Genomic DNA, 126,033 nt, shown 5'->3' on the forward strand with positions numbered 1-126,033 from the left:
AAACAGTGCTCTCGCTCTCTCTCTTTCTCCCTCTCCCTCCTTTCTCCCTTCTCCATTTCCTTGTCCTTCTTTCCCCTCCGTCCCCTCCCCACTCTTTCCCTTTCTTCCCTTCCCCTCCCCCCTCCTCCTTCACCATTGCGTCTAGGGCTCCTTCCATCCACTGCATGGATGTTACCGATGTATTCGCCCTTGCTGAGGGGCTTTCTATTTTATAAGCCAGGACCCATCGGCAGCACACCCCAGCACCCCTACCCTCCAAGACCGCAGGGGTGGGGGGTCTAAGGCAAGGTCCGAGAGGCTCTTCCTGGGGCCTCCCGCTGAGCCAGACCGGAGCCACCCTCGCCGGGTGCTGGGCAGCCGGGGAGACGCGAGGTTCTAGGAACCCCGAGAGGCGGGCAAGGGTGGGATCCCCCGCCGAGCCTAAATCCCGCCCACGGAGACGAAGCCGAATTGTGAGTGGATCGGCTCGTGCATCCTGCCACCCCGAGACTCCCAACACCGACAGGAAGGTGGAAAGAGTTAGGGCTCCCTGGGAGGAGCCCGGGGCGAGGCCCAGGGGAGAAGGAAGAGCCGGGAAGGAAAGGAGGCGTAGACAGACATTCCTCCCTGCGTGTCGTGTCTGGCCGTGAGATCGCGCCCTCGTCCCCGGCCCGCCGCGGGTGCGGGTGTCAAGGTGATCGATTCCGGGAACCCTTGGAGCCGGCCAGGTGCAAGGTTCGTTCACCTGGGCAGGTGGGCGCCAGACCCGGGCGCGCGCGCGCGCGCGCGCGTGTGTGTGTGTGTGTGTGTGTGTGTGTGTGTTCAGCAGACTCTTTCTGCCCAGTTTGGGTGGGGAGGGCTGATCACCTGCTTTTATTTTATTTTATTTTATTTCATTTATTTTGTTGTTTTGAGGTAGGGTCTCACTCTAGCCCAGGCTGCTCCAGGACTCACTCTGTAGCCCCAGGCTGGCCTCGAACTCACGGCGGCACACGCGGGGAAACAGGTTCAGGGCATTAAGGGAGGATGCCGGCGTGGCCACCACGGCTTAATTCTCAGTGGCCTTTTTCCACACCTCTACCTCCGGCCTGCGAGAGCATCCAACCACAAGCCCTACACCGACATCGATTGCTTTTTGTTGTCGCTGTTTATTTATTTATCTATTTATGTTTGCAATCTGCTCTATCCCCACCCCGCCAACTCCGCGGCTCCGGGAGGATGCGGAGCTGGGTGGGAAACCGGCCCGGACCGGGAGAGGCTATTTTGGGTGTGGGAACGCGGGGAGGGAGGGGTGGAGGGAGGGAGGGAGGGAGGGAGGGAGGGAGGGAGGGAGGGAGGGAGGACGCCGGGAGGAGGGGCGGCGCCGCCAGGCTGGGCGCGGGGAAAGCCTCCCGCCCGGGCTGCCACGGCAACGGCGTCCAGGCAACGCGCCCGGAAGCGGCTCGGGGCGGCGCGCGGCGGCTCGCGCTCCCCTGGGTACCGCGGCCCGGGCCCCGGCGGGCGGCGCGCGCTGATTGGACGGCGCCTCCCCGCGGCGCGGGCCCGCAGCCCGGCGCCCCGCTCAGCCCCGCGCCCGCGGCCGCCGCACCCAGCCCGCGCCGGCGAGGACATGGGCGGCCACGGCGTGACCGATCCCCGCGCGGGTGAGTGCCGCGTCCTGGTCCTGCCGGGGACCGAGGGAGGCAGGGCGCGAGGGATGCGCGTCGGGAGTGACCCCCCCGCCCCCCGCCAGCATCCTTTCTAGATCTGGGCATCCAGGCGCTTGTGGAGGTGGGATGAGGAGGGGAGGGGTCCGTCGGTGACCTTGGGGTACAGGGCTCAGGAGATTAGCCTGGGGTCCCCCCCACCGCTGCATACACACACACACACACACACACACACACACACACACACACGGAGATGCGCGTGGCCTGGGTGACATGCTGGGGGCGAGAGGGTTAGGTGCTGAAGTTGGGCACCGAGCGCAGCTTGCATTAGATCTTCACCGGGGGCCGCGTGTTAGCAAACCAACAGAGAAACCCCCTCCCCACCCCACCAGGAGACACTGGTGGTGGGGGACTGAGTTGTGTAGAGTTGGCCGGGGACGAGAGAGAGAGAGAGAGAGAGAGAGAGAGAGAGAGAGAGAGAGAGAGAGAGAGAGAGAGAGAGAGAGGGAGGGAGGGAGGGAGGGAGGGGGAGAGGGAGGAGAGGGGCAGCTGTCCCACTCCTCGGAGCTCAGTGACCTTGGGCAGGTTAATCATTCTGCTGCCCCCTCCGCTGCCGGGTGCCCCTTTGGCTTTGAAAGGAGGGGCTCGGGTTCTTTGCAGTTGCAGTGAGTGTTGACGCCCCAAATTGCCCACGTTTGCGGGGCCTGGATACGCATGGCTTATTATTACTATGTCAAGCTTTTCCCGTGAGGGGTTTCCATTAACTGACTCCCAAAGTGTCAAGCAATTGGCACTGTTTTGTGGAAGATTAGAGAGAGAGAGAGAGAGAGAGAGAGAGCAGTCGGAGGTCCAGAGTGGCATCTTTTAAGTTGCACAGGTGCCCAAATCGTGGACAAAATTTAGGTCTAATTCTCTTGAGGACTTCTTCCCTGTAGTTGATCTAATAGGAAACTTTATGTTTGAACAGGTAAAATCAAGATCCAATAGTGGCAGGCAGCCGCAAATTAAGTGAGTCATTTCTTCAATGTGCATGAGCTCTGTGTGTGTGTGTGTGTGTGTGTGTGTGTGTGTGTGTGTGGTGCGCATGCGTGCACTCAGTACAAAGTCTGTGTATGCCAGCGTTGGAAATTATTTCAGGAGTAACCAGAGATAAGATACCCTGACTTTCGTTGGCAGAAGGGCTGCTTTCTTAGAAGCAAGGGCACACATTTTTTTGCTCTTTAAAGCTTGGTTTTTTGATTTTTACTTATTTATTTGAGAGAAAGAAAGAAGGAGAGAGAGAGAAAGAATGGGCATGCTAGGGAGGGCTCACAGCCGATGCAAACGAACTCCAGACACTTGTGCCCACCTTGTGCATGTGGCTTATGTGGGTCCTGGGGAATCGAACCTGAGTCCTTTGTGTTGCAGGCAAGTGCTTTCACCACTATGCCATCCCTCCAGTCCAAAGCTTGCTTTTTAAATAAGAGTTAGGACTCTGAGAGTCAGTATGTTATTGACTCCCATGATTGGCACATTTTACCTGCCTTCAGGGCCGTGTGTGTGTGTGTGTGTGTGTGTGTGTGTGTGTGTGTGTGTTGGGGCACCTTTTAGGTTGCAGTACCTCTACTTTTAGCATTGACTGATACTAAAAAATTCGGAGGCCCCTTTCCATGGTTTCTATCCATAAACTACCTCCGGTGGGGGGGGGGTGCTTGGTATTGCTGTCACAGGCCCCTTGGGATGCTGCATCCGACTTTCTGCTTCAAGGAGACTCTTGAGGGTCACTCAAATCTGCTGCCTGTCTGTAGGGTGGAAAAAGTTTTCAGTGTTAATGAATAACCTTCCACAAGCTTGTTTACCTGAAGGCTTAGTCATCTTTAATGGTTAACATGTCACAAAACAGATTCGCATGCACACAGAAAAATCCTTACGGCCAGGACTTCAACCACTAAGCCCTGCAATGAGCCCTTTGCCATTGGGATTCAGAACTGCATGAGCTGGCGAGTCGTCCCCTGCTGGCCACTGCGCCAGGTGGCTTCATCTGGCCTTTCCCTGCCCCTTCCCTTCATCCTGCAGCTAGACCCCTGAATCTCCTGTGTTCTGTTTCTGTGCCCGTCTCCTCTTCCTCTTCTCACGCTAGACCCTGAGCCTACAGCTTCCCTCAGAACATCCTGAGCTCTCTCCCCTTGCTCCTTGGTACCACTTCCATGCCATCGTTCCCCTCACCAGCCAAGTCTTCTCTTAGAACGTGGTGCCATGTGCTCTCCCCAGTGTGCTCCTTGCGTTTCCGGCTCGGTACCTCCCAAATCCAGTGAGTGATTCCTCTGATACACCTGGAACATTTGAAGAACGTGGCTCATGAGACTCTTTCAAGTATGTCAAATTGGAATCATCAGGGTGTGATGAGACTCCAAAAAGCAAACTTATGTATGGGGCTGAGGAGATGGCTCAGGGGCTAAAGTGCTTGCTGAACAAGCCTGGTGATGGGAGTTCACATCCCCAGAACCCACATGAAGCTGATGCAGGGCTGGGGAGGTGGCTTAGCAGTTAAGCGTTTGCCTATGAAGCCCAAGGACTCCAGTTCGAGGCTCGATTCCCCAGGACCCAGGTTAGCTAGATGCACAAAGTGGCACATGCATCTGGAGTTCCTTTGCAGTGGCTGGAGGCCCTGGCATGCCCATTCTCTCTTTCTCTCTCTATCTCTCTCTCCCTCTCTGCCTGTTGCTCTCAAGTTAAAAAAAAAAAGCCCCTGTAATCCCAGGGAGCGGATGCTGAGATGGGCGGTGGAGACAGGCAATCCCTGGAAACTCATGGGCCAGTGTATGCAGTGGTGAGCAATGAGACATGCTTACTCACACATCACACACACACACAAATGTGTTTTTAAAAATTCCTTATTTTAAAACAAGCCTAAAAGAGAAGGAAAGGCAGGGAAGGAGAAAACAGCTGATCAAGCTTTCAGGGTGCTCTGATGTTCTCATAGGCTTTGCTGGAGGCTGCAAAAAAGTAACACCCACACCCCACAAAACCAAACACAGAACCATGAGCAACTCACTTCATTTGCCGCTGTTTCGCTCTTACCATGACTTTGGGGCTCACGCTATGGTTCTCTTATTCACTGACCTTGAGGTTCCTCAGCATTGATTCCTGGGGCTCAGATGTCTCTCCACATTGACTAACTACCAACATCTTGGCTGTGTTCAATCTTGGGAGAAATTTTCCGCTGTTGAGACCTGGAATTTGGATTTCTGCCCTCCTTGTGGATTCTTTCCACCTACGGTGTCTGGTTTGAGGCATCACTGAGGATGCTGGTCTTTCGTCACTCGCTGCCACGATCTTTCTTCAGCCCATCCTCACCATTCTTGGAACATCTGGGCTCCGGAACCTGCAGCCCTCGTTCTTCGTGTGCCTGGCTCCTCATGTTCCAGTCCTCAGTCCAAAATCACCCTCATTATCTGCCTTTTCTTCTCTCAGCCTGCCAATTTATCCAGGAAAAAAAAGTCAGAAAGACCTTCCTTCAGACAGATTCCTGTGCAAGTGGATGCTGGCTGTAATGTCATGGAGGCGTGGCTTTTCCAGGAAACAACAACAACAGCAAAAAATTCCATCTTTCATTAACTCTGCCCGCGCCCACTTAGTGGCGGTGGCACATCTTTCCATGACTTAAATCCCAGTTACTGTCCTTTCATTGACAAGATAAAGGACGCCCACATTGTCCTTGTCTGCCTCCTACTGCAATCTAAATCTCTGCTGTGTCCCCCTCACTACTCCAAGTCTCCCTCTCTGCCTTTCCTCGTTCCTTTTCCTTCTGAAAGGGAGAAAATGCCTGTATATCCCTGTCCTATGTTCAGCCCACATACGTCCCACACTCTGTTTTCTGGACTCCATTCCTTCCTGCTTGCCACTTGGATGTGTTATTCCCTTTCTGCATTTCTTGGCTGTCTCCTTTCTATGCCCTAACCCTTAATCCGCCACGTATTCAGGTCATCCTTCTTATAAGAAATCGTGCTAACTACATAGTGAATTCGAGGTCAGCCTGAGCCAGAGTGAGACCCTAGCTCAAAAAGCCAAAAAAGGAAGAAAGAAAGAAAGAAAGAAAGAAAGAAAGAAAGAAAGAAAGAAAGAAAGAAAGAGCTAGATGGGCTGGAGAGATGGCTTAGTGGTTAAGGCATTTGCCTGCAAAGCCAAAGGACCCAGGTTCGACTCCCCAGACTCCCCCATGTAAGCCAGATGCACAAGGGGGCACATGCATCTGGAGTTCATTTGCAGTGGCTGGGGGCCCTGGCGTGCCCACTCTCTCCCTCTCTCTCTACCTTCCTATTTCTTTCTCTCTCTCTCAAATAAATAATAAAAATAAAATAAAATAACCTTCTGTAGGAAGGGAAGCAGTGGTGGTCACTGGTCACATGTGGCTAGTGTGATTGAGAACCTGAATTAGTTAATTGATTAATTGATTATACACAGGGTCTTGCTGTGTAGCCTGGGCTAGCTGTGAGCTTGCAATATTTCTTGCTTCAGCCTCCTGAGTTGCTGGTGTTACAGGCATTACTCCACGCCTGGCTTGGAACTGAATTCTTTTAAAAATATTTTTATTTATTTATTTGCAAGCAGAGAGAGAGAGAGAGAAGAGGGACAGAAACAGAGAGAGTAAAAGAGAGAGCAAGAGAGAGAGAGAGAGAGAGAGAGAGAGAGAGAGAGAGGGAGAATGGGCATGCCAGGGCCTCTAGCTGCTACAAATAAGCCCCAGATGCACATGCCATGTGCCTTACGTGAGTACTGGGGAATTGAACCCAGGCCATAAGGCTTTGCAGGCAAGTGCCTTAACTGCTGACTTATCTCTCCAGCCCAGAACTGAATTCTTTTTTTAAAAAAAATTTTTATTGACAACTTTCTTAATTATAGATATGATAATTCCCTTCCTTCCCCCACTTTTCTGTTCACAAATCCACTCTCCATCATATTCCTCCCCCTCTCAATTAATCTCTTTTATTTTGATGTCATCATCTTTTGTTTCTATTACGAGGGTCTTGTGTAAGCAGTACCAGGCACTGCAAGGTCGTGGATATCCAGGCTATTTTGTGTCTGGAAGAGTGCATTGTAAGCAGTCCTACCCTTCCTCTGGCTCCCACTTCTTTTGCAACAGACCCTGAGCCTTGGAAGGTGTGATAGAGATATTTCAGTGCTGAGCACTCCTCTGTCACTTCTTCTCAGCACCGTGGTGCAGAACTAAATTCCTGCCCCCGCCCCCCGAGGTAGGGTAGGGTCTCATTCTAGCCCAGGCTGACCTGGAATCCACTCTGCATTCTCAGGATGACCTTGAACTCACGGCGATCCTCCTACCTCTGCCTCCCGAGTGCTGGGATTAAAGGTGTGTGCCACCACGCTGGCTCTGAATTCTCAATTTAGGTTGATTTGAAGTGAATTTAAATGTGACTGACATGGCCACATGGAGCTCCCGGCCGTTGTGGAGGGTGGTGCTTGCAAGTAGCAGGTCCTGCCCCGCGGCCATGTGGAAACCCGTGAATGCCTCTCCTTTGAGCTCCAACTTCTCGTGGTTCCCCAAGTCTTTCTGTGGAATCGGCCCCCTCCTGGGGCTCGGGCGGAGGTGTGCTGCCTTGACCTGTCCTGTGGCTCCTTGATGTGCACCTCACAGTCCTGCGGCTGCCGCCAGCAGGCTCTTGTTCCGGCTCCAGGGCCCTGGCTCCTTCCCCATTTGTCGCCTTTCTTCCGTGGTCAGTCCTGATTTCTGTCCTGGCCTTCTCCCTTCTCTCCCTCAGGCTCAGCTGCACCTCACCTTTCCCAGCAGCACCAGAGCGGAGCGTGGGTCACGCCATCCCTGTGCGTTAGAGGAACATTGGAATCACTCAACGGGGCTCTGCTGCTTAGGGCAGAGGTGAGGAAGGAGCTGCGGACATCAGACCTGAGGCCCTGCTTCCAACCCTGTTCTGCTCAGGCCCTCTGACCTCCCGCTTCCCAGGTCCATTCAGAATTTGACTCTGGGAAACCTGACTTTTTTTATTTTTATTTTTTTTTTTTTGTCTTCTTGTCTTCCTTAACCATTTTCTCTGCCCATTTAAACTTTCAATCGCCTAGCTTTACAGAAAAGTTTCATGAATAATTTGAATAATCCTTACGGCCCTCCGACCACACTAGTTACCACCCTTTCTTTACCTTTATCTTCTGTCACATTCTCTCGCCTTTTCTCACACATAGGAGTGCATGTACACACAGGGTTGTAATTTTTCTTCAGTCATTTCAGAGTAATGTTGATTTTTCTTAACCTTCTCAATTTTCTTTTTCCAAGGTAGGGTCTCACTCTAGCCCAGGCTGACCTGGAATTCACCATGTAGTCTCAGGGTGGCCTTGAACTCACAGGGTTCCTCCTACCTCTGCCTCCCAAGTGCTGGGATTGAAGGCATGCACCACCATGTCTGGCTTACCTTCTCAAATTCTTAAGTATAGGGGCTGGAGAGATGGCTTAGTGGTTACGGCACTTGCCTGTGAAGCCTAAGGACCAAAGCTTGATTTCCCAGTACCCACGTAAGCCAGATGCACAATGTGGTGCACGCATCTGGAGTTTGACTGCAGCAGCTGGAGACCCTGGCGTGTCCATTCTCTCTCTCTGCCTCTTTCTCTCTCAGATATATTTTACATATATATATCCTGAATCTTAAGTGTACATTTACTTCTTTAAAAGGACGTTTTATACAATAATGATTAATATCAGGAAATGAACATTGAATCAATGCTATTATCTAATCTACAGATGTTATTCAGGTATCATCAACTTGTCCTAATAATGCCCTTTATATGGAAAGAAGGGTAGAAGATCTTGAAAAAAATATATTGTTTATTAAAGTTTTGTTTTTAGGTGAGGTCTCACTCCCAGGCTAGTCTCAAACTCATGGAGCCCAGGTTCACACTACAGCCGTTCTCCTGCCTGGCCTCCCTGGTGCTGGGATCGCAGCAATAAGTCACCACCCTCGACCCAGGCGCTTTGCAGCTTGAGCCTTCCTTCCTCCCTCCTCCCTCCCTTCTTCCTTCTCTCCCTTCCTCCTGCTCTTCTCCTGTTGTCCTTATCCTTCTCTTCTAGTCCCTTCTCTCTCCCCTTTTCTCCATCTCTTCTCCCTTCTCCCTCCTTCCCTCCCTCCCTCCCTTTCTTCCTTCTTTCTGACAGGAGCTCACTACATAGCCCATGCTGACCGAGAACTTTTGATCTTCCTGCCTCAGCCTGCCATGGTATGACTCTTGATTTCCTATTTAATTTAATTATTAGGGATAGAAAAGATAAAGAGAGAGAAATAAAGAGGGAGAGAGGGAGAGACAAGGGGTGTGCCAGGGTCTCTAGCCAGTGCAAATGAATTCCAGACACATGTGCCACCTTGTGCATCTGGTTTATGTGGGTACTGAGGAATCGAACCTGGGTTCTTAGGCTACACAGGCAAGTGCTTAACCGCTAAGCCATCTCTCCAGCCCTCTTTTGATTTCTTTGATCTTTGTAGTTCCCCAGCTGTTCTGTCTTTCATGACCTAGACAATTCTGGAGGGTCCAGACTGGCTATATCGGAGGCTGCCCTTTGGGCTTCCTGCTGTGTTGAGTGGGAATACTGAGTCCCTCCTAGGCTCCCCCCTCATAGCTGCCACCCGCCCTGTGATTCCCTGACATTGTCCCTTCCTGTCCCCACTGTCTCCTGTTTGGGGCGAAGGACTTTGCACACTGGCCGTGAGGAGGGTTCCAACAGGACCCCGTGTGCTTGCTCGTTGATCCTAGCGACTCCACTCTGTCCTCTCCCCATCTTTCCTCTCGCTGCCCAGCTTCGCTTAGTCTGGGAATATCCAGCTCCCATGGCCCTCAAATGCTTTGTGGGATGGCCCAGTTCACACCGACCCACCTTCTGCCTGGCGGCCTTGCCTGGTTCCTGCCACCTCGCGGCCTCTCCCCTCTTGCCTGATGGCTCGATGGAGCTCTTTTCCTTCTGAACTGGAGAGGTTCCTGGAGCACCCGGGCTGGACCATGTTCGGTATGCGGAAGCTTGCTGATATTTGAGGCCCAAGTGCTTGGTTCGGTGGTTACAAGTCCTCAGAATGGCTTGTGGAGCTGGCTGCTATCATGTGGTGTGACTGGTGGCTGTGAGACCCAGACCTTCTCCCAAGAGTGGGGTGGGGGGTGTAGGCTTGAAATAGGATCTTTCAGTCAATTGCTAGGTTGCTTGAGAGAGAGAGTTCCTAGTTGTTAAAAAAAAAAAAAAAAATTGACGATTTTACCTGGTGACCTCTTGATTAGGGGTATCTGTTAAGACAAAGAGCATATGTGATTGAAAAAAAAATGGGCAGAGAAATCTAGCATAGCAAATTGAAAATGGCCCTTGTCGTTCTTCACACCCCAAATGAGCAGCTGAATGTGAGAGAAGTACTTTCTCTCTCTTCCTCCCGGGAGCCTGACCACCTGCTTCATTCATTGTCATGTCTGCCCTCTCTCTCTCTCCAGCACTGCCTCTGCTCCTCCACCCTCCCTTCAGCCACTCCCTTCTTCCTCACCTCATTCTGCCTGCCAGCTCTTTCATGACACTGACCCGCACCGCCCACTGCTCTGAGAGGTGACAGTCCCTCTTAATAACTTCTGCGTCCTCTGCGTCCTATGTGTGGTTTTGTTTTTATGGTTATTTTTTGGAAAGTTGGCTAAGTTTTTTTTTTTTAAAGATATTTATTTAGTTAGTTGCAAGCAGAAAGAGAGAAAGAAAGACAGGGAGGGAGGGAGGGAGGGAGGGAGGGAGGGAGGGAGAGAGAGAGAGAGAGAGAGAGAGAGAGAGAGAGAGAGAGAGAGAGAGGGAGAGGGAGAGGGAGAGAGGGAGGATGGGCACACTAGGGCCTTGAGCCACTGCAAACTCCAGACCCATGTACCACTCTGTGCATCTTGCTTTACTTTATTATTATTTATTTATTTATTTTTTTGGTTTTTCAAGGTAGGGTCTCCCACTAGCCCAGGCTGGCCTGGGATTCACTATGGAGTCTCAGGGTGGCCTTGAACTCACGGTGATCCTCCTACCTCTGCCTCCTGAGTGCTGGGATTAGAGGTGTGCACCATCACGCCTGGCTCTGCATCTTGCTTTATGTGGGCACTGGGCAATCAAACCTGGATCATTAAGTTTTGAAGGCATAGCACCTTAACTGCTGAGCCATCTCTCCAGCCTAAAAGTTGGCTCAGCTTAATGGAATATTCATGTCTGGTATAGATAACAGAGCGAGGCTGTGTTTAGATAATACTGGAGATGAGAGACAGTTGTTGAGGTGACTGTACTGGGGGGTGGGGGATGTCGCTTCATAGCAATCAGTTGTTCTGAATCATCGTGTCCCTCCCACACTAAGGAGGATACTGAAGCCCAGGGACTTTCTGCATTCATGATGTCTCTGCCTCACCACAGGGGCACAGGCTGGGGACAGTCTGCCTCCGCGGGGCTTTCCAAGGCTCAAGAGACACCTGGAGGTTTCAGCCCATCAGGGTGGGGAGGATGTGGCAGAGCGGTTCACATCATGGTGGGCAGGAAGCAGTGGGGTCCTTTCTCATACTTCTTAATATAAAACTGGATCGATTTTGAAAAAGGAAACACAATTGCTTTTGTAACCTTTGGCGTGTGTGTTTCTGATTTTTTTCCTTGGCTTAATAGTTATTGATAGTTTTATTTCATCTTATCTTTATTTTGTGGTGAACCCAACGCTTCAAGTGTGCTAGACAAGGACTCTACTACTGAGCTGTTTCCCCTCCCCAGTGATAATAAAACAATCGTTGGATTACGATCACCTCTTTCTGCTATACCAGGAGATTGGCTGAGAGTGTATTTCCCGACAAAGACCCAAAAGCCAGGATTTTTTCAGTCTCTGCTGAAGCAAAACAGGTTCTTGCAGTCGACATCGGCTCGAAGGGCGGTGAGCAGTGAAGGTGATGAGGGCCTGCAGGGTCCTCCTTCCCGATGCTTCTGCCCGGCGATGGTGGCCAGCTCCAGCCCTCGGCTCCGTGCAGATGCCACCCTTGCTGTGCGAAACCACTGCTCCCGGCGGCTTAAATTAAGAACGTGTTGGTGCGGGAGGGAAAGTGTGGGGGCTGCTTTTTTTGCATGATGCAATTCTTAAAAGTGTTTAGCCGGGACGACGTTATCCAAAACCCTCTGGTGCCTTCGGCTGGCTTGTTTTGTTTGTTTCACGTTTTCCCCCTGTGCCCCATTTAAAGTCATCTGTATCAAAACTCAAGTCCTCCCCTACGCTTTCTAAATAGTTCTAGCGTTGATGTGCTGAGCTATGGTCATAACTGCGAATGAAAGCATCTTTTTTATGCACCTGCGTGTGTTCACATGTGTACATGTATGTGCAAGGGGCAGTGAACAACCTTCACTGTTATCTTTAGGAACCCCACCAACCTCTTTTTTTTTTTTTTCAAGGTAGGGTCTCGCTCTAGCCCAGGCTGATCTAGAATTCACTATGTAGTCTCAGGGTGGTCTCGAACTCATGGTGATCCTCCTACCTCTGCCTCCGAGTGCTGGGATTAAAGGCGTGTGCCACCACGCCTGACTCCAACCTCTTTTTAAGACAGGGTCTTTCATTGGTCTGGAGCTCACCAATTAAGTGAGGCTAGGTGGCCACTGAGTCTTAGGGATCTCAAGCTCCCCAAGGCTAGGATTGCAGGTGAGCCCTGCCTCACCTGGTGTGTTTACGTGGGTTCTGGGGATCAAACTCAGGTCCTCCTGCTTGTGAAGCAAATGCTTTAGTGAATGACCTGTCTCCCAGGGCTGTGCATGTAATAAAAAAACACAATGCACATGTATATACATGCACATATGTAAGAAATCGTCAAAGAACAATGGTTTTATAAATGAATCTTTTGCAGGAAATCTATTGTTAGGCAGGGAAGGGCAGCTGGTAGCCCCTGAATGCCAGGAAAAGGACACAGGCTGGGGGCTGGGGACTTTCTTCAGAGCCCACATCCTGAGCTTTTCAGATTAGAGATCCATGCAGGAGAGAAGCCCAAAACCGCAGCCAGCGTTCTGCCTGCGTGACGACGTGAAGCCAGGCCTTCCCCTGCTCGGGGCGAACCCTGGCGCACCTGGGGGTGTAGGGAGAGAGTTCACACCCGCTTTTAATAATATTGTTTTTCTGTTCTTGCTGTTGCATTTGGCAGATTCCCTTTTTAACATTTGGTAATGTGTCTTCTCTCTAATGCTAGAAAGAAAAAGTTGCCAAATATAGCTGTTGATAAAAGTAATATTAAGACACTTCTCTGTCGGTGTGGGTGCGTGCCTGCAAGAGTGCATGGGCCCTCTCCAGTGTGACCTGGAGCTGTCTGCCAAGCTCACAGTTGGAGGGGCATCTTGAGGCAGCCACTGATGTGTCATTTGGGCAGAGCAACTCAGTAATTAAAACGATGGGCCTTTCCCAATTAGGGAAACAAAAAGGCAAATGAACCCATATTCATGAGCATCTGTGAAGAGCTCCGTGGGGCCATAGAGGATAGAGATTCATATAGAATGTGGCCCCTGCTGGCCCAGAGCAGCTCGACTGGGAAGACATCATCCATGAAAAGCTCAAATAACAATAGGAGATTTAAATAGCATTTCAAAATAGCTGTTATTAATAGATAAGAACAAAAACCAATCTGTTTTCATAGGGGTTCTCCTAAAACACACACACACACACATCACCATCACTCCAAGCTGTGGAGGCAACATCCTTGACTATTCCAGGGTCTTTGGAGGTTTGTTTGTGAATCCATTCTGACCCTACAGAGGATATCAAGCTGGCTGGAAGACCTCTGGAAATGTTTCAAGCATGCTGAAACTTTTTATTTATTTTTGGAGACAGGGACTTATGTATCCCAGGCTGGCCTGGAATTCACTATATCTAAGGATGACCTTGAACTTCTGATCCTCCTGCTCCTGCCTTGCATGTGTTGGCGTTACAGGTGTGTGCCACCCCACCAGAGGGGAGGGAGTGCTGGGGATTGAACATAAGGCTTTGCGCATGCTAGGCAAGCGCTCTATCAGCTGAGCTACATCCCCAGCCCCCCGCAAAGCTCACTTTTACGAATAAACAGTCACCCCTCACCTGTCTGGCCCAGCATAGTGCCTTTGTGAATGTACTAACGTGGAGGGAAATAAGGCCAACATTGCAAAGCAGAATCCAGGCCATGTTGACAAACCACATGGGAAATAGCTGCCTGCAACCCTGTAAAATGATCACTTGGTCCCTGGAATAGAGGCCTTTGGGATACTGTGTGTTGGCATCCTAGAGCCACGTGCCTGGTCTCTGTGGACAGGCAATCCAGGCCGCCACATCTGAGCTTTGATGAGGGCCCAGGCTCAAGCCTCATTATGTGCCCACAAGGGAATGAGGGCGAGGCAAAAACTTACAGCACGTTTATTTTAATAGAGTCACATAACCTTTAAGACACAGAATGAGGCTTCTTTTCCTGATTTTGTTTGGTTATGAGAGAGAGAGAGAGAGAGAGCGGTGGGGGGGGGGGGAGAGATATTAGGTGTGTGTGCATATACACCTGATGTTTTCTGGTTGTGTGTGTGAGAGATGTGTGTGCATGTACGTGCACATGCGTGTATGCATATTTATAAAAATAGGCACACGTGTGCATGTGCACGCAGGTGTGCATGAAAGTCAGAGCATTAGGTGTCTTCCTTGGTCACTCTCCACCTTGTTCTTTTTTAAAATTTTTAATATTTTTATTTTAGAGAGAGTGAGAGAGAGAGAGAAAGAAAGAGAGAATTGGTGCGCCGAGGCCTCAGCTACTGCAGTCGAACTCAAGGTGATTGTGCTACCTGGTGGGCATGTGCGACCTTGCGCTTTCCTCACCTTTGTGCATCTGACTTACGTGGGATCTGGAGAGTCGAACATGGGTCCTTAGGCTTTGCAGGCAAGTGCCTTAGCCACTAAGCCATCTCTCCAGCCCCCCACCTTATTCTTTGAGAACAGGCTCTCTTATTGACATTACAGCTCAGTGATTCAACCAGGCTAGCCCTAGTGGGTCTCAGGGATGGCGTCTCTGCCTCCTTGGCATTAAGATTACAGGCAGGCACTGCCTTGTACATGGATTCTGCTCATCTGGACTCAGGTCCTCCTGTTTGTGTGGCCAGCACTTTACTTACAACGGAGCCGTCTTCCCAGCCTCCTCTGGACTTTAATAATAGACTTCAAGTGAGCAATTTCTACATTTATTATTCATTGGTTCCTTGTTTTATGTAAGAAGTTTCTAGCCAAATTTTTGTAATTGTTTTGAAAACAGCACTGTTATTAAGACCTTTAGGGGCTTGAGCTCCTGAACCCTAAGATGGTGGAGTGATTTCTGGGTTGCTGGAGTTGATGTAGGGTTGAAACAATGTCAAGGTCTTACAGGTGAGTATAATTTTTATCTGCCCATTGGATAGATGTGTCCAGTGGTGGACATTTTGGTGTGAGGACGTATAGCGCCTTATAGACCACATAAGGTTTTGGCAACTTCTGAGTTTCTCCAGTTCACACCCATAATATCATAACCCAAATTCTCCAGCAGAGGTTCTCCAGTTCCAATTCACACCCATAAAACCATAACCCACATTCTCCAGTCATAGTAGCCCAGGATATTTCTTTCGGGGACAACTTGCCGGTTCTCCAAACTTTGGGTCCTGGAAGGGTGAGCCCAGTGAGACGTCCACTGAGAAGGGGGCAGCGTGGGACTCCTTGTGCTGTGTGGGGGTCTGCTGCGCACCAGTGGAGCTGCTGCTCTCTGAGCTCTGCAGTCGGTGGTGGCCCGTCCCCTGACCCGCTCAGATGGGTATGTTGGATTTGAAAGTGAGGCATGTTGACCTCAGTTACACAGCCTTCCTCCTCCTCCTTTTTTTTTTTTCTCTCACCAAAAGAAAAGATATCCAGACAGTGTCTGTAACACAGAGGCAATTCCAGTGATGCTGGAGCGGGGCGTGTGAGGCGAGGGACCCGGCGTTAAGAGTAACCTCATGTTCACCAAAGTGCCCTTGGGCACAGAAAGGGTGGTCAGGTGGGAGAGGGCAGGAAGGTGGCCTGTGCTCTCAGTGGAACATTGATTGACTTGCTCTTGGGTCTCCTGCTCCAGGCATCTTTGCTGGGCCACGATCAGGCCAGCTTCTCCCTGTGGGGAGGAGAAGGAAGAATGGAGCGTGAGAAGGAAGAATAGAGCGTGGGGTGAGGGAGGCGGAGGTGGGGGAATAGAGAATTTTCAGGATCTTTAAAAGTCCCAAGTTAAAATATCTACCTTTGTTCATTTGTTTGGTTGAAGACAAACATGTTGCCCAGGCTGCCCTCAAACTTGCTATGTAGTTGAAGATGACCTTGAACTTCTGATCTTCCTGTCTCCAACCTCCCTAGTGCTGGGATTTTTGGTACGTGCCTTCCACTTAGTTTATGCAATGCTGGGAATGGAATCCAGGATTTCAGAAATGCTAAGCAAGCACTCTACAAAGTGAGCTATGCCCTCAGGCACCGATGAACTAAATTTTGATGTCATGGTGCTAAACTCTGGTTTTCAGACTCCAGTTATGGTTTATATAATACAACGATTCAAGTTTTAAAAATTTATTTATTTATAAAAGAGGGAGCATGAGAGTACGCCAGGGCTTCTTGCCACTGCAAAATGAACTCCAGATGCATGCACCACTTTGTGCATCTGGCTTTACATTGGTACTAGGAAACTGAACCCGGCTTGACAGGCTTTTCAAGCAATGCCTTCAACTGCTGAGGCATCTCTCCAGCCCAACTTTACAAACACTTATTTATTTATTTGCAAGAAATGAGAGGAGAGAGAGAATGGGCATGCCAGGGCCTCCAGCCACTGCAAACGACCTCCAGGTGCATGTGCCACTTTGTACATCTGGCTTTATTTGGGACTTGGGGAATTGAACCTGGATCCTTAGGCTTTGCAGGCAAGCACCTTAACTGCCAAGCCATCTCTCCAGCCTACTTTTTTTTTTTTTTTCGAAGTAGGTTCTCACTTTAGCTCAGTCTGACCTGGAATTTACTACGTAGTCTCAGGGTGGCCTTGAACTCATGGTGGTCCTCCTATTTCTGCTCTTGAGTGCTGGGACTAAAGACGTGCGCCACCACGCCTGGCCTCAGCTTCCACTGTACTTGGATGACAGGCAAGTGCTACCATGCTTGGCTGCTTTTGGTATTGTTTGGGGGTTTGTTGAGACAGGGTTTCATGTAGACCAGGCTGACCTCAAAGTCTGGGTAGTCAAGGCTGGCCTTGCATTCCTTACCCTCCTGCCTTTACTTCCCAATGTTGAAATGTCAGGTGCACCATCACCCCTGGCCTGCTTGTTTTTTTCTTAAACCTTAATATCCGTGTTAGCCTACAGATATTTCCTATCACTTCATTATTTTAAATAACTATTGTTATTCTTTTGATTAATTGCTATGGTTAGCTTTCTCTTCCATCTTTTCTTTATTTATTTAAGAGAGAAAGAGATGATGGACACACTAGGGCCTGCAGCCACTGCCAACAAATTCAAGATGCTTGCCCCACCTTGTGCGTCTGACTTTAAGTGGGTACTGGGGAATCGAATCTGGGTCCTTAGGCTTCTCAGCCACCGCCTTAGCCACTAAGCCATCTGTTCAGCCCCTGGATAGCTTTGATGAATAGCTGTTGATATTCTGATCAACTCCTCTTCTGTTACTGGACACTTTTACAGAAGTCTTGTGAAGCATCTTGTTACGGTCACATATTAAGTATGGAGAAGATGTTTTAAGGGTAACGATTTGATGGAGGCTAGTTACTGTTGCCAAGGGATTCCGATTTTGTGTAGAATGTGTAGGGCCAGAGTGACTTCTGTGCATGCTCTGGAATGACTGACAGTTTGGCTTGCCTTTGAACTCTGGGTCTTTACATGGTTGGTCTTTTATATTTTTTATTTCTTAAGTAGGATCAGGGCTGGGGAGGTAGCTTAGTAAGAAGAGTGCTTATCTGGCATTCACAAAGTCCTCAGCACCAAATAAGCCTGGTGAGGTGGTACATGCCTGTAATCTTAGCACTGGGGAGGTGGAGACAGGAGGATCGGAAATTCAAGGGTGGGCTGGAGAGATGGTGTCATGGTTAAGGCGCTTGCCTGAAAAGCCAAAGGACCCAGGTTCAATTCCCCAGGACCCATGTAAGTCAGATGCAGAAGGTGGCGCAGGTGTCTGGCGTTTGTTCGCAGTGGCTGGAGGCCTTCTTCACTGCTGTGTTTGCTGGGCTCGCTGCCTGTGAGCTTCTGAGGGTTCTCCTGTGTCCTCCTTCTACTTAACGCTGAGAGTCTGGGATTCAAAATGCTCACGCCACCTCTGACTCTCCACAGGCGGCGGGGTCTGCACGTGGAGCCTCACGCGTACACTGCAAGGGCTTTTCCCACTGAGCATCTCCCCAGCCCTCACCTTATTACGCATTATTTCTGCCAGTCTGAGGAGATGAACTGGGATCCACTGTGATGTTTCTCTTGTGGCAAATTAGACATTTTATAATTTGCTTTCGTTTCTAGAACAGCTGATGGTATGCAAAAAAAAAAGCTTGTTAAAGTTCTATTCTCTCTTCAATATTCTATTGAGATGTGTTGCTCAAGAAAAACATTTGGAAGTCTATGAAATGACTTCACAGTTAGATTATAAAACAGCCACTATGCTCCTTGTAAACAGAACTACATTCTAAGTGATCTGGTGACTGAATTTCAGCTGACCACAGCTTTTCCCTGAGTACAGGTGACTGTCAGTTAATTGGTCTCTAGGCACATGCTCTGTCACCAGTGCACCCGCAGTGGACAGGATCCCACAGAGGGTGGACACTGTGAGGCGGGGATCATGGGTGACCTAACGTGTCTGCCCATCTCAGCAGGCACCATGTTCGGATCACTGTGTTCACATCCTGGCTCTAGATGCTGGCGGGTAGTGCAGTCAGAAAACACTCAGGCCTCACGGGCCCAGTTCCCACCAGAGGTGACATTCCAGTGCATAGTCACACCAGGACAGTTAGCCACAGATAGACTGCCTTTCATGTGGTCACTTCCTGTTCACTCTCCTTGAAGGAGCTTTCATGCCAGATGCTCAGAGATGTGCCCGGCGGGTACAGAGCAGGGCAAGAGGAGTGAGCAGGTTATGTGGAGCGCAGCTGTCCTGGCATCTTGGGAGTGGCAGCCCTTTCCCTCACGCCGGGTGCTTTCTCTGCCTTCGATGCGGCCTGGCTTGTGTGCGTCTTCAGATTGTGGAGAGGGATGATGGCGTGTGTCTAATGTCCCAGCTACTGAGGAGGCTGAGGCAGGAGGATCACCTAAGTCTAGGAGGAGCTCCTGAACAGTGCGGGCAATATGGTGAGAAGAAAGAAAAAAGAAAGGAAGGGAGTGAGAGAGAAAAGAAGGAATGAACGAACAAAGGGGGAGGAAGGAAGAAAGAGAAGAGGGAAGGAAGGAAATAAGGGAGAAGGAAAGAAGAAAGGAGGGAAGAAAGAAAGGAGGAAGGAAGGAAAGGGAGGGGAAAGAAGGAAGGAGGAGAGGAAAGAAGATGGAAGGAAAAATGAAACGAGGGAAGGGAGGAAGGAAGGGAGAGGAAGAAGGAAGGAAAAAAGAAAGAAAGAAAGGAAAGGAAGGAAAGAATGAAAGGAGGGAAGGGAGGAAGGAATGGAGAGGAAGAAGGAAGGAAGGAAGGAAGGAAGGAAGGAAGGAAGGAAGGAAGAAAGGAAGGAAGGAAAAGAAAGAAAGGAAGGAAAGGGAAAGGAGGCAGGAAGGCAGACACTAAGGCCCCAGGCTTGGTCTCTGCCCTGCTCCTCCCTGGTCTCGACACTGGGTCAGGTGCTGCATATTTCTCGGTCTCAAGCCTCCCGTTAACTGGAGAGACTACGAGAGCTCCTTCGCAAGGGCGCGTGAGGCGGCGTCTGTCTGATGCCCACCGGGGGCCTTCTCAGCCCGGGAGCAGTTAGTGCGTCCAGGGTCCCCCAGCACAGCCAGAGCAGGCCAACCTGCCAGAAGCAGTGGGGAAGGCAGGATTCAAACCGGGGCCATGGTGAGCGCCCGGCTTATCCCTTCCTCTAGAGAAAGATTGTGTGGGCTGAAGTTGTGAAAAGCAAGAGGGAGGGAAATGAGACGGAGCACAAGGGAGACAGATAGACAGCGGAAAGAGGAGTTAAGAGAAAGGAGAGGGGGCCAGGGGGATGGCGCAGTCGGTAAAGCGCTTGCTGAGCAAGCGTGAGGGCCTGGGGTGATCACCTTTCCAGTGATCCCAGCCCTGGGGCAGTGGAGACAGGACGATCCCTAGGACAGCTGGCTAGGTGGTCTAACCTAATCAGCAAGCTCTAGGTGCAGTGCAAAACCTTATCTCAAAAAAAAAAGGAGAAGGGGTGGCTGGAGAGATTGCTTAGTGGTTGAGGCATTTGCCTGAAAAGCCTAACGACCCAGGTTCGATTCCCCGGTACCTACATAAACCAGATGCACAAAGTGGATCATATAGCTGGAGTTTGTTTACAGTGGTTAGAGGCCCTGGTGCACCCATTCTCTCTCTCTCTCTCTCTCAAATAAATAAATGAATAAAATACTAATAAAAAATGGGGATGAACTAAGGAAGGTACCCACCATCTGTCTGTGGTCTCCACATGCATGCACACACACATTCGCAAGCACAACACTCACATATGCATGTAGAGGAAAGAAAGAGAGGATGGACATGCATGGAGTGTAGTCAGAGAAAAAGAAAGGAATTGAGAGGCAGGGAACAAGAAGGAAAGGGAGGATAGCTGGGAGAAAGGGATGCAGGAGGAGAGGGATGAGGGAGCCTCTCACTGGCTCCCATCCCCCATCCCTGGTCCCTGCGTCTCTGGCTGTGGCGGCTCAGACACTTCTGTTCAGTGGGGTTCTGCCCTCCTGGCTGTTCTCTGACCTTGTCTTCCGTTACCTTTGACCTGCCAGCTTCCTGATCGCCCCTCATCGCCCCAGGAGAGCTCAAGGCCAGAGAGTGTCCATGTGAAGACAGAGAAAAACAGCCCCCTTGTCTTTCCCACACCTTCCACTGCTCTCTTCACTCTGCCCTATTTTTTAAAAATATATTTTATTTATTTGTTTGAGAGAGAGAAAGAGGCAGAAGGAGGGAGTGAGGGAGGAAGAGAGAGAGAGAGAGAGAATGGGCGCACCAGGGCCTCCAGCCACTGCAAATGAACTCCAGACGCGTGCGCCCCCTCGTGCATCTGGCTAACGTGGGTCCTGGAGAGTTAAACTGGGATCCTTTGGCTTCTCAGGCAATTGCCTTAACCACTAAGTCATCTCTCTAGCCCACCCTGTCCTATTTTTAGCTAGAGGAAATAGATTCTTTTAAACCTATCACTTTATTCATAAATGATTTGCCTAGTTTTAAAAACGCTACACTGAGCGTATCATATCAGCACTATGGTTTAATAGTAAAGAGCTGAGCTCATTTTCACATGATTGTTGTCCAAGTTTTGGGTAACAACTGTCATTTTAATGGGTTAAATGGATGTATCATTTTATGCTGAAATGATATTATAGCACTACAGCTTTTATCTGGTGTCACATTATTCATTAAAATATAGTTGGGGGCTGGACAAATGGCTTAGCAGTTAAGGTACTTGCCTGCAAAGTCTGAGGGCCCAGGTTTGACTCCCCAGGACCCACGTAAGCCAGATGCACAAGGCGGCACATGCATCTGGAGTTTGTTTGTAGTGGCTGGAAGCCCTGGCATGCCCATTCTCTCTCTCTCTCTCTCTCTCTCTCTCTCTCTGCCTCTTTCTCTCCCTCAAATAAATAAATAAATAAATAATATTTAAAAAATAAAATATAGTAGTTGGGGGCTGGAGAGATGGCTTAGCGATTAAGGCACTTGCCTGTAAAACCTAAGGACCTAGGTTCGATTCCCCAGTGCCCATGTAAAGCCCGAAGCACAAAGTGGTGCGCTCATCTGGAGCTCATTTACAACCACTGGAGGCCCTGGTGCTCCTTTTATCTCTCTGTCTTTCTCTCTCTACTTGCAAGTAAATAAATAAAATATTAGAGAGGAAAAAATGTAGTAACTTGTACTGTCTCCTTTTTGTCACTAGAATATTATTCATCTATGTGAATATGCGTCACTTTCTTTTTTTCTTTTTTACTTCACAGAATCCTCATAATTACAAATAGTTATTCTGACTTAAGTAGCAGTATTTTCCTTTTACTCCTGTAGAAGCCCACAAGTTCTGCTGATGAATTCCGTATTTGGGGTGTTATTAGTTTGCTGTTTCTTGTGTCTTTCAGTTCTCCTTGTTGCCTCTCATCCCCTCTTCACCTCAATTTTTAAGCTCATAAAGTGGAGATTTCTTATTATAACAGTGAATCATAGCCAGGCATAGTGTTGCACGCCTATAATCTTGGCTCTCTGGAAGTGAAAGGAGGAGGACGGGAAGGTCATGTTCAAGGTCATTGTTGGCTACAGAGTGAGTTTGAAGCTAGCCTGCACTATGTGAAACACAATCTCAAAAAAAAGGGGGGTGGACAGAGACAACCCCAATGACTCCAGCATACGCAGTCAGCACACGCATGACTCAGGCCTGCCTGATAATGCTATAGACTGGCTGTGCCAGAGATCAGATTTATACATGTGTTAGATATGAGCAATAGTACGCAGCAGCATCATGGCCTCACCGTGCCTGACACTCCCTACACAAGAGCATCATGACAGGAGGAGACGATCCTGACATCAAAATAAGAGAGACTGATGGAGAGGGGGGGGGATAGGATGGAGAGCGGAGTTTCAAAGGGGCAAGTTGTGGGGGGTGGGCAGAGGGGAATTACCATGGGTTATTGTCTACCATTATGGCAATTGTCAATAAAAAAAAAAATAGACAGTAGAGAGGGCGAGCTGGCTGGTAGACAGGGTGCTGAGGCAAATTGCCCTTTGAAAATTGGAGCTGCGTCAGGAGAATTGTCAGAATAAAGCCACAGGCAGCTTGACGGGGTCCTGAAGCCAGAGAGAGGCGTCGGTTTTCCACAGGAAAAAAAAAAGGGATTTCATGACTTTTCTAGATTTTTTCAGAGGATTTCCACGTTTCTTCGCCCAGCCTCTGTGCTAGGAGCCGTGGAGGCAGAAGGAGGCGGGAAGGCAGTAGAGCCAACGCCTGGCTCTGGTGGGAGGGGTCCTTGGCACCAAAGGGGCTCGTCTTGCTTTCCTGACCGGCCCTGGGCCCCGGCAGCAAGGCCTCTTACAGTGACTGCATCTGTGTTCCACCAATAACGCCAGGCAGATGCATCAGGATTGACATGGGAAAGTCTAGAAAGGACCTTGAGAAAGATTTCACCCACCTAGTGATGTATTATTAACCTCTATTCATCTGCGGTGGAGATCCCCCAAGGCTAAGCAACTGAATTCCCCATTCATGGGAGGGTTGCAGTGCTGGGTTTTCACATGCTGTGTGCTGAGCTCCTGCCGGGAGATTCCTGTTGGGAGAAGGTGCCAGGAAGCCAGAGGGTGGTGGGAAGCTAGAGAACCGGGTCTAGCAGTTAGAGGTGTGGACCCTCCTTTATTCTAGAAAGTTGGTCTGGTTGGACTTCTGTAGGTTTATATTGAATGTCTACTGTGGGGATTTAGTCTCAGTAGATAAAATTGTTTGTACTTACTTGATTTTTTGTTTGTTTGTTTGGTAGGTTTGGTTTTTCCAGGTAGGGTTTCACTCTACCTCAGGCTGACCTGGAATTCACTACGTAATCTCGGGGTGGCCTCGAACTCAAGGCGATCCTCCCACTTCTGCCTCCCAAATCCTGGGATTAAAGGCATGCCACTCCCCCCCCCATTTGATATTTTTTAAAATTTCTTCCCCCCCCCCACGTAGGGTCTCACTCTGGCCCAGGCTGACCTGGAACTTACTATGTAGTTTCAGCATGGCCTCGAACTCACAGCAGTCTTCCTACCTCTGCCTCCTTAGTGTTGGGATGAAATGTATGTGCCACCACGCTCAGTCCCTGCCCCCTGCTTTTTTTAGTTTTCGGGGTAAAGTCCCACTCTAACCCAGGCTGACCTAGAACTCACTCTGTAGCCCAGGTTATTCTTGAACCATGGAGATCATCCTACCTCAGCCCCGACTTTATTCTTGACGTGTGTGTGGTCTATGCGCATGCCTGTTTATATGCGTTGTGGATGCACACGTGTGCATGAGTCTCCATGTATGTGCACGTGTGTGTGTGTGTGTGTGTGTGTGTGTGTGTGTGTGTAAGCTAGAAGAAAAGGATGGTGGCATTCCTCATGCCCCATCCACCTCCCAACACAGAGCTCACTGCTGAGTCTAGACTAGCTGACCAGCAAGCTCCAGGGCTCCTCCTATCTTTGCCTTCCCGTCACTGGAATGATAGGGGTTCACCACCACACCTGGCGTTGACATGTTACTGAGGCTTGAACTTGGGTCCTCATGTATGTGAGGTAAGCACTTTACTAAGTTACCTCCCTAGTCGCTAGCTGCCCTTCTGCTAGTGGGAGTTTTTCCTTCACTCGTGGACATAGCTTGGTTACCTAACAGGTGCCAAATAAGTGTGTCTTAAACTGAATGATCCTGTGGACAGGTGTCTCAACACAGGTGTCCCACAACCTAGAAGGTAAATATTCTGTGGTTCTAAATAATACCACATTGGCTTAATTTGATGATGTCTAAATGGTGGAAGTTACCTTTGACACTGAGAACTAATGCAACACATAGCTTGTTTGACCCGAGTTACTTTTTTTTTTTTTTCTTAAATGCAATTGTTTAAATTCTGAAGTCCTTTGTATAGGAAAGTGAAATGTTCACATTTTGAACATCTAAAAATAAAACAATGGTGTTGCTCAGAAATGTTTTCTGATTCGAGAGTCAAAATGAGGAGTAATTACAGAGTCAGACCACGGTGATCAGGCATTCATTGTTTTAGGCCAATTAACAGCAGTATTGAGAAACCAAATTACTGAAACCTTTGAAAATCTTTTCCTGTTTTCTAATGAGTTGTGATGGTCAAATGCGCGGCCTATGTAAGGTGCGATGTGAATTATTAAGTTTTAATCAAGAGTATCACTGTCGGGGCTGGAGAGATGGCTTAGCAGTTAAGGCACTTGCCTGCGAAGCCAAAGGACCCAGGTTCGATTCCCCAGGACCCACGTAAGCCAGATGCACAAGGGGGTGCATGTGTCTGGAGTTCATTTGCAGTGGCTAGAGGCTCTGGAACACCCATTCTCTCTCTGTCTGTCTCCTCTCTCTCTTTCTCTCTCTCAAATAAGTAAATAATAAATTATATGTTTTTAAAAGTATCATTGTCATTCTCTTAATGGATGGATAATTTCCTCCAAATCAATTCACATAAATCATATGTTGTTTCATTTTAGATTAACTTAGAACAAGCATTCTTAATTGCTTACTAACATCAAATTTAGGAAGGTGGTTTATTGAAAAATTTTACAGAGAAGTACAAGATCGAATAAATCCACTGGGGGCTGGGGATTTAGCTCAATGGTAGAGTGCTTGCCTCCTCACCTGGGCAAGATCTTGGGTTCCATTGAGAGAGAAAGGGGGAAGAGAGAGAAACAAGAAAGGGTCTTGCTTTGGGAAAAGTAGATTTTCAAGCCTGAGATGTGGATATAGAGTGAAGAGACTTCTGGAAACTTCATTTGACAGTCCTTGTTGATCTGTCTAGCAAGGATCATCAGTATCAAGTCCACAAGCATTTTCGTTTGGCCAGCTTCATTTCCCCTTACTTGGAAACATTTGCTGTTCACACATGAGGTACAAAGGATTTAATAATAAAGAACTGTTTAGTAGCTTAATGATCAGCTTTTGGTCATTTAAGTTCTAGATATAACTGCTACATGATTTATTTGTCCAACAGATGTGAATTATTAAAAAGAAAATGGCCCAACGGAGCCCTGCATTTTCTTCTCTTGTCACCGAGGAAAGGCATAATATCTGGACAACATGCACCTAAGGTAATACTCTCCCTTCCCACCAATCCCTTGAGGGCTGCTGCCGGGGGTGAGGGTTACTATACATGAACCTTTGCAGCTGTCGCCTTATGAAAGAATAGTGTTGTTCAAGGGCAAGAGAAGTGTGTCATTGTGTCCCCTGTGCTGGCTGCCAATTTGTAGGTTACTGTGGACCTAAGAAGCAGAGATTTCACAGTGACCCTGTAGAAGGGTTGAATTTTCTGTGACAGCAAAATACCTCTGTGGAAGCTTAAGGCACATGTCCTTGTTAATCCTTTAAAGAATTTTTTTTTTAAATTTTTATTTATTTATTTATTTGAGAGCGACAGACACAGAGAGAAAGACAGATAGAGGGAGAGAGAGAGAATGGGCGCGCTAGGGCTTCCAGCCTCTGCAAACGAACTCCAGACGCGTGCGCCCCCTTGTGCATCTGGCTAACATGGGACCTGGGGAACCGAGCCTCGAACTGGGGTCCTTAGGCTTCACAGGCAAGCGCTTAACCGCTAAGCCATCTCTCCAGCCCTTGTTAATCCTTTAAAATCAGAAGTTGCATATTAAATGCCCACAGGACACATTGGTTTACAATGCATAGCCTGAATGATCATACTTTTGGGGGGGACCGAGGGGGGTATGGCACACCACGGCTTAGCCACTGCGGTCTAATGCCAGATGCTTGGGCCACCTAGTGGGCATGTGTGACCTTGCGCTTGCCTCACCTTTGTGCATCTGGCTTACTTGGGATTTGGAGAATCGAACATGGGTCCTTAGGCTTCCCAGGCAAATGCCTTCACTACTAAGCCAAATCTCTCCAGTCCCATGATTTGAATTTTTTTTTTTTTTTTTGAGGTAGGGTCTTGCTGTAGCTCAGGCTGACCTGCAATTCACTATGTAGTCTCAGGGTGGCCTTGAGCTCACAGCAATCTTCTTACCTCTCTGTTCCTTTTGAGTACTGGGATTAAAAGTGTGTGCCACCACACCTGACTTAAATACATTTTTTATGAGAGAGAGAGAGAGAGAGAATTAATGTGCCAGGGCCTCTAACCACTGCAATCAAACTCCAGATGCGTGCGTCACCTTGTGCGTGTGTGACATCTCGTGCGCACATCACCTCGTGCATGCGTGTCACCTCATGTGTGTGTCACCTCGTGTGCATGTGCCACCTCGTGCACCTGGCTTACTTGGGTTCTGGTGAGTTGAACCTGGGTCCTTAGTCTTTGCAGGCAGGTGCATTACTCGCTAAGCCGTCTCTCCAGCCCCTTAACTGCTTTTTAAATGAGTTGTCAACTTAAACCAATTAGGTGATGGGGCTGGGGAGATGGCTCCATGGGGGAAGCACTTGCCAGGCAAGCGTGAGGGTCTGAGTTCGGATCCCTAGCACCCCCGCAAAATATGTGCGCACCCATAATCCCAGAATGGGGGGGTGGAGACAGGAGGGTCCTTAAGGAGTGCAGACTGATTGGCTTAGCTGAATTGGTGGGCTTTAGGTTCAGTGAGAGACCTTGTCTCAAAGAATAAGGTGGAGGAGCTGGGAAGATGCCTCAATGGTTAAAGGAGGTTGCCTATAAAACCTGCTGGCTCAGGTTCAATTCTCAAGCCACCCACTTAAAGCCAGATATTTAAAAAAAAAGGGGGGTGGTGGAAGTTTCTTGCATTTGTTTGTAGTGACAATAGCCCTGGTGTGCCCATTTGTGCATCTGCACACACACACACACACACACACACACACACACAAACAGGAAAATGAATGTTAAAAAAATAAGGTGAGGGCTGGAGAAATGGCTTAGCAGTTAAGGCACTTGCCTGCAAAGCCAAAGGACCTTGGTTCGATTCCCCAGAACCCACGTCAGCCAGATGCACAAGGGGCACATGCATCTGAAGTTTGTTTGCAGGGCTGGAGGCCCTGGTGCGCCCATTCTCTCTCTCTACCTGCTTATTTCTGTATCTCTTTCTCTCTCTCTCTCTCAAATAAATAAATAAAAATAAAAATATTTTAAAAAATAAGGGGGACTACAAGGCTCAGGGTCCACTGCGGAAGAGGTGGCAGAAAGAATGAAAGAGCCAAATGAAGTATTGTCTACAATGCACTCTTCAACACACGAAATGGCCTGAATATCCATGACCTCACAGTGCCTGACTTTACCTACACAAGACCTGCATAATGGAGGGGGAAAATGATGACGTTACAGTAGAAGAGCAGCTCAGTGGAAAGAAGGGATTCAGTGCAGGTGGATTTGGAAGGGATCAGTGGGGTGGTGGGAGGGAATTATCATGGTTTATCAACTACACTCACGGAAGTTGTCAACAAAAAGCTTAAATTTAAAGGAGATCCCCCTCCAAAATAAGATGAAGAGCAATTGAGAAAGACACTTGATGTTGATCTCTGGCCTCCAGCACATGTCCATATAAATGAACATGCAGCTGTACACACGTGTGCCGCACATGCAGACACACACAACTGCACATGCATGCATGCACGCATACACATCATACCCGTGCAAAGAAATGAAATCATAAAAATAAAAGTCAGGGGCTGGAGAGATGGCTTAGTGGCTAAGCGCTTGCCTGTGAAGCCTAAGGACCCCAGTTCGAGGCTCGGTTCCCCAGGTCCCACGTTAGCCAGATGCACAAGGGGGCGCACGCATCTGGAGTTCGTTTGCAGAGGCTGGAAGCCCTGGCCCGCGCATTCTCTCTCTCTCCCTCTGTCTGTCTTTCTCTCTGTGTCTGTCTCTCTCAAATAAATAAAATTAAAAAAAAAAAGTCAGGTGTGGTTGTGCATGCCTTTAATCCCAGCACTCGGGAGGCAAAGGTAGGAGGATCGCTATGAGTTCAAGGCCACCCTGAGACTCCGTAGTGAATTCCAGGTCAGCCTGAGCCAGAGTGAGACCCTACCTCAAAATACCAAATTAATTAATTAAAGTAAATCAAAATAAAACAAGGAAATTTTGCATATAAATCTGAATTCCTTGGCTCATTTTGAAATATCGGGTTGTCTAGAAAAATGCCAGATGTGGTGGCGCACGCCTTTCATCCCAACACTTGGGAGGCAGAGGTAGGAGGATCTCCGTGAGTTGGAGGCCACTCTGAGACTACATAATGAATTTCAGGTCAGCCTGGGCTAGAGCAGATCCTACTTTGCAAAAAAGAAAAAGTGACCTGAATTCCCAAATGACTTTTTCAGGGGCGGAGCAGAGCCATGGCTTCCTGGGGCCATTCCGTTCCCAGCATCTGGGGTGTGTTCGACTCTTCTGGGACCCTATGACCCTGGCATTTGTAAACACTGCTTGAGGGGAGGGAGGGGGAGCTAGCAGGTCAAAAGACCCGAGTCAGTTTCCTGTGTCTGTCACCAGCCTCTTACTCTTGGAGGCTGTGGAATATGCTAGAAGCCATTAAAGTCTATGGGCACAGTCACCAAAAGGGATAGACAATTTGTATTTCCTTCTCTGGTAAGTCTGACTTTGAAAAAAAAAAGGGGGATTTCTTTCCTCCTCCGATGAACCCCCTCTTGGTGCGGGTCCCCTCCGCAGGCGGGTGAGGACCATGCCGCGACACAGCCAGTCCCTGACCATGGCGCCGTACTCCTCGGTGAGCCTCGTGGAGCAGCTGGAAGACCGGATCCTCTGCCACGAGAAGACCACGGCCGCCCTGGTGGAGCACGCCTTCCGGATTAAGGACGACATCGTCAGCAGCCTGCAGAAGATGCAGAGCAAGGGCGGAGGCGACCGCTTGGCCAGGCTCTTCCTGGAGGAGCACATCCGGAACATCACGGCCATCGTCAAGCAGCTGAATCGCGACATCGAGGTAAGGTGTGCAGCTGGCCTTGAACACGCAGCAGTTCTCCTGCCTCAGCCTCCCCAGTGCTGAATTAGCAGGCGTACAGCACGGCACCGGTGTCCGCAGTGCGGATAGACCCTAAGCTATATGAGTGTGTGTGTGTGTGTGTGTGTGTGTGTGTGTGTGTGTAAAAGTGTAGGGATGCAGTTCTCAGGTCACGGCAGTCCTTCCCGTCCACCTCATTTGAAGCAGGTTTTCTCGCTCTGCATTCTCGTTCTGCTCTTCCAGGGAATTTCTCCGGTCTCCACAGAAGCTCCCCAACACCTTCCATGGCTTCTGGATTTCTTTCTTTTTTTTTTTTTTTTTTTTTTTTTTTTTTTGGTTTTTTTGAGGTAGGGTCTCACTCTAGCCCAGACTGACCAGGAATTCACTATGTAGTCTCAGGATGGCCTCGAACTCATGGCGATCCTCCTACCTCTGACTCCCGAGTGCTGGGATTAAAGGTGTGTGCCACCACACCCAGATGGCTTCTGGATTTTTATGTGGAGTCACGGGATCAAACTCAGACGCTCCAGCTTAAACAAACAGTGAGAACTCTATCCGCTGAATCATACCCCAGCCTCCTTTTTTTTAGAGACAGGGTCTCCAGTTTGCCCAGGAAGGACTCCAGCTTGCTTTGTAGCTGGGGATGACCTTGAACTTCTGATCCTCCTGCCTCCACCTTCCAAGTGCTGGCATTGCAAGTGTATCATCGCACCACACCCAGTTTATGAAGTGCTGGAGATTGAGCCCCAGATTTTATGTGGTAAAGAAGCGCTCTGCCAGCTGAGCCACCCCACCAGCATATAAGGTATATGTGGTGTGGTGTGTGTGTGTCTGTATGTCTGTCTGAAGCAGGATTTCACTCTAGCCCTGGAACTCACTCTGTAACCCAGGCTGGCCTCAAACTTGAGGTGATCCTCCTACCTCAGCTTCTCAAGTGTTGAGACTAAATTCACTGCCCTCAAACGTATATATTCTTATGTAGCTCAGGCTAGCCTGGAATTCCTGATCCTCCAGTGTCCACCTCCTGAGTGTTTGGATTAAAGTCACTGTACCCAGGCTGGAGAGATGCCTTAGCGGTTAAGGTGCTTGCTGTGAAGACTTAAGGACCCAGGTTCGACTCCTCAGAACGCACCTAAGCCAGATGCACATGGTGATGGACGCTTCTGGAGCTCGTTTGCAGTGGCTGAAGCCTTAGTGTGCCCATTTTCTCTCTCATAAACAAATAAATAAAAATAAAATATTTTTTAAAAGAGAAAGAAAAATTAAAGCCACTGTACCCAACTATATATATGTATGTATGTGTGTGTATATATATATATATATATATATATTTTTTTTTTTTTTTTAAGACAGTCTTATGTAGCTCAGTTGGCCTCTAACTCACTATGTAGGGAGGCCAGCCTTGACTTCCTGACCTCCAGCATCCACCTCCCGAGTGCTGGGATAACAGGCGTGTGCCACCACCACCTGGCTCTGCCTTGTCTTTTCTTAATGATCACCACGGAAACGGCTTACACAAATATCCTAGTTAAATTTATTCCAGTATTTGATAGCAATTACTGTCAGTGTTATTTGTGCTTATTCTAAATTTACCTTGCTGATTATTAAATCATTTTGTTTTGTTTGGCTCTCAGTGGAGACGGAGCGCTACACACAAAAAAAGGTTCCCTTACAAGACTCTTCACGCTCCAGAGACAGCCATTACTCCAATTACTGGGTCAGCCTTTGCGCTCCCCATGAAATGTTTCTAGGCCTTAATGATTGCATATGATAAAGTCTGTTTTCTAAACAGCTCAGGCATTTGAATTGCTCTTTGAGAATCTTCCTTATTGTTGTATTTTACTTTGAAATGGGCCTAATAAGGGGCCAATGTCATCTATTTTTAGAATTTGTAGTAAGCTTACTGCTGCATTTTTAAGAATATTTTTAAATTATTTATTTATTTGCAAGCAGACAGAGATAGAGAGACAAAGAGAATAGGCGCACCAGGGCTTCCAGCTGCCTCAAACAAAATCCAGATGCATGTGCCACCCTGTGTATCTGGCTTTATGTGGGCACTGTGAAATCAAACTCAAGTCATTAGGCTTTGCAAGCAAGCACCTTAACTGCTAAGCTATGTATTCAGCCCCTGGTACTAGCTTTTAAAAATATTTTATTTATTTATTTATTAGAGAGAGAGAAAGAAAAAAGGGGGAAGGGCAGTCAGACAGAGTGAGTGTAGGCATGTAAGGGACTCCTGCCACTGCAGACCAACTCCCGATCCATGGGCCAGTTAGCGCATCTGACTTTATGTGGGTATTGGGGAATCTAATCCAGGCCATCAGGCTTTGCAAGTAAGTGTTTTTAACCGCTGAGCCATCTCTCCAGCCCTGTTGCTAGTCTTTGAGTAACTGTGGGGACCATGCAATTGAATTCAGAAATCTTCAGGTGAAGTAGAGCTGGGGTCTCCATCATGGCATGATGTCAGTCTTTCGTGCATATTAAGAACTGTTTGTTTATTAACCCAAGGCCCGCAAAGACTTTCTCCAGTGTTTTCTGAAAAAAAAATTTAGTGTTTTATATTTAAACTTGTAATCCGTTTTGAGTTGATGTTCGTGAAGGATGTGAGGTAAGGAGGCTCTGCCTTCCTTTTGTGCTGCCGTACTGAACCAAACAGACACTGGTACTTTACAAGCCTGTTTCACCTGACAGACCGTGAGCTGCTAAAAATGAGCAGACCCTGCCTTGGCCTCTCTGTAGTGCCCAAGCCCAGTGTTGGGAGCCAAATGTGGCAGCTGCTATCCTCACCCACTGGTGCTGTTATCTTAAAATGCCCAAGAGTGAATGATTCATAAAGAACAGACATTTAGTCCTCACGGTTCTGAGGGCAGGGCGCGTAAGACCACGGCCTAGGCGTTTAATATTCGGCGCAGAACTCGCTGTGTGGTCACGTGACCATAGAAGAAGGGCCAAAAGGGACAAGTGCCGTGTCCTTTCTTGGGAGGACAGCGGCCTACTCCATAAGGCCTTTGCATAATGGCCGAGATCCCGTCATGAGAGTGCTGCCTTGACGACGCGATGGCCTCCCCAGAGTGCACACTGCCTAATATCATCACAGTGGGGATGGAGTTTCTACAGGGTTTTGGAGGAACTCCGTCAGTCAACCCATAGAAAATGCCAGTTGTGAATAAAGGCCCAGTGTAGATGAAGCCAGCGCCCATCTGCTAGAGACGTGAAGAGTGGGTCTTTTCAGGGAGGACCGGCGGAGCAACGTCAGCTCCCGGACCTGCGGCGGCAGTGCTGGGGCTCACCTCCCCAACACGCTCCTTTCTCTTCTCTTTTTAAATTTTATTTATTTATTTGAGAGAGACTGAGAGAGGGAGAGAGAGAGAATGAGTGTGCCAAAGCCTCCAACCACTGCAATTGAACTCCATACACATATGCCACCTTGTGCATCTGTCCTGGGGAATCGAATGTGGGTCCTTTGGCTTTGCAGACAAGTGCCTTAACTGCTAAGCCATCTCTCTCCAGCTCTCTTTTTCATTTTCTTTTTTTAAAACTTTTGTTTATTTGAGAGAGAGAAGGAGAGGGAGAGAGAGAGAGAGTGAGAAAAAGGAAAATAGAGAGAGTGGGCATGCCAGGGCCTCTAGCCACTACACACGAACTCCAGACACATGTGCCACATTATACATCTGGTTTAAGTGGGTACTGAGGAATTGAATCTGGGTCCTTATGCTTCGCAGTCAAATGCCTTAACCACTAAGCCATTTCTCCAGCACCTCCTGTGTGTGTTTTTTTAATGTCTTTATTGGGGTGGGCATGGTGGTGCACGCCTTTAATCCCAGCACTCAGGAGGCAGAGGCAGGAGGATTGCTGTGAGTTCAAGGACACCTTGAAACTACATAGTGAATTACAGGTCAGCCTTGGCTAGAGGGAGAGCCTACCTCGAAAAACAAACAAAAAATGTTTTTATTGGGCTGGAGAGATGGCTCAGTGAGTTAAGGTGCTTGCCTGCAAAGCCTAACAAACCGAGTTGAAGTCCCCAGTACCACATAAAGCCAGATGAACAAAGTGGATCTGGAGTCCGTCTGTAGGGGGTAGGAGCCATGGCGTACCCATTCTCTCTTTCTCTCTTCTTGCAAATAAAAGACATTTTTAAAAATTAAAAAACTTAAAGATTTATTTATTTATTTATTTGAGAGAGAGAGAGAGAGAATGGGTGCACCAAGGCTTCCTGTCACTGCAAACAAACTTCAGACACATGTACCATGTCATGCATCTGGCTATACATGGGCACTGGGGAACTGAACCTGGGCTGACAGGTTTTGCAGGCAAGTGCCTCTGACCACTGACCAATCTCCCCAGCCCGCCTTTCTCTCTTTTTTTTTTTTAAATTTTTGTTTATTTATTTGATAGTGACAGACACAGAGAGAGAAAGGCAGATGTATATAGAGAGAATGGGCGCGTCAGGGCCTCCAGCCACTGCAAATGAATTCCAGATGCGTGCACCCCCTTTTGCATCTGGCTAATGTGGGTCCTGGGGAATCAAGCCTCGAACCAGGGTCCTTCGGCTTCACAGGCAAGCACTTAATAGCGAAGCCATCTCTCCAGCCCGCCTTTCTCTTTTCTATTTTGCTCCTTGGAAGCTCTGATGAAACTCTGAGGGTAATAAATCAACTCTCCCAGGTCCTGGCCTTGGCAGCCATCCTCTGCTTTCTGCCCCTGTAGGCCCATCTGGGGGAAGCTTGTCTGTTCTGTGTCCAGGCTCCCTCTGAGTGCCTCCCCGTGCCGGGGTTGCTCTGAGGAGGCTCCACAGAGCCGCTTTGCTAACTAGGGGATCTGCAGACTTACCTGAGAACCCAGAGTCGGTCCTCACTTCGAGCTTTTGCAGGTTGTTTCCCCAAGCACATTTCTCTCAGTTTGTGAACAATTCCCAATGCCGTGAGTTTTAAATCGCAATTCTGTGTTTTTCCAACATCTGAAGCACATTTTATGCAGTGATTATTCTTGCCTTACCCAGACAGCACCCTTTTCCCACTTACTTACATGTATCTTTAGAGTATGCAAATCGTGCAAATGAGAGGATCATTTCCGTTGTAGAGAAGGAAAACTGAATAAAATCTAATCTTGGCAGAAAATTTACCTTGGGTATTTGAATGCTTACTGTTTTATAACTGGTAATAACTATCTATCATGTTTAACAGCAAGGACACTTAGAAATTTAAGATTCCACTATGAAACGTTAATTGCATGGGTTTGTATATATTACACACTTCAGCCTGTCAGCCCAAACGTGACAAAGACTGAGAGAGACTAGAGTCTCAGCTGCAGCTATAGGACTTCACCTGAATGCAATCAGGTTGTGTCATTAGTCGGTTTGCATGACTGTGACAAATTTCCACAGACTGTACACCAGAAACTCATATCTTACAGTAACAGAGAGTAGGAAGTTCAAGGTCCAAGGCCCCCCTTCCTGGTTTGTACGTTTGAACGGCTGTGCCACGCTAAATGCTGTCTTCTTGTGGCCTTTCGTGGCAGAAACCAGAAGCAGGCTCGCTTATTTTTTTTTAATTTATTTATTTTGTAGGTGGTCTCACGGCTGCTTTCAGACTTGAGCTTCTGATCTCCCTGCCTCTACCCCTCAAAGGCTTAGATTACAGGCCTGCCTCACCATGCCGGGGTTTCTGCCGTGCTGCGGATGAAGCCTGGGGCTGCTGCAGGTCTGGTCACACCCGGGGTGTGACCTGCGTCTGTGGGACATCGGCAGGGCCCTGGGTTAAAGCAAACGTAAGCTGTCTGACAGGCTTCCTGTTGCTAGGCAAGCACTCCCAAGTGAGCCACGTCCTCAGCCCAGAAGCAAGCTCTTGATATTCTCTTGATTCTCTATCTATCTATCTATCTATCTATCTATCTATCTATCTATATGATATGATATATCTATATGATATGATATGATATGATATGATATGATATGATATCATATCATATCATATCATATCATATTTGTGCTGTGCTAGGGATGAAACCCAGGTGCCCTTGTTAGGAATCCCACTCATGAGGTCTCTATCTTTACAACCTAAATACATCCCAAAGCCTCTCCCTCCTAACACTGGAGGTTAGGATTCGAACCTCCTTTTGTCCTTAGAAGTACCAAGACAATGCAATGATGTAGAGTAGAAACTTAAAAGTGAAAAGCTCACAGTCTTCCTTCCTCAGCCTCTGAGTTGCTGAGGTAACAGGCGGGAACCTCTGGGCCCAGCTTCATGACTTGCTCTGAAGTCAAAGAATGGAAGCAATCCATTCACATTCAAACAATCCATCTTGCCCTGAGGGAGCTTATGCACTGACTCCCGTTCCAGAAGGGATCGCTTTGGCTACTGTGTTGGGGAGCAAGGGTGGAAGCGAGGGTGCCAGGGGTGCAGCTCAGAGCAGACCCCTAGTGCTGCGTGCGCGGGGCCCCAATTTCGCTTCTTCTTGAGCGACGCAAAAAACAAAACACAAGAAAGCAGCAGGGAGCTACCGCAGCGATGCGGAGTGGAAGTGACAGCCGCTGCCGACTTGGGGACAAGTGGGCGGATGCTGGATTTATTTTGGAGGCAGAGATGACAGGACTTTGTGCGTGTTGGAGGTGAGGGACTTCTGTTCAGGACGTGGCAGGTTTTAGAAGCTCATTGAAAATCCAGATGGAAGTTTCAGGAAGTCAGCTCTATACATGAGACTGGAAACGGAGACTTTAAAAATCTATTTATTTTTATTTGTGCGTGTGTGCACGGATGCTCGTGCTGTGGTGTGTACGCCATGTGGAGGTCAGAGGACAACCCTGAGGTGCCTGTGTGCCAACTTTTCCGAGACAGAATCTCTTGCTGCTGCGAATGGACAATGAGACTGGCTGGGCCCGTGAACTTGGGCTCTCCTGGCTCTGCATAAGTGCACCAGGATCACAGATGCATGCGCCGCTTTGCATTTGCACGGGTGCTGGGGAATTGAACTCCAGGCCGGCAGGCTTTGCAAGCAAGGGCTTTCAGCCGCTGGGCCGTCTTCCCAGGGACTGGGGCGTTCTAAGCCTCGGCATAGTAATAGTGTCAGGCGGGGAGGTCTGCAGCGGGCACGTGGACTTGTCTGTAGTCGCAAGGTCATTGCCAAACCAACCTAGGTAGAGTCAGAGAAGGAGAATCGTGGGGAGCTCCTTCTTTCCTGGCGGATCCTAGGCAGCTCAGGGCCTGGCTGGCCAGGCATAGCTTTCCACCACTTCTGCATATCCACCATTACAGAGCCCATGGGGGCTGACTTGGAGTCCTTGTTCCATGCTGGCTTTGGGAAAGGGGTGGAGAGTTCTTGAAAGATAGGCACTGTCTTAGAAGAAAAAAAATAGAAGGAGACAGATGTCCCCTCTTTGGGAATAGCTGGCCTCTCTTCTCTGTGGACATGAAGCATGTTTCTTGTTGGCTCCTGGGCTGCACTGAGTTGCTCTGCAGTCTTTCCTGATGCTAGGGAGCCCTCGAAAGCCATGCCTGGTGTTCCTGCCCGTAACAGAACAAAAAACCATTTCGTGACTTGACAATAAGGGACAATGGGTGATTGACTTAAGGATGTGTGACTTTTCCAAAGAAAACGTGTCGTGATGCTATATTGTTCCAAAATGGCAAGCTAGAGCACATTCCTAACTTTACTGGTTTTCTAAGGCTTAATTCTAGAATTACTTGAAACAATAAGCTTGGTAATGCCTTCTGTTTTTTCATAACATTTTAGTAATGTGAATACTGTGCTAAGCTCAGATTTTTTTTTTTTTCTGTATTCTTCAAGGCTCTTCTAACACAATACCTTATTCATCTGCATAAGAGTTCTGAGAGGAAAATGGGCTTTTCTAAGAATTAAAACAAAAAAAAAACCCAACATATTTTATTCTGGTTACAAAAGGGATGCATGGCCAGGTGTGGTGGCACATGCTTTTAATCCCAGCACTTGGGAGACAGAGGCAGCAGGATCGCCATGAGTTTGAGGCCACCCTGAGACTACAGAGTGAATTCCAGGTCAGCCTGGGCTAGAGAGAGAGAGACCCTGCCTTGAAAAAAAAAGAAAAAGTGATGGATGTCCATTGTGGGGGAAAAAAGGTATCAACTATCATTGCAAATGTTAATAGTATAAGGTTCTTAATACACAGCTGGAACTGGGCTATGCATTCATTTATACTCTTTCTTGTTGCTTAATATGAAATGTTATACATTTTCCCTTGTTTTAAAGAGCTCTGCTGGGTGCACCTCCACGTGTTTGTATAATGCAGCTTGTAAAGTAGTCTGTGTGGGTATCACACTGTGAAGACATCTTGGCACATGCATTTTTGTCATTTTTCTTGTCCCCTCCCCCAAGTTAAATTCTAAGAATTAGAGTCACTGGGTCAAAACTCATGAGCATTGTGAATACGTTCTACCACATCACTCCAAAACAGTTGCTTCAGGAAGTGCTGACTGTACACTTTGGATTTTTGATGACATTTTAGTTTTATATTTTTTAAAAAATATTTTTTTATTTATTTGCAAGCAGAGAGTGACAGACAGAGAGAGCGAGAGTACCAGGGCCCCTAGCCACTGCAAATGAACTCTAGACACAAGTACCACTTTGTGCATCTGGCTTTTTATGGGTACTGGGGAATAGAACCTGGGTCGTTAGGCTTTGCAGGCAAGCATCCTAACTGCTGAGCCATCTCTCCAGCCCAGATTTATAAATTTTAAATTTTATTTTTAATAAAATGATATGAATTTTTTTAGAAAAATAGATTTTGAGCTGGACATATATCTATAGAGGATATGACAAATATGCGTAGGTTCAATCCCCGGTTTAGCAAAATAAAAAATAGTATCTTTTAGAGTTTTGAGCTCACAGAAAAACAGAGCAGAAAGTACAGAATGCTCCCTTCCAGTCCCTGCCCAATGGCATGAGCAGCCACCCCCATGGGCAGCATTCTGTATCACAGGGGTATATGATCATGGGGCCATTTGTTTTTTGAGGCAAGCCCAACAGGTCTTCTTTTCCATATGTGTGTTTGTATATGAGAGATGCAGAGAGACAGACAGAGAGAGACAGTTGGCACGCCAGGGCCTCCAGCCACTGCAGTCAAACTCCAGACGTGTGTGCGACCTTGTACACATGTGCAGTGTTGCACTTTTGTATCACCTTGTGTGTTTGGTTTACATGGGACCTAGAGAGTCAAACATGAATCCTTAGGCTTCGCAGGCAAGCGCCTTAACTGCTGAGCCATGTCTCCAGCCCCATGGGGTGATTTTTTTTACTTCCTGTCTTCTTGGTTTAGGAGGGAGATTGAACCTTTAAAAATAATATGCTGTTGGACTGGGAGATGGCTCAGCAGTTAAGGCACTTGCCTGCAAAGCCTAATGACCCCGGTTCTATTTCCCAGTATGCATGTAAAGCTAGATGCACAAAGTGGCAAATGAATCTGGAGTTTATTTGCAGAGGCTAGAGGCCCCGGCAAGCCCATTCTCTCTCTCTCTCTGTCTCTGCTTGTAAATAAATAAAAGTTTTTAAAAAACGTGCTGATTAAGGTTGCGGAGATGGCTCAATTATTAAAGTGCTTGCCTCACAAGCACGAGGCCCAGGTTGCACCCATAGCATCCATGTGAAACATGCCAGGTGTGGTGGCTTACATTCGCACCTGGGGAGGCAGAGGGGACCCCCGGGGCTCATTGACCAGCCCATCCAGCCTAACTGGTGAGCTCCAAGCTAATGAGAGACTTTGACTACAAAATAAATAAATAAATAAATAAATAAACAAACAAAAAGGCAAACAGCATTCCTAAGGAATGACATCTGAGGTTATTCTCTGGTTCCTACTTGCACCTCTGCTTATAAACACGCACACATGAAATTTAAAAATGTTCTGCGGGCCTGGGAGATGGCTCAGCGGTTAAAGAGTATTTTCTGTGCAAACATGAAAGCCTGAGAGGGCCCGAGACTCTCTGACTCTGTTTCCCCAGCACAGATGTAATTACAGCTTGTAACTCAAGTCCAGGGCGTGCGGAGGCAAAGGCTGGAGAATCAGTGGGGCTGTCTGGTCAGCGAGCCTCACTGAAAACAGCTCTGGGCTAAATGAGAGACTTTGTCTCAAAGAAATAAAATGGTAGAACAACAGGGAAGGAAACCCAGTGTTCTCCTCTGACCTCTGCATGTATGAAAGTGTGATGGTGATGCCCTTACACACCCACACATACATGTGCCTGCACAACACACTCACCCCATACACACACACACACACACACACACACACACACAAACATTGGTTGTTTGTTTTTAGCCCTTCTTCTAGGAATTGCTCTTCATTTTTCTCTGCTTAGGAATGGAGAAGCAAGACTGGTCACGACCTTTGGTTGTGTTCTGGTTCCTGGACGACATTACTCTAAAAGCGAGTTCTGTGCACCTTCAATGCCCACATTCACGCCCACTGCCTAGCTTTGGTTTTCTGGAGCTGTGGCATGGAGCTCTGTGTGTGTCAGAACTTCCTTGGCAATGCCTGTGTACCACGAAGGTATTTGAGGACCATCGTCTTGGGACTTATCATAAACCAAGGGTTGAGGAATTCCACGCAGAAAGCTAACTGCTTCTATTCACTGTATCTAACAGGTGTGGCTTCCTATTGGAGAGAGAGAGAGAGAGAGAGAGACAGAGAGAGAGAGAGCTCGCCGGCATCTCTTTATCAGTGGGAGAGTGCTAGAACTGGATTAGTCAGATCCGAAGTCTTCTTGCAGGGATGTATTCCGATGACTAAGGTTTTGTCATTCATAGGTAATAGAGAAAGTTCATTCAGAAAAAGCTGGAAGTTACTGGAAATAATGGGTCTGGTGTTCCAGATACCGTTTTCAGTGATAATTCCATTGTCAGTGAGCTATATGTATATCAAATATTGCATACATACTATATATCACATATATTATATGTAATGTATGACATATATTACTATATCATTGTCATTTCATCCAATTTTGCAGTAAGGAAAACACACTACATAAATTTTTGATTTTTATTTGTATTGATAATCCTTAAAAATGTAGGGGCAGTACTGTTCTATATGTTATGCCTCAAAAAATAGTTGAGAAAAGGAGTTCAAAATCATTAGGCTGGGCATGTGGTACATGCCTTTAATCCCAGAACCTGGGAGGCTGGAGGTAGGAGGCTAAGGCAGGAGGATCACCATGTGTTCAAGGCCAACCTGAAACTACATAGCAAATTCCAGCTTAGCCTGGGCTAGAGTGAGACCCTACCTCAAAACCAAAAAAAAAAAAAAAAAAAAAAAAATGGCTGGAGAGATGGCTTAGCGGCTAAGGAGTTTGCCTCTGAAGCTTAAGGACCCAGGTTCCATTCCCTAGTACCCACATAATCTAGATGCACAAGGTGGCACATGCATCTGGAGTTCCTTTGCAGTGGCTAGAGGCCCTGGTGCACCTATTCTCTTTCTCTCTCTCTCTCTCTTTCTCTCTTTCTCTGTCTCTCTGCCTTTGTGTGTGTGGGTGTCTCTCTATCTGCCTCTTTCTTTCTTAAATAAATAAATAAGACAAAAAACACTTTATATGAACACAATTACATGTCTTAAAGTTGGTTTTCTAGTTCATTTACGAATGGGACTGCAAGTTGACAATATTACAGAATCCATCAGATTTTTAGAATGTAAAGTAGCAAGTAGACACTCGGGGAAAAATCCTAGAGTGGCTGGATTTGTGGTTTAGTGACGCAGCCCTTGCCCAGCCCACGCAAAGCTCTGGGTTTGATCCCCAGTGAGGCGCACGCATACACACACACGCACACACACACACGCACGCTCGCACGCACGCACGCACGCACGCACACTCTGTTGTGTTTCTTCACCTTCACAGATAAGAATTAAAGTGAAGTGACAGTTGAAGGTGAGTGAGACCGTAGAAATGAACTTTCCAGGGCTGGGGATGTAACTCAACTGGTAGAGTGCCCAGCTAGCATGAGTTAAGGCCTGGGTCCGACCCTCAGCACTGCGTAAGCTGGGTGAGGTGACATTTGCCTGCCGTCCCTGCCCTTGGGAGGTGAAGACAGAGGATCAGAAAGTTTTGATCAGCCTGGAGAGATGGCTGTGGCAAAGGTGCTTGCTTGCAAAGCCTAATAACCAGAAAAAAAAATGTATGTATATATATATATATATATATATATATATATATATATATTCTTTTTTTTAACTGACAACTTCTATACTTACAACAAACCATGGTATTTCCCTCCCCTCCCCTCCCCCACTTCCCCTTCATAACTCTGCTGTCTGTAATGACCAGAATTTGATTCCCCAGTATCCATGTAAAGCCAGATGCATGTGGGGTCCATGTGCAGCAGCTGGAGGCCCTGGGGCACCCATTCTCTCTCTCTCTCTCCCTCAGATTAAAAATAAATAAAAATTAAAAATTGAAGTTTAAGGTCACCTTTAGCTATTAGCCACATAGCTGAACTCAAGGCCCTCCTGGGCTAGAGACCCTGTCTCAAAAAAAAAAGAAAACAAAAGCTGGGCATGGTGGCACACGCCTTTAATCCCAGAACTCAGGAGGCAGAGGTAGGAAGACTGCTTGGAGTTCAAGGCTACTCTGAGACTACATAGTGAATTCCAGGTCAGCCTAGGCTAGAGCGAGGCCCTACCTTGTAAAAAAGAAAAGAAAACAGGGGCTGGAGAGGTGGCTCAGCAGTTAAGGCACTTGCCTGCAGAGCCTGGTGATCTGAGTTTGATTCCCCAGTGCCCACATAAAGCACACAAACTAGCCACGCATCTGGAATTCATTTGCAGTGGCTGGAGGCCCTGTGTGCCCATGCACTCTGTCTATCTCTCTTCTATCTCTCTCTGCTTTCAAATAAATAAAAATCTTAATTTAAAAAAGAAAACAGGGCTGAAGGCACAGTGGTTAAGGCGGTTGCCTGCAAAGCCAAAAGATCCCGGTTCGATTCTCCAGGACCCATGTAAGCCAGATGCACAAAGTGGCTCATGCTTCTGGAGTTCGTTTTCTCTCTCTCTCTTTCTCTGCCTCTTTCTCTCTCTTAAATAAATAAATAATATTTAAAAAATTAAAACAAAACAAAAACTCTGGACTTCCCTACCACACCAAAAAAAGGAATAAAAAAAACCCAAAATTCCCTCTGCATTTAACATATGGGCATAATAGGTAATCGTATTTCAAATTCCTTCAGTACTAAGGGAGAAAAACACTCGGGTTTTACTGGTAAATTCAGGGACTTCATTGGGAATGCTATCTCTCAGCCTCCTTGTTCTCCATATGTGGGTTTCTCGGGTGACCGTTAAAAAGAAGATTCTGCAGTGTTCCCTGGGCCTTGGAGGGCATATTATAAATCCCCTTTAGTGTTGAGCATTCACGACCCCACAGGGATTACAACTAACCCCACTGAGGATGGCCCTCAGTGGAATGGGGACAGAGGAGAGGGGATATGACCAATTTGCACTTATTTCATATATTAAAATTCTCAATAAATGGGCTGGAGAGATGGCTTGGCTGTTAAGGCATTTGCTTGCAAAGCCAAAGGACCTAGGTTCGATTCCCCAGGACCCACGTAAGCCAGATCCACCAAGGGGCGCATGCGTCTGGAGTTTGTTTGCAGTGGCTGGAGACCCTGGCACACCCATGTTTTTCTCTCTCTCTATCGGTCTCTTTCTCTTTCCCTCTCAAATAAATAAATAAATAAAATTTCTCAAAAAACAATAATAAAAGGAACTTATGAAAAAGCGAGTTAGACATTTGTATTCCTTCCCAAAGTCTGGCAGGCTTCTGCGGCCACCGTGGACGTGCCAGTGACCCAGTGTGGTCTTTGTGTTGCTCAGGTGCTCCAGGAGCAGATCCGTGCCAGGGACAACATCAGCTACGGAACTAATTCTGCCTTAAAGACGCTGGAGATGCGCCAGCTCTCTGGTCTAGGAGATCTCCGAGGAAGAGTGGCGAGGTAAGCGTGCTGGTTACTTGTCTCATGACTGTGACAAAACATCTGACCAAGTCAATTTAACATCCCAAGTGTCACTGTGTCATGGTCTGTGGTAGGAGGAATGCTGTGAGTTTTAGGCCAGCCTGGGCTACAGTAAGACCCTGTTTCAAAACACCACAAAATTTTTGCAGCAAATAATAATAATGACAGGATGGAGAGATGTTTTAGCAGTTAAGCTGCTTTTCTGCAAAGGCTAAGGACCCAGGTTCGATTTCCTTGTACCCATGTAAAGTCAGATGCACAAGGTGGTGCATACACATGGAGTTTGTTTGCAGTAGCTGGAGGCCCTGGCATGACCATTCTCTCTCTCTCTCTCTCTCTCCCTCTTTATCTCTCAAATAAATAAATAACATATTAATAAACAGCAAATAAAATTTTATTAAAAAGGAACTTACGGGCTGGAGAGATGGCTCAGCGGTTAAGGTGCTTGCCTGAAAAGCCTAAGGACCCAAGTTTGATTCCTCCATCCCCAGGTAAAGCCAGATTCACAGGTGGTACATGCATCTGGAGTTCATTTGTGGTGGCTAGAGGCTCTGATGCACCCATCCTCCTCCTCCTCTCTCTCTCTTTCTCAAATAAATAAATGAATAAAATATATTTATTTTAAAAAGCAAATGAACTCCAGATGCATGCGCCATTTCGTACATCTGTCTTTACATGAGTACTGGAGAATCGAACCTGGGTCTTTAAGCTTCACAGGCAAGCGCCTTAACTGCTCAGCCATCTCTCCAGCCCTCCACCTTGTTTTTTGAGATGGAGTCTCTCACTGAACCGAGAGCTCACAGATTCAGTTAGATTAGCTTGCTAGTAAAGTCTGGGGTTCCCTTGCCATCGCCTCTCCAGCACCAGGATTACAGATGCGCCACCATGACTGGCATTTTCCTGAGTGCTGGGAAATTCAAGCTCCGGTCCTCTTGTTTCTGCATTGACCACTTTACCCACAGCACCATCTGCTAGTTCCGTCTTTCTCTTTTGTATGCAGTCCAGGAGGACGATGCCGCCCACCTTCAGAGTGGGTCTTCCCACCTCAGTTAAGCCTCTCTGGAAACCCCTTCATAGGCCTGCGCAGAGGGGCGTCTCTTCCATGATTCTTTTTTTAAAAATTTAAAAAATACTTCATCTATGAGAGACAGAGACAGAGGCAGATATATATATATAGAGAGAGAATGAGCATGCCAGGGCCTCCAGCCACTGCAAACGAACTCCAGACACATGCGGCATCTTGTGCATCTGGCTGTCATGGGTTCCAAGGAATCAGACTTGGGTCCTTAGGCTTCGCAGGCAAGCGCCTTAACTACTAAGCCATCTTTCTAGCCCATAATTTCCTAGGTTCCTAAAATTGGCATCATCTACATGGGAGGACACGATCAGACAGCTTCCTCCACTGACCTGTGTCTTTTCTTTTTCCCCCCTGAGAGAGAAGAAGTAGAGTGAGAGAGACAGAGAGAAAGAGTGGACGTGCTAGAGCCTCCTGCCGCTACAAACGAACTCCTGATGTATACTCCACTTAGTGCATCTGGCTTTATGTAGGTACTGGGGCATTGAACCCAGGCTGTCAGGCTTTGCAAACAAGCCACTTTAATCACTGAGCAATCTCCCCAGCCCAGTTTTTGAGTTATTTTTAATTGACAACATTGCTACATGAACATACTGTAATTTGATCACGTTTCTGTCCCACTATCTTCTTTTGCCGCTCTCTACCCCACTACCATGCCACTGAGGACCCTTATCTCTCTAAGTAGCCCTTTCTCTGTTGTGTTGTCTCATTCCTTCTGTCCTCCTCCATCCTCCACGTCAAAATGTTGATGGGCTTAGAACAGTGCAGCGACCTGTGTCATCTGATAATATGCTCATTGAATCAAATAATACAAGTTAGGAATTACACTTTGCATGCCTTTTAAAATATTCATCTTTCTGAATTAAAAACTTGTGTGTGAGACTGGAGGGATGGCTTAGACATTCAGGTGTTTGCCTGCAAAGCCAAAGGACCCAGGTTTGATTCCCCAGGTCCCACGTTAGCCAGATGCACAAGGTGGCGCACGCGTCTGGAGTTGGTTTGCAGTGGCTGGAGGCCCTGGTGTGCCCATTCTCTCTCTCCCTCTTTCTGTCAAATAAATAAATAAAATAAAAAATATTTTTAAAAATATTGTGTGTGTGTGTGTGTGTGTGTGTGTGTGTGTGTGTGTGTGCACACGTATACCAGGGCCTCTTGCCACTGCAAATGAAATACAAGATGCTTACATGACTTCTTGGGTCTGGACTCTGTGGATGTCCAGAGAATTGAACATGGGCCGGCAGGCTTTGCAAACAAGCCCCGTTAAGTGCCGAGCCATCTCCCCTGCCCTGGGTTTCTGCGGTTGTAATGAGATGCCTGGGTCTGTGTGTGTTGCTGGAGCGGCGCGCGGACTGCATCCTGGCTCGTCGTTATTCGGCTAGCGTGACGCGGCGCGGATGGCACGTGGGCCTCTTCTGCCCCTGCTGCTGCTCTCAAGGGCCACGCACACTGATGTGAGGCAACAGCGGTGCTGTGAAGGGGCGCTTTGAGGTGGGGGCAGTGAGGGGTCTGCATAGAGGGGGCTGGTGTGGAAGAAAGACCAGGGGCCTCCCTCCACTCTGGGGGTACAGGGGTACATGGCCATGCCTAGCTTTTTATTTGAGTGCTGGGGTTTGAACTCAGGGCCTCATGCTTGTGCAGCAAGCCCTCTTTCTTTTCTCATTGACATTGTACATGATAGACTTTGATCATAAACCCCTTTTTTTTTACTTTCTTTCACCCCTCTGTCCATCTCCTTCCACTGAACCCCTTCTTTTCCACTCAGCTCTCTCCTATTGTGATGCCTTTTGTTTTTGCTTTTTATTTTGTGTCCTTCTCCATCCTCCATGACCACATGTTGATAAGCCCAGTATTATGCAGGTGATAGCCACTGTGAGGTCAAGAATGCAGTGGCCACGTCCCCTTCTGCGGAGCCCCTGCGCCTTGAAGGGCACGACAGAGATGTCTCGTTTCGTTCTGAGCGCGCTGTGTCACACTTTGGCAAGGCTTGAGTCTCCCCACTAATCACTGCCGTCTGTGAAAAGAAGCTTTTCTGATCACAGGCAGGAGCGGCCCTACTATGTGAGCAGACACAGCAGTGTTTCGAGGGCAGTTTGATGGGCAAAATGGATCCAGTTAGCCCAGCAACAGCAGCAGCTTCCCGCCTAGCACCCATGACCTTCCCAGCCACAGGCTTTTCAGTAGGTTTTCAGTACCATGGAGTTCCTCCCATGGAGTGGGCCTCAAATCCAACCACAGAGCAGTTGGTTACCCACATAATAGTCATGCCACTACTGTGCCAGTGGGCACACCTCAGCAAGTGTTCTTAACCACTCGGCCATCTCCCCAGCCCCTCTTCTTTGGTTTCTTACGATTTTTTTCTACCCAATTGTTTCTTTCCAATAAAAAATACTTTTAGTATCTAAAGCATTTGTTGGGAGTACCAGATATTTTTGGTTTGTTTTGTGGCTATATCTTTGTCTTTCTCTCAGAACACTAATGAGACTTTGTTAAAATGAATTCATGTGCTATGAAAAAAAAAAAAAAAAAAAAACCTTTAGGGCTGGAGGGATGGCTTAGCAGTTACGGTGGTTGCCTGCAAAGCCAAAGGACCCAGGTTCAATTCCCCAGGACCCTCATTAGCCAGATGCACAAGGGGGCGCACACAGCTGGAGTTTGTTTGCAGTGGCTGGAGGCCCTGGCACACCCATTTCTCTCTCTCTCTCTCCCTCTTTCTCTGTCAAATAAATAAATAAATAAAAATAAAATATATTTTTTAAAAACCCTGGCAAAGTTTTGACTATCTTGAATGGATTATATAGTTATAGTGAAGAAGTGTAAACTTTTAACTGATATTATTAAATTGCCAGGCTGCTAAGGATATGGTCAGTAGCAAACGGGGCCTGTTTTTTCCTCTGGTGCTCAGAGGGGGACATGCATGTTCACCTCAGCAGAGAGGCACATTTTTTTCCATTCTGCACCCTAAAGAGGACTTGGTCAAAGATGTCCCCACTTCCAAAAGCCAAGGCTCATGGCATTTGACTTTCCCATTCCTACTGCAGTGGTTCCTGTCGCTTGGATGTTTTCTTCGTGTTTCCAGTCAAGGACTTGCAGTTCTGACCCGTTATGCCCAGAGTACACTGTCTTGATAATTCCACTTGGGGATGGGTTTGAAAATGCAGAGGTGCGAATCCTCCAGCTTTGTTCTTCAAGATTGTTTTGGCTATTCTGAGTCCCTTATTTGTCTATATGAAATTTAATATCAGCTTGTCAATTTCTACCAAAAAAAAAAAAGTCAACTAGATGTTGCTAGGGACTGTACTGTTCTGTAGATCGACATGGGAAATGTTGCTATTCTAAAAATACTGTCTTTTGAGCTGTGAATGTGGGTGTAGTTCCACTCATTTAGGTCACCTTCAATATTCCTTAATATTTCAGACTTTTCAGAGTAATTTAAACATATTCCTCTGTATCTTTTTTTCTCATCTTAGTCTCATTTTTTGTTTTTTTCCTTATTGCCAATATATAGAGGTATCATTGATTTTTATAATTTAGGGTTTTTCTTATCCTGCAACCTTGATGAGCTCATTCATTATTTCTGTTAATATTTACTTAGTTATTTGAGAGACAGACAGACAGACAGACACAAACACAGAGACAGAGAGTATGGGCACACCATGACCTCCTGCCACTGTGAACAAACTCCAAACGCATGAACCCCTTTGGGCATCTGTCTTTACATGAGTACTGGGGAATTGAACCCTGACCTTTAGGCTTTGCAAGCAAGTGCCCTTAACTGCTGAACCATCTCTCTAGCCCCGCTTCTATTAATTTTTAGTGGATCTGTTAGGATTTTCTACATACAAAGTGATAGTAAGGGTTCATGCAAGTGGTTTTACTCTTACTTTCTAATCTGGATGAACTTTTACTTCATTTTCTTGCCTGACTGTCTGGCTGGAATCACCTGCAGGAGACTGAATAGAAGCGGTAAGAGGAGGCGTGTTGGTCTTGGTCTTGTTCTTAGGAGAAAGCCACTAGTCTCGTCTTCTTAAGTACGTTTGTTGTGATTTTTAAGATATACACTTGACCAGATCAAGGAAGTTCCTTCTATGTCTAGAACAGAATTTTTGTTTATTTTATCCAAAGCAGGGTTTCACTCTAGTCCCAGCTGACCTGGAACTCACTCAGTAGCTCCAGGCTGGCCTTGAACTCATGGCAGTCCTACCTGTTGTTTCCTGAGTGCTGGGACTAAAGGCATGTGCCAACATGCCCAGCTCCTTTTATTTCTAGTTTGTTGTGTTTTTATCATGAAGAAAATGTAATTTTCTCTTCCCATCTACTGATATGATCATGTGTGTTTGTCATTTTTTTTTAAATACTGTATTAAATGAATTGCTTTTCTGGTATTAAACTAAACTTGCATTCTTGGAAGAGTTCTTACTTGGTCATGATATCTAATCATGGTCAGTCTCCTGAGTCCACTCAAGCCTCTGCTCAAAAGCGTGACTGGGGGAGGTGAGATGGCTCAGCAGTTAAGGCGCTTGACTGCAAAGCCTAACGACCCAGGTTCACTTCCTCAGTACCCACATAAAGCCAGATGCACAAGGTGGAGCATGTGTCTGGAGTTTATTTTCAGTGAGTGTGGAGAGGTCCTGATGTGCCTCATTTTCCCTCTCTCAATCTCTCTCTCATTCATAAATAAAATATTTTTTAAAAAGATGATTGGGAAAAAACAAAAAAGAGTTTGGAAAGATGGCTCCATCAATAAAGTGCTTATCTCACAAGTACGAAGACCTGAGTGTAAGCCCCGGAACCCATGTAGCATGGCAAGCATGGTGGCATGCCCCTGTGAGCCCAGCACTGGAAGTCAGAGGCAGGCGGATCCCTGGGGCTTGTTGACTCACTAGTCTTGTCTAACTCCCAGCTCCAGTCCAAAAGAGTTGGGTGGCCGGGCGTGGTGGCGCACGCCTTTAATCCCAGCACTCGGGAGGCAGAGGTAGGAGGATCACAGTGAGTTCAAGGCCAGCCTGAGACCACATAGTGAATTCCAGATCAGGTCAGCCTATGCTAGAGCAAAACCCTACCTCAAAAAAAAAAAAAAAAAAGTGGATGGCGTGTCTGAGGAATGACATGTGAGGTGTCTTGTCACCTCCACGTGCCACATGGGGGGGAACCTGTACCTGCACCTGCGCACACATGCCCCCCCTCTCCTCCCCCACACGGAATAAACACCAGAAAAAAGCACGCTGGCTGGTGATGCAGCTTCTGAGCGAGGTCTTGATAGCGTGTAAGGAAGCTGTCGCCCGTGTCTCAGGCTGTGGTAAGAGGCGGTATTGTGGTCTGCCTTGACAGGTGTGATGCCAGCATAGCCCGGCTCTCTGCTGAGCACAAGACCACCTATGAGGGGCTGCAGCACCTGAACAAAGAACAGCAGGCTGCCAAGATGATCCTGGAAACGAAAATCAAGGACGCGGAGGGACAGGTATGCCCTGCCTCAGGGACCTTTGCAAACTGGGGAAATTGCTCTCAGTGAAGGAAAGCCAGCTGGGGCCCCCAACATGGGTTTATACAAATTATAAACATCTCTTTTCTTCTCCTTTTTCACTGGAGTGGGTCCCTCATGGGCCTAGCAACCAAATCAGCAAGATCTTTTGGTGCAGAGAACATTGTATATTTTCTTGCCCCTTATTCATCCAATATCTGAGAAATTCTAAATTGTGTCTCCAAAATGCCCTCTAGCACAGATAAGTAATCTGGCATTTTCACACCAGCCACTTGTCCCGGTCCCGCGTTTGGGAAGTCATTACCACGTGAATGGGGACCCATCGTGAGTGTCCTCATTACTTGGTCTGGATGTAGGACAAAGTCAGGCTCAAATTAGAGGGTGAAAGCTTAGGGTATAGGGTACCTTGAAATTCACGGATTAACTTCACAAAGCAAAACTCAGCATTTCACAGCTTACTTGCAAACTTTTCTTCTTCACAACAGGGTTTATCCTTAGGATTTTTCCCAAAATATCTGCCTTGTTTACAGTTGTTCACTTAACAAGAGATGATTTTAGAAAAAATAGGAGCATCTGGGTAGCTTACAAAAGTACTTATCGCTTAACTCCCTCCAGCAAGGAACTAAAGCTACTTATGTGAACGACACAGTCACTCTATAATGATAGGACATATATCAAAATGGGGGGGGGGAAAGAATTGAAAGACAAGCCTTGAAGCCTACCGCGAGGTAAAAAGGAAGAGAGAACTGGGATGTAGTGCCGTGGTAGAGCGCTTGCCCAGCATGCACAAGACCCGAGCTTCTGTCCCTAATACGGGGGTCGGGGGGAATATTAAAAAATAAAAAAGAGGGCTGGAGAGATGACTTAGCAGTTAAGCGCTTGTCTGTGAAGCCTAAGGACCCCGGTTCGAGGCTCGGTTCCCCAGGTCCCACGTTAGCCAGATGCACAAGGGGGCGCACGCGTCTGGAGTTCGTTTGCAGAGGCTGGAAGCCCTGGCACGCCCATTCTCTCTCTCTCCCTCTATCTGTCTTTCTCTCTGTGTCTGTCGCTCTCAAATAAATAAATAAATAATTTAAAAAAAAAAAAAGACTCGAGCATGGTGGCGCATGCCTTTAATCTCAGCACTTGGGAAGCAAAGGTAGGAGGATTGCCGTGAGTTCAAGGCCAGCCTGAGACACCATAGTGAATTCCAGGTCAGCCTGGGCTAGAGTGAGACCTTGCCTCAAAAAAAAGGGGGGGGGGCTGGAGAGATGGCTTAGCAGTTAAGGCGCTTGTCTACAAAGCCAAAAGACCCAGGTTCGATTCCTTAGTACCCATATAAACCAGATGCACAAGGGGGTGAATGCATCTGCAGTTCACTTGCAGCGCCTGAAGCCTCTGGCACACCCATTCTCTCTACCTGCCTCTCTCTTTCTGTCTCAATAACTAAATAAAATAAAAATAAACACTTAAAAAAAAAAGAAGAAGAGCTGAAGAGATGACACAGTGGATAATGAATTTGTCTGTAAAGCCCAGCAACAAGGTTCAGTTCCCCAGTACCCATGTAAAGCCAGATGCACAAAGTGGCACATGTGTCTGGAGTTCATTTGCTCTCTCACTCTCACTATCTCTAAAACAATAAAAAATAAATAAATAAATTCCATTCACGGGCTGGGGAGACGGCTTAGCTGTTAAGGTGCTTGCCTGTAAAGCCAAAGGACATAGGTTCGATTTCCCAGGGCCCATGTAAGCCAGATGCACAAGGGGGCACATGCATCTGGAGTTCATTTGCAGTAGCTGGAGGCCCTAGAGGAGGGCCCTCTTCTCTCTCTGTCTCTCTCTTGCTCTCTGCTTCTCTCTCTCTCTCAAATAAATAAATAAAAAATAAAAACAGAGAGCTGAGCTGGGCATGGTGGCACATGCCTTTTATCCCAGCACTCAGTAGAGGTAGGAGGATTGCCATGAGTTCAAGGCTACCCTAAAACTACAGAGTGAATTCCAGGTCAGCCTGCGCTAGAGTGAGACCCTACCTTGAAAACAAACAAACAAACAAAAAACAAATAAACAAATAAACCAAAAGACTGGAGAGATGGCTTAGTGGTTAAGGCACTTGCCCACAAAGCCAAAGGACCCACGTTCAATTCTCCAGGACCCACATAAACCAGATGCACAAGGGGGCGCACGCGTCTGGAGTTCATTTGCAGCGGCTGGAGGCCCTGGCGCGCCCATTCTGTCTCTATCTGCCTTTCTTTCTTTCACTCAAATGAATTTAATTTTTTTTTAAATTATAAAAAGAAAAAGAAATTCCATTCTCTGTGACTAGCAGCCTGGCGGCAGTGTGGGTCCCGAGGGGAGCTGCACTGGCTCCCTAGAGAACCGCAAAGTTTAGCCTGAGGAGTGGCAGGGTTCCTTGTCTTGATTTTTAAAATTTATTTATTTATTTATTTGAGAGCGACAGACACAGAGAGAAAGACACATAGAGGGAGAGAGAGAATGGGCTCCAGACGCGTGCGCCCCCTTGTGCATCTGGCTAACGTGGACTTGGGGAACCAAGCCTTGAACCGGGGTCCTTAGGCTTCACAGGCAAGCACTTAACCGCTAAGCCATCTCTCCAGCCCTCCTCGTCTTGATTTTTAATGCTTGTGTAAGAAAGAAAACGGAGGTGGGGAGGTGAGGCGAACTCCTAAATGAATTAAGTGGATTGAATCCCAAGGCCTCTGACTGGTCCAGAGTTTGAGCCATGTTTGAACTGTCACCTGGGGAAGAGAGATGTGGCCTTTATATCTCGCTTTCTTTTGCAGATTTCTCAGCTTTTGAGCAGAGTCGACCTGTCAATATCAGAGCAGAGTACCAAACTGAAGATGTCCCATCGAGACAGCAACCACCAGCTTCAGCTACTGGACACTAAGTGAGTCATCAATTAAGAGTTTGGGTCGAAGCTAGGCGTGATGGTGCACGCCTTCAATCCCAGTACCCAGGAGACCAAGGCAGGGGCATCACCGTGAGTCCTGAGACCACAGAGAGAATGCCAAGTCAGCCTGGGCTGTAGCGAGACCCTACCTCGAAAAACCAAAAAGAGTTTTGGGTTGAAGTTTTTTCTGAGTTTATGAAATTCACGTCTTTTCACTCTTATTGGGTTTTTTGTTTTGTTTTGTTTTAAGTCATACAGAATAGAAGTTAAAAAGAAAAAGGTTCCATGTAGCATCCTGTTGTTTTTCCTTCATAATTACTGCTTTCAGTGGTTGGGTGAGAGCCCATCGCATCATTCAGTGTGTACTTGCTGAGTAGAGGGTCTTGTTCTGCATTTCAGAGAGCCGATGGCCGACATCAAATGAGAACCTAAATTGGCATGTGCTATGTTATCATTAGTGATAAATAAATGGTTAATGGAAAGTCATAGGCTGGGTTGGGTAATGGTCATGGTTCTCCCAAATGTCACTGTGTGTGTGTGTTATACAGCTTTCCTTCCTGGAATCTCCAACATCTCCTTGTCTCCATGGCAACTTAGGTTTCGCCTTCCCTGAATCACACTGTGACCGCTCGGGACCTCCCTGTACTCATTCCACCCCTGCCGCACATTGTCTGGTTCAAGGATCTTTCTAGAACCTTGGCGAACATCTCTGTGATCCTGAAACTGTTGCTCTTTGCATGCCTGCAAGACCAGGGCCACATAGATGATGCTGCCACATTCTGCTGCCAGCTCAAGACGTCATCTGGCTCCTCCTGGCACCGCCGTGGTGGCTGCTGTGCACCTTGGTGGCTGAACCTAAGAGGGAGCCTCTTCCGCAGCAGCCTAAGCCTGGGACATCCCCTTGCACTGTCCTAAGCTGGAATCTTCTTCGGTTGATAGGGTCTTCCTCAAGGCCTCTTTCTTGTTGGCCCACTGAAAAAAGAGAATTTCTTTCTCATGTTTGTGGCACTAATCTCTAGAGCAATTACAGCCATGTTCTCAACCTGTTCTGAACTTTAACTGGATGCAAGCTCCTTTCCTTTCTTTTCCTCTTCTCTTTCCTTTAATTCACTCTTCCCTTTCTTCCCCTCCTCTCCTCTCCTCTCTCCTCTCCCTTTCCTTCTTTCCTCCCACCCCTCCTCTCTCTTCTCCTTTTTTCCTTTATTCTTCCATTCCCTCCCTTCTATTCTCCTCTCCTCTCCTCTTCTCTTCCCTTCTCTCCTCTCTTCCCTCCTCTTTCTTTTCTCTTCCTCTCCTCTTTTCTTTCCTTATCTGTGGTAGTTTGAGTATGATCGGGTAAGTGCATGGCTCCATAGTCTCAGAGGTGTTTTATGAAAGTTGAGTTTGCAACTTCAGATCCTAGCAAGCAGCTTTCTGCTAAGAGGACTGAGTCTGTGGGGATGGATCTGATTCCAGCCCAGAGGTGAGGCTGGAGAGCGCTCTTTGAGTCTGGTGGCTTGTGCTTGTTGCCATTGTTTCTCTCTGCTGGGACGTGTGGAAGTAAGGGGCGTCTTCCTCCACTGAGGGACGCCCCTGGATCCGTTAGCTGAAGTGAAGCCCTTCCTCCCGCACTCTGCTCTGCTCGGGTGTTTGTCTCAGCCGCATCCAGCTGGCCGCACTCTCCTTTCCCTTCGCTTCCACGGTACTTCCTCTCTCCCTGCGCGTCTCTGCGTCTCTGTAACCTGAGCAGCAGTAACCACGGCACAGCCTGGCTGTTAGGCTGGTTTGAGTTTTCTTCCACCAAACAACTTGCTCCATTATTTTTGAATTAAGTCTTACTTTAAAATTTCAGGCTGGACATGGTGGCGCACGCCTTTAAACCCAGCACTCGGGAGACAGAGGTAGGAAGATCAGCATGAGTTCGAGGCCACCCTGAGGCTACATAGTAAATTCCAGGTCAGCCTGGGCTAAAGTGAGACCCTATCTTGGAACAGCCCCCTCTCCCCAAAAATAAAAAAATAGAATAAATTTCAGATCATGAACAGCAAGCAGCCGGATTATTTGGTAGATTCTATCACATCCCCAGTGGAGTCTGTGTTTCTCCCAGAGCCAGGCCTGGTAGTGCATGTTTCTCCTGGCATGCTGTTTTCCACACTCCTTGCTTTATTTTCAAGCATCCTTGGGCTTCTTAAGCACGAAGCTCCACATCTTCTGCATTCTTTCCTCAAGCTAGTTCCAAAGACCTACGAACCCCACAGGCAGGCTTACCAAAGCGAAGCCCACTCCTCAGGACCCACTTTCTGATGTTGTTATTTTGTTGTTTGGTTGTTTGGGTTGTTTTTTTATTTGTTTGTTTGCTTCTTTGTTTTTAAATTAGAGTCTCACTCTAGCCCAGGCTGACCTGGAACTCACTCTGTAGTTCCAGGCTGGCCTTGAACTCATGGCAGTCCTCCTACCTCTGCCTCCCAATTGTTGCAACGAGAGGCGTGCATGCCTACTCCTAGCTTCCACTTCTGTGTCAGCTCTCTTTCCCAGTGCTTCAGTCACGTGTCTGACAGAAGCAACTTAAGGAAATATAGAGTTTACATATATGTGTATATGTGTGTGTGTGTATGTATATACATATATATATATATTTTAAATTTAAGGTAGGATCTTGCTATAGCCCAGGCTGACCTAGAGTCCACTATGTAGTCTCAGGCAGGGAAAGAGAGAGGAAGAGAGAATGGGTACACCAGGGCCTCTAGTCACTGCAAACAAACTCCAGATGCACGTGCCACTTTGTGCAACTGGCTTTTCACATGGATGACTGGGGAATTGAACTCAGGTGGTTGGGCTTTATGGGCAAGTGCCTTAACAGCTGAGCTGTCTCTCCAGCCCCTGGAGCTTATTTTGGAGGGAAGGGCATGGGAGCTAGCTGGTCACAGTGCATCCCCAGTTAGGGAGTGGAGGGGAGATGGACGCTGGTTGGCAGTCTGGCTTCTCCCTTTCCTCTTTTGATTCAGTCTGAGATTGGCCCCGCGGATGGTGCTTGTCCCATTGAGAAGGGGTCTCCCTCCTCAGCGACACCTCTCTGGAAACACCCTCACACACACCTCCAGAGGTGTGCACCCTGGGCGATTCCACATCCAGTCAAGCTGACAACAGAAATTAACCCTGTCATACTCCCAGCTGCACAGGAGGCTGCCAGATGGTCTTGGCCATGTACCCCGCTGACACGCGAGCCCTTACATCAGGAAATAAGAAAGAGATGTTGCAGGACAAGTAGTGATTGCCACCATGTACCTTCATGTCCTTATTGCTTCAATCATGTTCATATTCATATTCCTTCCTTATGCCGTATTTTTATTGTGTGTCATAAGAAAAGTAAAAAAACTATGATTAAAGCAAAGTAGCATGTGTGGATTTTTTTTTTTTTTTCTTTGCTGTTGTTGCTTTTTCAAGGTAGGGTCTTGCTCTAGCCCAGGCTGACCTGAAACTCACTATGTAGTCTCTGCCTTCCAAGTGCTGGGATAAAAAGCATGTGCCCACACCCGGCTGGCTGGTTATTTTAAGGAATTTGGGAAGGGAGGGGATTAGGGGAATGGAAAGCTAAAGGAATCCTTTCCATTTTATATTACTATTATTATTTTATTTTAAATTTATTTTGAGGGAGAATAAGTGAAAGGGGCAGATAGTGAGAGAGAATGGGTGTGCCAGGGCCTCCAGCTGCTGCAAATGAACTCCAGACACATGTACACTTTGTGCATCTGGCTTTATGTGGGTAACTGGGGAATCAAACTCAGGTCCTTTAGCTTTGCAGGCAGGCGCCTTCACCGCTAAGCCAGCTCTCCATCCCTTCTTTCCATGTTCCTTCTGAGTTGCCATTTTGAGATAAGCTCTCATGTAGCCCAGGCTGACCTCTAATTCACTATGTAGACGAGGCTGGCCTTGAACTCCTGATCTTCCTACCTCTACTTGCCAAGTGCCACGATACCTGGCTTATTTACTTCTAACTTAAATTAGGATATACCCATATGGGGCAAGAGTGATTTTCAAGAGAGGTAAGATGAGCTAACCTCTGGTCCTAAGAGAGACTGAGAGCGCAGTGGAAAAGCCCAGGGAAGGAAGGGATTGTGGGAAAGGAGGTGAGGAATGCAGCCCGAGCACTGCAGAGTCACCACCTGGCACGGCTCTGTCACTGTGTCACCTTGCTGCCGAGGGGTGCTGAGGACTGCTCATGGGTTGGAGCATCCTCCCTGGGGGCTTTTCTGCTGCGTGCTTCTGCCCCAACTTAGTGCTGTGTGCGGCCCTAAGCACGGGTAGGCCTGCACTCCTGACTGAGCTGAGCTCACTGCTGTTCAATACCACCTCAACGTTCTGTCATATCCAGGGCTGGAGAGACGGTTTAGTGGTTAAGGCATTTGCCTGTGAAGCCTAAGGGCCCAGGTTTGATTACCCAGGACCCATGTAAAGCCAGATGCACAAGGTGGTACATGTGTCTGAGTTCGTTTGCAGTGGCTGGAGGCCCTGGCACATCCATTCTCTCTCTCTCTCTTTCTCTCTTGCAAATAAACAAATAAAATATTTTTTAAGAATTAAAAAAATTGTGTTATATTCAGTATGCTTACATATCCTTCTTTCCTTTATTTTTTGTTTGTTTGTTTTTGTTTTTTCCTTTTTAGATTTAAAGGTACTGTTGAGGAGCTCAGTAACCAGATTTTATCTGCACGGAGTTGGCTGCAACAGGAACAAGAACGGATAGAAAAGGAGCTTTTACAGAAAATTGATCAGCTTTCCTTGGTCGTTAAGGAAAACAGTGTAGGTATTGGTCTTTGCCAATACTTTAGTAGTTATTCAGTGGGTGTATTTAGCTGTTGAGTTGTTTCTTGCCTGTGAATCCAGTTCCCAGATTTCTATTCTTCCCTTCCTGCCCCTCCCCTCTCCCTCAGTCCCTTCCTCCCTCCCTCCCTCCCTTCCTTCCTGGACTCGAACCCAGGGCCTCATGTACTCAATGCATGCTAAGCTTGGACCATACCACAGGCAATGTCCACCGTTTCTTTATAAAGATATAGACCGCTCACACTTGTTTTGATTAACAAAGGCCAAACTGAAATTTCTAGAAGTGAAAGGCTGGCACCTGACACAGCTCTGTCACTGTGTCACCCCAGTCCCTATCCTGGCAGCTTCCCATGGGTTGGAAGAAAGAAAAAACTGAATTCTAGAAACAGAAGGGAGGGGAGACCGGGGGCACATAGACACTGTTACATACACTCATTCCTACACGTCAGTAGCTGGAAATTAATCACAAACATAGAGATGGAGGAGAACGTAGATTTTATTTGGATAATCTTGTACTGAACTAAAAAATTATTAGAGGAGGAATAATTGAGCAGTCCGAGGTGCTCAGTGAGTCAAGTGCTTTTCCTTGTGGGCACGAGGGTTGAGTTCGGTTAAGATACATTTAAGTCAGGGCCATACTGATCCACATTGCCCTCTGCATGTCTCAGCAGACCAGGCAGCTGCCCGCCTGATGCCGGCGTGTCTTAATCTCACGGCCCGTCTTTGCGCTCTCCAGGGCTGGGTAGCTCTTCCCCCAGCCCACGCCCTCCAGGACTCTGTCTCTGCATTCACTGTTTTCTCTTCCATCTACTTCTGCCTTCACCGCCCCCACATCTCTCTCACAGACACGAGATTTGCAGAACTGCAAAAAAAATCTATCAAGCGAGCCTTGTATTTATCATATTCAAAATCAGTAGACTCTGAAACCAGTTCCAGCAAGCAAATTTTTTTATTTTTATTTTTTGGTTACTAGGAGTGGTATTTCCCTATTTCTCCTTTTTTTTCTTGCACTTTCCTCCCATGGGGCTTTGACAGTCTGGGTAGAAATGAGCGTGGCCTGCATGTCTGGCTGCTCTCTGAAATGCAGGGCTGCTGAGCGCCGTGCAGGGTTGCAGCCACTGATGCTTGGCGCTTGGGGTTCTGACCACTGAAGCCTGTCTGAAGGGCAGATTCTTATAAAAACAGACAGAGAGGAAAAGGGAGGGCATAAGAAGGGAGGGAAGAAGAGGAATGGAAACAGGGAAAGAAAATAAAAGAAGGGCTGGAGAGATGGCTTAGCTGCTAAAGTGTTTGCCTGCAAAGCCTAAGGACCCCAGTTCGATCCCCCAGGACCCATGTTAGCCAGATGCACAAGGGGGCACACACATCTGGAGTTCGTTTGCAGTGGCTGGAGGCCCTGATGTCCCCATTCTTTTTCTCTCTGCCTCTTCCTCTGTCTTTCTCTCTCAAATAAATAAATATTTTTTTCAAAAAAGGAAAGAAGGGAAGGAAAGGAGAGGAGAGAAGAGGGGAGGGAAGAGAAGAGATGGAAAAGAAAAGAAAAGAAAGGAGAAGAGAGGGGAAAGGAAGATTTTAGTATTTCAAATATTTCTTAGTATTCCCTCATATTTTCCTACAATCTATTAATTGTCATACTTTGGTTCAGATTAATATATTTGTAGACTTCTGAGTCTTTAATTACTATTTATGTTGTATATAAGGACTGGCTTAATAATTAGCAGCAAATCTAGGATGATGGTGGCTTTAATAAGATGGAAGACTAATTCTCTTTCATGTAAATGAAGCCTGGGTGTGGGCTCTTTGGGATTGATGTGATAACTTGCCAATCCTTACTGATGTCCAATCATTTTAATTTTCTGGCATCCCCAGAATGTACCCTTGCCCTCACAAGTCAGGGTGGCTGCTAGAGCTTGAACCCTTGTCTGAATACAGGAAACAAAGGAAATGGGAAGAAGTAAGCACAACTGCACCCTAGTTAAACTGTTTGTAGAAACTCTTGCAAACACTTATTCTTACATGTCATCAGCTAGAAATCAGTCACATGGGGGCTGGAGTGATGGCTCATTAGTTAAGGTGCTTGCTTGCAGAGCCGAATAGCCTAGGTTTGATTCTCTAGTACCCACAGCAAGCCAGACACACAGAGTGGCACAGACATCTGAGTTTGTTTGCAGTAGCAAAAGGCCCCGTGTGCCCATTCTCTCTCTCTCTCCCTCTTTCATCTCTCCTTGCAGATAAATAAATAAAAATATAAAAAAGAAATTAAACCTGTCATGGTGGTCCATGCCTTTAATTCTAGCACTCGTGGGGCAGAGGTAGGAGGATTGCCCTGAGTTTGAGGCTACCCTGAGACTACATAGTTACATGGTGAATCCCAGGTCAACCTGGGCTAAAGAAAGACCCCACCTTGAAAAGAAAAAAAAAAAAAAAAGCATGGCCACAGCAAAGTCAGGAGACAGAGGAAAATGTAGATTTGATTTAGATAGCCTTGAACTGAGCTAAAAATCAATTTAATGCTTGGCTTGCAGACACAAGGACTTGAGTTGGCTCTCTAGAACCTATGTTAACAATCATGATAATAACAAAAATCCAAGGGTTGCCTGGCGTGGTGGCGCATGCCTTTAATCCCAGCACTCAGGAGGCTGAGATAGGAGGATTGCTGTGAGTTCAAGGCCACCCTGAGACTACAGAGTGAATTCCAGGTCAGCATGGGCTGGAGTGAGACCCTACCTTGAAAGAAAAAAAAAAAAAAAAGCCAAGGGTCATGGTGCATGTTTCTAATCCAGGTACTGCGGAGGTGGGGACAGGCAGAGCCCTGGGGCTTGCTGGCCAGCAAGTCTGGCCTGCTTGGTGATTTCCAGGCCAGTGAGAGGCCCTGTCTCAAATAAAAAGAGGTAATGGTGCCTGAAGAAAGCCTCTGGCCTCCACATGCATGTACACACACACAAAGTGGGGGTACCGAGTGGACAGCAACCAGTCACGGAGGTTCTGTCCCTGCAGATTGTCAGGTATCGTGACCGGTTTGCTGTGTCACCGAGGTTCCGTCCCCGCGGATTGTCAGGTATCGTGACCGGTGCTGTGTCACCGAGGTTCTGTCCCGCGGATTGTCAGGTATAGTGACAGGTCTGTCAATAACCACGTGCGGCTCTTGTCCTGGGTCTCAGGGAGCCAGCGAAAGAGACATGGAGCAGAAGCTCAGCCTGATGTCAGCCAGGCTGGACAAGATCGAAGAGAGTCAGAAGAAGACCGTGGACGGCCAGAGGACAAAGCAGGAGGAGGAGAAGGTGCAGGGGCGCATCAGCAAGCTGGAGCTGCAGATGAGCGAGGACCTGAAGGAGATGAAGGCCGAGGTTAACGCAGGTAGGCCGCCCGACAGCTGCGTGGCTTCCCCTCCCCTCAACAGCTGTGCGCTGTCCCCACCCCCCAAGCCCAGGCCGGAGCTTGGCTGATGTTCACAACAGCGCAGTGTCCTTGGTTGCCTTTCGAAGAAGTGGTGCTGGCACTGTATGAGCTAAAATGCCTTTTTACTTTGTAACAAAAGTATTTTATTTATTTAAAGGAGAGAGAGAGAGAGAGAGAGAGAGAGAAAGCACCAGGCGTTATAGCCACAGCAACAAACACCAGGTGCGTGTACCACTTTGTGCATCTGGCCGTGTGTGGGTCCTGGGGAATCCAACTCTGGTCGTCAGGCATTGCAGGCAAGCGCCTTAACCACTGAACCATCTCTCCAACCCTAAAATGCTATTTTGACTCCAGCTATATGAAGAGCCGCCACAGGACGCAGGTGGAGGAAATGGGAACTGCTCAGCTTGCACACGATGGCTTCTTTGGCGCCACCTGCCGGCACTTGCCTGTCTGTCTGTCCGTCTGTTTGAGGTAGGGTCTCGAGCTAGCTCAGGCTGACCTGGATGGAATTCACTATGGAGTCTCAGGGTGGCCTCGAACTCACAGCGATCCTCCTACCTCGGCTTCCCGAGTGCTGGGGTTAAAGGGGTGCGCCACCAAGCCCAGGACTTGTCTGCTTATAGCCAGGTCACCTATCTCAGAAGCTAGCGTGGGGCTCTGGAGGGCTTGACTTACACTGCTTGCCATATGCCTCCCTGGTGATGAGCGCTTTCCTCATTAGGAGTCACCAAGGGCCTGTCTTTCATGATTGCCTACAGAGGATGTCATCACTGAGTTCTCAGTGCTGTCATATAAGAGAGGGACTCTTAGTTTGATTTCTGCTGCTGTAACAGAATTCCTGTGATGAGATCATTTCTTTTTTAAAAACTACTATTTTTCCAGTTGTGGTGGCGCACGCCTTTAACCCCAGCACTTGGGAGGCAGAGGTAGGAGGATCCCTGTGAGTTCGAGGCCACCCTGAGACAACATAGTGAATTCCAGGTCAGCCTGGGCTAGTGAGACTCTACTTTGAAAAAACAAACAAAAAATTTATTCATTTTCAAGCAGAGAGAGAAGAAAAACAGCATACCAGCGCCTCTTGTCACTTCAGATGTGTGCGCCACTTTGTGCATCTGGCTTCATGGGGTACTGGGGAGTTGCACCCATCAGACTTTGCAAACAAGTACCTTCAATGACTAAACTATCTCCCCAGCCCGGTTCTGGGTAATTTCATGTTTGAAGGTTGAGAAGTCCAAGAGCTCAGCACCGGCATGTGGCAAGGGTTTTTTTTTTTTTTTTTTTTTTTTTATGCGTATCATAGCGAGGACATCACATGGCAAGGAGGCAGGCATGAAAGATAGAAGGATCAGGGCTGGAGAGATGGCTTAGCGGTTAAGGTGCCTGCCTGTGAAGCCTAAGAACTTGTGTTCAACTCCCCAGATCCCATGTAAGCCAGGTTGCATAAGTGTACAAGATGACGCACAGGTCGCAAGTTCGATGGCAGTAGCTGAAGGCCCTAGTACACCAATTTTCTTCCTCTCTTCCTCTCTCTCTCTCTCTCTCTCATTAAAAAAATACAAAAGAGGGGGGCTGGAGAGATGGTTTAGTGGTTAAGAGCTTCCCTGTGAAGCCTGAGGACCCCAGTTCAAGGCTGGATTCCCCAGGACCCACGTAAGCTAGATGCACAAGAGGGCACATGCATCTGGAGTTCATTTGCAGTGGCTGGAAGCCCTGGTGCACCTCTCTCTCTCTCTCTCTCTCTCAATCTCTCTCTCTCTCTTTCTCTCTTTGTCTCTCACTCTCAAACAAATAAATAAAAATAAATAAGAAATTATTTAGAAAGTATACACAAAGAAAGGTGGAAGAATTAGGTTAGATTCATGGTTTCATCAGGAGCCCATGGCAAGATGAGAGACTCAGTCTGTTCATGAAGGGAGTGCTGCCCATTAGCCTGACTGCCTCTTAAAGTTCCCACCTTTTAACAGTGTTACAGCGGTAATTACATTTCACATGACTTTGGGAGGTGACATCCAGGTCATGGAGGTTAGCTTTCACTCCGAATGCAGGCATATAGACCTGGTGTCAGTACACGGAGGCTTTTCAAAGACAGGGTCAACATGAGGCACAACTACGTCATGATTCATGGGTCCTAAAAGACACTGGAGGTTTTGAGAGGTTTTTGTCACTAGAAGTATTTATAAGCAGGGTGACTGACCTCAGTATAAAAGGAGTTGATGGGCTGGGTGAGGTGGCACACACATGCCTGTGATCCCAGCACTTTGGAGGTGGAGAGAAAAGAATTTGGAGTTCAACACCAATCTCAACTATCTAGTGAATTTGAGGCCAGACTGGGTTACCTAAGACTGTCTCAAAAACAAAAATCATGAGGAGAGTGAGAGAGCGAGCGAATGATTGAGAATGGTCTTATGGTGTGATTAATGGGAATTTCTTGTTTCTTCCAATTCTATGATTTCATTAATTTTCTTCTGCAGTGTTCTATTTTGGCCACAAGGAAACAGAAGTTTGTAATTATCCCAAGAAATATTTTGTTGCTGCTGCTAAAAGTCTATTATTTTATTTCAGTAGCAGCCACAATTAAACTTGTGAGTGGAAGAACTTTGTAAGCGTAAGCGAGTGGTGGACACGCCTGTGGTCAGAGCTCCTTCGGGGGCTGAGCAGGGGGGTCATGTTCAAGTTCAAAGCCAGCCTGATGGGCAAAAAAAAAAAAAAAGAAAGAAAGAAAGAAAGAGAGCTGGAGAGATGGCTTAGCGGTTAAGCACTTGCCTGTGAAGCCTAAGGACCCCGGTTCGAGGCTCGGTTCCCCAGGTCCCACGTTAGCCAGATGCACAAGGGGGCGCACGTGTCTGGAGTTCGTTTGCAGAGGCTGGAAGCCCTGGCGCACCCATTCTCTCTCTCTCCTTCCATCTGTCTTTCTCTCAGTGTCTGTTGCTCTCAAATAAATAAATAAATAAATAAATAAATAAATAAATAAATAATTTAAAAAAGAAAGAAAATAAGGAAGGAAGGAAGGAAGGGAGGAAGAAAGAAAGTAAGAAAGGAAAGGAAAGGAATTCTATTTTTTACCTTTTGTGCTATCAGAATACGGCATTTGAATATTTCATTGCTGCTTTAGTACCTTTTATAATTGAAATTTTATTTTAATTTTTTTATTTATTTGAGAGAAAGAGAGGGAGGGAGAGAGAGAGAGAGAGAGAGAGAGAGAGAGAGAGAGGAGAGAGAATAGGCATGCCAGGGCCTCTTGCTATTGTAAACGAACTCCAGAGGCATGTGCCATCTTGGGCATCTTGCTTTATGTGAGTCCTGGGGAATCAAACCCGGGTCCTTTGGCTTTGCAGGCAAACTCCGTAACTGCTAAGCCATCTCTCCAGCCCTACCATTAAAAATATTCCTTACTGAAAGATCATAGAATATTTTTAAAAATACTACTTCTGTCACTTGAATGGTTATTTTTATGGGTGTCTTTCCATACATACATCTAAAAGATGCTTGTGCTTTTTGCTCAAATAAAAGCTCATGTTATTCATACTGCTTCGTGCCTTGAAATTTTGTTTCGTTACATGCTGTACTTTCCTGTAAGTGAAAACATTTTAATAAGTGAACTTCACACTTCTTTAATGAATTGTCTCACAGACAATAAGTTCTTCTGGGTATGGTAGTGCACACCTTTAATCCCAGCGCTCAGGAGGCAGAGGTAGAAGGATCGTCGTGAGTTCAAGGCCAGCCTGAGACTACATAGGTAATTCCAGGTCAGCCGGGGCTAGAGTGAGACCCTGCCTCTGAAAGAAAAAATTAAAAAAGAAAAAAAATGGGGCTGGAGAGATGTCTTAGTGGTTAAGGCAGTTGCCTGTGAAGCTTAAGGACCCAGGTTTGATTCCTCTGTACCCATGTAAGCCAAATGCACATTATGGCACATGTGTTTGGAGTTCGTTTGCAGCAGCTGGTGTGCCCCCATTCCCTCTATATTTCTTTCTCCCTTCCTTTCTTTCTTTCTTTCTTTCTTTCTTTCTTTCTTTCTTTCTTTCTTTCTTTCTTTCTTTCTTTCTTTTTTGAGGTAGGGTTTCACTCTAGTTGAGGCTGACCTGGAATTCACTCTGTAGTCTCAGGGTAGCTTCAAACTCACAGTGATCCTCCTGCCTGTGCCTCCTGAGTCCTGGGATTAAAGGCGTGCACCAGCACACCTGGCTCCCCTCTATATTTCTGCCCCCCCCCCCCGTCAAATAAGTAAATAAATAAGAATTTTTTTTAGCCGGGTGTGGTGGCACATGCCTTTAATCCCAGCACTCAGGAAGCAGGGTAGGGGGTCACCACTGCTAGTTCAAGGCCACCCTGAGACTACAGAGTGAATTCCAGGTCAATCTAAACCTTACCTCAAACAAACAAACAAACAAAAAAAGATTAAAAAAAATAGAAAAATATGAAATACTGCTTTGGTGAAGATTTTCTTCCTTTTAAAATATTTTATTTTATTTTTTACTTATTATTTGACATAGAAAGAGGGTTGGGGAGAGAGAGAATGGGCATGCCAGGGCTTCTAACCTCTGTAAATGAACTCCAGACACGTGCGTCCCCTTGTGCATCTGGCTAACATGGGTCCTGGAGAATAGAACCTGGGTCCTTTAGCTTTGCAGGCAAATGCCTTAATCGCTAAGCCATCCCTCCAGCCTGATTTTCTTCCTTTTAAAGCTTTGATTTTGAGATAATTTCTAATTATAAACACTGTAAGAATAGCCCAAAGGCTACATATATTTCCTCATTACTAACATTTTGGAAATAGATGCAAAATCTGTGTGGGTGTGTTTGCATACATATTTTTTCTCTGTGTCATCTGAAAATTACAGAACGCACAATGTCTTCTTATACCTTTATCATCTCAGTGATATGACTTGAGAACACTGAACACTCCCTGAACACTGGAGTTCTAAAAGCAATAAATGGTTTAAAATACCAGAATGCAGGGGCCTCATGAATGGCTCAGTGGGTAAAGGCACTTTCTTGCAAAGCCTGACAGCCTGAGTTCAATTCCCTACTACCCACATAAAGCATCTGGAACCACTATACAATGTCATATCAATTAAATGTTTGTTTGTTTGTTTGAAGTAGGATCTCACTCTGGTTCAGACTGACCAGGAATTCACTATGTAGTCTCAGGGTGGCCTCTAACTCTACCTTGACCTCCCAAGTGCTGGGATTAAAGGCGTGCCCCACTGTGCCTGGCTCTGGCCTTTTTTTTCTTTTTTTTATGAGAGAGAGATAATTGGCACCTTAGGGCTTCTAGCCACTGCAATCAAACTCCAGACGCGTGTACCACCTTGTGCACAGGTGTGACCTTGTGCTTGCATCACCTTGTGCATCTGGCTTATGTGGGACCTGGAAAATCGGACATGGTTCCTTGGGCTTTGCAGGCCTGAAGCAGGTCTGTCTGGTGCTCTAGAATCTGACAGGGCATTGTTTATAAACGTTTAACTCGTGAACCATTGCTTTTCTTCAAGGGTTCACAGCCATCTACGAAAGCCTAGGATCCCTCAGGCAGGTGCTGGAGGCCAAGATGAAGCTGGACAAAGACCAGCTGCAGAAGCAAATCCAACAAATGCAGAAGCCAGAAACGCCCATGTGAAGAACGGGGCAGGACGTAGAGAAGGACGCGCCTGCGGGGCTCCGAGCCGCCGCTGCTTTCCGGATCGTTCCGCCCAGGGCGTGCATGTGCCAGGAAACGTGTTCTCATGGGTCTACATGTTTACCTTCGGTATTGAAAACACTTCTCCTTTAAAAATACCACATACACTTTATACCGCTTTATTCCACCTCTCTAAATTCAGCAGAGATCCCCTTCCCCCCGAATTTTGAAAAGCTTCTACTGTATTCATTTTATGAATGGAAAAGAATTTATTTCCAATGCTTGATGACATAGCCAACCCAACTATTTTAAAAATGCCATGGTAACTTCTTTTTATTAATTAAGAAACGAATGAGTTGTCATAAGAATGTGTTGCTTCTCACCCTAAATCAGAAGAATGTCTCGATAGATTAGATTTCAGATTTTGAGCCCATATTTGGATTGTATTACTGTTACGCTGCATTTCTTATGTTGGGTTATCTTTCTGTAAATCATCTATTTATATTTTGTAGGGAGAAGATATTTAACACTTGAGGGAAAAATAATCCTGCAGTTTCTGTAACGAAAATAGTATAAACATTAATAACTGCCATTTAGATTACAAATTAAATGGAAACTTAAGATGTCTAGATAATGCAAGGCATAATGTTTATATCCACCTAGATATACTAGGTTTTAATATCTAAAACTATTTTTTCAGTTATCCACAGCCTGTATAGCTATAGCCATATATTTAATAAGGGAGTGGTGGTTAGTATTTTGTTTATTGCACAATTAATTGTTCATCAATCACAATAGAGTGTGAGAATTTTTCAGACTTTATGATCTCTCTACATGTTTCCAAAATTGGCACAAAGTGCTAGGGTTTATATACACTTATTGTAACTGTAATTCTTGTGCCTTGGTTTTTCTCGTGTCAATGCACCCTATAAAATTTTTGCCAACAAAGTAGAAGACCTGCTCATACATCAGAATTATGACGTAAAAATGGGATCCTATGTAGTTTTTAAATGTTCTAAGAGTTTTATCACCGTTATGACCCAACTCATTCAGTATTATTCGTAGCATAGAATTCATACTTTTGTATGGACGATGAATCAAATTGATACTGCGTTTATAATACCGTAAAGAGACCTTCATCTTGAGCAACTTTGTCAGTGATGGGCGTTGTGTTTGGGACCACCGTGTTTGACTTGCCATTGGAGACGTGACCGAGTACTGCTTGTCCACGTACGTGTGCAACACGTGACAGCAAGACTCCCGTTCTAAGCTGTGAGGGTGCCCAGGAGAAGGAACAAGAATGCATCAAAAGTTGTTTAAAACACTTTGTCTCCCTCCCCCATCCCACCCCACCCTGTTTGCAAGGACTCAGGAAAATAAAAACATTTGCTATTTTTAGGATAAATCACAAATGAAACATCTAACCGGCTATTACTGTTTACCCATATAAAAATATGCTGCTAAAATACATAAAATTATATTCTCAATAGCTGAATTTTTTTTTAATTTGGACTCACGAGAGGTTATATAAGGAATATATATATCCAACATGCATTTCTTTGTTTCCCTCCACAAATCTTTTCATCTCTATAGAGAAAAACTATCTCCACTCAAAATGCTCTTTTGTAACCAGAAAACGCATTTCTTTTTGTGATTGAACAGTCAGGTTTCATGGAGTCTTCCATGAAAAAGCACAAGCCACAGAGGGTCACCTCCCCCCACCCCACAGCCCCTGTCTCTCTCCTCTGGGGAAACTAAGGAGAAGGGAGCCATATATCTGACACCTGAGGAGAGGGGTAGGGGGACCCCAGCTGAGCCTGGCCAAGTGGGTGACCTAACCCAGGTAATGTCACTTCTGCCTGCCTCTCGGGCTCACGATGTTGCCAGATCTGAGATCTGTGTCCACTGGGAATCTCCGTCCTGGCTACCTGTGGGGTCACTTGGGGGAGTTTTAGCAGCTACTGGGGCCGAGTGGCTTCCTGATCAGTTAAACAGGAGCCTCCGGGAGGCAGTCCGTTCACGGGCAGACCCGTGTGCCGCTGGCCAGCAGGGGCAGCGTGGACTCCTCCCACCAAAGTTAAAGAGAATCAGCTTCCCTGGTCTTTCCTTTACCAGAAATTTGCAATAAAAAGGATAAAATTTCCAAATATCTGTGGTGTATGATTTTTAATTTAAAATTCCTTTTTAAAATTATTATTTTGGGGCTGGAGAGATGGCTAAGCGGTTAAGCGCTTGCCTGTGAGGCCTAAGGACCCCTGTTCAGGGCTCGATTCCCCAGGACCCACATTAGCCAGATGTACAAGAGTGCGCACGCATCTGGAGTTTGTTTGCAGTGGCAGGAAGCCCTGGCGAGCCCATTCTCTCTCTCTCTCTCTGTCACTCTCAAATACATAAATAAAAATGAACAAAAAATTTTTTTTAATTATTATTTTTATTTATCTATTTATTAGAGAGAGAAGGGGGGAGACAGAGAGTGAGAATGAGCACCCAGGGCCTCGAGCTACTGCAAATGAACTCCAGACACATGCGTCACCATGTGCATCTGGCTTATATGGAACCTGGAGAATCGAACTTGGGTCCTTAGGCTTTACAGGCAAGCACCTTAACCACTAAGCCATCTCTCCAGCCCTAATTTAAAATTCTTAGTGTGAGGTGAAAATTAGAAAAAGCATCTTAGAAAATGAACCTCTCTGGAAGCCTTCTAGTGGCTGAAATAGAGCACTAAAGTCCTGAGTGGACTTATGCGGACGGGGCCATCATTGTGATGGTGCCACCCATGAGTGCCAAGGTTTCGGGCTGCTCCGCCGGCTCTGGTAGCTGGAGTCATCATGCCACTGAACAGTTCCTGAGTGTGTGCAGGTCCCTGTGCTGAGACCCTTGTGTGTGCTGGCTCATTTTGACTCACAATACTGGGTTTGTGGTTTTTTTTTTAAAGTACTTTTTAGGGGGCTGGAGAGATGGCTTAGCAGTTAAGGTGCTTGCCTTCAATGCCCCAGGACCCACATAAGGCAGATGCACAAGGTGGCGCATGCAACTGGAGTTTGTTTGCAGTGGCTGGAGGCCCTAGCACACCCCTTCTCTCTCTCCTTGCAAAATAAATAAATAAACTATTTAAAATATATATCATTTAGGGCTGGAGAGCTGGCTTAGCGGTTAAGGCACTTGCCTGGGAAGCCTAAGGACCCCAGTTCAAAGCTCGATTCCCCAGGACCCGCATTAGCCAGATGCACAATGGGACGCACATGTCTGGAGTTTGTTTGCAGTGGCTGGAAGCCCTGGTGCGCCCATTCTCTCTCCCTCTGCCTCTCTCTCTCTCTCTGTAGCTCTCAAATAAATAAATAAAATAACCAAAAAAAAAAAAAAAGATTTATTTATTTACTTGAGAGAAAAAGAGAGAGAACATGTATGGGAGCACCAGAGCCTTCTGCTGCTGCAAGCGAATTCCAGATGTATGTGCCACTTGCCGAGACAAAACACCCGACAAAATCGGATTAAGGGAAGAAGGGTTTATCTCAGCCGGCAGCGTGGGGTTGACGGTCTGTCACGGAGGGAAGGCCTGGCATCAGGAGCTTGAGGCAGCGGGTCACGTTCAGCCCAGCAAGGAAGCAGCAAGCAGTGACCGCTGCCGCTCGGCCACGCCTTCCCACCTCGACCTAACCTGCACGACCCCCCCCACGGGATTCTAGGTCCTGTCAGGTCCACAAATCACTAAAGCTATCACAGACACCTAATTAAGCCCTGTTTCCCTCAAGCTTCACAGAGGAACCTTAACCCACCTCTAGATTCAGCCACTGAGCACAAATCTTGCAGCGCAGACGCAGGAGCCAGGGTCCCGGTAGGCAGCATGCTCGCACCCAGGCTTCCCCACGGTGGCAAGGGCATCGCTTCTGGCCCCGTCTCCACTTACTGTACTGTAGTGCCCTGTTCCAGATTCTTTAAAAAAAATTTTTTTTGTTTTTTTATTTTTATTTATTTATATGAGAATGACAGAGAGACAAAGAGGCAGGGAGAGAGATATAGAGAGAGAATGGGCACGCCAGGGCCTCCAGCCACTGCACGTCCCCTTGTGCATCTGGCCAACGTGGATGCTGGGGAAGCGAGCCTCGAACCGGGGTCCTTAGGCTTCACAGGCACTAAGCCATCTCTGCAGCCCCCCTGTTCCGGATTCTGAAAGACCCTCAGCTGTGTCAGCTTCCCCCTCATGCTGTACTCCTCAGAGCATTGTCACTGGTGTCACAGAGCCGGGAGACAGCGCGTCTTTGACCTCCTGTGCTCGGGTGAGCTAGCAGTGAGTGGACTTGGCTTTGAGAGACCGCAGTGCCGGGTGAGAGCAGAGCCGGCCAGAAAAGGCTCTGACGGTGGCCTTTCCATTTATGAAAAGTCACAAACTTAGGGCTGGGGGATGAATGGGTCAGCAGTTAAAGGCACTTGCAAAGCCTGCCGGCCAGGTTCTGTTCCCCAGGGTCCACGTAAAGCCAGACACACAAAGTGGCGCAAAGGTCTGGAGGTTTTGCAGTGGCAGGAGGCCCTGGCATGCCCATATTCTCTCTCTCTCTCTCTATCTCAATCTCCACTCACAAATAAATAATTTTTTTTCAAAGTCCCCACTCATTCATGACAAATCATAACCTTGTGTAGTTTTCCCTGAGTCCCCACTTGTGGATGTGTGCCTCAACATTTCCCTCACCCCATCAGAGTTTTACTTTGTCATTAGCACAGTGGAGACTGTAACTTCTTTTTCTTTTTCTTTTTTTTAAAGAAAGTGATCTCTTTTTTTTGTTCATTTTATTTATTTATTTATTTATTTATTTATTTATTTATTTATTTGAGAGTGACAGAGAGAGAGAGAGAGAGAGAGAGAGAGAGAGAGAGAGAGAGAGAGAGGATGGTCGCACCAGGGCCTCCAGCCACTGCAAACGAACTCCAGACATATGGGCCCCTTGTGCATCTGGCTAACGTGGGTCCTGGGGAATCGAGCCTTGAACCAGGGTCGTTAGGCTTCATAGGCAAGCACTTAACCGCTAAGCCATCTCTCCAGCCCGAGATCGTAACTTCTAAGAGGTACACTTTGTGGATCTTTGTGTAGGTAGGTTACACAGTATTGGGCATTAAATAGGAAAAAAAGAGTGTGGGAAGGGAGATCCAGTGACATGACCTAGAAAGTGTATGGAGGAGGCCGGGGACGTGGCCAGACAGCGAAGCGCTCGCTGTGCAAACATGAGGACCCAAGTGACGACCCTCAGCACCACATGGAAGTCCCGGGGAGGGGCCATGTTCAACTCTCCAGATCCCACGTTAGCCGCACACACAAAGATGAGGCAAGTGCAAGGCTGCACATACCCACCAGGTGGTGCAAGTGTCTGCAGTTCAATTGCAGTGGCTGAGGTCCTGGCATGCAATTCTCTCTCCCTCTGTCTCGCATGCCACTCTAAAATAGAATAAAAAATAAGAATAAAAAGTAAAGCCAGGCAGAGCAGAGCACATCTGTACTCCCAGCACTGGGAAGGCACAGTTGGGATCTCTGCAGCACGTCTAGCCAAACCAGCAAGGTCTTGGTTCAGGTAGAGACCCTGTCTTGGCTGGGCACCTCGCAGTGCCTGGCATTACCTACACAAGACCATCACAATAGGAGGAAGAAATGATGACATCAAAATAAAAGAGAGAGTAATTGGGAGGGGGAGGGGATATGATGGAGAGTGGATTTGTGAAGGGGAAAGTGGGGGAAGGGAGGGAATTATCATGGTTTATTGTCCATAATTATGGAAGTTGTCAATAAAAAAAAGTTAACAGGAAGTTGGGTGTAGTGGCTCATGCCTTTAATCCCAGCACTTGGGAGGCAGAGGTAGGAGGATCACCATGAGTTCGAGGCCACCCTGAGACTACATAGTGAATTACAAATCAGCCTGGGCTAGAGTGAGACCCTATCTCGAAAAATAAACAAATAAAAAAAGTTAAAAAAAAAAAAAGAATAAGATGGAGAACGACTGAGGAAGACACCTGATGTTAACCTTTGCCCTACACATATGTACACACGCACACACACACAGTCACACTTGTGCATACACACATGCCCCTCCCAATGCACACACACACAAGAGTATATGGGGTCCATATTTTGCTCTAAAGTATTACATTACCTTCCAGGACCAACTTGTGAGATGAGTTCAAATCTCCAATAAATGTGTCATCTCAGTTTGAGATACAGGCCGTGGGAAATGAAGAGAAATGCATGCAGGACCACAATGGGGAACAGTCCCTGGGTGTGAAGAGGGGCTGGACAGAAGCACCCCAATCTAGTTAGGCTCCTAGCAAGCAAGGCTTTCCCAGGCATGAGCCTGGAGTGAATATTACCCCTGGAGGGGCCTCTTGTAAAGTAGCATAAAAAAAAACCCTGGACCCAGAAAGCCAAGTGCCACATGTTCTCTCTCATATGTGGATCCTAGCTACAGATGATTGGGCTTCTGTGTGAGAATGAAAATACTTGGTAGCAGAGGCCAGTAAGGTAAAAAGGAGACATAAAGGGAAGAGAAAGGAAGGGAGGAGGATACTTAATAGGTCGATATTGTATATATGTAATTACAATGATTGTAATGGGGAGGTAATATGATGGAGAATGGAATTTCAAAGGGGAAAGTGTGGGGGTGGGGAGGGAGGGAATTACCATGGGATATATTTTATAATCATGGAAAATGTTAATAAAAATTTAAAAATTAAAAAAAAAGAACCCTGGAGAGGCGGGCATGGCAGCACATGACTTTAATCCTGGCACCTGGCATTGGCACCACCAGAGCAGAGGTAGGAGGATCTCTGTGAGTTAGAGGCTACCCTGAGACTATAGTGAATTCCAGGTCAGCCAAAAATAAATAAATAAGTAAATAAAAGAGCTCCAGCCAGGAGGGGCCCAGCTGATAGGGTTTGGTGTGTGGAGCCCAGAGTTCAAGTTCAATGGGATTTATTCCTAGTGGTGCCGTAGTCCAAATGGCCAGCTGGCCTTTGCGGTGTTGAGTAGACAGCCCACATGGGCTGAGCTGCTCTGAAGCCAAGCACATGTGTTGAGCGTCAGCTCAGGATCCGACAGACTGGTGAGGGGGACTATATGGGATTACACTTATGAAAACATAAGACAAGTGACATCGACTTTCCTCCAGCCTCGTTCGTCTGCTGTGTGGTCAGTTGTCCATGTCAGAACGACATTGGTAGGTCTTTATTGTGTTCACTGTATGTGAGATGAACGGGCTCTGGAGGTTTGCCATGCGCACTGCAGCCGTAAACAGCCATGTATGCATGTAAGCAGATTTAAATATTTGCTGAAAGGGGAGATCTCATGTCACATGTTTTTACCACAATAAAATACTTTTTTTTTTTTTTTTTTTTGAGGTAGAGTCTTGCTCTAGCCAAGTTGACCTGGAATTCACTATGTAGTCTGAGGCTGGCCTTGAACTCACAGTGATCCTTCTACCTCTGCCTTCTGAGTACTGGGATTAAAGGTGTGCGCCACCATGCCCTGCTAAAATAAAAATAAAAAAAAATTAACACCACTTCATCCAACCTGTCTGTCGCTGCAGCATTGAGGAGGATCTGGTGGCTGGTCACCAAGGAGAGACTGTCTTCCAGGTATGTCAGCCACAGAGAGGGCGGGAGGGCAGCTGCCTGTGTGCTCGGTACCTGCTGTGTTGCCTGGGAATAGCCTGGGTGTGCCGGGTGCCTGCAAAGGGTTGGGTGGATCCCTGAATGATTCTGATGTTAGCCACAACCACAGGCAGGCCTGAGATGAAACCAAGTGAGAATCACCCGGGAAATGTTAGAGAGGCACCCGACATCTCACAAATAAGCTCAATATTTAGTGTTACACACATACACACACACACACAGTGTGCTACTAGGGATTAAATCCAGGGCTTTATACAGTCTAGGAAAGTATTCTACCATCAAGCTACAACCCAGACCCTCAATGAAATTTTCTTTTTTTTAAAAAAGACATTTTTATTTATTTATTTATTAGAGACAGACAGAGGTGGAGAGAGAGTGAGTGAGATTGGGCGTGCCAGGGCCTCTAGCCACTGAAAATGAACTCCAGATGCATACTCCACCATGTGCATCTGGCTTACATGGGTCCTGGGGAATTGAACCTGGGTCCTTAGGCTTTGCAGGCAAATGCCTTAACTGCTAGCTATCTCTCCAGCCTTCTTTTTTTTGTGTGTGTTTTGTTTTTCAAGATAGGGTCTCATGGGCTGGAGAGATGGCTTAGCGGTTAAGCGCTTGCCTGTGAAGCCTAAGGACCCCGGTTCGAGGCTCGGTTCCCCAGGTCCCACGTTAGCCAGATGCACAGGGGGGCGCACGCGTCTGGAGTTCGTTTGCAGAGGCTGGAAGCCCTGGCGCGCCCATTCTTTCTCTCTCCCTCTCTCTGTCTTTCTCTCTGTGTCTATCGCTCTCAAATAAATAAATAAATAAAAATTTAAAAAAAAAAAAAAAAAAAAAAAAAAAAAGATAGGGTCTCACGATAGTATAGGCTGACCTGGAATTCACTATGTAGTCTCAGAGTGACCTCGAACTTACAGCAATCCTCCTGCCTCTGCCTCCCGAGTGCTGGGATTAAAGGCGAGTGCTAGGATTCAATGAAATATTCTTAAAGATCAAAATTAATAAACAGGTGTATTGGCCCGTCTTTGTAATCTCAGCACTGGGGAGACAGAGACAAGCAGGTCCCCGGGGATTGCAGGCTAGCCAGCAGAGCCTGCTTGGTAAGTTCCAAGCCAGTGAGAGACCCTGTTTCAAAAAAGATGGACAGGGGGATGGAGAAATGGCTTAGCAGTTAAGGCATTTGCTTGCAAAGCCAAAGGACCCTGGTTCAATTCCCTAGGATCCATGTAAGCCAGATACACAAGGTGGCACACGCATCTGGAGTTTGTTTGCAGTGGCTGGAGGCCCTGGCGTGTCCATTCTCTCTTTCTATATCTATCTCTATCTGCCTCTCTCTTTCAAATAAATGAATAAGTATTTTTAAAAAGTGCCCAAGGAGGGCTGGAGAGATGGCTTAGTAGTTAAGCACTTGCCTGTGAAGCCTAAGGACCCTGGTTTGAGGCTCGATTCCCCAGGACCCACTTAAGCCATATGCACAAGAGGGCGCACGTGTCTGGAGTTCATTTGCTGCAGCTGGAGGTCCTGGCGCGCCCATTCTCTCTCTCTCTCTCTCTCTCTTTGTCTGTCGCTCTCAAATAAATAAATTAAAATAAAATAAAAGTGCCCAAGGAACAACACTGAGGTTGTACTCTCGCCTCCACAAGACATGCATACAGACACTCACACACATGTAAACACACACAACACTGAGATTCCATCTCACCCCAGTCAGAATGGCTGCCATTAAGAAAACAAATAAACATCAAAATAAAAGAGAGAGTAATGGATGGAGAGAGGGAGGGGATGGTATGGAATGCGGATTTGTGAAAGGGAAAGTGGGAGAGGGGAGGGAATTATCATGGTTTATTGTCTGTAAATATGGAACCTGTCAGTAAAAAACAAAACAAAATAAATAAAATAAAGCCAGGCATAGAGGCACAGCATGGGGGGGGGGGCAGAGGTGGGAGGATCGCCATGAGTTCGAGGCCACCCTGACACTACATAGTGAATTCCAGGTCAGCCTGGGCTAGAGGGAAACCCTACCTCGAAAACACCAAAACAAACAAAACAAATACTACCTGATAGTATCTGGCTAAATGCACATATTATGCTCACCAAACTTCCCTATAAGCACTTTTCTTAACATTTATATTAATGCTACTCTCACTTTCGGTTAGAGAAGCTTCTCTTTTCGGATGGCAGTGTCCTTGGGATGACTCAGAAAGCACCATGGTGCTGAGAAGTGACAGAGGAGTGTTCAGCACTGAAACATCTCTATCACACCTTCCAGGCTTCAGGATCCATTGCAGAAGAGGTGGCAGAAAGAATGTAAGAGTCAAAGGAAGGATAGAACTGCTTACAATGCAATTGTCCGGGCAGAAATTGGCCTCGAAATCCATGACCTTGAAGTGCTTAGTATTATCTTCAAGACCCTCATAATAGAAGGAAAAGATGATGACATTAAAATAAAATGGAGGTGCTGGAGATATGGCTTAGTGGTTAAGGCACTTGCCTGCGAAGCCTAAGGTCCCAGGTTCGATTCTCTCAATCCCACGTAAGCAGATGCACAAGGTGGCACATGTATCTGGAGTTTGTTTGCAGTGGCTGGAGGCCCTGGTGTGCCCATTCTCTCTTTCTCTTTCCCTCCCCCTATCTCTCAAATAAGTAAATAAAATGAAAAAATAAAAAATAAATAAAAGAGAGGGCTGGAGAGATGGCTTAGTAGTTAAGGCGCTTCCCTGCAAAGCCAAAGGACCCAGGTTTGATTCCCCAGGACCCATGTAAACCAGGAGCACAAGGTGGTGCATGCATCTAGAGTGCATTTCTAGTGACTGGAGGCCCTGGAGTGTCCATTCTCTCTCTCTCTCTCTCTCTCTCTCTATCTATCTGAAGATAAATAAATAATAAAATTAAAAAAAAACAAAATAGGGATGGAGGGATGGTTTAGCAGTTAAGGCGTTTGCCTGCAAAGACAAAGGACCCTGGTTTGATTCCCCAGGACCCACGTTAGCCAGATGCACAAGGGAGCACACGCATCTGGAGTTCATTTGCAGTGGCTGGAGGCCCTGGTGCACCCATCCTCTCTCTGTCCTCTCTCTCCCTCCCTCTAGCTCTGTCAAATAAATAAATAAATAAAAATTATTTTTTAAAAAAACAACAAATGCAGACAAGAATACAAGTGAAAAGGAACTCTTATACCGTTGATGAGGAAGTAAAGTAGCCCATCTATATGAAAATTGGTATGGAAGTTCCTAAAAAAATAATGAACTGGGCTGGAGAGATGGCTTGGTCGTTAAGTGCTTGCCTGTGAAGGCTAAGGACTCTGGTTCAAAGCTCGATTCCCCAGGTCCCTCATAAGCCAGATGCACAAGGGGTGCATGCATCTGGAGTTTGTTTGCAGTGTCTGGAGGCCTTGGTGTGCCCATTCTCTATCTATCTGCCTCTTTCTCTCTCTGTCTGTCTGTCACTCTCAAATAAATAAATAAAAATAAGACAAGAAAATAAAAAATAAAATAAATAAATAAGGAACTATTAATCATGTGATCTCACTGGCTCCCACATGAGGATATACCACAAGGGATCAACCCAGCAAACAGACTTTGCAGGTCTACGCTGATCACAGCTCTATTCACAGCAGCCAAGTCACGGAGTCAGCCTAGATACTCAGCACAGATAAACAAAATAAAGAAAATGTGGTGGACTTATTCACAACAGAGCCACTTCAACCATAAAGAAGAATGAAAGTTATGTCACCTTGAAAAACGCATGGGACTGGAGATCATCATGTTAAGTGGGAGACATCAGACTCAAAAAGACATACACAATCAAGATCTTCAAGTAGAAGGGGGGGGTGTGGGGGGAGGGCCCTGGAGGGAGGGGAGGAGGATGAAAGGGTGAGGCTGAGCAAACTGCATTACACATATGCATACAGTTTGCACGATATCCATTATTTTGCACAATTAATGTGTGCTAACTAAAAAAAATGCCAGAGCAAAATGTTTCATCTTAAGTAAAGGCCAAATCCAAACATGATATCTGGTGCTGCATTGGAACTGAAGCAAAAAGGGAAAATGCATGCGCCTTTATATATGCTCATATACAATATTACGTAAAGATTTTTTTTGGGTTTATTTTGACTTTCAGAAATATTGTCACAAAACGTTGCCAAGCTCGATGGCTGACGGTCCTGGCTGCCTTGCTCTTCGCTGCCCTGGCCTTCCCCGGGTCCTGGATGTGTAGAAACGTCGCTTAATGCGGTGCTAGGGTCACCCTCCCTGGCGTGATTGCCTCGGCCGCTCTCCGGCCCGTTGTTATCCCTCATTGCTCGGCTCTGTGTTATTTTCAGGCTCATGACTCAACTTTTCTCGGAACTGGGTCCCGCTGCAAATATAACAGAGATCTGACTTCTAGGGACTCGTGTACGATGTGCAGGAAGGGAGGGAGGCGTGTCCGCAACCCTGGGCGGCCGGGTTCGCTGCGATTCCCTGTCCGTTGCTGTCCCCATCTGGCAGCAATGGAAACTGCTAGGGAATTTGACCAGGGAACTTGAATCAAGGAATGTCTTTGTGGTGAAGGGCCCTAGGGAATCAAGGGGCTCAACTCTCATTTTCCCTACTCTTCCCTTCCCTTCCCTTCCCTTCCCTTCCCTTCCCTTCCCTTCCCTTCCCTTCCCTTCCCTTCCCTTCCCTTCCCTTCCCTTCCCTTCCCTTCCCTTCCCTTCCCTTCCCTTCCCTTCCCTTCCCTTCCCTTTTCTTCCCTTCCCTTCCCTTTTCTTCCCTTCCCTTCCCTCTTCTCTTCTACTCTCCTCTCCTCCCTTCTCTTTTCTCTTCTCCCTTCTTCTCCACCTCCCTTCCCTTCACTTCTTTCCTTTCTTTTCCATGTGTGTGTGTGTGTGTGTGTGTGTGTGTGTGTGCACGCATGCTTGTGAGTGTGTGTACACGCCTGTATGGTGTACCTGGCTGTGTGTGCATGCGTAAGGCAGAGGAGAACCTCCGTATCCTCAGTATTGGGATCCACCTGATGCTCATGATGTCTTACAGTTGTTTGTTGCATCCAGAATCTGATCCAGGGCCACACGATACGATACCGTGGTTGCTTTGTTTCTTAAGCCTTTTTTGATGTAGAGAAGTCCACCTGCTATCCCCCCTCCATTCTGAGCTTTTACCGACCTTACGCCCGGTGTCTTATAGGTGTCTCACCTTCTGGGTTTGTGGGATTGTTATTTTGTGTAGACCTATAATCTGTTTCTCTGTCGTTGTCCCTAAAACCAGAAAGTTGCATCTAAAGGCTCAGGTAAGCATCTTTGTCACGATGCAGCATATTGGGAAATTCATAATATCTGGAATCCCACCACCCACTGCTGGCAACAATGCAGGGCCTCTGGGCTAAGGGACAACAGCCTGATCCACCATAAAGCACCTATCCTCAAATGACTTCTCTGCCTTGTGACTGTCCAGTTGCCAACCAGCAATGTCTCCATCTTCTTCCTCCTCTCCTCTTCCTCCTCTTTTATCCCCCTCCTTCTGCCACCTCCTCATCCTCCTTCTTCTGTGAGACAGGCTATTATGTAGCTCAGGCTAGCCTGGAATTCACTATGTAGCTGAAGATGACCTTGAACTCCTGACACTGCTATCTCCACCTCTCCGCAGCTGGGATTGACTGTCTTATACAGTGCTGGGGATCAAACCCAGGGCTCTGTGCATGCTAATCAAGCACTCTACCAGCTAAGATCATTCCCAGACCTCCATTGTCATTTCATCATTCTTGTCCCAGGATTCCTCAAGCTCACTGCATAGTTCAGGCTACCTTGAACTCATGATTCCCTTGGCTTGGCCACCCAAGTTCTGGGGTTATGGACATGCGCCACCACACTTGGTATTTTTATCATCTGTGTTCTTCTGCACAGAAGGGCATTTTCATTAACTGGAGCTGTCGTTTTCCCACCTCATTCTCTAAAAAGTGGAGCCAGGCCAGGTGTGGTGACACACACCTTTAATCCCAGCACTCAGGAGGCAGAGATGGGAGAATTGCCATAAGTTTGAGGCCAGCCTGAGACTATATCAGGAATTTCAGGTCAGCCTGGGCTACAGCTGGACCCTACCTCAAACAAACAAAAAAAAAAGTGGAGCTAGGTATGGTGGTTCATACCTTTAATCCTAGCACACAGGAGGCTGAAGTTGGAGGATCATCATGAGTTCAAGTCTAGTTGAGGCTACAGAGTGAATTGGGCTATAGTGAGTGAGACCTTGCCTCAAAAAAAAAAAGGGGGGGGCGGTAGGGGCTGGAAAGATGGCCCAGCAGTTGAAGGAACTTGGCTGCAAAGTCTGAGAGCCTGGATTTGACTTCCCAGCACCCACATAGGTGCACAAAGGGGCACATGTGTCTGGAGTATCTTTGCAGTGGCTGTAGGTTCTGATGTGTTCATACTCTTTCCTCCTCTTCTCTCTTCTCTCTCCTTGCAAATAAATAAATAAATTTAAAAGTGGTTACCTATGAAATATCAGGCCCCTGAGGGAAAAAATTCACCATGAAAAGACGAGGCCAGATCAAATCAGGAGAAAAATGAAAAGATGAAGGTCAGAAGCACTCTCTGGAGTTAGAACTAAAGAGCAGAGAGAGCTTTGACGTGCTTGATAAGGAGAGATAAGATGAGGGGGTTCTTGCATGAGGCAAACATCCAGAGAGATGACTTCAGAAGAAGAGAAATTTGAGGAGGAAAAACTATCTTGCAAGACGAAGTCTCACATTTGAAATAGCCCATCTAGTTCGCCGGTAAAGTAAGTGAAATGCCCGTACAGCAAAACACAGCATTTTGACATTTCACATCTGATGAGCAAATAGAATATGCTAGAATGTCTAGTGAGACAGTGTAACACAAAACATAATAGGCTGGGAAAATGGTGACATGAAAATAGAAGAGAGACTAGTGAGAAAGGAGAAGGGATTCAGTGGAGGGGGGCTTCAGAAGGGGGAAAGGGAGAGTTGTGGGAGGGGATTATTATCAGGGAATATTTATATCTATGAAGTTGTCAATTAAAAAAATAGTTCTCACAAGGAAAAGGCAAACAATGAACAAAGGACCAGAGCTCTGATTGGGACCAGAACACTCCTCAGTGGTGCTGGAAGCTAGAAACAGCAGACGACGTCATTGAAAGCTGGGGGGGAGGGGAGAGCTGGGGAGACGGCTCAGTTAGTCGAATGTGTGCCTCACAAGCACCACAACTGGAGGTCAGGTCCCCAATACCCTGTAAGCGCTGGGTGCAGTGGCACATATCTGTGACCGCAGAGCCTGAGGGCTGGTGGCCGGCGGGTGTCTGAGACTGGATCCCCAGGGCCGGCTGGCTCGTTAAACTAGCTGCATTGGTGACCAGACCCTGACTGGTCAGCAAAGTGTGCTGGAGAAAGACACGTGATGTTAACCTCTGGTCTCCACACACACACATGCACACATGTATGCTCTCTCACACACATACATGCACTCACGTGTGCATACACACAAACATGCACACTGTACCCATCTACTCATGTGAATTAATTACTTTGCTCAGGGTTGTGGCCAAATAACTGTCAGGAAGTAGCGTAAGGAAGGGAAGCGTTTATTCTGGCTTACAGTTTCAGGGGTACAGTCCATCACGGTGCCCGCAGCAGGATGTTGGCTGGTCACATTGCATCCAAAATCAGAAGGGGGGGGGGAACAGGATGTGGGGCCAGGCTACCACGTCTGAAGTTCTGCCAGTGTGGTGGTGCACGCCTTTAATCCCAGCACTTGGAAAGCAGAGGTAGGAGGATCGCTATGATCTTTTGGCCAGCCTGGAACTACAGAGTAAGTTCCAGGTCAGCCTGGGCTAGAGTGAGACCCTACCTCAAAACAAACAAACAAAAAACACACAAAAGGGCTGGAGAGATGGCTTAGTGGTTAAGGCGCATGCCTACGAAGCCTAAGGACCCAGGTTCGAGTCTCTAGGTCCCATGTAAGTCAGATGCACAGAGGCCCTGGCATGCTTATTCTCTCTCTCTCTCTCTCTCTCTCATAAATAAATAAATAAATATTTAAAAACACACACAAAAATATTTAAGGCCTGTCCACTTCCTATATCAAGGTGCCCTTACATTGCCTCACATGATGATGCAACTTTGCAGTGCAGCCTAGGGTGTTACACACATTTGATGTTCCAATCTATAATTACAGAAAGACTAAGTTTTTAAAAAAATATTTTATTTAAGCTGGGCATGGTGGTGCATGCCTTTAGTCCCAGCACTCAGAGGATTGCCATGAGTTCGAGGCCACCCTGAGACTACATAGTGAATTCCAGGTCAGCCTGAGCCACAGTGAGACCCTACCTCAAACCCCCCCCCAAAAAAAAAGATTTATTTTCACACATAGAGAGACAAAAGAGAAGAGAGACAGACAGAGTGAGAGCATGTTTGTGCCAGGGCCTCCAGCCACTGCAAACTCCAAATGCATGTGCCACTTTGTGCATCTGGTTTTATATGGGTACTGGTAAATCGAACCTGGGTCATTAGGTTTTACAGGCAAGCACCTTAACCACTGATCCACCTCTCCAGCCCAGGACTAAGTTCTTTATTAGTGAAAAATAAAATTACTCATTCAATGATATTTTATTAACTAATCTTTCTTCAGATTTGGGGATAAAGCAGAAAAAGAAATGTGGGGACTGTTGAATTAATCTGTCATGGAATGCTTATTTACACAAAATGCTCTTGGGCATGTCACCTCTTTTATGTGTCACTTCTGGTAAACGTGGAAAATGAATGTGATAGCGGAGTTCTCTTACACGCGTGTCCCGGAAGTTACACAGTGTAGATTTGTCTGGTTCCATAAGATATGGGAAGCAGCAATTGTATTAGTTTAACTTGACCTCAGCTGCTTCTAAAATGAACTCAGAACCATGGAGCCTGTCACTAGGTGGAGCAATAAGTTAAAAGTTCGAGAAGCCACCCACCTCGGTCACAAACAAGGGTGCTGCCATACAGGTACGAGGTGTCTTTGTAACACCTCCTTCCAGTCACTCATGGCTGCCCCTAGTAAGTGGCTTGACCCTCTGAACAACGCTCCTGGCTATCCGTTACTCGTGAGTTTCTCTCCTTGAAAATGACTATTGGTGGAGAGAGAAACTCCTTTTTCAGACTATTTTGTTCATTTGTTTTGAGGTAGCTCAGGCTGATCTGGATTTCACTCTGTTAGTCTCAGGGTGGCCTCAAACGCACCTCTGCCTCCCAAGTGCTGGGACTAAGGGTGTGTGCCACCCTGCTAGCTATTATTATTATTATTATTATTATTATTATTATTATTATTATTGTTTGTCTTGTTTTTTTGAGGTAGGGTCTAGCCCAGGCTGACTTGGAATTCACTCTGTAGTCCCAGGCTGGCCTTGAACTCACGGTGATCCTCCTACCTCTGCCTCTCAAGTGCTGGGATCAATGGTGTGTGCCAGTATGCCTGGTTTAACAAATTCAGTTTAAAAATATGTATATGTATAGAGTAAGAGTGTGTAGCTGGGCGTGGTGGCACACGCGTTTAATCCCAGTACTTGGGAGGCAGAGGTAGGAGGATCACTGCGAGTTCTAGGCCACCCTGAGACTATATATCGAATTCCAGGTCAGCTTGGGCTAGAGTGAGACCCTACCTTAAAAACAAAACAAAACAAACAAAACAAAACAAGAGTAAGTGTTTATATGTGTGTTCATATTTGTGTGTGTGTGGGTGTGTGTGCATTTGTGTACATGAGCATGTGAAAGCCAGAGGTCAACATCACTTGTCTTTCTCGATTGCTAGCTCTTAGTTTTTTTTTAAATTTATTTATTTGCAAGCACACAGAGAGAGAATGGGCACGCTAGGGCCTCTAGCCAATACAAATGAACTCCAGATGCATGTGCCCCGTTGTGCATCTGGCTTACATGGGTCCTCAGGAATCGAACCAAGGTCGTTTGGCTTTTCAGGCAGATGTCTTAACTGCTAAACCATCTCTCCAGCCCCCACAAATAAATACTTTTTGAAAATGCAGCCAGCTCGGGCATGATGGCACATGCCTTTAATCCCAGCACTCCAGAGGCAGAGATAGGAGGATCACTATGAGTTCAAGGCCACCCTGAGACTACATAGTGAATTCCAGGTCAGCCTTGGCCAGAGTGAAACCCTACCTTGAACCCCCCCCCCCCAACCATCAAAACGCAACCAGATCATAGTCCTTAAAGGGGGATTTCTGTGTACTGGTGGATCTTGGGAAACTGCAGAATCTGATGCAGGCCTGTTTCTAACCAGCTCCAGCTGATCTTGTGTAGATCTATCTCTGTCTGTTTCTCTCTCCCTGCCTCTTTCTCTCCATCTCTCTCAACAAACAAGAAACATGCTGCCAGGCATCTGGCTTTTCTTGAGAACGTAGTCAGGCCGGCCTTCTTCGTGAAGTTCTTTTTAACACGTTGTTGTGTGGACTTACACCGGCGTGTCTTCTGGATCGGGAGTGTCTTGGGGTAACAACAGTGTACAGAGAAGTGTTTGGGGAAGAATAGGCCAGTCTCACAGACCAGAGAGCTTCAGGGTCCCCAACGAGCCCCTGAAAGAAGCACGTTAGAAGGAAAAACAGCCAATGGTTCTAGAGCGCTGGAGAAGGCCTTGCTTGGGTCCTTGTGAAGCAGGAAAGCACGGATAATACTTTAGCCCCTGGGACGCTGCTGGTTTGGGTAGGAAACACACCCTTCTCCTAAACATGCACCTTGCAACCTTTTGGTCACCTGAGCCTCCCAGCTGTACTGAGCTGCATGTGAGCCGTGCTGTGCACAGAGAGCTCCTTCACTTCCTCCCTTCGTGACCTGTAGTGATGATTAGCATCCACTGAAAAATATTCTTAGGGGCTGGAGAGGTGGCTTAGCAGTTAAGCGCTTGCCTGTGAAGCCTAAGGACCCCGGTTCGAGGCTCGATTCCCCAGGACCCACGTTAGCCAGATGCACAAGGGGGCGCACGCGTCTGGAGTTCGTTTGCAGTGGCTGGAGGCCCTGGCTCGCCCATTCTCTCTCTGTGTCTCTTTCTGTCTGTGTGTCTGTAACTCCCAAATAATAAAAATAAACAAAAAAAAAATTCTTAGATCCAGGATCAGAACAGCAAGGGGTCACCCAACCTGGACTGCTTTTGGGTGCTTGCAAAATATCCTCTAAGTGAACTTTTAGGGGGAAGTCCCCATTGCGTAGCTTTTGTCTTTGCGCAGCTGCGTGCATGTTTGATTAAAATCAGATGAATACTGGGAATAGAAGAAAACATTATATAACACAGACCTGTCAGTCAAACCATAGCAACACCCAAACTATGCCCCTAGCAACCGATCCATCCTCCCCTAAAGATTCTATAAAGAGAAACCCCAGACCACTTCCTGGGACCCTTGAGCATTCCCTCTCCAGTGGCCTGCTCACCCTTTGACGGTGTGTCCAAACCTTTGCCATCTCTCTGCTCTTCATAAAGCGCCTTTCTGCATAAGCGCTTGTGTCACCTCTCCTGGATTCTTTCAGTAAGATACCAAGAACCTGGAAACCCCTAGAGACCCCACGGGTAATTTTCTTGGTCAACCTGTACTGGGCAGGACAAAAGGAACTGATATGAACTGAGAGAGCCCTGTCAAGTATTTGACTGTATTCCTTACATTTATAACTTCATTGGGCTCCTCAGAAGACCCCCACATGTAAGAACTAAGGATTGGACTGAAGAGATAACTTAGTGGTTAAGGTACTTGCCTGTGAAGTCTAAACCTAGGTTTGATTCTCCAGGTCCCACTTAAGCCAGATGCAGATGATGGCTCATGCATCTGGAGTTTGTTGGCAATGGCTAGAGGTCCTGGCATGTCCATTCTCTCCTTCTCTCTCCATGTATATATATATATATATATATATATATATATATATATATATATATATATATATATATATATATATATTTGTTTGTTTGTTTGTTTGAGGCAGGGTCTCACTCTACCCCAGGCTGGCCTGGAATTCACTATGTAGTCTCAGGGTGGCCTCAAACTCTTGGCAATTCTCTTCCTTCTGTCTCCCAAGTGCTAGGATTAAAGGCATGTGCCACCAAGCGCAGCTCTCTCTTTCTCTAATAAATAAATACATAAAATAAATATATTTTGAAATGCTAGATGTGGGGGACTGGAGAGATGGCTCAGAGGTTAAGGAGCTTGGCTGCAAAGCCCAAAGGTCCAGGTTTGATTCCCCAGTACTCACGTAAAGCCAGATGCACAATGCATCACACACATCTGGAGTTCCTTTGCAGTGGCTGGAGGCCCTGGAGTGTCCATTCTCTCTGTCTGTCTTTCTCTTCATTGCCAATAAGTAAATTAAAATATTTTGAAATAAGCCTGGCATGATAGCGCTCGCCGTTGATCCCAGCACTCGGGAGGCAGAGGTTGGAGGATCGTCGTGAGTTCAAGGCCACCTTGAGACTACCTAGTGAATTCTAGGTCAGCCTGGGCTACAGTGAGACCCTACCTTGAAAAAACAAAAAAAACTGCACATATTTTTTGAAAAAAAAAAAAAGCTGGAGAGATGGCTTAGCAGTTAAGCCACTTGCCTGCAAAACCTAAGGACATAGGTTAACTTCCCTAGTACCCACATAAACCAGATGCACAAGATGGTGCATGTATCTGGAGTTTGTTTGCAGTGGCTACAGGCCCTGATGCACCCCCCTCAAAATAAATAAAATATTTTTTAAAGAATTTGTTAAAAAAAGAAGAAGAAGAGCCGGGCGAGGTGATGCACACCTTTAATCTCAGTTCAAGGCCACCCTGAGACTACAGAGTGAATTCCAGGTCAGCCTGAGCTAGAGTGAGACCCTACCTTGAAAAAAAAAATGGAGAAGAAGAAGAACTGAGGGTGGCTCACAGAAGAGTGATTTGTTCCCCTTTATTTACCCAGGGAATGGCAGAGTGGGGTGGCTTCTCTCAGACTTGGGGCACTTGTAGGGACATTTTCTATACAGGTTATCCTAGCTGCCAGGATACATGAAGACACTCACCTCGAAGGGAAGGCAAAAAAAAAAGAGAGGGGGACTATTGTTTTCCCTCCCCTTGGCATGGATCATTTTTTCTTTAGCTGATTATCTTAATCCCAGGAAGCAGGCTATTGATCTCAGTTACCTTCTGGTTGGTCTGTTGTTTCTTTGTCTTGGAAGGTTTATGAGGAAGTACCTGTTCAGAGCCGGGTGTCCCAGGGCAGCTGGCTAGAAATACGCTCCAGATGAAAGGCGTGTTCCATCGGCTGCTGGGAGGCCCACCTTCCAGCGCTGGACGTTGCGGCTCTGCACCCAGAATGCTCTCCCCACCTCGCCCACCTGGGGCAAGCTGATGGCAGGAGGCGCGGCCAGCCTAGGCTCTCAGCTCTGCCAACATTCAAATCTCCTGGCTTTCCATGAACTGGCTCCGTGCCCACTGTTTGCCAGGGGCACTGCTATTCAGTCTGCAGGAGGCCGCAGTTAGCAAGGACTTTTGAAGAATATTCCATTACTCCATCTTGTTTTCTCTGTTCTAAATTGGAAGAATGGTGATTCCTTCTTCTCTCTCTCACCTTCCAATGGGGCACTAACTGGCCTAGAATTTCTGTCTGTTTCCCCATGTCCTGGCAAGAGCAGTCCTTTTAAATAGTTTTTTTTTTTTTAAATTAATTATTTATTTATTTGAGAGCGACAGACACAGAGAGAAAGACAGATATAGGGAGAGAGAGAGAATGGGCGCGCAAACGAACTCCAGACGCGTGCGCCCCCTTGTGCATCTGGCTAACGTGGGACCTGGGGAACCGAGCCTCGAACCAGGGTCCTTAGGCTTCACAGGCAAGCGCTTAACCGCTAAGCCATCTCTCCAGCCCAAGAGCAGTCCTTTTAAAATTTGTGCCAATAAACCAGGCATGGTGGTGGACGCCTGCAATCCCAGCACTCTGGAGACAGTGGTAGGAGGATTGCTGTGAGATCGAGGCCACCCTGAGACTACAGAATGAATTCCAGGTCAGCATGGGCTAGAGCGAGACCCTACCTCGAAAAATACAACAACCAAAAAAAAAAAAAAAAAAAAAGGACAAGCAAAAATCAAACAAAACTTAAGCCAAGTGGTGACTACTGGGGAGACTCAGCACTCCTCCAAGTGCTGACAAGGGATTTTTGAGGACTCAGATAAGTGATAAATGAGATGTTCATCACATCTTCTAAAGTCCAGGGAACATTGTGGAAGAAGAGGCAGAATGAATGTAAGATCCAGAGCATGGGGAGGAGTGCTTTGGGACACTGTCTTCCAGACACAAGTGGCCAGTATTTCATGACCGCACAGCAGCTCTCACTACCTCCACAACACCTGCACAATGCCAGGGTCAACCTGGGCTACAACAAGATGCTGCCTCAAAAAAGCAAACAAAATAGAAGTTCAGGGCTGGAGAGATGGCTTAGCATTTAAGGTGCTTACCATGAAGCCTAAGGACCCATGTTTGGCTCCCCAGATCCCGTGTTAGCCAGATGCACAAAGGTGAGGCAAGCGCAAGGTTGCACATGACCACTAGGTGGCGCAAGTGTCTGGAGTTCAATTCTCTCTCTCCCTCTGTCTCTCTCTCACTCACTCTCTTTAAAAATAAAAATAAATAAATAAATAAACAGAAGTATAACTGAGAATCGAAAGGGTGATAGAGGGCTGGGGAACCGGCTTGGATCCCCAGCACCCACGTAAAGTCACATGAGCATCTCTGATCTCAGCGCTCTTGCAGGAAGATGAGAGGAGACAGGAGGATCCTTGGAAGCCATGGGGCAGCTGGACGGGGCCCGCAGTGAGAGAGGCCGGCGTCCCTGCCTCAGGCAAGGTGGAAGGACAGTGTGGTCTGAGTGTGCACCCCACCCCCCGCACTGACTGGGGTGTTTAGAGCTTGTCACTTGGATCTCTGGGGGTCTGGCTGGAGGAAGTGTCACATTGGGGATGAATCCTGGGGTCCAGCCCTTAGGTGTGTTTGGGGACCGATCTGAATCCCAGCCCACAGTCTGTAGAGGGGTCCGAGCTCTATCTGGATCTCTGCAGTTTCCTGCCCGTTCATGTTTGCCGTTTTGTTTGTTTGAGGTAGGGTCTCACTCCAGCTCAGGCTGACCGGGGACTCACTATGTAGTCTCGGACTGGCCTTGAACTCATGACAATCATCTTACCTCAGCCTCCCAAGTGCTGGGATTAAAGGCGTGTGCCACCACGTATGGCTTGTTTTCGCTCTCTGTCTGCTTGGATGTATGGAAGCATGGAACTTCTCCCTGGATCTGTAAGCTTAAAATAAGTCCCTTCCTTCCCTAAACAGCGCCTGGTTTGGACGCTCATCCTAGCAATGTGGAGCTGTGTGGGATGAAGAGGACCAACAGGGAAGGCTGTCCTCTGACCTGCACGGGGGTGCCGCACCCCCACGACACACACACGCCCGCAGGGAGAATGATGTGAGTGAATACCAACTCATAAAAGAAGGGAAAACAAGGAGGGAGGAAGTCTGGGGAGAGGCTGGAAAAGAGATGAAGAGGAAGGTGGAACTGAGTGACGGGTAAAGGGCAGGACAGGGCGGCGGTCATCACAGCGGCGTGGAGAGCTGGAGTCCACCTCTCCCCGTCGGCTCTCAGTGACACGGGCACTGTCCCACGGGGCGCTCGCTGGCTGGCTGTGGCTGCTGTACACACAATGTTAGAGGAAGTGTTGTCTCCTATTTGGTGGCTTGGGAGTGCCTAATGGCCTTTTTGCTCCTGACTCATATGGGTGTGCGTGTGGTGGGGTCCTGCCCAGAAGTGATTGGTGCACTGTGCCATCACGGTAAAAAGAATAAAAATAAAAACTTTTTAAAAATCCCTCAATAAGGATTCCCTCAGGAATTTCATATAGAGTCATACTTTCAAGCCCATGTCCAGCCCAGAGCTGGGCCAACGCCACCGTTGTGAAGCGGGCAGCCGTCATGATGCCCGGCAGCAGTTCTGGGAGGAGAGGCAGTCATGGCTTCTAACTGGCTCCATCTACTCAGCAAACTCCCCAACCTCTGTGTTCTGCCAACACACTTATCTCCAGCGCGGAGTCAATGTTTAACCTCGCTTCAGTTATCAGTGCGTGTACTCACATTGACACGCTGCTTGCTGGATGTCCCGCCATCTCCCTTCTGCATGGTTGGCATTGGAGGCTGTGACCCTGACAGCTGCAATCCCTTCAGTCCAGCTGGCAGCTACCACATGACGCAGGCCTGCCCATGAACTCCTGTCCACTTAGGGGGTTGGCTCCGTCGGCCTTGCTGGCTCTTCTCCTCTTGCTTCCATTAAACGCACATGCAAGACTACCCTTGCCCTCATAGCTCCCTAATGTTATTGTTTTGTTTTGTTCGGAGGTAGGGTCTCGCTCTAGCTCAGGCTGATCTGGAATTCACTATGTCATCTCAGGGTGGCCTTGAACTCACTGGATCCTCCTACCTCTGCCTCCTCAGTGCTGGGATTAAAGGCGTGCGCCACCACGCCCTGCTCTGGCTTTCTTGTGATGACAATCCATTCTCTGATTGATTACCTCTTTTAGCTTGATCTCTGCTCTCCCCTGAATTCCTCAGTCCTTTGTCTTCAGTATCTCACTCCCAAAGGGAAAACAAAACAAAAACCTCTATAAAAACCCAAATTATCCATTTTCACGCAGGCTGTTCTCTCTCTCATCTCCTGTGAGACAGCCCAGCAGCTCTTCTCCTGCCTCAGAGTGATCACGCGTGATCTGGTCACTCAAAACCTTACACTAACCCATTAGTAAAGCTTCCCCCAGAGAAAGAAATCCATCTCACTGTTTCTCTCTACCAAACTGGCCCTTGTTTTCAGTCGTTATCTTTCTTTTATTGCTCCGTTCATTGCAGAGGTAGGAGGATCGCTGTGAGTTTGAGGCCAGCCTGAGACACTACAGAGTGAATTCCAGGTCAGCCAGAGTGAGACCCTACCTTGAAAAGCTACAAAAAAAAAAAAAAAAAAGAAAGAAAGAAAGAAAGAAAGAAAGAAAGCAAGCAAGCAAGCAAGCAAGCAGGCAAGCAGGTAGTCTTGGCAGAAAAGCTGTGACCAAAAACATTGTTAGGTCAGGGGTCAGGGTTAGACAATGTAAACACCTGAGCTCGCACCAATCTGGCCACTGTCATTTTCCTCCTTCAGCTCAACGCCACCTTGGGACTCTTGTCCAACCCAACAGTAGCATGCGGTGGAAGAGCTCGGTGGAGGCACCAAAGCCAGGCAGGAGTTTCAGCTCCAGAAGGACAAAGGGATCTTCTTGTGTTGAGCAGGAAGCATTTAACTTCACATAACTCAGCACTCGCCGGGACCAAGGGCCACGGTTCACTAGGGTTTTCCTGGCGACAGGGGGATGCTCTGCTGCAGGACAGGCTAGGGCTGAGGGAGGCAGGGAGACACGCAGCTACCAGAGGAGGTTGTAACTCAAGGTTGCCTCAGCTTGGGCAGCTAGGGGCTCTTACAGTGGCTGCATGCGCTCTGGCTCTATAGGGACAAATGAACCAGGAAAGGGGGCTAGTTGTAAATGGATGAATGGGAGAGCTGGAGAGATGGCTATGTGGTGAAGGGGCTTGTCTGCAAAGCCAAAGGACCCGGGTTTGACTCCCCAGGACCCACGTAAAGCCAGATGCACAAGATGGCGCATGCGTCTGGAGTTCATTTGCAGTGGCTAGGGGCCCTGGCACGCCCATTCTGTCTCTTTTAGCCTATTTCTCTCTAATAAATAAATAAATAGGTGAGTGGCCAGTGAAGATTCTGTGGAGGTGACATCCAAGGAGGTGTGGGGAGGAGAGAGCCATGTGGACAACTGGAGCAGCACATTCACCAGCTGGGATCGGAATTTAGGCGAGCTTGGAGGCCCTGAGGTGAGTGGTGTGGCAGAAATGGTCAGGAGACCCATGACTGGGGCTGGGGGAAAGGAGGAGGAAAAGCAGCCCAAGAGCTGGGAGAGGCAGATTGCGCAGGGAGGGTCTTTGCAAGCGCCTGGCTTTGCTTGAGATGGGGGCTCTTGGATGTTTATAAGCAGAGGAACGAGGTGGTCTGATGACATGTTTAGCTTGCTCTCTTTGCCTGTTCTGTAGAAAATGGCCAAGGACCAGGATGAAAGCAGTAAGGAGTCCAGTAAGGTGGTGACATATCCTCGGGGTGGCGACATTGTTTGGTGACTGCAGAATACTGAATGTCAAGACTGCCATTTGGGGGCTGTGGAGATGGGTCAGTGGGTCAGGTGCTTGCTGCATGAAGAATGACGGACCTGGGTTCTGATACTCAAAACCCATGTAATACTGGCCATGGTGGCTGGTCTGCAACCCCAGCACTGAGGAGGAGACAGCAAATCCTTGGGGCTCGCTGATTAACTAGTTAGCCAAATTGGTGAGCTCTAGGTTTAGTAAGAAAGCTGGAGAGATGGCTTAGAAGTAAAGGTGCTTGCCTGCAAAGCCAAAAGACCCAGGTTTGATTCCCCAGGACCCATGTAAGTTAGGTGCACAAGTGTGTCTCCAGGCACATGTGTCTGGAGTTTGTTTGCAGTGGCTGGAGGCCCTGGCATGCCCATTTCTTCTCTCTCTCATAAATAAATATTTGACAAAAATAAGGTGAAAGCCGGGCGTGGTGGCGCACGCCTTTAATCCTAGCACTCAGGAGGCAGAGGTAGGAAGATCGCCATGAGTTCGAGGCCACCCTGAGACCACATAATGAATCCCAGGTCAGCCTGAACCAGAGTGAGGACCTACCTCAAAAAAAAAAAAAAAAAAAAAAAAAAAAAAAGAAAGAAAAGAAATTTGGGCTTCATTCAAAACCAATGAGAAGTCATGGAAGGTGAGAGGGCATTGGGAATTGATGCTATCAAAATGTTCATTCTGGGGTTGGAGAGGTGGCTTAGTGGTTAAGGCTCTGGCCTGTGAAGCCTAAGGACCCATGTTCGACTGTCCAGGTCCCACATAAGCCAGACGCACATGGTGATGCAAGCACACAAGGTCGCACATGTGCACAAGGGGGCGCACGCGTCTGGAGTTCACGCGTCTGGAGTTCACGCCTCTGGAGTTCACGCCTCTGGAGTTCACGCCTCTGGAGTTCGGTGGCAGTGGCTGGAGGCCTGGCTTGCCCATTCTTTCTCTCATTAAAAACAAGCAAACAAAAAGAAACTTTTTCTGCAACCAGCGTTAACAGTTCTGCCTGCCTGTCAATTTGCCCTTTCAGAGAGACAACAGCTTAGAACTCATGGCTCGCAAGAGCCTGTGGCACCCTCCTAGACCCATTCTTTTGGGTGCCATGGGAACCAGGATTCACTGTCACTGAAGCCCACAGCTGTGGACTAGACTTTGATCAGAGCCCATGTGCAGCCTGGCCCCTGCCACGCCTGCGAATGCTTGAGCAATGCCCTGGTCTAACTGTCCACTCACACGGCTGGGCAGCTCGGAGAAAGCCTTGGCCTTGGCGCGGAGGAGTCGCAGTTTAGCGCCAGCTCCGCCTGGCCCAGCTCCCGAACTCTCCCAGCCTAGCACTTTTCATCCAATAAAATGAAGGTGCTGGATCAGGGCCTTGGGTGTCCCCCCCCCCCCACTCACGCGTTGTGAGATTTTGCCTCACAGTCGCGCATGCGTTGTGTGATTTTGCCTCACAGTCGCGCATGCGTTGTGTGATTTTGCCTCACAGTCGCGCATGCGTTGTGTGATTTTGAAAAGCCCTTCTGTTCAATGACCCCTGAGCCCAATGGTGACCGAATATGGAAGGCTATGATTTCCTGCTGCAGGTGAGGGTTCGGGTTTCTCCAGTGTGTACAAAGCAGAATTAAAAAATTTTGAGCTGGATGTGGTGGCATTTCCCTTAATCTTACCAGCACTTACTCGGGAGGCAGAGGTCGGAGGATCACATGACTTTGAGGTCACCCCAAGACTACATAGTGAATTCCAGATCAGCCTGGGCTACAGCAAGACCTTACCTTGAAAAAGTCAAAAAACAATTTTTTGTTTAAATAATTCAGGCTGGAATGATGACTCAGCAAAGCCAGAGGACCCAGGTCCAATTCCCCAGGACCCACATAAGCCAGATGCACAAGGTGGCACATGTGTCTGGAGTTTGTTTGCAGTAGCTGGAGGCCCTGGTGTACTCATCTTCTCTCTCTCTTTCTCTCCATATATATATCTTTATTTCGCTTAAATATCCTACAAAACTAAAACAGTTGTTTTTAAAAGAGGCAGAGAGAGAAAGAGGATGAGTGTGCTAGGGCCTTCTAGCCACTGCAAACGAACTCCAGACACATGCACCACCTTGTGCATCTGGCTTACATGGGTACTGGGGAATTGAACCTGCGTCCTTTGGCTTTGTAGATAAGCAGCTTAACCATTAAGCCACCCCTCCAGCCCTTGTTGAATTCTTCTACAGCTCTTTCCACTATACCATACAATTGAAAAATGCAATTTCTCTTTAAATATCTTTTTATCAGGCAGGAAAGATGGTTTAGCAGTTTAAGAGGCTTGCTTGCAATGCCTGCTGTCTAGGTTTGATTCCCCAGTCCCCATGTAAAGCCAGATGCACAATGTGGTACATATATCTGGAATTCGTTTTCAGTGACACGAACCCCTGGTGCATCTAATACTCTGACTTTCCTTGTCTGTCTGTCTGTCTGCCTCCCTCTCTCTCTAATAACTTAATTAAAATATTAAAAATTAAACGTGCTTATTAACTCATTTCTTTCAGAGGAGTTCGGCCCATATTCAAACTTAGTATTCATTTAACTCATGGGAGATACTCAGCACTGTGAATTAACACAGAAGGAGGTAAGTACAACCCTACAACCCTCCCCTTTTTTTTTCTTAAAAAAAAAAAAACTGCCTAGGGCCGGGTGTGGTAGCACATGCCTTTCATCCCAGTATTCTGGAGGCAGAGGTAGGAGAATTTGGGGGAGCTCAAGGCCAGCCTGAGACTATAGAGTGAGTTCTTTGTCAACCTGGGCAAGACTACAACCCTACCTTGATAAACCAAAACCAAAACAAACAAACAACAGGACAGAGATATCTCATTTAGTGCTGAACATTCCATGGTCACTTCTCAGCACTTTGAAGAGGTTTGAGTCTCCCCAAGAGTCACCATCTATCAAAAGAAGTTTCTCTGGGCTGGAGGGATGGCTTAGTGGTTAAGGAGTTTGCCTGAAAAGCCAAATGACCTTGGTTCAATTCCCCAGGACCCATGTTAGCCAGATGTACAAGGTGGCACACGTGTCTGGAGTTTGTTTGCAGTGGCTGGAGGCCCTGGTGCACCAATTCTTTCTCTCTCATATAAATAAAACTTAAAAAAAAGAGTTTCTCTACCAGAAGTGAGAACAACATTCATATATAGGCATAAACATAACCATTTAGAAGGGAATGTGAGGGGTACAACATATCCATGTAGCCAAACAACAGGAACAGCTTCCTCCTTGGGGCCTGTGACCTACCCAGCCACAGGCTTCTGACTAAGTCTTGTACCAGGCCCAAATGCCATTCTCTACTCCAACCAGAGCAGTTTATTACCCCACAACCATCAGGCCTCTGTTGCACCATGGGCACATTATACTTTGCTGAAAGGAATATGGAAGTTCAAACCCTCCTCTGAAGGCTCAGTAACAGGCTGACTGCAGACAGATGAGTGGTATGAAGTGCACACACGTGTAATAGCATGTACAGGGTCGTACCGGATGCACACACATGTAATAGCATGTGTACAGGGGTCATACAGGATGCACACACGTGCAATAGCATGTGTACAGGGGTCATACAGGACGCACACACATGTTATAACACATGTACAGGGGTCATACAGAATGCACACATGTGTAATAACATATGTACATAATGCGAAATCCAAAGGAAGGCTAGCTGGTTGAGGCATAAATTCTCTCTACGTGGATGGGGTTGTTGGCAATTTTAGAGGGAAAGTAAATCACTCTTACAGGAAACAAAGGAGTCCAGGAAACGCAGTGGCCTTGACAATGCCCCCTTGGGCTGCTTAGTTTTCATTATCCTCTGTGATGTGAGTTTGGCGTTTCTGGCTAATGGAATTTCAGAGGAAAAGAGATGTCAACTCTGTGACCGCATCTTGAGTGATGTGAGGGAAAGCATCACACTTGGAACGCTGTAACTGGACCCCACCGGGAGCCCAGGACCACAGCAGAGCATAGGAGACCATCAGCTGGTTTGTAACTAAGGAACGTGATGCCCTTGTGGCTTTGGTGACTGGCTTATTCCTCCAGGATCTTTTTCTAATTTGTTTTCTCATCTTATTTTATTTTCATATGCAATCAGAGAGAAAGAGAAAGCAGGGGAGGGGAGAGGAGAGGAGAGAGAAGAGGGGAGGAGAGGAGAGGGGAGGGGAGGGGAGGGGAGGGGAGGGGAGGACAGGAGAAGAGAAGAGAAAAGAAAAGAAAAAAAAGAAAAGAAAAAAGAAAAGAAAAAAAGAAAGAAAGAGAATGGGTACAACACTCTGTGTATCTGGCCTTATGTGGGTACTGGGTAATCAAACTCAGGCCATTAGGGTTGTAGGCACCTTAACCATGAAATCATCTCTCCAGCCCCTCCTCCAGGATCTATAACAAGGGACCAGTGTGCTTCTCAATCACTCAATTTCGAGCAGGACTCACAGAAAACAGGTTTCTACTTATATCTTTGGCACCTTAAAAAAGTGGTATTTTAGGCTGGGGAGATGGATTAGCAGTGAAGGCACTTGCTGGCAAAGCCAGAAGACACAGGTTTGATTCCCCAGGACCCATGTAAATCCAGATGCACAAGATGGCGCATGAATCTGGAATTTGTTTGCAGTGGCTGGAGGCCCTGGCACACCTATTCTCTCTCTCTCTCTCTCTCTCTCTTTTTCTTCTTCTTCTTCTTCTTCTTCTTCTTCTTCTTCTTCTTCTTCTTCTTCTTCTTCTTCTTCTTCTTCTTCTTCTTCTTCCTCTTTCTCTCTCTTAGATAGATAAATAAAATATTTTAAAAGTGATATTTTATTTTTAATTGGCAATACAGTGATTATAGATATTTATGGATTTCAGTGTGACATTTGAATAATACCTTTGGCATTTTGAGGGCCAAGCATACAGTGACATTATCTGGCATCTCTTTTTGTTGGGAGGTTCCAAATACAATGCTAAGCAAAACTTGTAAGATATAGTGGGTGTATTAGTCAGGGTTCTTAGAGGAACAGAACCAATAGGCTGAATTGTATTATAAAAGGAGTTTAGGGCTAGAAAGATGGCTTCACGATTAAGGCACTTGTCTGCAAAGCCTAAGGACCCAGGTTTGATTCCCCAGGGCCTGCATAAGCCAAATGCACAAGGTGGTGCATGTGTCTGGAGTTCTCTATCTGCCTCTTTATCTCTCTGAAGTAAATAAATAAATAAAAATTTTAAAAAAAATTTGTTTTTTCGAGGTAGAGTCTCACTCTCGAGTCCAGGCTGACCCGGAATTCACTATGGAGTCTCAGCATGTGCTCAAACTCACAGCGATCCTCCGACCTCTGCATCCTGAGTGGCTGGGATTAAAGGCGTGTGACTCCATGCCCAGCTAAAATTTTTGTAAGAAAAGGGAGTTTATTGGGTTCGCTTATGGCTGTCTGTAGGCTTAAGAGCCAAGGAACCCGGGAGCTGCTCAGCCCACATGGCTGGACACCTCAGCTGTCTAGCCCTGAAGGCCTGGAGGCTTCCTGGAGAGCTGACCTTCAGCCATGTAGGAAGGCTGAGGAACCCTGGTTCCAATGCCCAGGAAGGCTAGCTGCAGCAAAGGTGGACGTGCCAGTGAGGCACTCACCAGCAGGCGAAGGGGCTCTTTCCTCCCACAGCTCCCTCAGGTCAAGCCCCTCTCCAGGAGGGGCACCACTCTAGGGGAAACAAACTCCAGCTGCATGTGCCACCTTGTGCATCTGGCTTACATGGGTCCTGGGGAATCAAACATGGTCCTTGGGCTTTGCAGGTAAGTGCCTTAACAACTAAGCCATCTCTCCAGCCCCTTTTTGTATTTTTTTATTTTTGAGACAGATTCTTCATATATAGCTCAGGTTAGACTGGAACTCATGATGTAGCCCAGGCTAGCATCTGATTTGTGGTACTGCTGCATCCACCTCCCAAGTGCTGGGGTCATAGGCATGTTTCACCATGCCCAGCTTAAGGGAATTTCTTTTTTAAAAAATATTTTATTTATTTAATTATTTGAGAGAGTGTGTGTGTGTAAGAAAGAGGCAGATAGATAGCGAGAGAGAGAGATAGAGAGAGGGAGAGAGAGAGAGAGAGAGAGAATGGGCACGCCAGGGCCTCCAGCCACTGCAAATGAACTGCAGCTGCATGTGCCCCCTTGTGCATCTGGCTTATGGGACCTGGGGAATTGAACCTGGGTCCTTTGGCTTCACAGGCAAGTGCCTTAACCACTAAGCCATCCCTCCAGCCCCCAAGGGAATTTCTTTATGAGTTTAGAATGAAGATGAATGTCCTAGCAAAAGCTAAAGTACCAAGGTCCACAAAGAAAAGGTGTGAAGCTACATTCTCATTGCTGGGACAAAGCACCAGACCAGAAGCAGCTTCGGGGAGGAGAGGGGCTCTTGGGACCTCCAGGTGCAAGAGGACGTCTGTCCTGGTGGGGACACATAGGAGCAGAAAGATGGACTCACATGGTCTCATTAGCAGAGGGGGCGGGAGAAAGTAGAGAAATTGATATGGAGTTTGTGGGGAGTTTAGGAAAGTCTTTGAACCCCCGAACCATGAGTTTGTGTTTGTATTTAACCAAACAACTGCACAATACAAACAGAAGGAAAATTATTATATTCAGTTATTATTGAGGGAAGTGCAGAACTCAGGGAAGGAAAATGGATGCATCCGTGTGGTCTGAGAGCCCATGTGGTGGGCCTGGAAGGAACATGAGAAGAGAGTTAGAGAGGAAAGAAAAGAAAGCACAAAGAGCTCCTGCAGGTGGAGGGCAGAGAAAGCCCATGTGGGAGTCAGGGGGCGGCTCAACAGACCTAGAGGTGCCCAGTGATGACTGGGCAGCCAAGAGCGAGACTTGGCCCCCTTGCCCACATCTTTTTGTAACCTTCTTGTGGTGGGTTTCACCTTCTGGCTCAGGAAGAGGCTTGGCCACGACACCAAGTTCTGGGGTTCTAAGCTTGACCAACCACAATGTCAGGATTAGATTTGAATTCTAGGAAAGGGGACCACCCTCCCAGGAGGGGTTCAGATTGTGGGCAAACAGATCTAGGGAGCTCCTTTAGGCAAGAGATAAGGGGAAGCCAGTTCCCTCTCTGATCTGTAGCAAAGCCCAAAGACATTCTTGCTTTTTACTTTTGGGGGTCCAGACACCCTAACTTGCTCTCAAGATAGCTGCTATGACTCAGCTAGCTTCTCCTTTTTTTCCAAAAAAGTTTTTAAATCGACAACTTCCATAATTATAGACAATAAACCATGAGAATTTCCTCCACTCCCCATCCCACTTTCCCTTCACAAATCCACTCTCCACCACAGCCCTTCCCCTTCTCGATTAGTCTCTCTCGCTCTTTTTTTTTTGGTCATCATCTTTTCCTCCTATTATGAGGGTCCTGTGTAAGTAGTACCAGGCAGTGGGAAGTCATGGATATCCAGGCCGTTTTTGCATCTGGAGGAGCACGTTGTAAGGAGTCCTACCCTTCCTTTCACTAGCTTCTCCTTTTATTCACTCTCATCCCAGCCTAAGGGAGGGTGCTGCTCACACTTAGGGTAGGACCTAATCTACAAAATCTCTACCAGACATGCAAGGGGTTTTGTTTCCATGGTGATTCTAAATCCTGTCATGCTGACAAATAGAGTTTAACTATCACAATAAGTCTAGCTACATTAAAAATAAAAGCAAGGGCTGAAGAGATGGCTTAGCTGTTAAGTGCTTGCCTGTGAAGCCTAAGAACCCGGGTTCGAGGCTCGATTCCCCAGGACCCACGTTAGCCAGATGCACAAGGGGGCACACACGTCTGGAGTTCGTTTGCAATGTGTGGAGGGCCTGGAGTGCCCATTCTCTCTCTATCTGACTCTTTCTCTCTGTCTGTCGCTCTCAAATAAATAAATAATAAAATAAAATAACAGCGAGTTAAGGCACTTGCCAGCAAAGCCAAAGGACCTAGGTTCAATTCCCCAGTACCCATGTAAGCCAGATGCACAAGGTGGCAAATGCACCCGGAGTTCATTTGCAGTGGCTAGAGGCCCTAGTGGGCCTGTTCTCTCTCTCTCAAACAAATAAATAAGTAAAATATTTTTAAAAATAAATAATAAATAAATAAGTAAAAAAAAATAGTAAAATAAAAGCCCATGGACTGGAGAGATGGCTCAACGGTTGTAGGTGCTAGCTTGCAATGCCTGACTGCCTGTGTTTGAGTCCCTAGTACTCACAGAAAACCATATGCGCAGAGCTATACATGCATGTGGAGTTTGTAGTAACCAGAGGCCCTGTTGTGTTCATTCTCTCTCAATCTCTCTCTCTCACATGGGCTGGAGAGATGGCTCAGCAGTTAAGGTCCTTGCTTGCTTGCAAAGCCTAACCCATATTTGATTCTCCTCTCATCTTTCTGAGAAGTTATCCTCCTCCCATGCCTTCCTTCCCTTTCCTTTTTCTTTCTTTCTTTTGTTCCATCTTTCTTTCTTTCTTTTTCTTTAACAGGGGCCTTACTTATCCCAGGCTGGCTTCAAACTCTATATAGCCCAGGATGACCTTGAACTTCTGGTCTTCCTGTCTCTACCGCCCAAGGGCTGGCATTGCAGGTGGGCACTATGACGCGGGGTTTTTGCAGACGGGACTACAGCTCAGGGCTTCTACCTACCAAGAACTCTACCAATAAGCTGCATCCCTCGTCTCTGATGTGCGTCTTCGTCAGTGGGGGCGATGGGGATGCTGAAGCTGTAAGCCATGGAGGGAAGGATGTTGGCCTGTCAAGTACGAAGTTCATTGATTATTGTTCAATCTCAATGGATGTAATATTTTCTAAGACTTGTCAGAAAGCATTGTCAAGACTTCTCAGAAAGATTAGAAATTATCTTATCAAAAGCAAACCAGTAAGTGGTAATAATGTTTGCTCTGCGTTCTTGGTGTGCTCAATTAACTCAAAGTCAACATGTTAGACAAGCAGTCCCTGTAATTTCCTGGGGACAGATGGTCTCTAAAAAGTGTGTACTGACGCTGACGTGTGCGCAAACACATACACATAAGCCCAATCTAGGAAATTAAATAGCAAAGCATTTTACTTAATCAAGCTTAAAGATCACATGAGAGAGCCTGGCGTGGTGACACACACCTTTAAATCCCGGCACTTGGGAGGCGGAGGGAGGAGGATCACAGTGTGCTGGAGGCCAGCCTGAGACTCCATCGTGAATTCCAGGTCAGCCTGGGCTGGAGTGAGACCCTACCTCTGGGGGGGGTGGTGGACTCATACAAGAGGAAATGGGTAGAATAGGAATCAGAAGGTAGGAGGATGGACATCTGACCCAGCACCCCCACACCGCCCCATCGCCCTTGACAGCACACCAAGGTCTGCGTCACTGAGAAGGTTCAGGAGGTTGTGCGTTTGCATTATAGCTACGGAGCTGTTCCAGTGGGTGTTTTGCTCATCTCTGACTCCATGTTACCTAAGGGTTGGCGAGACTCCATTTGCATGCTTCGCAGTATTTTCAAACACCATCTGTTAGACAAGGCCACGTGACCAGTTCTAGCCAATAAAGTGAGGCATTTAAGAACTGGAATGGGGAGCTGGGCGTGGTGGCGCACGCCTTTAATCCCAGCACTCTGGAGGCAGAGGTGGGAGGATCGCTGTGAGTTTGAGGCCGCCCTGAGACTACATAGTGAATTCTATGTTAGCCTGGGCTAGAGTGAGACCCTACCTAGAAAAAAAGAAAAGAAAAACAAAGAAGAAAAAGAAAAAAAGAACTGGAATGGAGGCTAGAGAGATGGCTTAGCGGTTAAGAAGCCTAAGGACCCAGGTTTGATTCCTCAGAACCCACGTTAAGGCGGGTGCACATGGTGGCACAAGTGTCTGGAGTTCCTTTGCAGTGGCTGGAGACGCTGGCATGCCCATTCTCTCTCTCTGATAAACAAATAAATAATAAAATATTTTTTAAATTATCGTAAAAAAACTGGAATGAGACCCACAGCTCTTCCTTCTCTGCATTAATACTTGCCAGCTTGGTCTAGCTGATGACTGAACATTCTTTCCAACCTTGATACTTGCCAAGATAGATGGTGTTCCAGGTCACAAAACACTTCTCAATCAATTTGAAAGGATGGAGCTGAACTGCTGGAGTGCTTGCCTAATATCCACAAAATCCAAATCCCAGTGCAGCATAAACTGCCTGTGATGGTTGATGCTTATAATTCCAGCCCTCTAAAGGTTTAGGCAGGAGGACCAGAAGCTCAAGGTCATCCTCAGCTACATAGTAAATTGAAAGCCAGCCTGGGTTACTTGAGACCATCTCAAAGCAAGCAAACAAACAACAACAGCAACAAAAATAAAAACAGTTGGCCAGGTGTGGTGGCACATGCCTTTAAATCCCAGTATTCAGGAGGCAGAGGTAGGAGGATTTCCATGATTTTGAGGCCACCTTGACACTACATAATGAATTATAGGTCAGCCTGGACTAGAGCAAGACCCTTACCTTAAAAAGACAGAGGGAGAGAGAGAGAGAGAGAGAGAGAGAGAGAGAGAGAGAGGGAGAGAAATTAATTCAAAAAATTGTCACTGGCTTGAGAGATGGCTTAGCAGTTAAGGGGCTTGTCTGTGAAGTCTAAGGACCCAGGTTCGATTCCTCAGGACCCACGTAAACTAAATGCACAAGGAGGCACATGTGTCTGGAGTTTATCTGCAGTGGCTGGAGGCCCTGATGCACCCATATTCTCATTCTCTCTCTCTCATAACTAATATATATAGGTATGTATATGTGTATGTGTGTGTGTGTGTGTGTGTGTGTATATATATGTATGTATATTTGGTTTTTCAAGGTAGGGTCTCACTCTAGCTCAGACTGACCTGGAATTCACTCTGTAGTCTCAGGCTGGCCTCGAACTCACAGCAATCCTCCTACCTCTGCCTCCCAAGTGCTGGGATTAAAGGCATACATTACCACACCTGGCAATAAATAAAATATTTTTTAAAAAACCAGACTACTAGGAGGTTGGAGGGATGGCTTAGTGGTTAAAGCACTTGCATGCAGAGCTGAAAGACCCAAGTTTGATTCCCTGGTACCCACATGAACCAGATGCACAAGGTGGTGCATACATCTGGAATTCATTTGCAGTGGCTGGAGACCCTGGCTTGCCCAGTATCTCTCTATATCTGCCTCTCTCTCTGTCTGTCTGTCAAGTCTAATAAATAAAACATTTTCAAAAATTGTCATACTAAGAACCAGGAGTGGTGGCGCATGCCTTTAATCCCAGCACTCGGGAGGCAGAGGTAGGAGAATCTTCACATGCTTAGGAACTAACTATTAAATAACCTTCACATCAAAAAAAGAGAAAGATGGGCTGGAGAGATGGCTTAGAGGTTAAGCGCTTGCCTGTGAAGCCTAAGGACCCCGGTTCGAGGCTCTGTTCCCCAGGTCCCACGTTAGCCAGATGCAGAAGGGGGCGCACGCGTCTGGAGTTCGTTTGCAGAGGCTGGAAGCCCTGGCGCGCCCATTCTCTCTCTCTCCCTCTATCTGTCTTTCTCTCTGTGTCTGTCGCTCTCAAATAAATAAATTAAAAAAAAAAAAAGAGAAAGAAATACCTAAAATACCTAAAAGTAGAGTAGGCGTGGTGATGCACACCTTTAATCCCTTTAAGCACTCGGGAGACAGTAAAATCAGGAGGGTTAGGCAATGGCCCAATGGGTGAAGAGCTTGCTGCCAACAGCATAAGGACCTGAGATGAGTCTCCAGCACTGAGGTCAGGAGCTGGCCATGGCTGGGCATGCCCGTCATCTAAACACCACAGGGGCAGAGGCAGGAGGGTTCTGGAGTGGCGCTGGTCAGCAATTCAGCTGAAGGCGGAGTGTACCAGCTTCAGTGAGAGGCCCTGTCCTGTCTCAAGGAGATAAGGTGTTTTTACTCAGTGGTAACGAGAAATGAAGCTATGAAATTTGCAGGAAAATGGATGGATCCGGAAAGGATTATATTAAGTGAGGTAACCCAGGCCCAGAAAGCCAAGCGCCACATGTTCTCTCTCATATGTGGATCCTAGCTACAGATGACTGGACTTCTGTGTGAGTGGGAAGAAAACTCAGTAGCAAAGGCCAGTGAGCTAGAAAGGAGATATAAAGGAAAGAGAAAGGGAGGGAGGGGGGACCTAATAGGATTGTATTGCATATATGGAAATAGAAGAACAGATTAATGGGGATGAAAAGGCCTAAGTGAGGTCAGGGAAGAGATTGAGTAAGGAAAGGTGGAGGGAGGGCCAATCAAAATCTAAGAGGATATAAATAAGTCATATGGAAACCTATTCTTTTGGACAATGGAAGACGGAAAAACAACAGTGAGGCCACCCGACGTCCTGCCCTTGGCTCTGCACGTGTGTGCAAGGGGTGCGCGTGCTGCACCCGCACACGTGCATCCACCACACACGCTCCACATTCCACACACACATACACACTGATAAAAGAAAGAGAAGTACACGGGCAATTATGCAAGCTAGTATTAGAGCAATACTTGTCAGAAAACTTTTTATTTGTCTACAATACATTTAAAAATAATTAGTGGGATGCCAGGCGTGGTGGCACACGCCTTTAATCCCAGCACTGAGTTAGTATATGTTCAAGTGAGAGCACTTTCACTTTAGTAGGTTAAGTGAAAACACAAAGAAGGACTGGAAAGATGGCTCAGCAGGTAAGGCGCTTGCCTGCAAAGCCTAAGAAACCCAGTTCGATTTCTCAGGCCCCACGTAAGTCAGATGCACATGATGGCACATGTGTCTGTAGTTTGTTTGCAGTAGCTGGGGCCCCTGAAATGCCCCTTTCTCTCTCTCTCTCTCTCTCTCTCTCTCTCTCTCAAGTAAATAAAATATTAAAAAAAAAACAACATAAGTAAGGTGGAGATTGAGGAAGACACTACATCAACCCCTGGCCTCCACATGCATGTACATACATGTGCACCTGCATACACAGAGGCCCCCACACATATGAACATGTATTTACATATGCACTCGTACCATACATTAACACGCAAAAACAAAACAAACAAACAAACAAAAAAAAAGGGCAAGGGCTGGAGAGATGGCCCAGTAGTTAAGGCACTTGCCTGCAAAGCCAAACAACCCAGGTTTGATTCCCCATCACCCACATAAGCCAGATGCACAAGGGGGCACATGCATCTGGAGTTCATTTGCACTGGCTGGAGGCCCTGGCACACCATTCAGTCTATGTATCTGTCTGTCTCTCTTTTTTTTTTCTCTCTCTCTCTCTCTCTGCTTGCAAATAAATAAATACATTTTTCAAAAGGCAAAAAGAAAATACAGTATTTAAGAGACAAAGGAAGGGTAGGACTCCTTACAACATGCTCCCCCCAGAAACAAAATGGCCTGGATATCCATGACCTCACAGTGCCTGACACTACCTACACAAGACCACCATAATAAGAGGAAAAGATCATGACATCAAAATAAAAGAGAGACTGGTTAAGAGGGGGAGGGGATATGATGGAGAGTGGAGTTTCAAAGTGGCAAGCGGGGGAGGGAGGTCATTACCCTGGGATTTTTTTTATAATCATGGAAGTTGTTAATAAAAATTCAAATAAAAAAAAAAAGAAAATACAGGATTCAAGCTACACAAGAAATGTTAGATCTAATGGGCATAATACAACCTCTACCATTTCAAGATCTTCCGGAAACTTGAGTCTTGGCCTTGCCCAGTTCTCTGCCCTTTCAGCTTCAGTGCCTGCATAAGTAGCTCACCCACTGACCTCTCCGTGGTCTGATCTCCACCCCACTCTGTCAGCCAGGTCCCACAGGTTCCCCTGGGAAAGCTCCTCGCTCCCAGGGCTGCCGCTGTCACCTCCTCCTTGCGCACACACCTGCTGCGCTGTGGCGTCGGGTTACCATCCTTCCCCCTTCCCTCCATGCCTCAGTCTCTCCAGTTTCTCAGTCCTTCCTGGACCTTACGTCAGCCACTTCACTGCTCCCACGATGGCCTCTGGGAACCCCAGCTGCCAGCTCCCTGCCTGAGTAGGTCCCAACCGCGCCATTGAGGCAGGACCCCAGGCCCACGGCACTTGGTGCTTGTCCTGTGCGGGGGTGTGTGTGCGGTGGGAAGCGGCGTGTGGGGTGTGTGCCGTGTGCCTGGCACGCAGAGGCCGGAGGACGATGGCAGGTGCCTGCCTCTGTTGTTTTTCTGAATTATTTCCTTGAGTCTCTCACCTGAGCTGGAGGTGTCAGTTAGACTGGCTGGCCAGGTAGCCCCTGTCACATTCTGCCCTGAGATTGCTGGCATGTGTGGCCACACCCAGCTTTTTTATATTCTTTATAAATAGAATTTAAAAAAATATTTTATTTATTTGAGAGACAGAGAGAGGCAGACAGAGAGAGAGAGAATGAGAATGGGCATGCCAGGGCCACCACCCACTGCAAATGAACTCCAGATGCATGCAGCACCCTGTGCATCTGGTTTATGTGGGTCCTGGGGAATTAAACCAGGATTCTTTGGCTTTGCAGGCAAAGGCCTTAACCACTAAGCCATCTCTCCAGCCCTCAATAAATTTTTTTTTACATGGGTTATAATCTTGTATCCCCTGATCCCCAGTCTCCATTACCCTGAGAGTCCTCCTCAGTAGGGTCCTTGGTGTTCATTGTGAGGTAATTAGGGGGATCTCTGTTAGTTTCTAGTTGAGGGGAGTGCTATGCCTCATATTATTTCTATCCACCCTGTGGTCTTACACCCTTCTTCTGCAACAGTCCCTGAGCCTTGGTGGAAGGGTTGACTGTTTTTAGTGCTGAGTTCTCTGTAGACTCTGTATTTCTGTTGTGATGTATTTCAGTTCATCCTCATGTTTGTTGCTCTTTCCTGGAAGCAGTTGTCAGGCTAACATGGGGAGCAGTACTCTTTCCCTGCCCCCTCTCCTGTTTCTCCTGGACCCCAGTGAATGTGGCGGGGGTGGCATGTCTTGTGTTGAGCAGTCGGCTGCCTTTTCTAGTTGAATTTGATACACCTAGCTTAAAAAATATATATTTTATTTATTTGAAAGAGAGAGATAGAGAGAGAATGGGCATGCCAGGACCTCTAGCCACTGCAAGCAAACCCCAGATGCATGTGCCACCTTGTGTATTTGGTTTACATGGGTACTGGGAAATTGAACCTGGGTCCTTAGGCTTCACAGGCATGCACCTTAAACACTAAGCCATCTCTCCAGCCCAACACCCAGCTTTTAAAAAGAATATATTTTTTAAATTTATTTGAGAGACAGACAGACAGACACACACACATGAGTGCAGGCGTACCAGGGCCTCTTCTTGCTGCAATTGAACTCCAGATGCATGCCCCACTTTGTGTATCTTGCTTCTTGTGGTTACTGAGGGATTTAATACAAACCTGCGGGCTTTGCAAGTAAATGCCTTTAACCACTGAACCGTCTCCCCAGCCCCACACCCAGCTTTTATGTGGGTTCAGGGATCGAACTCTGATCCTCATGCTCACAAAGCAAGTGACCCTACCAGTTGACCTGTCTCGGCTCCTGCTGCTTGTCTTTGTTACGGTTATATAAGTTACGTTGTTTACCTTCAGCTAGATCCTCAGTGATGTTTGATGACTGTTTTTATTTCGGTTTTTTTGAGGTAGGGTCTCATTTTAGCCTAGGCTGACCTGGAATTCACTCTGTAGACTCAGGGTGGCCTTGAACTCATGGCGATCCTCCTACCTCTGCCTCCAGATTGCTGGGATTAAAAGCATGCACCATGGGCTGGAGAGATGCTTAGTGGTTAAGCGCTTGCCTGTGAGGCCTGAGGACCCCAGTTTACAGCTCAATTTCCCAGGTCCCACGTAAGCAAGATGCACACGGGGGTGCATATGTCTGGAGTTCATTTGCAGTGGCTGGAGGCCCTAGCCCACCCATTCTCTATCTATCTGCCTCTCTCTCTCTCTCTCTCTCTCTCTCTCTCTCTCTCTCTCTCTCTCTGTTGCTCTCAAATAAATAAACAAAAATAAACAAACAAGAAGCATGCACCACCACACCCGGCTTGATGACTCCTTTTAAAAATTAAATTAGATTAAATTTATGTTTGGATCTTAAAAAAATTATTTATTTATTAGAGACAAAGAGAGAGAGAGAGAGAGATAAAAATGGGTGCATTAGGGCCTCCAGCTACTGCAAACAAATTCCAAATGCATGTACCACTATGTACATCTGGCTTATGTGGGAACTGGAGAATCGAAAATGGGTCCTTAGGCTTTGCAGGAATGCACCTTAAGCGCTAAGCCATCTCTCCAGCCCCTATTTTTGGGATTTGTTGAGGTTGGGTTTCACTCTATCCCAGGCTGACCTAAAATTCACAGTTATAGTCTCAGGATGGCCTCAAACCCATAGCAATCTTCCTACCTCTGCCTCCCAAATGCTGGGATTAAAGGCATGTACCACCCGTGCATGCCTGGCTTAAATTTAAACATTTATTTATTTACTTGACAGAGAGAGAGAGAGAGAGAGAATGGGTGTATCAAGACCTTCTGCCACTGCAAAGGAACTCCAGATGCCTGTACCACGTTGTGTACCGGCTTATTTGACATGGGTACTAGGGAATGGAACCCGGGTCACCAGGCTTTGCAAGCCATCACCTCTGCTTGCTGAGCCATCTCTTCAGGTCTGATGATGCTTGTACTTAAGCTTGGTTCCTCTCTCTTATCTTTCCCAGCAACCTAGAGCTGTTTGCATTTGCATTCTCATCCTTGTGACCTCACTAATTCTCTGTGTGCCTGCACGCTTGCTGATGCAGCTTTCCCCTTCCCGGGAGACTGTGGAGCAAGCGTTCTTGTCCCCAGTAAGTAAGCTTGGCCACTACTTCCGTGTGGCAGAGGAGAGGGTGATCTTCCCCTGGCCCTTGGCTGGACCATCAGCCCGAGCATTTGCTATTACACCTTTGATTGTATCTTAAATTCCACCTTATTCTCCAACTTGTACCAAAATTAACTCACACATCTTTATCCTTACTCACATACACACAAACAAAAAAAGAAAAGAAAGAAAAAAAAAAAAGTTCTCAACGCTGGGGGTGGTGGCACACACCTTTAATCCCAGCACTCGGGAGGCAGAGGTAGGAGGATCGCCGTGAGTTCGAGGCCACCCTGAGACTCCATCGTGAATTCCAGGTCAGCCTGAGCTAGAGTGAGACCCTACCTCGAAAAACCAAAAAAAAAAAAAAGTTCTCCTTTTGTGTGTTTCTCCAAAGCATATGATGTGGATTTCTATTTAGCATGTATTTCATTCTTTTATTATATGTGTTAGTCAGCTTTGTATTAGTGTAACAGATACCCGAGGTAAACCAATTTATGAAGAGAAAAGGCTTATTTTTCAAAAAATATATTTTATTTATTTATCTGAGAGAGTATGTGGCAGAGGGGGATGCAGTTAGAGAGAGAATGGGCGCACCAGGGCCTCCAGCCATTGCAATGAACTCCAGATGCGTGCGCCCCCTTGTGCATCTGGCTAACGTGGGGAATACATCTGGGATCCTTTGTCTCCGCAGACAAATGCCTTAACTGCTAAGCCAGCTCTCCAGCCCGAGAAAAGGTTCATTTTGGCTCACAGTACATAATCAAGTTGACCTCACTGTGTTTGGACCAGTGGGGCCCACATAATGGCAGGAGCATGTGATGAGCAAACCTGGGGGCCTTACGACCAGGATCTCACCGTCGGCTTCAAGGACATGTCCCCAGTGCCCTATGGCCTCCCACTACGCCTTGTTTCTTAAGTTTCTACTAATTCCTGGTAGCGCCACCCTAGACAGCAGGCATCTAAGCTTTGGGGGACATTGCAGATGCTGTAGATTCAACAGAGCGTGGTGGCGCATGCCTTTAATCACAGCACTCGGGAGGCAGAGGTAAGAGTCATCTCTGTGAGTTCAAGTACAGCTTGAGACTATAGATAGTGAATTCCAGGAGGTCAGCCTGGGCTAGTGTGAGACTATACCTCAAAAACAAGTAAAGGACTGGAGAGATGGCTTGGTGGTTAAGCCACTTGCCTGAAAAGCCAAAGGACCCAGGTGTGATTCTCCAGGACCCACGTAAACCAGATGCGCATGCGACTGGAGTTTGTTTGCAGTGGCTGGCAGCCCCGGCACTCCCATTCTCTCTCTCTCTCTCACTTTCAAATGAATAAATATAAATAAAATATTTTTACAGAAGCAAAACAAAACAACAACAACAAAAAAAAAGAACTAGCAAGATCAAGATTGCGGCCAGGGGCTGGAGAGATGGCTTAGCGGTTAAGCGCTTGCCCGTGAAGCCTAAGGACTCCGGTTAGAGGCTCGATTCCCCAGGACCCACATTAGCCAGATGCACAAGGGGGCGCACGCATCTGGAGTTCGTTTGCAGCGACTGGAGGCCCTGGTGCGCCCATTCTCTGTCTTTCTCTATCTGCCTCTTTCTCTCTGTCTGTCGCTGTCAAATAAAAAAAAAGAAAGAAAGAAAGAAAGAAAGAAAGAAAGAAAGAAAGAAAGAAAGAAAGAAAGAAAGAAAGAAAAAGATTGTAGTCAGTACCCTGGTCCATGCACCTGTGCTCTGTGCTGAGCAATCAAGGTATGGACTCTGGTGTCCCCACTGTGGCCAGGACAAGTCCTTTCAATAAGGAAGATTTTTACAGCCTCAGTGGCTTTGTCACTGCTTGGTAAGACACAAGTTACTGTGTGTGTTTCTGTGTGTGCATTGTGTGTGTACTGTGTGTGTGTATTGTGTGTGTGTGTTGGAGGATGGGGTTGCATTTACTTTTTTTTTTTTGAGGTAGGGTCTCACTCTAGCCCAGGCTGACCTGGAATTCACTATGTAATCTCAGGGTGACCTTGAACTCACTGTGATCCTCCTGCCTCTGCCTCCCGAGTGCAGGCTTGCATTTACTTCTTTCTCAAGATCTAATTGCTTCTCCTTTTGGATGAAATAAATATTATTTTAGAACCCTCTATAGTTACATGGCTAAGTCCCCCTCTCATTTTATAAATTAAGAAGGCAAAGGTCAGATAAGTCATTCCCCAGCCATCCATAGAACGCCGTGAGGTTTTGGGTTGGGGGATGGCGCTGGAGAGCCTTCCACTGGAGCTGAAGGGAGGGTGTGGGATGGGTGGACAGGAAGGACAGCTTAGCGTGCCCAAGGCCCTGCGCTGGCACGGGTAGCCGAATGATTTAGGATCATAAGTGCCCTGACTTTGTTTCGCTTTCCTTGAGTTGCTTTAGTTCTCCTGTGGCAGGGATGAGGAAGAATTCCTGTGGTTCTGGTGGCTTGGATGTTTTTATAATTTGTCAGTTGACTGGGACACACCCTGTTTGTCTAGTTTTGTTCTCTCTCTCTCTCTCTCTCTTTTGACCAAGAAGAGAACAAGACCATTAAGCCTAATGTATTTGCTCAAGACTCTGCAGGGCAGACCTTGGTGGGTACAAACTCTCAGATGGGCCAAACCCATAAAGTAGGGGATTGCAAAACAAATAAATGGCAGGATCTAATCCTGGAGTGTCCCAATTTAGCCCCCGCCCCCCACTTGATTTTTCTTTTCTTTTAAACGTGCAATGAAATTCAAGAGTGAAGTCCTGAATCCTGGAGGGCAAAACCTTCAGTGCAAGCTCCAAGGCCCCGGTCTCTGACCGCCTATGCAAACAAGCAACGGAAAGGAGACGGTCACTGCCCAACCGGGCCAGGAGGCAGCTTCCGGCTGGACCTCCAAGCTGCCTGTGAAGTCATGCCTGCCCAGAGGTCCCCACGGAGTGAGACGTTGCCTGGCACGTGACAGCCAGAAAGATGAGACTGCCGAAACGGACACACGAAGTGCAACACTCCAGCTGTCAAAAAGTAGAGCGACGTGACGTGACCTGGGGGTATGAGGAAATGAGCCACATTTCCTAGTCCTTTGTCCTTATAGTGATACTTTCTATGCATTTTTTGTTTCTTTGTTTGTTTGAGGTAGGGCCTTGCTGTAGCCCAGGCTGACCTGGAATCTACTATGTAGTCTCAGGATGGCCTCGAACTCACAATGATCCTCCCACATCTGCCTCCCGAGTGCTGGGATTAAAGGTGTGCGCCACCACAGCCAACTACTTTCTACACTTTTGTACTAAGTCCCTTCCTCCGTATCTTCCTCTCTCCAGCCTTACCTGGCCAGCTTTCAGCTGTCATCTGTTTACCTATTGATCATCTATCTATACCTGTTATAATCTATCTATAACTATCTATCAACTGTCTCTCCACCCAACCACTCATCCATCTACCCATAAACCTATCACCTATTAACCCACCTATTCACCCACCGACCTATTTATTCATCATCGTTTCATCCGTCCATCCATCCACCCACTCATTCATTATGTATCTACACTTAGATGCATTGTTACATGGTTTATATTCTTGGACAAGGAGTCCACATAAAACCTAGCTGTAAAAGTTCAGTTCCTTTCTCATTCATTCACATACTCTCCCTGAACATCCTTTCTTTAATTATTATTATTTCTTAATTTTTGTTTTGAGGCAAGCCCAACAGACTGGCCTTATTTTTTTTTTTTTTCATGTAAGAGCGATGGAGTAGGGAAAGAACCGGCCACCAGGGCCTCCAGCCACTGCAATCAAACTCCAAATGCGTGCTCCCCCTTGTGCATGTGAGCTTGCATGCTTGCATCAATGTGTGTCTGGCTAACCTGGGACCTGGAGAGTTGAACCTGAGTCCTTAGGCTTCGCAGGACGCGCTTTAACTGCTAAGCCATCTCTTCATCCCTATAATTACTTTTTTTAATTGGTTTTTCAAGGTAGGGTCTCACAGTAACCCAGGCCGATCTGGAATTCACTATGTAGTCTCAGGGTGGCCTGGAACTCACAGCAATCCTCCTTCCTCTGCCTCCCAAGTGCTGGGATTAAAGGCGTGCGCCACCACGCCCGGCTTGCTGGAGCATTTGTACCAAGTGGCTTTTTAATTTTATAACTCCTGTCCAGATCTGTCTCCTGGGTTCCCAAGCTGTAGGTGCCACACCTCGGCAAACTTCTCCACTGGGATTTCCCACTGCTGTCTCCAACTCCACGTGTCCAAAATGAACACATCTTCCTCCCGCACAATCCACGACTATCCTCAGGGCTCAGTGGAAAGTGTTGTCCATCAGTCACCCAGGCTAGACGTCTGGAGGCCCTGTGTGTGCGTGTGTGCGTGTGTGCGTGTGTGCGTGTGTGCGTGCAGGCACGTGGGTGCCAGAAGACCGCCTCAGGTGTCACTCGCGTCAGACAGCACCCACCTTTGATGCGCTCTCCCTTGCTTGGCGCTCATCACGCAGGCTAGACTGTCTGGCCAGCAAGCCCCAAAGATCCAACTGTCTCCACCTCCTCAGCTTTGGGATTTTGAGCATGTGCCACTATACCCAGATTTTAAAATATATCATTTATTTACTTATTTATTTGAGAGAGAGAAAGAGGCAAAGAGAGGGGGGCGGTAGAATGGGCACACTACGGCCTCCAGCTAGTGCAAGTGAACTCCAGATGCATGCTCCCCTTGTGCATGTAGCTTATGTGGGTCCTAGAGAATCGAACTGGGATCCTTTGGCTTTGCAGGCAGATGCCTTAACCGCTAAGCCATCTCTCTAGCCCTCTTTGTTTCAACTTGGGTTCTAGGGATCAAGTGCAGATCCTCATTCTTGCAAGTCAAGCGTGTCATCAACTGAGCTACCTCCACAACCCTGGAAAGCAGCCTTGACCCGGGCCTTGGGCCAGTTATAAAGTCCTGTCCACCTTGCCTCTTACCCATCCCCAAGCCCCTTGAGCGTGTCCTTCCGGAGACTAGCACTGTGGGTGAATTCTGGCTATCCTTAGTGTTAGGTGGCCTCAGGCAAATTGTTCACTCTCTTTCTGCCTGAAATGTGAACTGCGACGGCGCCTTCCTCATAGGCTTGCCATGAGGGTAAGCGACCGTTTCTGGTACAAGGTTTGGTGCTGTGCTCGCTGCAAGGAAAGAGACAAGCAAAAGAGAACACTGCACTTGATCTCTATAGCCAGACTGTTTATTAAAATATTTTATTTTTATTTATTTATTTATTTGATAGAAAGAAAGAGGGAAGGAGGGAGAAAGAGAGACAGAGACAGAGGGAAACTGTGCAGACCAGAGCTTCCATGTACTGCGAATGAACTCCAGACGCATGTGTTCCCTTGAGCATCTGGCTTACGTGGTTCCTGGGGAATCGAACCTGGGTCCTTTGGCTTTGTAGGCAAACACCTTAACTGCTAAGCCATCCCTCCAGCCCAGGCAGACTGTTTATTGAGAGAAACAGCGAAGGGCAGCAGCCTTCCCAGGGATGAAGGCTGAAGTACTGAGTCAGGCTGGGGTTGAAACTTGTCAGGAGGATCTGGAGACAGACTGAACCAGCTGTGGGCCCAGGGGAAGTAGACAAGGAACTGGAAATTACTTTCCTGAGCGAAGGGAAGATTATCACTGAGGGCAGCTGCCAGGCCTGTCAAGACTGACATCTCTGTGCTTCTTGCTTCTTTATGACCTTCTAATCGTAAGGTTAGTTATTAACTCTTTAGTTCCCTGTGGTTTTCAGGGGGGGCTAGGTGGGCTAGCAATCCTCATCCACCTACCCAGGTAGAAATCTCAAGTGTTGTTTCTTTTCTCTGTGAGCCAGTCAGAGGCCCTCCTCCCGTGTCTCTGATGCTGTCTTAGGTATGTCTGAGGCAGTCTGCGCCATGGCCAGCACTCCAGTGGGTGGCTCCGGAGAGCCTCATGTCTCAGCCTGCCAATTGAGCTCAGAGAAAACATGTTCAAATTCCTTTCCGTGGCTCCCTTGTCTTTCCTCATCCTTGCTCGTGCCTCAAATTGGAATCTATAGTCTCCTACCAGCTGTCCACCGCATTGCAGGTGTGGCCACCATGCCCAGCTTGAGAGGAGAACTACTTCGATGATGTTTTTCATCTCCCGCCCTCCCCCCTGCCTCTCTCCCTTCCTCTGAGGTTCAAGCTGCATCTGGAAATAGCCTCCCCTGGAGATGCTTCCTGCTGGGGCAGAGCCTCGAGCCAGGCCCAGCTTCTCACATCCCCACTGCCGCCCTTAGCCTTAGTCAAGGCGCTCAGTCAGGTGAACATCAAAATGCATCTGCTTTGCAGAAGTGATATACTGATTACACTGCCACTTCATCCTTTAGCTTTTAGCTTTCAAAAGTTGGATGAATGTTACTTACTAAGCTTATTAAAAAAGAAAAGAAAAAAAAAAAAAAAGGCGGGCCGGGCGTGGTGGCGCATGCCTTTAATCCCAGCACTCGGGAGGCAGAGGTAGGAGGATCGCTGTGTGTTCGAGGCCACCCTGGGACTCCATAGTGAATTCCAGGTCAGCATGAGCCAGAGTGAGACCCTACCTCGAAAAACAAAAACAAAAAATACTAGTTGGGGGCTAGAGAAATGGCTCTGTGGTTAAAGGTGCTTTCTTGCAAAGCTGACAGCTTGGGTTCAATTCCCCAGTCCCCACAAACAAGCCAGAAGCACGGAGTGGCACACGTATCTGGAGTTCGTCTGCAGTGGCAGGAGGCCCTGGCGTGCCCATGCTCACTCTCTGTCTGCCTGCCTATCTCAAATAAATAAATACTGAAAATGTAACTCATTGGCTGGGGAGGTGGCTCAGAGAGTAAAGTGCTCGTGTTCAGGCACGAGGACCTGAGTTCAGGTCTCCAGAGTCCGTGTAAAATGCCAGGTGTGATGAACATGTGTACATGCTTATAACCCCAGTGCTGGGGAGGTCGGTAGACGCACGAAGATCCCTATAGCTTATGGGGTAAGCCAGCTAATGGAACCAACCTCCAACCTGGTGAGCTCCGGGCTCAACAAGAGACTAATAATAATAATAATAATAATAATAATAATAATAATAATGTGGGGATGGGCTGGAAAGATGGCTTAGCGGTTAAGCGTTTGCCTGTGAAGGCTAAGGACCTCGGTTCAAGGCTCGATTCCCCAGGACCCACGTTAACCAGATGTACAAGGGACGCATGCCTCTGGAGTTTATTTGCAGTGGCTGGAGGCTCTGGGGTGCCCATTCTCTCTCTCTCTTTCTATCTGCCTGTTTCTGTCTCTGTTTGTCACTCTCAAATAAATAAATAAAAATAAAAAAATAATAAGGTGAAGAGTAACATAGGAGGGCACCTAACATTTTCCTCTGGCCTCCACACACATAGGACCATCTACATACACATGAGTATTCACATACAGGCATGTCACACGCATATACGCACGTTCAGAAACTAAGTAGTCACTGATAATGTTCCTAAATAAGTCGCTTCATTTCAAAACGGGAATGGGAAGGCAAGCATGGCATCAATATTATTTCACTGCCAAAGTCACATAAGCCCACCTGCTCCGCTGAGCTGGACACTTGTAGAAACCCGGTCAGTCCTAGAGACGTGCTTTCATCTTCTTCATTACTTTTAAGGGCTGGAGCAGGTTACTTTCGTCTCCAAAGTCCACATGAAAACTTTAACATGAAGCCAGGTGTGGTGGCGCATGCCTTTATTCCCAGCACTCAGGAGGCAGAGGTAGGAGGATCGCCATGAGTTCAAGACTTAAGACTACAGAGTGAATTCCAGGTCAGCCTGGACCAGAGTGAGACCCTATATTGAAATAAACAAACAAAAAGAAGAAGAAAGAAAGAAAGAAAGAAAGAAAGAAAGAAAGAAAGAAAGAAAGAAAGAAAGAGGGAGGGAGGGAGGGAGGGAGGGAGGGAGGGAGGGAGGGAGGGAGGGAGGGAGGAAGGAAGGAAGGAAGGAAGGAAGGAAGGAAGGAAGGAAGGAAGGAGAGAAAGAAATTTTAACTGGAGATCAAGAGAAGAATCAGCTGAGCCTTAGTGGTTCTTCAGACCTTTAGAGGTGCTAAAGGCTCAGTAGTGTTTCTCCTTTAAGTGATGGCAGCACCCAGATCGTCTCCTTAAAATAAAAAAATTATTTATTTACTTACTAGAGAGAGAGAAAGATTGAGTATGAGTATGCCGGGGCCAATTGCCACTGCAGCGAACTCCAGAGACAGCGCCACTTTGTACATCTGGTTTTTCATGAGTACTGGGGAATCAAACCCAGGCCATCAGGCTTTGCGAGCAAGCAGGCTTAATTGCTGAGCCATCTCTCCATCCATTTTTAAATATTTCATTTATTTATTTATGAAAGAGAGAAAGAGAGGAGAGAAGGGGAGAGAGAGAGAGAGAGAGAGAGAGAGGAGAACCAGCTTCTCTTAAGTAGCTCTTCAGCAGCAGAGGGTTCCAAAAAGCAGATTAAGACAGGAGAATATGTCACCACAAGCTGTCCAGGGGATTCTTCCTGGGTGACAACATGGGATAGGGAGAAGTGATCCTGCCCCACAAGGCCTGAGGGGACTGGAGTCAGAGGTACACTTTTGAAGTCTGTCTGATTTCTGTTTGTAAGACTCCATTCCACCACAAGACTGACGTACCTCGGGAGCATGGGTTACCCACAAGAAGTGTGGAGACCAATATGTTTGCTTATTTCTGAAGCTGAAATGAGATTCTTTCCAAAAAAGGGACTCCCAAGACCCAACTCCTTTATTTGCTGTGGGAATAAACTTAAGACTGTCTAGATTCTAGGTCTATACTCATATGCCAGTATTATTTCAAAGTGTGTCCACACATGTTGACGTACTAGACAGACTATGAGGTAGGGAAGATAGGTACGACCTGGCTTTCTGTGTTCCGGCCTCTTGGACTATGTCAGGAAGTGGTTACAGTGATTACCGTTATCTGGAGCCCAACATCCAAACCCAGGGCTCAGAGAAAGTGTTGAATAGTGCCCATTGCACTGATCTCAAATGAAATGATAAAATATGGACTGTAATATACAATGAGGGTGTTGGTCAGGCTGCCTGACCCATGTCTTTGGCAAGGAATCATGGTGGTTTCTTTCTGGATAACTCTGAAGGCCCCTGCCCTCAAACCACTATTAACATCAAGATTCAAGAGGTGGGCTGGAGAGATGGCTTAGTGGTCAAGTTGCTTTCCTACAAAGCCAAAGGACCCAGATCTGATTCCCCAGGACCAACGCAAGCCAAATGCACAAGGTGGTGCATGCATCTGGAGTTCATTTGCAGCAGCTGGGGGGCCTTAGTGTACCCATTCTCTCCCTCAATCTCTCTCAAATCAGTCAATCAATAAAAAATAAATTTCAAGAAAAAAAAAAAAAAGAGTCAAGAGGTAAAGGAACAGGCAGGCAGTGTGACCTTGAAGGTGTGAGGTTGTTCCAGTGTAAAATGTCTCCCATGGCCTCATGGGGTTGAACACTTGATCCCAGATTGGTGATGCTGTTTGGGAAGGTTGTGGAGCCTTTAGGAGAAAAGCCCCTGTTGGTGGAAGTGTGTCACTGTGGGAGGGGTGGGGGAAGCTTGGAGTGTCATACCTTGGGTCCATTTGTTGCACTCAGCTGGATTTTTTTAAAAAAATTATTTTTATTTATTTATTTATTTATTTGACAAAGAAAGAGAGAAAGAGGGGAAGAGAATGGGCATGCCAGGGCCCCCAGCCACTGCAAACAAACTTCAGATGTGTGTGCCACCTTGTGTATCTGGCTAAGGTGGGTCCTGGGGAAGCGAACCTGGGTCTTTTGGCTTTGCAGGCAAACGCCTTTACCGCTAAGCCATCCCTTGTTGGGCCTTGAGAAGCCCGGACATGAAGCCAAGTGGAACTTCCTGAACCTAGCTAAAGTTTGGTGACCTGTCTCTGGCCAGCTAGGACTCAGCAGGGCGCCAAATGGCTTCTGGCCTGCTACCTCCCACAGGATGCTAGAGTTAGAATCAATCGTCTCAGAGGTCACCATCTGCCATTGGCCCTTACGTCTCACCCCATCCTAAAATCCCAGCCTTCGTTCTCAACATTATATAAACACCTGCCCATAACAATAAAGTGAGTTCCTGCTTTGATGAGACTCCCGGCTTGGTGGTTTTTGTTCCTGGCCATCGACACCCACCTTCCTCCTCAACCCCTTGGGAGGAACCAGCGAGCCTGGTCCTCCCCCAGCACTACCTGCCGGGGGGGGGGAGCCCCGCAATCCCTCCAGCCCTCAGCTGGCTTTTGCTACTTCTTCCCTGCTAATGTGAAGACACGATGACCAGCTGTCTGTTCCTGTCATTCTTTCACTGCCACAGTGAAACTTCTCAAAACCGTCAGCTGGAAATACGCCCCTCTCCTCTCCCTCTATTTATTTATTTTTGGTTTTCTGGCTTTACGTTTTCCCCAGGGAACTGAACCTGGGCCGTCATGCTTGGCAAGGAAGCACCTTTAACTGCTGCCCCATCTCTCCAATCCCGGTGCCCATCTCTTTTAAAGCTAGGGATATTGAAAGTGCTGGACAAGAATGACATGGGCCTCTCAAGGAACTGTACATAAAAGACTTTGAGAACCCAGTTGGACCTAGCAATGTGGGTACTTGCTGTGTCTCCACTGAACGGAGAACTGTGGCGCGGTCAGAACTGGCGACGAGCCCTGGGAGTAGAAGCAGCCAAATGCCAGCCCTGCCACCCTGCCAGCCCTGCCCTGTGGGAAGCATTCGTTTCTCTCAGCTTGGTCTTCTTGTTTCCTTTTCCACATCTTTTTTTTTTTTTAAAGAAAGAAAGAGGGCTGGAGATATGGTTTAGCAGTTAAGGTGTTTGCCTGCAAAGCCAAAGGACCCAGGTTCAACTCCCCAGGACCCACGTTAGCCAGGCGCACAAGGAGGTACATGTGTCTGGAGTTCGTTTGCAGTGGTTGGAGGCCCTGGAGTGCATATTCTTCTATCTGCCTCTTTCTCTCTCACACAAATAAATAAAAATAAAAATAAACTTGAAAAAAGAAAGAAAGGAAGGAAGGAAGAAAGAGAAAGAAAGTAAGAGAGAGAGAGAGAGAGAGAGAGAGAAAGAAAGAAATGGGGGGTGGAGAGATGTCTCAGTGGGTGAGGTTTGTTTTCAGTGCTGGCAGAAAGCCTCCTACCAAAAGGAAGGTCATTGATTTTGGCTTACAGTCTCACAGGGAAGTTCCACGATGGCAGAGGAAGGTGGCATGAGCAGAGGGTGGACATCACCTCTGCCACAGCAGATGGAAACAGCAGCATTAGAGGGTGCCAAACACTGGCTGAGGGAGGCTGGCTATAACGCCCATAAGCCCACCCCCAACAACATACCTCCTCCAGCAAGTCTCCAATTCCCAAATTGCCACCAGCTGGGGACCTAGCATTCAGAACCCATGAGTTTGTGGGGGTCACCTAATTCAAACCACCACACAATGCAAGCATAAGGACCTGGGTTTGAATCTCCAGCACCCATGTAAAATGCCAGGCGTTCTGTAATCCCAGAACTGGGGAGATGGAGACAGAAGGATTTCTGGGGCTTAATGGCTGGTGAGTGTAATTGGAGAGTTCCAGGTTCTGAGAGAAACCCTGTATAAGGAGGGTAGAGAGTGATGGAGATGGACAACCACTGCTGGTCTCCACACACACTGTACACACATGCACCTGCACACACATACACACATGCATGCTCATCACATGCATACATGTACAAGAGTTACACCTATAAGGTTTCTTTCCATGAAAGTTAGGATCACATAAAGGACATTTTGTTCAATAGTGTTTCATCTTCTCATAACTTTTCCCATCATATGCATAGCATTCTGTTGATAATCCAGTTTACATTCAGGTTTAGTTGTGTAAATTTTATCTACTTATTTTTAATATTTTTTATTTATTTGAGAGAGCGAAAGAGGCAGATAGAGAGAGAAAGGGTGCCCCAGGGTGTCTAGTCACTCCAAATGAACTCCGGACACATGTGCTCCCTTGCACATCTGGCTCATGTGGGTCCTGGGGACTCAAACCTGGGTTCTTTGGCTTTGCAGGCAAGTGCCTTAACCACTAAGCCATCTTTCTGACCTGGATAAAGGCTTTTGCTTACAAAGCCTGACAGCTCAAGTTCCATTCCCCAGTCCCCATGTAAAGCCAGATGTACAAAGTGACACATGTATCTGGAGTTCCTTTGCAGTGGCAAGAAGTCCTGATATACCCATTCTCTCTCTCACTCCCTCTCTTTCTCCTTGTAAATAAACACATACAAAAAAACAAAACAATTCTTTTTAAGTTGTCTTCATTTATTGACAATTTTATACATGTCTAGAATGTGTATTGATCATAATCACCTCCCATTACCTCCTTTTTCCCCCTTGTCTTCAGTTAATTTCTTTTTCACAGTTAGTCCCTCCTCTACTTTGATTGGTGTGTGTGTGTGTGTGTGTGTGTGTGTGTGTGAGAGAGAGAGAGAGAGAGAGAGAGAGAGAGAGAGAGAGAAAGAGAGAGAGAGAGAGATCTTCTGAGCTTAATTAGTGTTGCCTGCTTGAGCATAGCTGAGGGATTATTAACCATAGCACATGCAACCCACCAGTGCAGAAAACTCTCTTCCCCCAGCAACCATTAACCGCCACTAACTCCTCAGGGAGGGGTGAAGGCCTCTTGCAATAAAGATCCCTTCCTAGCTAGCAATGAGTCAGGAAATGAACTCAATTTCTGGTCAGATATATTGTTACTAGTTTTAAAACAATCACACACACACACACACACACACATTACAGGAAAAAAAAAAAACAACCAATAATGGTTAAAAATTACACAATTAGGTTGGGCGTGGTGGTGCACACCTTTAATCAATCCCAGCACTTGGGAGGCAGAGGTAGGAGCGTTGCCATGAGTCCAAGGCCACCCTGAGACTACAGAGTGAATTCCAGGTCAGCGTGGCCTAGAGTGAAAACCTACCTCAAAAAAACAAGAAAAAAAATTATACAATTAGGATCAGACCTTGGGAGGCAGAAGTAGGAGGATCGCCCTGAGCTTGAGGCCACCCTGAGAATACATAGTGAATTCCAGGTCAGCCTGGGCTAGAGTGAAATCCTACCTTGAAAAACCAAAATAATAACAACAAACAACAACAATACAATTAGGAGCCAGGCGTGGTGGCGCACACCTCTAATCCCAGCACTCGGGAGGCAGAGGTATGATAATTGCTGAGAATTCACGGCCACCCTGAGAATATAGAGTGAATTCCAGGTCAGCCTGGGCTACAGTGAAGACACTACCTCAAAAAAAAAGGGGGGGGGGGGCGGAGGCCTTGGCATGCCAATTCTCTCTCTCTCTCTTATAAAAAGTGCAAAAAAAAAAAAAAAAAAGGTGCCCCCGACCTGCAGGGCCAATGTTACGCAGGGTGGTCGAGGAGGGCTGCAACCTGTAAAGAACGGGCGGAAAAACAGAAGGAGACCAAGCAGAGGTTTTGTCAAGGTCTCGTTTAATATTGGATTTTTTAGCTCTTTTATAATCAACCAGTGGTGGTGGTGATGCCTGGAGAAATGGCTTAGAGGTTAAAGCATTTGCCTGCAAAGCCAAAGGATCCAAGTTAAATTCCCTAGGACCCATGTAAGCCAGAAGCATAAAGCGGCAGAGGCATCTGGAGTTTGTTTGCAGCGGCTGGAGGTCCTGGCACACCCATTCTCTCTCCCCTGCCTATTTCTCTCTCTCACTCAAATAAATAAAGAAAAATAAAATATATTAAAAAATCAAACTTCAACTAGACATGGTGGTGCACACCTTTAATCCCAGCACTCAGAAGACAGAGGTAAAAGGATTGCTTATGAGTTTGAGGCCACCCTGAGACTACATAGTGAATTCCAGGTCAGCCTGGGTTAGAGTGAGACTCTACCTTGAAAAAACAAAAAAAAATCAAACTTCAGGGCTGGAGATACAGCTCAGTGGATAAAGCCCTTGAAGGACCTGAGTTTGGATGGCACATAGCAAGCCAGGTCTGTGATCTGAGGGAGGTAGAGACAGGAGAATCCCAGAGGCTCGTTTATCTAGCTAACTTGGTGAGCTCCAGTGTCAGTAAGGGGCCTTGTTTCAAAAAACAGGATGGAGCCGGGCGTGGTGGCACACACCTTTAATCCCAGCACTCGGGAGGCAGAGGTAGGAGGATCACTATGAGTTCGAGGCCACCCTGAGACTACATAGTTAATTCCAGGCCAGCCTGGACCAGAGTGAAACCCTACCTTGAAAAACAAAACAAAACAAAAAACCCAAAACAACAACAACAACAAAAGAAAAACAAGATGGAGGGCTGCAGAGACAGCTTAGCAGTTAAGGCATGTGCCAGCAAAGCAAAGGACCCAGGTTTGACTCCCCAGGTCCCACATAAGCCAGATGTACAAGGTGGTGCACGTGTCTGGAGTTCAGTTGCAGTGGCTAGAGGCCCTGGCACGCCCATTCTCTCTCTCTCCCCTTCCTACTCTCAAATAAATAAAATAAAATATTTTTTAAAAAGAAAGGAAGGAAAAAGCAAAAAGTAGGATGGAAAGCAACTGAGGAAGCTGAGTGTTATTGACCTCTAATTTCCACACATATGCATGCATACCCACACACATCTAAACATGTATACACACATAAACATGCAAAAAAAAAATCAAATTCTTGGTCTGGGGATATAGCTCAGTTGGTAGTGTTGGTAGAGTGTTTGTTTAGCATGCATGAGGGCCTGGGTTCAATCCTTAGTCCCATATAACCTGGGTGTGATGGTGCACACCTGTAATCACAGAACTCAAAGGTGGGGGCAGGAGAATCACAAGTTCAAAGTCATCTTTTGCTACTTAGCAAGTTCGAGACCAGCTTGGGCTACATAAGACCCTGTCACAAAAAAATATCCAAAATCAAATGCCATTACTTTCCGTTTGAATTCACCGTCTGGAAGCAGTGGTCCTGGCTCACGTGCGTGTGAACATGACGTCACTGTTCAAATTGCCCTAGCTATGGCGCAGTCGTTGTTGGACTTGTCGTTGTCGAGTTTCATACATTATTACTTTAACCACGTGGAATGTGTGATTCAGAGCAAACACGAAAGCCCATCTGGCTCGCTGATGCCCATCAACTCTGAGGTCTCCATAACTCTTGCATCATTCTAAACAGAACCTCTGGGGCTGGAGAGATGGTTCAGCAGTTAAGGCGCTTGCCTGCAAAACCTAACCACCCGGGTTTGAAACCTCCATACTCACATAAAGCCAGATGCACTAGATGGAAACTCTGCCTATTACACAATAACCTCCATTCCCTTTCATCTAGTGCCTGGTAAAAATCATTCTAATTTCTTTCTCTGTACACTTGGCTCTTAGAGAGCCTTCCTAGAAGTAGACTTATGTTTGTTCTTTCTTTAAAAAAAAAAAAAGAAATTATTCATTTGAGAGGAAGAGAGAGAGAGAGAGAGAAAGAAAGATAATGGTCACACAAGGGCCTCCAGTCCCTGCAAATGAACTCCAGAAGCATGTACCATGTTATGCATCTAGCTTACATGGGTCCTGGGGAATTGAACCTAGGTCCTTAGTTTTCTCAGGCAAGCGTCTTAACTGCTAAGCCATTTCTCCAACCCATGTGTTCTTTGAGACTGACTTGTTTCACTTAACGCGCTGTCCTCAAGATTCAACCATGTTGTAGCCCGTGTCAGAAACCATCCTGTCTAGGCAGACCGATCCCGTTCTGTGTGAATTACCACATTTCTTTACCCATTCCTCTGTCAGGGATTTAAAGTTATTCTTTTCAAAAATGGCTTTGGGGCTGTGTAGTTGGCTCAGTGGGTAAAAGCTCTTGCTGCACAAGCATGGGGCCTAAGAGGATTTGAGTTCTATCTCCAGCACTGATGTAAAAGCTAGGCATGGGGCTGGAGGGATGGCTTAGTGGTTAAGGCACTTACATGCAAAGCCAAAGGACCCAGGTTCGATTCCCCAGGACCCACGTTAGATGTTAGCCAGATGCGCAAGTGGGGGGGCGCATGCAATCTGTAGTTTGTTTGCAGTGGCTGAGGCCCTGGAGCGCCCATTCTCCCCCCTCCACATTTCTCCGTCAAATAAATAAATATAAAATTAAAAAAAATAGCTAGATATGGCATGTATAACTGAAACCCGAGTCATGTGAGAGGTGGAGACAGGAGAATTGCTAGGGTTCACTGGTCAGCCAGTCTGACAAAAAAGGCAGCTCCAGGTTCAGTGGGAGACTCCATGTCAAGAAAACAACACAGAAGAGCAATACAGGGGAGATGGCTTGGTGGCTCGAGGCACTTGCTTGCAAAGCCGGATGGCCTGGGGTTTGATTCCCCAGCATTCACGTGAAGACAGATGCACAAAATGGTACTTACGTCTGGAGTTTGAAGAGGTAGGAGGCCTGACATGTCCATTCTCTCTTTTTCTTTTCTCTTCTTTTTTTTTTTTGGTTTTTTGAGGTAGGGTCTCACTCTAGCCCAGGCTGACCTGGAATTCACTATGTAGTCTCATGCTGGCCTTGAACTCATGGTGTTCCTCCTACCTCTGCCTCCCAAGTGCTGGGAATAAAGGTGTGTGCCACCATGCCTGGTTAGTAAAATACCTTTTTTAAAAAAATGAAAAGCCAAGTGTGGTGGCACACGCCTTTAATCCCAGCACTTGGGAGGCAGAGGTAGGAGGATCGGCATGAGTTTGAGGCTATCCTGAGACTACATAGTGAATTCCAGGTCAGCCTGGGCTACAGTGAGAGAACCCACCTAGAAAAATCAAATAAATAAATAAAGAGTGAGAGAGAACACCCTATACTCTCCTCTGACTTCTACACGTGTGTGCTCTAGGTTCATGTGCATCTGCACACACA

General features: G+C 47.0%; 1 protein-coding gene across 3 annotated transcripts; it reads left to right on the forward strand.

Moving 5' to 3' along the window:
• The first annotated feature begins 411 nt into the window (after positions 1 to 411).
• On the forward strand, positions 412 to 68,742 carry Fam81a (family with sequence similarity 81 member A). Of its 3 annotated transcripts, none has more exons than XM_045160869.1 (9): positions 412 to 714; positions 25,456 to 25,552; positions 29,074 to 29,347; positions 43,194 to 43,312; positions 49,737 to 49,866; positions 52,668 to 52,774; positions 57,421 to 57,556; positions 60,739 to 60,934; positions 61,142 to 61,197. In XM_045160869.1, exons 2-9 carry the CDS (start codon positions 25,542 to 25,544, stop codon positions 61,177 to 61,179), a joined length of 1,011 nt encoding a protein of 336 aa, XP_045016804.1. In that variant the 5' UTR covers positions 412 to 714; positions 25,456 to 25,541; the 3' UTR covers positions 61,180 to 61,197. The 3 variants fall into 3 exon arrangements, with proteins under 3 accessions (XP_045016804.1, XP_045016802.1, XP_045016803.1); XM_045160867.1 differs by lacking the exon at positions 61,142 to 61,197 and adding an exon at positions 66,469 to 68,742 and having other exon boundaries at positions 415 to 714; XM_045160868.1 differs by lacking the exons at positions 412 to 714; positions 61,142 to 61,197 and adding exons at positions 1,553 to 1,622; positions 66,469 to 68,742.
• The last annotated feature ends 57,291 nt before the right edge of the window (positions 68,743 to 126,033 follow it).

Source organism: Jaculus jaculus, chromosome 10 (genome assembly GCF_020740685.1).
Source record: "Jaculus jaculus isolate mJacJac1 chromosome 10, mJacJac1.mat.Y.cur, whole genome shotgun sequence".
In the NCBI taxonomy this organism is placed as follows: domain Eukaryota; kingdom Metazoa; phylum Chordata; class Mammalia; order Rodentia; family Dipodidae; genus Jaculus; species Jaculus jaculus.

What these genes read in the sequence shown, in the direction of transcription:
- Fam81a (XM_045160867.1), top strand. An exon ending in CTCCGAGGAAGAGTGGCGAG is followed by an intron (nt 43,313 to 49,736) that starts GTAAGCGTGCTG and finishes CTGCCTTGACAG; the next exon opens with GTGTGATGCCAGCATAGCCC. An exon ending in TCAAGGACGCGGAGGGACAG is followed by an intron (nt 49,867 to 52,667) that starts GTATGCCCTGCC and finishes TTTCTTTTGCAG; the next exon opens with ATTTCTCAGCTTTTGAGCAG.